We start from the raw sequence: 131742 nt of genomic DNA on the forward strand, positions 1-131742 counted from the left end.
ATGTTGTATGTATATATCCGTCGTGCATCTTATCTTTCCATTCCAACAATAATTTACAGAAAAATATGGCATATTTTAGAGATGGTTTGAATTGCGATTAATTGTGATTAATTACGATTAATTAATTTTTAAGCTGTAATTAACTCAATTAAAAATTATAATCGTTTGACAGCCCTAATATATATATATATATATATATATATATATATATATATATATATATATATACATACATACAGTATTGGCCAAAAGTTTGGCGATACCTCAAACTTTGAAGAATGTAGAATATAAAACCTGTTTTCAGTTATTTCACTTTTTTTGCCATTCCACATGTCCGTTCATCGGCGGAGTTTGACTTTTGGGGCAGGGGGGGCACAACATGTTGATGACCCCGAAACGCAGTGTCAGCAATAAGATTAACTTACAATAATATTTATAATAATAAGTTGAAAATTAGCATTTTTTTGTTTCCCATCATTCTTGAGGGGAATTGTAAATCATGCTGCTTAGGCAATACTTTTCACCAAGATCGTCATGCACTGAATATCATACGCCCGCCGGCGTCGTGCCAATGTAGTTACCCCAGTCAAAAATTGTATCCTCTGGGCGGAGCCGTATGGAGGTAGATTTGTGTCTTTAATATTCCGTCAAAAAAAGTTGCTTCAATAAAAAAAAGCTGCTTTAATCAAAATATATATTTTCAACCAAAAAAATGCGCGCCAATATAAAAAAAATGTGTTTGAATGCAAAAATAAATTTGAAGCTCAAAAAAATGCATGTGAAAGCTATTTTTCTTTGATTGTTCTTTTTCTTTTTTTTTTTATTGAAGTTTTTTTTTTTTTTTTTTTTTAAAAGCAACTTTTTTGATTGGAGTAATGTTGATTTGTGTACGGGCCACATTTTGGCTAGGACATTTTTATCTTTATCATTCAATCATGAAATATGTTGCTTCAAAAAATATGTATTTTCAAAAAGAAAAATCACTTCAATCAAAAAAAAAAAAAAAGAAAAATTTCAATCATAGAAAAAGTTTTTTGAATGCGAAAAAATATTTGAGGTTGAAAAATTTGCATTTGAACACTTAATTTTTCATCGAAAAAGTTTTTGATTGAAGCAATCCTTTTTGTGTTTGGGCCATATTATGGGTAGGACATTTGTGTTTAAATCATTCAATCCCAAAAAAAGTTGCTTCAATCCCAAAAAATATTTTCAATCAAAGAAAAAAATCATTTTTTATTTTTATTTTTATTTTTTTGTGGTAAAATTATATGCAAGGCAAATGACCGTCTAAAGTGCTTGAAAAATAATTTTGACCCATGGTAAAAATATATTTTTATGTTCATTTCATTCATCATTGTTGTAGTTTTATTGCTTTCCACCCTTATATATATAGGAAAGTCAATTACATGCAATGACACTTTTTGGCCAACGGGGGGGCCTGCCCCCCCCCGCCCCCCTTTAAAATCGGCTTATGTGTTCGTTCATAGTTTTGATGTATTCAGAGAGGATTTACAATAGTGATGAAAATATATAAAACGCAAAAATGATGAGGTGTGTCCAAACTTTTGACTTTTGTTTTAGAGTCATCAACATGCTTTGCCCCCAGTCCCACAAAAGTAAAACTCCGCCTAAGGTTACAAACACTAACAATAATATGTGCATAAAGGCTGGTTGCAAATTGTAGAAATGCTGGCTGTCTTGTTACCTGTAGGCTTTGTTTCGAGTTTTGTCGCGTTGTGCTGTAATTCCAAGTGATTCCTTGTTGAATTGGATGTAGACTTTTTAGCGGCCGACAGTCTTTTTCAGCCAGCACAACGCACGGAGATATTTTTGTCATCTTTACTGGGCAGAAATGTGAAGTAATGGCTGTATTTCCAGTGAGCAAAGGCAGCCATTTGCGGTATATATCCTGCCTTTCACTTTAAGCCAGGGGTCCCCAACCTATTCCACAAAGGCCCACTGTGGGTGCAGGATTTCATTCCAACCAAACAAGATGACAACACTTTTTCCCCAATCTGGTGTTTTACAAGTGCAATCAGTTGATTGCAGTCAGGTGTGGCTTGTTTTAGCAGAAGCCTCATTGGTTCAACTGTCTCTGCTGGATCGGCTGGAACAAAAACCAGGACCCACAGTGGGCCTTGAGGACTGGGTTGGAGACCCCTGCTGTAAGCATTCTGACGAGTCAGCGACTCAGCGAGGCTATGTTGTTGACGCCGTGGCAGACAGCGCAGAAACAGCATGGTAATACATGACCCGTTTTTTTTCCCTGATAAGAAAACTTGAGATGTGATGTCACTCCCAGACTCAAGAGCAATATTTTCTATTCAAATGCTCTTCGTACATGACTACAGTATTCTTTATTCTACATACATTATGAGGCAAACACAAAATGGTAACGCACAGGCACTAAGGAAACTAACTTTAATCGGATTACTGGCTTGGAAAAAGGAATGCATTAGATTGCTCGTTACTGAAAGAAAGTAATCAGATTACAGTACCATGTTTCACCCTCAAAATCCCCCGGAAATCCGGCTTTGGCCATTCACAGCTGTGTCTTGACACTCGGTGTTACATGCTACACGGAGTTTTTGGATCGAAACAAGGTAAAGTAAGTATACAGTATATTGTGGTGACCCTTTGTTTGGCACAATTCACCCACCGTACTTGTGTGTCCATTTGGCCATGCGCGTTACCGGCTACGTCAGTCACGTGACACAGACACTTAAGTACGGTGGGTGAATTGTGCCAAACAAAGGGTCACCACACAGGTCCCCCCCCGCCGAAGGAGGATAAGTTTAGCGGTTTGAAATGCTGAGAGTCTTAGCTGTTAGCTCGTGCTACTGTGTCCAGCTGGTAGCTCTGCTACACTCCGTGAACGCTCGTTAACTCTCTGAAAACGCGCGCGGCTCTTAAAGCTGTAATGTGAAGTAATTTCATAACATGCCAAATAGGGTCACAATTAAAGTAATTAAACATTGTCCAACAAATAAAGCATGAAAAAATAATTTATATGTTGTATATTTGACAAAATAATCGCGTTTCCGAAGTTCGAGCCTGAAAGGGGACGAACCCGGAAGTGATACGTCACACTGAGAACTGCGATGGGAACGCTGCATACGGCCGCCCTACAAAGCCCTCCAAACAATGCTTCAAACAGCGATATTAGTGATAGATCAAGTGCAAGTGATGAGACCCAAGTTTTTGAAGAGTTGGAGGAAGAGGAGTTGGAATTTTATGTTGGATCGTACATGTATTATAGGGTGACCATATTTTGATTTCTAAAAAAGAGGACACTCAGCCCAGCCTCAGCCCGGCCTCAAGATACTTGAATTTTACTCGAAGTTCACTCAAAGATGCCTATATCACTTTAATATATTTAAAGTGTGCCCCCTCACTCTGGATGGAAAAATGAAGTTTGAAAAAAATAAAAAATAATCACTTAAAAAAAATAATTAAAAAAATTATATATATATATAATGCAGACCCATAGAAATGTAGTCCAGTCAATACACATACACACAGTAGGCTGTGTGCCAACTAAACATTTTTATAAATTACTATCACGACAATTGTCCTTGACAAATTGTTATTCCCATTCAATTGATGTTCTCATTCAATGTTCTAGATTGCACACAAACAAAAACCGAAATAAACTGACAAACTATTCAATCAGCATGTTTCCAAACGTAGCAGTTCAAAACTACGTTTCCCATAATGCCTAGCACGGTTTAGCTTACTGATAGCTAGCTGAGGCAAAAATCAAACTTTGCTATAAAAGTTTACAATTATCGGCAGCGCGCTGATGCGACAGCAAACGGGATTTTACAGTCAAAGCTCCGACAGAAGTCAACAGTTGCCATTATTATTATTTATCATTAAAAAAAAAAAAAAAAAACTTCAGGCATTGTGGCCAAATCGTCAACCCAGTAGATGGCGGTAATGCCTCATGATGGGGGTAAACTGCCAACAAAAACAAGAAGAACTACTCCCTCCATTCTCGTAGGAGCCATGTCAACTGCTGCCACCCAGCGGTCGGAGGGATTCTCTTCAAATTGGTCCCGTGAAAAATCATAAAAAACAGACATTTTTATGAATTTATAAAACCCGCCCGGACCACGAGGACACTACATGAAAGTAGGACTTGTCCGGGCAAAAGAGGACGTTTGGTCACCCTAATGTATTAGCCAGACGCTAATCAGGATGCAAACAATGTGCCCAGACTACCTGACATCAAATGGAGACAAGACCCATCGAGATTACAAGATTGGTAAGATATAGACTGTTATTATTTTCATGATTTGAAGATGCAGGCATTTGCACATAATTTTATGTTTTTGTCTATCTGATGACATTGTTTAAAAAAATAATAATCAGACTGCATGTTCATTTTGGCAGATCTCATGCAGCACTCATGCATATAAAATAATAATATAAAAACGTTGGGGGGGGGGGGTGAGTCGTTGATGGCTTTCTCCACTTTATTGTGGCAACAATAAGAAAACAAAATAATAGCGGACTGCCGCCACATTCGACCGCGAAGTTTTGCTTCTCGCTCATCTCCGCCTCGCCTCGTACTACCAGCTGCTACTACTTCCAGTCCCAGCGTCTCTTAAACGGATCATGCATAGTGTCTTGTTATGAGCGTTTTGTTGACAAAGGTATCGAACACACGACGTGCGTACAACTTTGTTTCTTTATTAACACATGGAGCTAACAGTAGCTGGGGCTTTCGGCAGTAAGTGGCGTCTAATGGCGTGAGGAAATGTGGTTTTTTCACACAAGCGAACGGATTACAAAGCACCACTTCAGTGTTGTCCCGAGACTACATTTCCCATGATTCACTGCGTGACTTGAGCTGCTCTCTGATTCACTGCGAGATTGACTCAATGCCAACACGCTCGCTGTCACCTGTCAGCGGCTCTCGCGAAACATAAACTAGAAGCTCTGGGAGGTCGCATTTCACAGCATTCTGCCGCGGTCCTCCTCGCCAGTTTTTTGCTCGCCATTCACGCTCGTTTGCATTTGATCGCTAGTCTGATACACTCCCGCTTTTTCGGTGAGGTCTTTTGTGTTTATTCGTTATTGGATCGTTTTTGTTCACCACTGTGAATAAGAGCACTGAAGCAATAGGTGTAAGTCGCCATTTCTGTTCAACCCGTTTTCTCCTGTTTTGTTTAGCGTAAGAAGCTAGGTTAGTGGCAGTCTTTTCTTTGTTCTTTTTCATGATCAGGGTTTAGTTAGCGGGTGGGGTTCAAGTGTAGATTCCTTTTGTTTGTTGTTTTGGCCTGGGCTTACCCTGAAGCCGCGCTTCATCCACATTTTGTACATATTCATTGCGAGTTTGATTGTTGTGTAAATAACTTTGTGCCACTTGTGAAATTGTGTGGCTCGTTTTATGTTACGCCCTTCGCGAGCCGTCCTTGGGACGTAACACTAGCGAACACAACAACAACTATGCCACGACTATTGCCACGAGTTGGCTTTCGGCTAACGTCGCTAGCTTCTACTGTACATTCCACAACAGTTGGCAGCTCTGCTTTGACAAAGTCATCAGTCATCTATCCAAAAATCACACTTACTTTTTGGCAAATCCTTGATCATAAGCAGACCGGTTAAGGAAGCAGGCATCTTCAAAGTGTTTGCAGCAGAGAAGACTACTCGATGATGGCGTGAAATTCATTCGCTTCGTGCGAATGAAAGATGTCCATTTACGTGCCCTGCTATCCTTTGGCCACTCATCCAACTTTTTGTTTGAGTGAGAACAAAACATCGCCACACACCGTCGTGGCATCTTACCGAGAAGCAATGCAACAAACAATACTGTTCTATGGCGGACTTCCCTCGCACTTCCCGGTGTGACGTAATTTCCGAAGATTTCCGAAGATTGCCGAAGAAAAGCATTTTCGTTGTCAAGGGCGTTGCTATGGGTTAAACAAAGAATCTGGAAGGGTTGTGTTAAAAAAAAAAAAAAGAAGAAAATATGCTTATAATTGTTCAGCCATTGATATTATTCAAAAACATGGTTGGCCAACCTTAGTTCACATTTCCCCTTTAAGTGTCTGTGTCACGTGACTGACGTAACCGGTAACGCGCACGGCCAAATGGACACACAAGTACGGTGGGTGAATTGTGCCAAACAAAGGGTCATCACAATATATATTTTTTTAAAAAGCCCTCCTGTTCAAATATTTTCCCCAGAAAATTTAGATTTTAAGCTTTCCAATGACGTATCACACATGCATGTAGGACAATTTTGAAATTTGCCCAAATTGGGGGTCTCAGAGCGGAACTTCAAGTCACCTGAGTGTTGTCCGCCATACATATTACATGTGTATGGCTCAGTCTTGAAATTGTTTATGGCCAGTAAACTCTAGCTTCATCAGAAGAAGAGGGCTGAATAGACTGTTGCAATTCTGCTTTTATTTACAGTATTTATATTGTTGTTGTTGTTGTTGTTTTTTTTTTTTTTACTTGTATGTAAAATAGCTTTTAGGGAATTATTATTTTAATTGCTGCAGTTTCATTATGGTACAATTGAATATAATGGATTTCAGAAAAAGAAATAATTCAATGCCATTATGTGTGAGTGCATGAACATTTTTTGTTAATTTAGCTATTGTTGCGGGGGGGGGGGGGGGTTGATGTGGGTGTTTTTTTTTTTTTGGGGGGGGGGGGGGGGGGGGGGGGTCAGGCACGGCTCTGTTCAAACATGCCAATGATAGAACATGGTCTTACTACCACACACGCACTCGTCTTCCAGAGTAAAAATGACTAAAAAGCAATAGATCTGCGACGTCATCCACACATTCGCGTCCACAAGTGTAGCTCATTAAACCTTTTCTCTGTCATTAAACCAACCTAAAGAGCACGTGGACTCTTAACGACAAACGAATGAATGGATGATGTTGTCGCGCACATCGAACGTCTTTTGGGTGTCACCAAGGCGATTTAGGTGAGTATTAGGGCACCCTTTGTAACACGTCTGTCACTTCTTTCGGCCTGTACACTGTTAAACATATTTTAATAAGCGTAAGGTACGTAGTTTCTTTCTTTCATTTTTTTTTGTGCACCGTGATTTTGTTCTAACTACTCTGTTAGTTCTCAAAACCTTGTGTTCGACACATAAATCACCGAAAGACGAAGCAACTAGAGGTTGGATGATCGGATAATTTTGTAAGTATGACTAACGACCTTAGACGTATTCTACACAACAAATGTTGTTCAGAAGCGGAACTGAATTTAAAAAGTTTTCTGGAATGCCACAGAAGACTACCAGTCGTTTCCTTGTCTAGGGGGGCATTGCGCAAATCCAAAATAAGGGATTAAGTCTGTAAATACAGATCATTACGGATAGTTTAAAACTATTATTTAGTTATTAGTCGCACAAAAACAATTCATGCTCCAGAGCAGGTATAAAGTGAAACGAAACACCTTGATCAGGTGTGCCCTTATGGAAAGAGACTTGTTTAATAAAGTGTATTGGCACATTTTATTCTTTCCAACATGTAAACGTAGACATCAACGTGAATAATTGTCAATATTTCCTGGAAGTAGGGAAAATAAATTGGTTTGATGCAGGGGCATCACTAGACCTAATACAATACTGGGGCACAGAACGAACGGGCAGCACTTTAAACAATGTACAATCAAACCAAAATACACGTATCTGTAAAGAAGTGACTTCTTTTAGTTTTTCAGTCATCAATATTCAAAATTAAAATTTGAATTTCCCTTGTTGATGGTTAATTCACCTCTGCTCAACTTCCATCTCATCTTCGCCTCTTCCTGCACTCTCCTATCACTGCAAATGCAAATGCAATTATTTAGTGTTTCTCAACTGATAGATTGTGACCTAAAAGCGGGGAATGCAATTAATCAGTGTTTCTCAACGACGTGAGGGTCGCCATGGAGCCAGAATATTTATTTATTAATTAATTTATTTATTTTTATTTTTGGGGGGGGTTGTCAAAGCTCCTGAAACTACTGAAATGCAAAGAAAACTGTTTTGGCACAGTTATCTCTATAACACATACAAAAACAAATTTTCATTCGTATTTTTTTCCAATGAGTTGCAAAATAAAAGTGAACAAAAACAGCAATAGCCCCAACCTCCATCTCCTAATTTTTATTTTCCCTCATTTCCTCACATACTAAATGCCAAATCTCAATTTTAACTACTTAAGAACATAGGATGCAAATTATAATTGAAGTTAATGTAATCATTTACTTATTTTTTTAATAAGATATAAGTAACATACATTGAAAAAAATGTCCAAATGACTTGTATTGTGCAGCGTGAAATGGAATATATTTTGAAGATCGCACAAACATTGACTTTTTTTTTTAATCATAAGGAAATGAATAAATAGCCGAACATAAATGAACAAATATTAGTCCTAAGTGCACATTGACAGCTAAGATGTTGTGAACCTCCCCATAAGAGCAAATAAAACTAAATATGATAAATAAGCCTCCTCAACTCTTTTCTTGCTCAAAAAAGGGCAATGTAACATAAAATGGATCAAATCTAAATGTTACATTGCCCTTTTTTGTCACATCAATTCAACAACCTTTTTTTTTTGGTTTTTTTTTTTTGCTGTCCGTGAAATATAATAAATATTGGTGGAAACGGATTACGCTACACAAGCACTTTATTATGCTTGTTGTTAACACTTGTGTATGCAAATCTGATGTTGGTAGATTGTTTTCTTGTTGGAGATGAAATGCATGTGTGGCAGCTTAGCATTTTTTTTAAATTTTTTTTTTACATAGCGTTTTGACAGTTGCCATCATATTTTCGGAATCAAAGCACCGTGCGCCGCAACCACGTTCTGGCCCTGAATCTTATACCGGGACTGCGTTTCTGACCGTTCTGGCTCACTTTCACCCATGCCTAAAAATGGTTTATGTTGCCTAGGTATGTTATCTAGCTTACCTCTCTCATTCCTCCTTGCTGATTTATCCTTGCTGCGAGCAAATAACTTTCTAATATCCATTTGCAAAATGAATGCTGTTTAAGTCAAATAGGGAAAAAAAATCTTTTTACAGATTAGAGGGACTGCAGTAACAAATAAAATGCTTGTAAAACAGCTGAAAATAAAGATAAGCACACATACAAAATTGTTACAGGTTATAGCTAAAGATGGGCAGTTAATTCACACAGATTGATTATATTCATTTTGGTCTATTAAACAAATAGCAATAAATAGCATTATTATTGATATCGTTCAAATACCACATATGTTAACACAATATTAGACAAAGCTCAACACAGATGTAAAAGCGAACAACAAGGATGGGCAGTTTATCTCGCACTAACCTGTAAAGCAGGTTGGAAGATGTAATTTGCACCATCAACTGTATGATTGCCGCGCGCACCGTAATATTGATGGTGCATTCACGTGTTGTTGGAGTTATCGAAAAAATGATTCTTTATTACATGGTGTCGTTGGAGCATTAAAATGAACTACTCTTCTTTGAGGCAACTATGTTTTATCCCACGTTATGATTTTAGAACACATCAGAACGATTTTCCACTAACTCAGATCTCCCGATACACATGAACGGCATATCTTCCGAAGGTGCTTCGCAAAGTGTCAACTCGGTAGGCATTGTCAAAGTTACATAGATAAATTACCATATTAAAAAGCCATGTGCAGATTGTGTATATGGAGTGATTTGAGTACTATGACCATATTAAATAGGCACATTCTGTGGATTATGCTATAAAGACTTAAAACTCCAAAGTACTTTTTTTTTCCTTTTTTACCAGCAAAGGTGGGTAGAGTAGCCAAAGATTTTACTCACGTAAGAGTAACGTTACCTCAAAATAATATTACTGAAGTAAAAGTCAAAGTAGTCGTCCAAAAAATGTACTCAATTACATTTTTAAAAATACTTGGTGAATAGAATACTTAAGTTATGAGTAACTTTGTTAGTCACTGCTTACATTTTTTTTTTTTACCAATGGTATTTTTTCTCAGCACAAAGTTATCGATATGAACTGTTGTTATAATGATACTGTACAATAACCTATTAAATAACCACATTCAGCCAAAGGAAAAAATAAAAATAAAAAATAAAATAATTGAATTCCGGCGAGAGAAAAAAAAAAGGACAGAAATAAAGGAGTATTTGTAAAGCAGTAAGTGCCCTCTAGTGGAGAAACTAGTTCCTAGTTTCAATAGTTGATAGTTCTTTCATAGTTCCTTTTATGAAATTAAAAGGAACATATCTCCAGTTTTCCGTGGTCAATCTGTAGCTTTCATTTTTTATTGTGCTTTAAAGACTGAATGAACAGGCTGGCGTGTTCATAGAACAGCAAGCTTGCGTCTGATTGGTGTAATGGAGTCATGTGAATATTGTTGCAATGTCTCATTAGTGAAATTGTTAGAGCTACTCTTGACATCACTGGCAAAAAAAATCTAATATGTACCATAAAGAGGAAAATGTAACAACTCTTGTGCACACCAAAGTAGCGAAGTAAGATTAGCCTTTTTTTTTTCACAAATCAACTCAAATAAAAGTAAAAAGTATGGCTTAGTAAAACTACTCTTAGAAGTAAAATTTTCTCCCAAAATTACCAAGGTAAATGTTATGGAGTACATGTAACGTATTGCTACCCACCACTGTTTACCGGTGAAAATTAAACTTGGGCACTGCAGCTCAATACTGGGGCACGTGCCCAAGTGAAATATGTCTGGCGACGCCCATTATTCATTGTCTAAGAAATTCATGATTTGCATACTTAATTACTCAGTGCTACCTTCTTTCACGTCAATTTGCACTAGCCACTCATCTTCTGACAAAGATCAACCAATCAATCTCACAGTACTGTCACACTCGCATTTAACAAACAAATCACATAAAATGTTAATATTTAAGCAAGAAAAGTGGACCGTTTATTTAAACTGCGTTCCAAATGTTTAAAAAGTTATATAATAAAGGTGACATATTACTTAAATGGTTGCGAGACAATACAGATATTTAAAAGAAATCCTAATTGAGGACCGGGGTCCTCAGTTAGTGGACCGCAATCCACGAACGGACCACGGCACACCTCTTAGCGGACCCAGAGCAAATGGCACTTAATAAAAACTTTTTAAAAACATATATTATTTGTATGAATCACCGATCTATCACTATGTGCTACTATTCCATCGCTATATTCTGTTTCATTTTTAGTCAAATATGTTCCATGTTCCCACTTCTGTTGTTATCTCTATGAGAATGATGCACTGATTGGCTGAGAGAGCCTGCATGGATGCGCTGATTGGCTGAGAGAGCATACATGGATGCGCTGATTGGCTGAGAGAGCGTGCATGGATGCGCTGATTGGCTGAGAGAGCGTGCATGGATGCGCTGATTGGCTGAGAGAGCCTGCATGCTACTAGCTAGAGTGAACAGACCACAGCAGTGTGAAACACGAGTTGCACCCAGCACTTTATTCGGTTTGTTTACATGAATCTACATGAAACAAAATGTGATGGTCAAAGTTGACCAAGAGAAAAAAATGGACAACAAAAATTGCCGTTTCAATGAGGAAAGGACTGACAAATATGCATCCATTTTACCAACTGCATGTACCAAACCTATGTGCTTAAACTGCTTAAAGAAAATTGCGCTGTTAAAAGTGAAAGCCGAAAGGCAAAGCTCTTGATTTACCAGTCGATCTACGTTCCTACTGTTGGGTCTAATCTTACTACTGTACTAAGAAAATAATAAAAGACCTGAGGGAGGACGGAGAGAGGATCAGAACGGAGACAGGGATAAGGTTTTACTCTGTCAGGAGAAAAAGGTTGATGGGAGCTCGTGGCTCCCAGCAAGCTTCTCTGACTTTCATCCTGAGGAGTGCAGCTTTTATTGAGGGCTTGTTGATGAGTAAAGTACAGTTACAACACTTGTTGTCCAACGTGGCAGGTTCGGTCGGGCAAATTCCTTATTCTAGTCAGTGATTGAACAGTCACACTTCCCGATTAAAACTTCCTGATTGAATTACCTGAGCAGGCAAGATAACATTGTTTTAAACACACATTTGTACTCATAGTACTGTAGCTTGGTGGAAAGGTACTGAGACGTTGTGTGATGAATCAATATATGTGTGTGCTTCTATCAATCAGCAGAATGTGAACAATGACCTGTAAGCACATGACGATGGCTAAAACTGTATTCTTCATAATAGCTTGGGAGTGCGCGTATAATAGCTGTGGAAGAGCAAACTGGCATAATACTGTATATTTGGCACCCAAAAACAAGCTTATCTTACATTTCCCCCCTGTTGTGGGTTTAAAACAAAGTGCTTCAATTGGCACTTGGCGTTAACATCTAACCATTACTTTTCTCAAGACGGGTTTGCAGTAACAATTGTCAACAGTACACCACAACATTGGAGTTGAGAAACCAGATAAGGGCGAAAACCTGCTAGGCCAAAATTCCCCTATTCCCTCCCCCCTTCGGGGGGACGAGAGCCTCATTGCCTGGCATCTCTGGAAAAAATACGGACAACATACACTTTAATATGGTAGATAAATGCGACAGTTAAATGTTTGTAAATTCAGGAACTCTTTTGACATATGTAGAGTGCCAAGGTGTCTTCGATGAGTGCACGGTAGATCTGCTTTAGACAAGAGTGTCCTCGTTGTCACTGTCCGTGTCAGACTCATCCTTGACCACTGTGGGTGTGGTGATGAGAACCTTGTTGGGGCCTTCCCAACGTGGGCTGGACCAATTCTTTTGATTTTTATGAAGACTTGGTCCCCTGGAGAGACAGGCTTGGCTCTGGTCTTTCACAGGAGCGGACAGACTGCCAGCAGAGCGGAAAACCCTTCCGCCGGCGGAAAACACTTCCACCGCTCTTGATGACTTTAGGTGAGGTCGGGACATTAGGAATCAGGGCCTGGTGGACTGGCGTCGCTAGGTCCTTCTGGCAACCGGAAAACTTGCACTGGGATTGATGAATTCTTCCAGCGCATCCGTAGACTTTCACTGCAGTCGGGCTGACGCCAACCATCTCTTTAAGGACCGTCCCAGCGTTCACTGTCCAACCTGGCACACTGCAACACTTTCAGGAACACCAAGTCTCCGACCCGCACCTTGAGAGTCTGTGGATCGGAACATTCTGGCAGATCATTGTTGTCTCGAACTTGTCTTAGATCAAACTGTTTCTTTATGTGAGCTGGAATGCTGCCAGAACCTTTAACAGGTCCTGGAGTTAAATCTGGAAGTCTAAAAGGTGGCAAAGTCTTTCCTTGTGCATCAGTCTGTTACTAATTTGTCCTTTTGTCTTTTCCAATAGTCCGGCAGACTGGGGTCTGTACATGCAATAACTGCTTTTTCGTCCTCAAATGCGTTACGAAAAATCTTAACTAATCTAGAAAATATATCTATTATCACCAGGCAATATCTTTTCCCCAATACTCTATTTAACTCAATGTAATCCATGTGCAATGTATGAAATAGTTCAGATGGTTCTGGGAACCTCCCTCTTATTCATCTCTCTTAACCTTGTTTATGCAAAGTAAACACTGGTTGAAAAAAATTTTTTGTTTTCCAAGCATGAATTGAAGACATTTTTTCAAGCATGAATTGAAGACATTGGGCCACAATTGTCATAGTGTCTATTAACCAATTATTAACCAACTCAATCCTCCCCCCTGTAGACACTTGACAATCATGTGGCTCAATTCAGCTGCCCATATGATCAATAATTTAGGTAGAAACCTTTCATCGCCCATTTTTGTTTTTCTGTTTGCGATGCTATGTTTTTATAGCCTTTAAGTTTTTTATCTATTAGTTGTTGCGGTTCAGTTTCAGCCAATAGGTGTATTTTAGCTTTATTGCGTTGAATTACAACCGCTATCTTGGCTGCTTCATCTGCTAGCCTGTTCTGGATTGACACGTTATCAAGGCCATCAATTTGGCTTCACATTTACAAATGACTAACGCATTCGGTAGTTTGATTACATCCAGTAATTGTTTTAACTTGTGTTACCGTTACTATTATCGTATCAAAAACAGTTTACGTTCCGCAATCAACCCAAAGTTACAGAGTTACAATTCTCCCAGTATAATAATTTCCACTTGGCAAATGCCAATATTTGCTTATGATCAATTTTTTGTCAGCTCCCATTTTAATCAGTAAATTGAGTTTTGCAGTGGCCTTAATGTTCCACTCAAGATTACAAAAATGGAATGAATTTGTCTTTGTTTTGGAATTTCTTTAGAGCTGACAAAAATGTCTTTTCACCTTTGGGTCACTGTTGAAGATTCATCAACACGTGATCCAAAAATTACGATTCCATGACGCAATTATAATCTATTCAATTAATTGTTTTTAGTCAAATACAGTATCTCAATAGGCCTAGGGTATATTTTGGGTAAATTTTGTAATCAATTTAAATTTCTATTTCAAATTTGAATTTTCCATATCACAGTGTGTTGTCCACATAAGTCAAAATCAGACTTTTTTACCCAGGCAAAGTTTTTCATTTGAATGGGAGGGTATTGTGGGACAGATATACTCTTTTAAGCAATCTTTTTTATTCCACTATGACTTCTCGTCTATTCTTTAACACCTAAGTAAACACTACCTCTTATAGCATTCAATTCAATTTTTAATTCCAATCATTTTCAACTGACATCCATATAATTTATAATGGAGGATAATTCAGCAGTCTAGAGGAGAACAAAGAATGTTTTTTCGTGCACTTAAAAAACATCCACCTGTATCTCACCCCAGGTTGGTAGAATTATCTGCTTGACGTGTGAATTTTAGAATGTTTTTTAATCCCAACTTTTGATTTGTTATCATTATTTATACACTCCCTGTAACAACTTTTTTCCCTAGTTTAAACTATTTCTGCCATTCTTAAAAAGCGGCAAGTTTAGAATTGCTCTAACGTCTGCTAAAACTTTTTTCATCAGCTATTAATATTTATTCATTTTGTGACATATACCAAACCGCTGCTCCTTCCTCAACAGGAGTTTGCTAATCAACATTTGGACCTATCTTTATCTATAAGACTTGCATTGATATCTATTATCATTCCCAAGAATTAATGGGAAGTCTTTTTGACAGTTCTTACTGTATTTTGCCATGTACTTCAAAATCTAATTTAGTCGATCTATTTCAAATTACTCTACTTACTTGGAGTAAATATTATTATTTGTTCCTATTAGCTCGATACATCTAAAAGTTGGTCATTTCTCACCTGAATTCAGAAGAATTTACTTTCAAATAATATTTTGAACAATATCTATTCTTGAATGAAGAACATTTCTAACAATCTTAATTTTCTTTTTATCAAACATACTAGCTCTTTGCTTTGTTCTTTTCCCATTTTTACTTTTGGTTTTTATCAGTTTTCAAACGCAACGCTTTTACGTTTTATTTACGTCGCCTATTTAATCCCCTAGTTGTTTTGTGTTCAGTTTTGGTCGCCTGTATTTTATTGCCGTGCACGGACTTTTCACTTTTGCTTTTTATCACGCTATTATGTTTGCTTTACCTTGTCTCTGACTCCGGGTTCGGACGTTTTTATAACTTTTTATGGCTCGGTGCTTCGGCCCGCTTTCCGCAATATTTTGTCTTTACTTCGCAAAATATCGCCTGTGTGTTAGTCCTCAGTCCTTCGAGGATTACTGTTTACGTAACGTTTTTAGACCCTTTAAACGCACGCAATTCGTCACACAATAGTTCAGTACTTCGAACTAGGATGGTTTAAATTTCAACGGTTTACTTAACGGATGTTCCGTACTTCGAACTATTATGAGTCAGTACTTCGACTTCACAATTCAATCCGCCCCGTATTTAAACCCGAAAGCGTCAACAACTTAATTAAACTTTATCCTACCTCACTCCGTCCTGCCCTGGTTCGTCTGGGACCTGTCACCGGCAATCCGGGTCGTCGCAGGAACAAAGGCGCAGCCGTCCGTTCATGAGAAAAAGGTCGTAAATATCCCGGCGGCGTCCGTTGGCCCCGCGGCGGTCCGGATGAACGCGGATTTTTAGATCCCGGGTTTCGGCACCAAGAAATGTTGGGTCTAATCTTACTACTGTACTAAGAAAATAATAAAAGACCTGAGGGAGGACGGAGAGAGGATCAGAACGGAGACAGGGATAAGGTTTTACTCTGTCAGGAGAAAAAGGTTGATGGGAGCTCGTGGCTCCCAGCAAGCTTCTCTGACTTTCATCCTGAGGAGTGCAGCTTTTATTGAGGGCTTGTTGATGAGTAAAGTACAGTTACAACACTTGTTGTCCAACGTGGCAGGTTCGGTCGGGCAAATTCCTTATTCTAGTCAGTGATTGAACAGTCACACTTCCCGATTAAAACTTCCTGATTGAATTACCTGAGCAGGCAAGATAACATTGTTTTAAACACACATTTGTACTCATAGTACTGTAGCTTGGTGGAAAGGTACTGAGACGTTGTGTGATGAATCAATATATGTGTGTGCTTCTATCAATCAGCAGAATGTGAACAATGACCTGTAAGCACATGACGATGGCTAAAACTGTATTCTTCATAATAGCTTGGGAGTGCGCGTATAATAGCTGTGGAAGAGCAAACTGGCATAATACTGTATATTTGGCACCCAAAAACAAGCTTATCTTACATTTCCTCACCTATGGTCACGAGCTTTGGGTCGTGACCGAAAGAACAAGATCCCGGATACAAGCGGCCGAAATGAGTTTCCTCCGCAGGGTGTCCGGGCTCTCCCTTAGAGATAGGGTGAGAAGCTCGGTCATCCGGGAGGGACTCGGCGTCGAGCCGCTACTCCTCCGCGTAGAGAGGAGCCAGCTGAGGTGGCTCGGGCATCTGGTTCGGATGCCTCCCGGACGCCTCCCTGGAGAGGTGTTCCGGGCATGTCCCACCGGCGGGAGGCCCCGGGGACGACCCAGGACACGCTGGAGAGACTATGTCTCTCGGCTGGCCTGGGAACGCCTTGGGATCCCGCCGGAGGAGCTGGTTGAAGTGGCTGGGGAGAGGGAAGTCTTGGCTTCCCTGTTAAAGCTGCTGCCCCCGCGACCCGACCCCGGAACAAGCGGAAGATAATGGATGGATGGATGGAAAAGTGAAAGTGTGAAACACAATTATGTTAAAGGGCACAGCTTTTTTGATGAGAAGTTTCCTCCTGAATCAGAATTGAGAAGGCAATAAATTAACAGGTTGAAGCAGTCATATCAAGAGTCAAGCAAGGTTATTGTTAAATCAATGACACAACAACAAATTGCAACGGAGTGCTCACTGATTGTCATGTGCATGACTGAAGTGATGGCAGTAATGTTCGAAGGAAAAGAGAAGGAGGAAATGACAACCAAATTTAAACAAATCTCACTCCGAGATTCATCAACCACAAGATGCACTGAAGTACTGGCTGATGATGTGAGAAAACAGCTTTGTGACCCCCAAATGCCATTTCTCTCACTAGGCAGTGTTTTACAGTTAAAGTTAGTGTCCATAATTATTTTGTTTGCACCTTAATGACAGAGCTTGTCATTTATGTTCTGTACATGGGAACATGTGCTGTACTACTTGCACGTTTTCTTTTTTGTCCAGTAGTGTTTTACAGTTACAAAATATACTGTCATTAGTTATTGTTTGCCCCTTAATGACAGATCTTGTCAATTATTTAGTGTACATGTGTAAACATTGTACTTGCATGTTTTTTTTGTATTTTTATTTTGAGTCAAGAGAATGTTTTGTCAATTTATTTTTATTTAAACAGAATGTGCATTGTATATTTGTTTGGTCAAAAGAAAACCACCTTTACATCCGACCTGCCCTGTACTTGACCAACATTCATAAATGTTGTATGAAAAAAAACAAACAATTTTGGACCTTCAAGATTTGTATTTGAGGACCCCTGCTATAGGATGATGAAAAGAGGAAAAAGGGGGGAAATATTGGCACATGACCATGAGGCTAAGACTGAAGGGTTACACATTATTTTAAACTTCACTTTTTAACTTCAACAATCTTTCTATTCATTTAACTCTTTCAGTGCCGTTGACAATGATAGAAGTCTAGTCATGTGGCTCTTTCCTTCCTTCCTTCTGCGAATTGAGTAGTTTGTCACTAGCAGAACATAAGTTCACTCGATGCCACCCTCCCAGGTAAGTACCGCTGTCTATGGCAGCCCATGAGCTAACAAAGATTGCATGCAAAGTTGCTGTCAGAGGTTTTACCAAGCACATCCGCGCGTCCTCCTCCTTACTCCTTCCCCTCTTTTCTGCCGGGATATCCTCCTTAGGCTCTGGGGCGGGTCGTTGGTCTTGTGCTGGTGATGTATTTCTTCTTCTTGTTTGTTCTTCTGTCTCTCCTTTTCCATTTCCCTTGCTGTCCCACCATAACCCCTTCCTGCTGGCTGCTCTCTCCTAATAAATGAAACACATGAATAATCATCACAATGGGAGTATCTCATACTCCTGTCTGATATATTAAAACTGATCAGACCAATAGGACACTCAGATTCCCAGTCTCTGTCAAGCAGCTGAACAGAATAGGTTAAAAAAAATTGTCAATGAATTTTTAGTTTGAACAAGGCTTTAAACAAGTTTATCTTGATGGTGAAATCTAACATTTTAACATTTTGCTCATTGTAAATTTTGGTACAACCATTAGCAATTTCCAGTATGCCAATATTCCAGAAACAAATTTCAAGTGTATCTCTCTGAGACTTGCAAGACTGAGGCGTAATGTGCTTTGGGGTCATGATGGGAGTTCAGAATAGGTTTTAGTTTTAGTCATGACACACTCCCATCATAGGTTTTGGTTTTAGTCATGTCACGCTCTCATCTTGCAAGCTGCAATAAGACCATACTCTCTAATTTTGCCACGCCGGAGATTGTCTGTGGAGCTAAAGCGAACTTTGTTTTTATAGTGCTTTCAGAACTGAAGGAGCTGTAACGAAGTGCTGTTGACGAACATCAACAATACAATCAAAATACACCATCGCCCGCTTCACATCAGGAAAAGCAGAAGAGTTTGCTGGGAAAAAAAGGCTCTTTCCATTCAACAATAGATGATGCGTACTCGCATAGAGCCTGCTGCTTACGGACAGCGCATACCCAATGTAGAGTGTGCAGACCACTACCCGGCCACACGTTATTACAAAAAGGTAAGTGTACAAGTGCTAGGCAACAAACATCTAAACAAAATAACCATTTTTTTGGTTGTCATTTTCAAATCCTGTCCTGCAAGTTAAACCACACCATCATCAGTGTTGTTCAAATTACTTTTGAATAGTAAAGCGTTATAGTTCTTTGAAAAAGTAACTCATTACTAGTTATTCAATTATGAAAGTAACCACTTTTAGTTAACTTACTTAAATATAAAACTATTTAAAAATGGTCACTCACTCCACTCTGTCATGCGCACTTGCCCTCTGCAGCAATGGCATGCGTAGTGTTCATTCAACCCGTTTTGTGTGTACATAAGCTGTGTTTGTGTGTGCACAGCCCAACAAGTAGGTCCCCAACTCTGTCAGACTCTGATTGGCTAACCCTGACATCTATTGTACAATTACTGTTTAAAAAAAAAAAATAATAATAATGAAGAGAATATCTACTTGCCTTGAGGTTGTTGTTTTTAAGTGTAAAAATATTAATTAAGAGCCTCCAAAAAGTATTTGGACAATTTTATGTCAAGAATGTCTCAATGATTGCCTGGTACACCAGACTCACTGCTGTTCCAGCAATTGAGTCTGGCCACCATTCAGCGGATACAATTTCCAGGGCGGAGCAAGCCACAGCAAACAGACAGCGGAGTGGACCAATCAGCGACGGGCAGACGTGACGTTAGTAAAACGACGAGGGCAGGACGAGGGACTTGCGCGCGAAAGGAAACATACGAGGAGAGCGGAGTTTATTCAACATGGCTAGCGCGAGACAGACTGTTGTCAATGACTCGTGTCGATGTGTTTTTGGTAATTTAAAACTGATTCTACCTTGGATTGGAACATATTCTCGGCTCTGCTGTTCACCATCTGTGTGTTGTGGAGACGACTTCCGACGCGCAAGAGTGACGTTGCTCGTTAAGAACACGTCACGCAAATAAACGAATCTGATTTGTCGATTGATTTTGTACCTGCTCGAGAGGCCGTTAATGGGCTGGTTCCCAGACCTTTCTCTCAGTGTTTGAAAAATACAGGGAGAACAGTCTGGCAGTGCCAGGCAATCTCAATGATACACGGCTGTAATTTAAAAAAAAATTAAAAAAATTGATAGTCAATTGTCAATCATAGCAGCCTTTAGTCTGACTTCCATTTGACAGTAATACATTTGAGAGGATCTTAATGGTGAGACTTGGAGAGCTAAGTATTGTTTGGCCTGTAGCTTGTGTAAAAGGTTAATTTGGAATGTTTTTTTTTCTTACATTCCAACACCTTTCTTCTGTCATCTACAAATAAAATGAATACAGTAGGGGATCTCAATTCAGCCGTCATTACACTTTTTAGCAGGGCTTGGAGCAGAGAGGGCCTAATTAAAAAATCTCAAGCTATTGGGCTGGCGGCTGAGCTCAAAAGGACCAGCAGGGTGATAAATACAACAGAATCAATATGATTTAGAGTAGGTTTTAGCTGTGGATCTAAATTTCCTCAGAGGGGAAAAAATAGTATGCAAACCTTCACATCAACAATATATAGTGTGCCAATTCTAGTATATTTCACTTTTCCCTTCAAGAAATTTATTCTTTCCCCATAGTTTTATTAAAGCTGCTTCGCACCATAACTGCATTTTAAATTTTTCTTAAATACTCACTGTAAAGTGTGTGTCTATATTAGTTTTCTATTTCATTTTACATGAAACATACATGAACATAAAAAAAACCCTTTTAGTCAGGCACTTTTACACTAGTGCATTTCAACTCCTCAGCCAAACTTAGTATGAAGAGTGCAACATGCAGGCAGCAGTCTCCCCAACAGTTTGTATACCAGTGGCGAAGTCTGCAAGGGAAACTCAACTTCCCCTAAAGCAGGGGTGAGCAAACTGATCCTCGAGGGTCTTTGTTCCAACTGATTCAGGACAGACAGTTTAACCAATTAGTTTTCAGCGTAAACAAGCACCTGACTGCAGTCAACTGATTGCACTTGTAAGAAACCAGATCAGTCAAAGGCTGTCCTAATAATGGGTTTGATCATAAACTCGCACCTACTGCAGTTTTTTGTGGAATAGTTTGCCCAGCCCTGCCCCAAAGTGTCAAATAAGTGATCAAATGTATACTGTTGTATGTAGTGATGGGTTCAGTGAGACTAACGCACTGGCGCGTGCGCCGAGCTCATGGAGCAACCCCTGCGTCCGTGCGCGTATCGCTACAAGAAAATCATGTGACTGATGCATGAACTCATTGAACTGTGTCGACACAGTCATGACGCGGCAAACTGGTTCAAAAGGAAGCGCGTCTGTCAACGCGATGGAGCTGCTGAAACAATCCAAATCTTACGGTTACTTCCTCATTGTCTGTGGAAATGGACGTAACACAGGGAAAACGCACTTGTCATCTTCCATTCAAAATACAATTAATTTTAAGGTAACTCTTAGTTTATTCGTGTGACGGGTACATCCGGGTCCGTCGTTTGCCGTGCATGGAAATATCCCTTTCGATGCCTTCACGAGTACTCGTTGGCATTAAACCTGCTGGCTTAGTGGTCACAGCACTCGCCATTCGTCCGCGATGCGTCATACGCGCGGGTATGAGTCCTTGTCTGAACGCGGTGAACTGATCGCTTCGCATGGCGCGGCTCCAAAAATATTGATCATATTTTTTGCAGGTGAAATGTCGCCTTTGTACTTTCAACCTGTCATATACAAACAGTAGCCACCTCCTCAATGCTGAAGCATTATTGGGCCAAGCATGAGAATGAAGTTTCTGATAATCCCATGGTAAACACCCGTATAAAGCCATTCCTTTCCCACAGTAGCTTTTTGGTAATTTATTAGAAATCGGTAATTAAGATATAATTTATTTTTTGTCCACTTTTTTTTTTCTGATCTGCTACGGTAGCACTTAGATGACGAAGTGGGGAGTCAAGGAGGCAATGCAACTGTAGATGAACTTGCAAAAGTGCAACGATGCATGGCTGAGCTGAAATGGCACGCAATGCAGATTTTCTTCAATACTGGAGGAGCCAATGGACATCTTATCCAAAACTCTTTCAACTGGCTAAGAAATTCTTGTGCATGCTGGCATCGTTGGTTCCATGCGAGTGTGTGTTTTCCAATGCAGGTGAAAGTGCTTGTTTCAACTAAATTTTAAACATTAGAAAACAGTTTTTGAATAAAATTTTATCAGAACAAAAAGTCCACCAGCATCCTCATTCACCCATTCATTATTACTTACATTTTTCACATTATAATATATGTTCACATAATTTAAAGGTATGGAATAATGCAATATAAATGCAAAGACTTAAATAATTTGATTTTACATGCTATGTCATCAATTCAGTGTCAGTCTGTCAAGTAAATTGCCTGTAGGGATTTTTTATATCCAGCAGGTGTCAGTATTCAATGACACAGTATCCACACTGTGTCAACACGCTTCATGAGGTCTCACGGACCCATCACTAGTTGTATGTACATGACGTTGACTAAATATGCGCTACTACTCGCGCAACATTTGTTCAGCATTAGCTTCTTGTCACTGGTTACGATTCGACTTGCTTTCAATCGCACAGCTTCACAGTCCTTTAAACAGTAAGGACTGCGCTGAGTCTGCTAAAGTGAGAATACATTGTTCCACTACAGCGAAACGAGACGAGTCATTGGCTAAATGTTGGGTTAATCCTGTCCATGAGATGTTCAGCATCTCTGGCGGTCTACGAGCAGTGGGTGGGGCTCAATTGGCCTGGATTATGCATTTATGCATGATGATTGGATGATCTGTCTGAAGCTGAATCCTTTTTTGATTGACAGCGACATGATCGAAGCCTCGATATTGTGGTGGAAACGTCCATTGTAGCATTTTTCAACTTTTATTCTGCTGTTCTGAATTGGAGACTTTCCTAATGTTCCTAGCAGCACTTTATTAAAAATGACTAGTTAAAAATCACGCTTCTATTTTTCTTTAGCTGCTTGCTTTTGGAGACTCGACTTCTATTGCTCTACCAGGCATGAAAATCTTTCACCTTTCGGCGAAATTCGCCGTGTTGAAGTCAAAAAGGGTGACTGACGTGAATTGTATAGATCTGAGGAGAACATTTTTAAGAGCGGGTGGGGGGGGGGGGGGGTAGTCGGGTGTAGGCATGTGCCGGTTAACGGTGTCACGGTTTACCATGGTATGAAAACGTCTGTCACACCATAGTACGGGATTCGCTATTATTTTTCATGTGTCAAAAATGCAGCCAGAAGTGGGTTGGCACAGCAGAGCTTACCCTTTCCCGTTTGTTGCTTGTGCGTCAGTGACGCTATTCCAGCGAACCCAAAAACAAACAATCAAAACACAAGGCGCACTTTTCTTCAATTTATTGAGCTCTCGAATCGTAGTAACTGAGATACACAAAATGAATACATTTAAAACATCCTCCTCATCATCATCTTCCGCTTGCTCCGGAGTTGGGTCGTGGGGGCAGCAGCTTTAACAGGGAAGCCCAGACTTCCCTCTCCCCAGGCACTTCAACCAGCTCCTCCTCTCCCCAGGCACTTCAACCAGCTCCTCCGGCGGGATCCCAAGGCGTTCCCAGGCCAGCCGAGAGACAGTCTCTCCAGCGTGTCCTGGGTCGTCCTCGGGGCCTCCCGCCGGTGGGACATGCCCAGAACACCTCCCCCGGGGAGGCATCCGAACCAGATGCCCGAGCAGCCTCAGCTGGCTCCTCTCAACGCGGAGGAGTAGCGACTCAACGCCGAGCAGTGTTGTTAATAACGGCATTACAATATAACGGCATTACTAACGGTGTTATTTTTTTTAGTAGTGGGTAATCTAATTAATTACTTTTCTCATCTTGGCAACGCCGTTACCGTTACTGAGGACGGAAAGGCATGCGTTACTATGCGTTACTATATTGGTCGAAAAGTCTGAGGGAGACGGACTCACCGAGACGACAGAGCAGAGCAGGAGTAGGGAGGAGGCAAGAAAGTTGTGACGCCGAGCAAACGCGATGCTAGGTAGCTCCAATAATACATGTTGTAGCCGATAGCTTACAAACTACGCCCGCATGTTATGGTAGATATGGTAGACATGGTAGATATCACATGTACTGTACATGGATATATCTAGATGCAAAATGACAGACATGGCACTAAATGAGTTAGTAGACAGCCGCCATCTTAAAGCAGTAGACTTTTTAGGACGGCTCTGTTGTAGAGAACCTTCCTAGCGAACCTAAGTAACTTTTTATCTAAAATACTTCTAAATCGGCAAAATCTTGACCTGAATCTATCTTTAAATGATGAAACAGTTTTAAAACTTTCATATGTCGAAAGTAAAAGAGAAGGGAACTAATGCAATAATTGGAGCAATTTTAACAACTTTTAACAGTTGATTCAGGGTAAAGGGTAAATTAGGGTAAAGAATTGGGCTCGGGCCAATTGTACCAAAAACCTTCACAAAAAACTTCACATAGTGTGGCCAATGTTTTTTTTTTTTTTTTTGAGGAAAAAAAAAAAAGTAATTATCACCAATTACTTTGCCAAGTAACTAATTACTCTTACATTCCGGTAATTGAGTTACTAACGCAATTACTTTTTGGGAGAAGTAATTTGTAACTATAATTAATTACTTTTTTTCAGTAAGATTAACAACACTGACGCCGAGTCCCTCCCGGATGACCGAGCTTCTCACCCTATCTCTAAGGGAGAGCCCGGACACCCTACGGAGGAAACTCATCTCGGCCGCTTGTATCCGGGATCTTGTTCTTTCGGTCACGACCCATAGCTCGTGACCATAGGTGAGGGTAGGAACGTAGATCGACTGGTAAATCAAGAGCTTTGCCTTTCGGCTCAGCTCTTCTTCACCACTACGGAGCGGTGCAGCATCCGCATTACTGTAGACGCTGCACCGATCCGCCTGTCGATCTCTTGGTCCCTCCTGCCCTCACTCATAAACATGATCCCAACAAGACATTTAAAACGTTGTACAATAGTATTTTTCCATGTGTGAGTAGCTTCAACAGATTAGCACCATGAAAAAGTTCGCCAAAAACAAAACACACATTTTCCTTTCAAATTCAATATACAAACTAACTAAAAACTTACAAAGACGAATGATAGCCTAGGCTTAGCTGGGAGAGCCACTTCGTTGAGGTTATAATCACAGTCATTGAGTGAGAAACAAGTTTGAAGTGGAAAAAAAGGATAGTGTCAAAGATTGCTAATTGCGACAGATGATCTTGCCCTAAGCACAAATTCACGTTCGCTAGACAAAGAGAGGTCTCACTCTCAATATTTTTTAGATGAATGCATTTGCCAGCATATTGAATTTGGTGAGTTAAGGTTTCAATCCTTTTTATATTTTGCGATATAACAACGTTACTGCCATTCGTTGCAGCTTAAGTCGAACACTGCCAGAGCTAGCCAAATCGCCGGTGAAAAAATAGCTCCCATTAAGTACGGTAATATAAAAGAAGAAATGCAAGCTTCTTTCTAATACCACTGTAATTTGTATTTCAGGGACGTGTAGCGCCTTTTTTTCAGTGCGACATTCGTGTACAGTGTTGAACACCGAACTCGTTTAGCTTCAAAATAAACTTTGTTTCGAAATAAAACATTGCCAGCACAAGGTCTATACGTGTCTGTGGTGCGTCCTGCAGATTACTGAAACAGTCTTGGTCGACAGAGTTAAATCTTTTGTTGGGTTGTTCAGTGTACCGGTGTTCGGCAATTCCTTGCTACGCAGCGAAACGTCTACTACACTATGCTCAGCGCGCTTGCAGAAACATTTGCACGCATGCGCGCATCGGTTAAAAGGGGCGCGTACGCACTACTTTTGATTTATTTGACTTTTTTATTACCTTTTCATTCCCTCAAAAATACTGTTTGCATGTATTACCCTCTCATACTCTTAACCATTGTGTTTTTTTGTGGGAGCGTTAAAGCAATTGACCACATTAGTCACGTATCCTATTTAAACCCTCTTTATTTGATATAACTACACTTGAGTCTTTTCTGAAGGCATTTTTGAGGACGTTCTGCCTGTATGCATCTAAACAAGACACGTTTAGAGTGTACGGTAGTGCTTTGGGTGTCAAATTCGCCTCATATAGATGTTTTGCCGATTTAGGACATTTTGTCAGAACGCTGGAACATATGTCCTCCACACCCTTCTCACCATTTTAACCCATGACCCATTTTCATGCCGGTCTACACACTGTTCTGTACCTACCGAGCAGCGTGTGCCTCTGAGCCCCTCCAATGTCACAAAGCAATCACATGCAGACACATTTTGAGCCTCCCCTCATCAAAAGACCAGCATCCGCCACTGTTGGAAAGCTGTGCTTCATGCAGCAGTGTCCAACAATATGTGCGCATAAGCATCTACCATACTACCAAGGGCGTGCAGAATTTCTAGCGAATAGTAGCTGACTGTACATGTCTGTGACGGCGCGACTGTCAGCTGCGCATGCACGCACGCACACACGCAGGCACACAATAGGCAGCAGCTGCGCTCGCATCAAAGTGAATGGGCACACCAGGAGACGAGATACCTTGGATACCGTTTGGGAGGAGGAGAGGTACGCCCTCAAGTGGATAAAGTGGAAGCTATCCAAAAGTATCCTCGACCTCAAACCAAAAAGGAAGATCGATCTTTCCTTGGATTTGTTGGTTGGTACCGAAGATTCATCCCACAGTTTTCGACAATTGCAGCTCCTCTTACAGCACTGACGTGCAAGGACCAGAAGAACCCAGTTGCCTGGTCAGAGGACTATGAAACTGCATTTAACATTCTGAGGAATTGCCTCTGTGCTTTACCAGTTCTCAAGAGCCCTGACTTTGCCAAGTTTTTGGCACAAGTGGACGCATCAGCTGTCGGACTGGGAGCATTTTTGGCTCAAGGAGACCCTGGGGAGGAACACCCCATCCTTTATCTGAGTCGCAAACTCCAGCCATGTGAGACCAGGTACTCAACAGTGCAGAAAGAGGGCTTGGCCATCAAATGGGCCTTGGAGAGCTTGCGCTACTATCTTCTTGGACGGAGTTTGATTTGGAAATGGACCACAGGGCCCTCACCTGGATTAACAGCATGAAAGACAACAATAGCCGCCTGACCCGGTGGTATCTCTCGCTGCAGCCCTACAAGTTATCCATCCGACATTGATCTGGCAAGTGAAACGTTGTAGCAGACTACTTCTCCAGATTGCCGCACATCGCCAATCTCCGGGAGGAGGGGGATGATGTAATGACGCGACTCCATCACTGACAGCGTGCGCATGCACGCACGCACACACGCAGGCACACAATAGGCAGCAGGCACCTGCGCTCGCGCAAATGTCACACGTTTTTTCTTTTTACTCACGCCGTTGTTTGGACAATCGGGACACTTTTCTCTTCCTAGTATTCACTCACAACGGCGTACCGCCAGCAACACGTCACTTCGGCTCATTAATATTCATGAAATTAGCTACCGTTGCTAAGTAGGGACAATAGGAAATGAATGGAAATCGTGTCCGAAAGAGATGTTTACAGAGCCAAACCTACCAATTCCCTCCGAAAATGATGTGCCAGGTGCCACATTGACTGGCAAAGATGTGGAAGAACATAAAAATGTTCAGTTACAGAGATGGCTTGAGTGTCGAAGGCTGAAAAAGACGAAAAAAAAAACGAGCCCACCTAAGCATAGCCTTAGCTTTTTTATCGACGCGACTGACAATGACATTCTCCTGTTTAAACAAGCTATCCTTTACCATCAGCCCTGTCTTTCTTATATATCCTCTGGTTGTCCTACGTCTCTGACCGTTCTTGGGGGTAATTTAGTTAGCTTTGTGTAGCGATCGCAAATGCTACTCGGTGACAGCCAACGAACACTTTTAATTTTTTCATTGATAACAAATCTTAATTCTATCATTTATTGACACTTCCCCCTTACTAAATTTGTGTTATATATATACGGTTACAGTGGCAGTCAGATACCATTGTAATTTTCAGGTCATTCATTGTCAGACAGAAGCAGTACGGGACAACTTTACGCTAAAAAAATAAGTTAAAAATATAAAAATGGCTTACCTCTTTGTCCTCTGAAAGACCATGCCAACCCAACAAAATGTTTACTGCATATGAAATGTGAATGGTTCACCGAGCTGGTGTTAAAGTCCGCGCAAGTTGATTCGGTCTTCACATTTTTTCCTCCCGAGTTTTGGTTTCCGGAAACGTATGAAGAAAACATCCTTCATGTGTTGTAATGTCTAGAGTCGTTTCAACAAGTTCCAAAAATGTAATGCGTGATCGGCATGTTCGTTTTTGAAAGATTACCGGCGAAAAGTAGCACAAATTACATTGTTTCTATGCAGGGCGGATCTATAATGTCCCACTTCGGCTTTACTTCCGCTTTACGATGCGACGTCACGGTCTAAAAATAGCATGCGTGCAATACGCCATTGGTAGCGCGACCGGGGGTGCACACTCGTCACAATGGAAGTAGAGGCGGAAGAATTTTTTATTTATTTATTTTTTTAACCTGTCCTGTTAAGCTGTTTGACACAGAGAATGGAAGTCTAAGTGCCCAGATAGTCTGAACAGTTTTAAAGTTTCACATTGAGAGTCTGACATACTCCCATTGTGATCATTCAAAATACCTTTTTATTATGACAAAGCAGCGAACAGGAAGGGATTATGGGGGACAGAAGAAAAGAAATACAAGAGAAGAAATAAAAGAAACACATACACAAACAAAAACAAGAAATTCATTGAACAACTAGACTAGTTACTAATATGCTGGTGCTATCGTCAGCGAGATGTATTTCCGGTTTACACCATGTGGGGGCCTATTGGCCAGTGAAAGAGGGGGATGGGGGTGGGGGTGTCTATAAGCCTATAAGCCAAGTGATTGAAAGGGGTAGAGTGTAGACAAATCAGTTCTGTGATCTAGAACCCAGTAATCGTGTGAATCTCTTATGAGTGTAAGCCCGTTGGCGACCAACCCTACGCCGCCGCATCGCCAATCCCGGCACCGGGACCCCCAACTCGAGCATGCCCTACCACATCCAGCAGCACGCAAGCCCCACCGGGCGCGCGACAGCCACGCAGACGGGCGGAGAAGCCGCGCGGGCGCCAACCCAGGGCCACGGCCCCCACCCAGCCAGCCCCGGGCGGTGGGGTGGGGGGCCAAGCGCGGCCCATCCCTCCTCCCGCAGCCCAGCAAAGGAGCCGTCGTTCCACCCCCCCCCCCCCCCCCCCCCCGGGACCCAGGGTGGTCCCCCGTAGGCGGAAGAATTCTCAACGCCTCTTGAGCACGCTCCCATTTGCATGCAACTGTTAGTGCATCTTCTAAAGTTGCTGCGCCATGTTCAGGACATTTTGATTGTAGAATGGGGTCCAATCCAGCAGCAAATCTCCTGAAGCGCTCCATAGCAATGGCTGGCTCGCCATAATTTGGAAAAGCTTCCAGCACTAACCTTGTAATTTCAGCAGCATAAACTTCCAATGGTTCTTTAGGCAGGCGCTGTCTTGCATTAACAAAAGTTTGAAAATGGAGCAAAAATTGCTTCCTGCCCAAAACATCATTTGGCTTAGTCCTGTTTCACAGCTAGTGACAGAGACAGCCAGTATGCTAATGCATCTCCACTAAGGCGAGTGGGAAGTATTGTAGCTATATCTAGCTTTTGTCCATCTGCACAGGTATTAACTGCTAGCTCCAATCTGGTTTTCCATAAAGAAAAACTTTCCTTGTCTTTTCCGTCGCCGTGGAAACATGGCGGCAATTTCACACGATAATGAAGAACAGTCTTTGAAGTATCCTGCGGAGCTGCTCACGCCAAAACTGCATCGCCTACCGCAAAAACGCCGTTGTCCCCAACGCCGTCATCTGGCTGCGGTTGTTGCATCGACATGGCAAAAATACTGACCAGCTGAAACAAGCGGGTGGAAACTCAGGGCACGCACAAAACGTCCGGACAAGTTGGCCACCACCTAAACTAGCTGACTGCCTCGGCCACTTTAGCAGAAACGAAGACGAGCGAGTAAAACACCGCTGCCACCAGTCTGTAACCCTTACTTTCCGTGCCTGTGGAGCTGTGGGTGGATCGGGTTACAGTTTAATTGTTGTGGTGCATTTACTCAGTCTTCTCTACTAAAATAATGACCGACATGGCAGGACAATCTTAACTCTGCGTCTTTATTCTCGCAGCGCGGGGCCAGGAACTCTCGTGTCCCACTTAAACACGTCCTCTAACAACACAACCTAGGAGGAACAAATATTCAAATGGGAACCAAAATTATACAACATAAAATATTAAATATAAATGAAAACATTGTCATATTCGAAAATATAAATGCATAACAAAATATATAATATCTTATATATATATAAAATAAATTGAAATGAGCCAAAACACCAATAAAAATAATAATAGTATGCAAATCCTGCTTACACTAGGATTAAGCCAGCAAGAAAGAGGACTTTCTCTCTGTGGGAAAAATAAAATAAAATAAAACAATGAAAACCCCTACTCTGTCGCTACATCAATGTCCAAATTGCACAAGCATCATCAGTAACCTTTTTCATGTTACACGAACATGTTTACTGTTCTCCCTGATTACGTGTAACGGGTTCACGCAAGCCCGTTGTGTCGAAACCTCCCTTTCCTCATGTGGGTGCGCTGGCAGGCAAAGTGGGTAGCCCGGGCTTCTTGGCTTGGTGGTCAGAGTATCTGCCTACCGTGCTGGACGCGTCGTGCGAGTGAGTTAGAGTTCTGTCCTGGGTACGGATTGCGTCGCGCGACACGGATCCATGCTACACCGGCGACATACTCACATGTCAATATCAGAAAGAAATAACATTGCACAACCTACCACATTATGATAATGCCATTCATGAAATTATTTTCACACATACACATACTACATGAAAAATATATACATATAGGTTTTACTTCATGAGTGACATATGAGACTGACTGTATGTGGCAACTCCTTTTACTGGACCCAAAAGTTAAAACATTTATATGTATAATTTGTTGTACTTTGATTTTTGGGGAGCTGCTTGGCACTGCTGACCTACAAGAGACATCATATCATATATTTTATATGACTGTTTTTGTTTCATATGTATAGGTCACTCAGGTTATGAGTTTGATCCCATTGCTGAGCTGAAGATGCATGCCAAATGAAGATGCATGCCAAATTTAACTTCTGTGACTGGAAAACAATGAAAAGAAAGTTGAAGAAAAAATATAAACATTATACTTATGTGATAATCTATGTACATCGAGGCTTTGGTCAGACAAAAATTAACGAATCCCTTATGTGGTTGGGAGACAAATGATTGTGATAATACAGTTAGCCAGTAGGTGGTTCCGTGGACACATGAAGCTCTAAGAAATGAACCCTTTCTCGAACCAATTGGCTCAAGTGGTGCAATGCCTCATGAGGCTTCATCTCACCATCACTAGCTCTACACATTGTTAAATAAATCCATTCCACATACAATCAAACGATCCATTCATGATTAGTTATCACTTACCGGCAAGGATGAAGTCAGGAGAGCCAAACAGTCGTGACGGTTTTGGGACCCTTAAATGGGAAAAGTTCCCGCGTAATTAGGGAGCAGGTGCGCTTGAGGGGAGGAGCTAATAATATACAAAGAGGCATGTCTGCAGGTAGAAGAGAGGGTGAGGTGGGTTTGTCAATGCCAGAGCAGAAAGGTAGTTTTGTCCGAGCGTAATGCCACTTTTGCTTCTTTTGTTTATATGTTTGGATGTTGCTGTGGAAATCCATTCATATTTTTTGTAAGTAGTATTTTCTTCCTTTTTTTGTTATTTTGACTTTTTGCTGTAAATACTTAAATATTTTTTCTTTTTGTACATATTCCACTGGTGCATTTTGGTTTTGCTGGGGTTGAACCTATTAAAAACTCACAACATCTATATCCTCCTGACTACGCCATCAGTTTTTTTTTTAGTGGCTGGAAGAACCCCGCGACAACGTCTAGTAACGGAAACTCCTACCAGAGGGGTTGATGCTTGCCGCTAGCCAGTTGTTTTTCCCGCTCTCGAGAGCTACTTCTCAGAGTGTCAGGTTTAACAAGGCTTCCTGAACTTGGTAGATGAGTTATGTGAACATCTGAACAAATTGTCGTCCATTTTACATGTTGTTACAAGCGATAGTAACGTAAGTAAGTCTGTTTGAGCACAGAAAAGCTGGAGCTCCTATAGGGTCAGACACCCTGACGATGTAGCTTTATTTTAATACACTTGAAGGCTCATTACATATCCTTTACATCCTTTTTTATTGATCCTTGTTAAACACTTTTTGGGTAAATCTATTTATGAAATCTTGAATTCCACAGTCACTTTAACATGCATGTTTGTTTCACAGGCAAAGATACGAACACAAACCACGGGTGACTGTCTATCATGCATCAAGTACACCATGTTAGTCTTGAACACCTTCTTTGTTGTAAGTATTCCTCTTTTCCTCTCCCTACGAGTTGATGTTAGTCTGATTAACGCATTGGAAAATACAGGTGTATTATGAAAAACATTAGAGGGCCAGTAGCGTCCAGATGGTCGGTTCATCTTACACTCACTTAGTGGTACTTCTACTTACGAAGGTCTCTGCACGAAATTTTTGGGTTATGAGACTACTTCCAGAACCATTTAATGTCGTAAGTAGAGGTACCACTGTATATGTATTTTTTTCACTCAAGAGAATTAAACTAATTGATTTTCAGTAATACAAATTCAATTTGGAGTATTCTGTAAATAACACTATGCCCCTGTAGTGTCCCTTCCAACACAGTTAAATCGACAATGCCTTTTTGTGTGACATCACTGACAATATTGGAACTGCTACACTACAAATATTGGAAAATGTGCCATAGGGTTTTTGAGTGCCTTATGTCAGTCAGCCAATCATAGCCCATTACACACTCACATCAACACAGACACAGCACCACCTCAGAATAATGTTTAATCAACGGCTAGCAACCTGTCAAACAAGAACTACAAGTTTCTGTCATCACAGCAAGCCTCTTGTCTATACAGTTTTTAACTAAGCTGGCATTCGTATTGAAAATTTAACGCTTAAAAACAATGCGTGGGATAAAATTCCGACTTCTGTGGAAAAAAGCAGACACTGATTTTCATCCAAATGATAATGAATCCAGTTTGCATTTGAAGAAAATTGGATTTTTTTCACAGTATCTAATGGAAACATAATTGAATTTGACTTACCGTGAATATTAGCGAGAATCTTGGGGCACCTCATGACTCGATTGCGATTACGATTCAGAGGCAACGATTCGATTATACATCGCTTATTGTTGCACAACCCTCTTTCAATCTTTTTTTAGCTGCTTTTAATGTTTCGCACATTATTTACAAAAATAGTACAAAAATCCTCTCTGGCTTAAATAAACTGCTGTTTCAGTATCAAGTTAACAGTTCAACACAGTTAAATAAAATACTCAAGTCATCATTCTGTATCAACAGAATAAATTGTAGCATTTTGCAGAAATACATTATTTTTATTCAACCAAAAAGTGTACACACGTATAAATAAAAGACGGTGTGTACTACTACTCCAACACAAATGGCTCAAAAAAGTGCTTTTCTGCTTTTTAGGTTTGTGTAAAAGTTAACATGTAAACATTAAGGTACAAATATTTCTTGCATCCAAACCTTAACAATATGCAGGACAGGTCAAGTGTGTTAAGCTACTGAGAAAATTCTCGGTTTGTATAGGAACTGGAGTTGTTCGACGTGCTCAGATAAACGTGATCTGCTGTGCGTAGCATGTTAGATGGCTAAAGTTACCCAGCGACAACCATATTAGTCGCATTGTCTGTAACAACAACAACAAAAATATATTTTTATTTATTTATTTTTTGTGCGATGTTTCATTTATTTACAGCACTGGAATTGAATTGCTGAGCGGCTCAGCCATATTAGCAACTGTGTGGTTTTCATGCATTGCACGTAACGGAGAGTCTGTCTACATTTGACAGCGATGGCATAATTTCTACTTTTGTCTGCTGTTAGAGAGCCGGTGTGCCGTGTCAAGAGAAATAGCGTAGGGATGGGATGACGTACCAAAAAAAATTTGGTATGTGGGCTTCATTCAAACTGAATTTGAAACGAAATGAAGAATAACGAGCAAGGAAACTGTATGTCATTATTTCAAGTCAGCATACACATTCTCATACGATTAACAAAGTTTTTATTTAACAGAAATATTGGCAAACTTCATATTCAGAGTTTATTTGTCATTGTCGAGATAACAATGACATTCAGATTGTAGTTTCAACAACACTACGTAGTCAGTACCCATTAAAAGTGCTTGGTTCAGAGCAGGATAAAGGTAAAGTGTCCCCAGTGCCCCCCACAACCCCCACCATAAATAAATAATAAATATCAATAAATTTCCATAGCCATTCATGCCCCCCCCCCCCCCCCCCGCTCCCCATAGTGACAAGTGCAAAACTAATAATTATGATCATCCTCATGACCCCACAGCAACTACAGCAGTTTCAGTGTACTTGTGAGTTTAGCAGTCTTATTTCTACCTGAGGGTAGAAGGTGGAACAGGTGATAGGCAGGGTGGTATTGGTCCGGCAGGATGTTCTGCACACTGCTGAGACGGCGTGTATTGTAGATGGTGCTGATCTCTGGGAGAGAGGTCCCAGTGTCGGGATTGTCGGACTGTTGCGCCTTACCAACTACTGAGGCAATGTGATTGTTCCAGGATAGGCACCCTACAATGGTCACCCCCAGGAACTTAAAACTGCTGACCCTCTCCACCACCTGAGGGCTGTGGTGTTTTGGCTTGCATTTACAGAAGTCCACAATGATTTCATTGGTCTTTTAAATTTTTAGAACCAGGTTGTTGTTGTTCCACCATGATGCTAGATGTTGCACCTCTTTCCTGTATTCAGTCAAGTCCAAGAACAGTGGTGTCGTCCGCGAACTTGACGAGGAGGTTGGAGGGGGAGGAGGCACAGCAGTCATGGGTGAACAAAAGTGTAGAGCAGAGTGCTTAGCACACAACCCTGGAGAGCCCCAGTGCTGATGGCAAGGATGGAGGAGGTGTTATTACCCACTCTGACACTCTGTGTGCGGTTTGTGAGCAAGTCCACGATCGAGTTGCACAGGGTGGTGTTAAGTCATACACAGCCAGCCAATCTGGAAAAAAATGAGACAAATAACAGTTCTATTCATTCCGACTGACCGCCAGAGGCGGCAGTTGTGTTTTTGCGGCTACGGTTGTTCCGATCATGTTTTTTTGCTCCCGATCGTTTTAGTTTGAGTATCTGCCGATCCCGATATTTCCCGATCCGATTGCTTTTTTAATTTTTTTTGCTCCCGATTCAATTCCAATCATTCCCGATAATTTTTCACGATCATATACATTTTGGCAATGCATTAAGAAAAAAATGAATAAAACTCGGACGAATATATACATTCAACGTACAGTACATAAGTACTGTATTTGTTTATTATGACGACAATAAATCCTCAAGATGGCATTTACATTATTAACATTCTTTCTGTGAGAGGGATCCACGGATAGAAAGACTTGTAATTCTTAAAGGATAAATGTGACTTGGATATTGTGACTAAATACTGCCATCTAGTGTATTTGTTGAGCTTTCAGTAAATGATACTGTAGCCATGCCCAGATGCATGATGGGAAGGGCAACCATGACTGTGCATAGTGCTACCAATTGATATATCTTCTCTCTGCGTTGGGAAATAACATAAGGTGTTAAGAAAAAGATTATTTACTACCTTTCTTCCCCACATTGCTTCCTATGATATTTCTAATCGTAGGGAGAGGGATTGTAATGCTTTAGTCAATTAAAAAAAGGCTCCAAAGGCTGCTAAAATTCACTACTCATTTTATGCTGCCTTTTAGCTCTTTATATAGGTAAAATGGCGCCATTAGATTGAACGCGACAATGCGTGAGTGGGTCGTGCAGCGCATGCATTAATTGCATTAAATATTATAACGTGATACATCTTTTAAAAAATTAATTACCGCCGTTATCGAGATAAATTTGATAACCCTACCTTAAGCCTAAACTAAAGACTCTGGATGAGTGTAACATATTATGTCTGTAAATACAATTAGAAAACAATTTAATTGAAAAATATATATATATTAAAAAAAGGCATGTCTGATATTTTTTTGCCGATTCCGATACTTTGAAAATGACGTGATTGGGATGCCGATCGATCTGGACATCTCTACTGGCGGCCATGCGTGATGCTGCGACTGTTGGTCTGGACCACATGCCAGGTGTAGAACCTGCCATCGCGACCCTCATTGTGTCCCTGGAAGGGTCTATTTGACCCACAGTATAGTGCCCTCGGCCTTAATGCCAAGGATTCTGAGTGACAGAAAGCCCTGGCAGTCATTCGAGATTCTTGGAACCGTGTTACATATGCAACTTTTGTTTTACCTTACTCGTTTGTGTACTGTGACTCACCTCAGTTTGTAATAATTGGAAAATGAGGCAAATAAGGGAGTGTTCCTCTGCATCAGGTAGACAACCCGTGGCTCTTTGATCCATTGATGCGGCTTGTACGCAAAATTGTATTTGTTTTCCACTACTCATTTTTATCCATTTTTATTGTTCATGTTTTTACATCTGTTTAGTATTTTAAATGTCTTGAATGTTCTATACTTTAATTTTTCCTTATTCATTTTTATTGCTATTTAACTTTAAATCTGCCTAAATGTTTTTTTATGATTGTACGGTGGCCTTGAGTGCCAGAAAGGCGGCTTCAAATAAAAATGTACTATTATTATTAAAATTACAGGGTTTATGCAATTCAAGTGGATTTTGTCAAAATTCAGGCCATAAAAAGCATTAATGCCTTAAACCTTTAGTTTAATATTAATGTAAACCTGACAGTTATTTTTTTTTTTAAATTGTATTATTATTTTTTTATTAGTATTTTTACATTATTTATTAGTGTTGTCTGATATTATCAGGTAGCCGGGATGAGAAAACATTAGTGATCGGCTACCTGACAATATTGGCCGATAAATGCATTTTAAAAAGATATCAGAAAATATTGTCATCAGTTTTTCATGATCAGTTTTGGGGCAATATGCATGTTGCCCTAAAATTGAATGTAGAAGCCTTCCTTCGTTTAAGGCAGTGGTTCTTAACCTGGGTTTGATCGACCCCAGGGGTTCGGTGAGTCAGTCTAAGGGGTTCAGTGAAGGTTAAGACACGCAGGCTCTATTTTTGGACGCTGACTAAATCTAGGCAAATTGGTGTTTTAGACCAGGGGTCCCCAACCTTTTTTGGGTAAAGTTTCAATTAGCAATAATCGCGCCTCGGATAAACCTCAGCACCACGGACCGGTGTGATTTGGGTCTTTTTTTTCCCGGACTGGTGTTTTGACAAATTTTGCAACCCATCAAAAACTGCGACTATGCAGTTCTGCGCATGCGCGTATCAATAAAAAATGGCCGCGAATGCAGCGATTCCAAAGTAAACACTACAAACTTTCTTTAAAGAAAGGAATATTACGTTTGCTCGTGGATGGACATGTACAAAAGTTCTCCTCAAACATGTTAGATGCACACTGCTCTTTCACCGTTAACGCCTTCGCCAAGCATTAATTAGGAAGCCCGCTTCACGAAGATGCGATGTTGGAAATTGTAGCAAGGTTTTCAGTGTTCTCGTAGCACTGTCAGGATATTCCGGAATTACTTTAATTGTCTCAAATGTACATTTGCGATCTCTGCAAGCTGATCCTCCGGTTGCACAGACATGCTCGAATCACTCTGTTTATTGACAAACGGGTCACGAATCCACTCTTTCGCAGTTCGTGGGTCTTCAAGGTTGTAGGCTCATGTTCTGGATCGTCAGGTGCCCTTTTCGATGTAAGAAATCTCTCTAAAGACGTCTGTTTTCCAGTCATTTTCGCTCGTGGGGGAACAAATGTGCTGCGCCCGCGGCCTAGTCATACGTTATGATGGAAGACAAGCGCACATAGATATATTATATATACAAAAAAAGAGGTACTGCATGCAGTCCAACCAATGGAATTCTATGACGACATTCTAATCTATACTCTAGTATTATATCTAGAGTAGACCGGAATATTGATGTGTTAAGCAGGGGGACAGGCCAAAGTTAATTCGGCCAGAATGCGGTTGTCAATAAAAAAATATTTCTGTGCGGCCCGGTAGCAAATGCGTGACCAATGGGGACCCCTGTTTTAGACTACGTAGGTTTTGGACTGGTTAGTCGCCAATTTATTCTAATTCTTTCAACTGCTTGTCCTCTTCTATCCGATGAGAGGAGAAACTGGTTTTCTCAGTGGAAGGTTGACTCTCACTTGGTATGAGGATGTACAACAGACATATGCATTTAGTGCACTGTGTTTACATATAAAACAACAGTTGTGTCACATTTTACGCCATGAATATAGTATGTGAGGCAAGGGTGTGATAGAATGAGAATGTGGACATGAAAACAAAAATAGAAACGGTGTGGAATGAATAGTTTAATTTCATTTTCCAATGTGAAAAGCAAATTAAAAAGGCAAAATTATGTGTTGTTAATTCACACTGTTTATTGGATTTGTGAGAACACTCATGTTTATTTTATTTTTTTTATGACATAATGACTTTTTGTACACGTTTGGCAATCATTTTGTGCAGAGTTTTTAATTAAATTTGATATAATTTGAGAGGTAAACATGACAGGAACTGCACGTCCAAGGTTAAGGCAACCAAACAGGTTTAATGTTGAGCACTAGAACATACAGTGCCTTGCAAAAGTATACGGCCCCCTTGAACCTTGCAACCTTTCGCCACATTTCAGGCTTCAAACATAAAGATACAAAATTTTAATTTTTTTGTCAAGAATCAACAACAAGTGGGACACAATCGTGAAGTGGAACAAAATTTATTTGATAATTGAAACTTTTTTAACAAATAAAAAACTGAAAACTGGGGCGTGCAATATTATTCGGCCCCCTTGCGTTAATACTTTGTAGCGCCACCTTTTGCTCCAATTACAGCTGCAAGTCGCTTGGGGTATCTTTCTATCAGTTTTGCACATCGAGGGACTGACATTCTTGCCCATTCTTCCTTGCAAAACAGCTCGAGCTCAGTGAGGTTGGATGGAGAGTGTTTGTATACAGCAGTCTTCAGCAAAGATTCTCGATTGGATTCAGGTCTGGACTTTGACTTGGCCATTCTAACACCTGGATACATTTATTTTTGAACCATTCCATTGTAGATTTGGCTTTTATGTTTTGGATCATTGTCCTGTTGGAAGATAAATCTCCGTCCCAGTCTCAGGTTTGTGCAGATACCAACAGGTTTTCTTCCAGAATGTTCCTGTATTTGGCTGCATCCATCTTCCCGTCAATTTTAACCATCTTCCCTGTCCCTGCTGTAGAAAATCAGGCCCAAACCATGATGCTGCCACCACCATGTTTGACAGTGGGGATGGTGTGTTCAGGGTGATGAGCTGTGTTGCTTTTACGCCAAACATATCGTTTTGCATTGTGGCCAAAAAGTTCAATTTTGGTTTCATCTGACCAGAGCATCTTCTTCCACATGTTTGGTGTGTCTCCCAGGTGGCTTGTGGCAAACTTTAAACGCGACTTTTTATGGATATCTTTGAGAAATGGCTTTCTTCTTGCCACTCTTCCATAAAGGCCAGATTTGTGCAGTGTACGACTGATTGTTTTCCTATGGACAGACTCTCCCACCTCAGCTGTAGATCTCTGCAGTTCATCCAGAGTGATCATGGGCCTCTCGGCTGCATCTCTGATCAGTTTTCTCCTTGTTTGAGAAGAAAGTTTGGAAGGACGGCCGGGTCTTGATAGATTTGCAGTGGACTGATGTTCCTTCCATTTCAATATGATGGCTTGCACAGTGCTCCTTGAAATGTTTAAAGCTTGGGAAATCTTTTTGTATCCAAATCCGGCTTTAAACTTCTCCACAACAGTATCTCGGACCTGCCTGGTGTGTTCCTTGGTTTTCATAATGCTCTCTGCACTTTAAACAGAACCCTGAGACTATCACAGAGCAGGTGCATTTATACGGAGACTTGATTACACACAGGTGGATTCTGTTTATCATCATCGGTCATTTAGGACAACATTGGATCATTCAGAGATCCTCACTGAACTTCTGGAGTGAGTTTGCTGCACTGAAAGTAAAGGGGCCGAATAATATTGCACGCCCCACTTTTTCAGTTATTTATTTGTTAAAAAAGTTTAAATTATCCAATCAATTTTGTTCCACTTCACGATTGTGTCCCACTTGTTGTTGATTCTTGAGAAAAAATTAAAATTTTATAGCTTTATGTTTGAACACTGAAATGTGGCGAAAGGTTGCAAGGTTCAAGGGGGCCGAATACTTTTGCAAGGCACTGTATAAATGTCACACATGACGGAAATTGTTACGCATTTTCGTCTCGTCAGAGGAAAACTGGTATTTCTCTCATTGATTTAATCTCCCAAAACACGTTTTTAGCTTGTTATCGTCTCGTCATCGTCATGAAAAAATATTTTAGAACACTGCTATCAACCACTTCCGGGTTTGCGAGTGAAGCTGTGTACACTAGAACCAGTGCATGATGATCAACAATTTCATATGTCAATAGCCACGTATTTCACATGTAAAATATGAAAGTATAGTTGTACCTCTACATACGTAGTTAATTCGTTCCAGGACCTTGTTTGTAAGTCGAAATGGTCGTATGTCGAACAGGATTTTCCCATAGGAATACATTGTAATTCCATTAATTTATTCCACAGCCCAAAAACCTTCACTAAATCCTTAATAAATTCTGCTATTACTATTACAAATGGCAGTTACACATAGCAAAACAAATAAGTTATAAATACAAATCGGAATAATATAATAATAATTATGATTATAATTCCTGTAATAATGTAACGAATCGGTTTCATACGTGGCGGATGTTTTTTGCTGTACCTGAACGCACCTCGTGGCTGACGTGACAGAGAGAGAGAGAGAGAGGGAGGTGAGCTTGAGTTTACTTTCGTTTTCAATGTTTTCTTGAGAACACCGTCAACTCCGGTAGGCGTTTTGTGTTGAATAAATTGTGAAATGTATGATAAAAACATAACGAAGCTGGTGATTTCTTTGGCGATTTTACCACAATAGTAATTGTCACCTTAACTTACGTATACTGATTGGCGAGCAGTGGTCTGAGGAGGACCATGGACATGTATTGTTGAGCCAGTTCACGGATGCACATCCCCCGCTCATATTTCTCTATAATTTGCATCTTCATTTAGAAGGTAAGCGTCACCTTTTTCCTTGTTTCACCACCAGTACCAACCTTTTTGAACCCTGTGTTGATTTCTCACACAAGAAAATCCGCCGTGCGTTCTGTCATGTCGTCATATTTCAGGCGTGTCAAATTTTACGTCGGATGTCGAAATGATCGTATGTCGAGGTACCACTGTATTGGGATTCAGTGAAGAGTTACTGTTGTTTTAAAGTCATTTAAACCTTTTACAAAAATACTAAAAACTGAAATGGGCAGTTAAAAATCCACCAGTTGCCCCAACATTTGTCTTGTTTACCTAATGAGCGGCAGAGTTGTGCATCACACCAGGGCATTCCAAACTATATTTTTAAAAATTTATTCTGCAAGGAAGAAGTGAGAGTCAATGTTTGTATTGCTGAGGCCCTTTAAGGTTAATCGATATACCCAATTATTTTCTTTTGCACTCCCCACGTCAAATTGCTGTCATGTGCATTTATCCAATGTTTATGCGAGTCCATAATGCAGCAATTTCAACTGTTCCCACCTTCACCCCACATCCTTTTGTCAGATGACAGGGTGTATGTTCTTCGGTGTGTGGGCCCTGACACAGATCGCCGTTGATTCAGCCTTTGTAGCAGTGTTGCAGACGAAGCAAACGCTAGTTGAAGGATTGTACTTTGTGCTGGGAGTTGGAATTGCACTCTTCATCGTGGGCTTCGTGGGCTGCTGCGGAGCCCTCCGCGGTAATAGGTTTCTGCTCATAACTGTAAGTATATGACATGTATATAGACCTGTTGACTTTCACTCATTTCATGTTTGTTTTGAATACTTGATGCTTGCTAAATGTTACAAGCAAAACAACCTCAAATATGGGCCATCAGCTCAAGGAAATGCAATGACCAAAAACCTCATTCTGAAGGATTTTCCGATTAGCTTATTTGACTTTGGATGAAAATAACTGGGAAAAATGCTCATATTGCTACAAAATGTTTATGACCGAGATTAACCTGATCATGATCTCCATTCACTTATGCAGGGGTACCGTTTGCACCGAGGGTTGGTGGGGCGAAGTAGGACTAGAGATTCTGTCTGTAAAACTTGGTTATGCTGGATGAATTAAGTCTCAAATCGGTTGTACAAAAGCAGGTAAATTTGTTTTTGGACAAGTAACCATGGTGACTTATCTCCTGTAGCTAGCCTGCTCCAGACCAAGTTTGAACATGCTGAACTCCTTTGATGCTATTGGGTGGGGTCTGGCTTCTAATCAAAATTCCTTCAGGCTAAACACATGCATAGCGCTATACATTCTGACCAATGTAAGTACATACTCACCATCATAGTCTTTCATTCAGTTTTGTGAAGAGGGGAAACAAATGTAACAAATGCAATTTCAGAAAAAAAAACTTTAGATAACTGTATGTTCTTATCTGTATTCTTTAATCCAAAAGTAAACAGATAATTTTCCTTTGCATAGCCTATAACATAAAACGTCAATACTGTAAAGGATGGGTTTTATTTCGAATTCCTGTTTTATTTTCTTCACACATATAACCTCGTCAAATATTGTATATTGTCATTTCATTGACTGGTTGACTATTAGTTTTAACCCATTCACTACAAAAGATAATCATACGTTTTTTTGGAACACCTTTGTTGGCTACCAAAGACTTAATAAACAATGTTGTTTGATGTTAAACTGCTGATAACTAAAAAAGTAAATAATAGAAACAAATCTTTTTTATAATGAAAGATGGGAATCTAATCTTTCTTGTTGTAAATTTGTGTTTTTGCAGCCATAATGATAGAACAATATTCCACGGTGCTTGAAAGATCCGTCAAAATCATGGCAAATAGCCGGTACAGAATGGGATGTCTTGTGAAAGATGCTTAGGAGTGAATGAGTTGAAATAAATTACTAAGATGATGAAAAAATATGGGGCGGAAAACACTCGGGTGATTTGAAGTTCCGCTCTGACACCCCCAGTTTGGCCAAATTTCTAAATTGTCTTATATGCATGTGTTATATGCAACATTGGAAAGATTAAAATCTCAATTTTCTGGGGGAAGAAAAATTTTGAAAAGGAGGGTATTTAAATGTTGTTGTTTTTTTAAACCCTAAACCATGATTTTAACGAGAAATTATCGCATACTTGCAGTGGAACAAGTATTTGATACACTGCCAATGGGTTTTTTCCCATTGGCAGTGTATCAAATACTTGTTCTCCCCACTGTAATACCTTGTTTCCATACAAAATATCTGCGTAGCATGTCTCACTGAGTGTCAAGACACAGCTGTGAATGGCCAAGACTGGACCTTTTGGAGTTTTTGAGGGTGAAACGCGGTAATATAACAAGGGTCGCGGCGCAGAAATCAGAGACATCCATGAGTGGTCAAGATTTTCTTTTTCAAATATTTACCCTTTTAAACATTTTTTTCCCCCCCAAAATTTTCTTTGTTTGGATTGATTATTTAGCGACAATTAAGCGATAGTTATGAATTTGTTTAAAAGTTTAAAATATGCGAGTGAATAATTTTTTAAAGTCCTTTTTTATTTTATTTTATTTTTTAAAAACTAATTATTTGACATGAATTAATGATTCTAAAGTAAAAATGATAGACATTTTAAATAATAAATGTAATTACCTACCTTTTATGGCCGGGTTAAAATAAAAGCGGTGGCGTGGTGTCTGCAAACGGGGGTCTCCAGAGTAAAACGGACAAATTCAAAATAATTCGGGGGCCTAATGCGCGGCATATAGACCTCATTCACGTGACGTCACAACATCGCCCCCTGACTTGTGCTGCCACATTGTCCGTCAGCTGATCATGTTTACATGTTACCACTACGTACATTCCTCCTATTACTGCGTGTTTTTCTGCTTGTCTAAAGAATCACTGCCTAGTAAACGAACCCAAAAACAATTGTTGACACATTTGAAATTTACGGAGCCCCTAAGGTGACATGGAAGAAGAAAAAAAGACAGAGGAAAAGAAAAGTTGACGTTTAAAAAAAAAAAAAAACTGTGCCCCTAAAGCGACACGGAAGATTTCGTTTCTGTCAAAGCAAAAAAAACAACAAAAAAAAACACGGAAGTAAAAAAAATACAGGTCGTAGCAAAAAAGTGTTTTGAGTCAAAGCAAAAAAAAAAAAAAATTTCACATCGAGGCAATTTTTATACATCGAAAAAAGTAACGTCGAAGCTGTCCGGAGTATAGCAACTGGTTGCTAATGAAGTCAAGAAGGACTGCCAAATCACAGAACGTTTTCCGACGAAACGGCCCGGTTGAGTTTAAGACTTCCTTCAAATGTTTTCTGCTTATTTAGAAATCGTTAACATTGTTTAATCAAAATGGTGAAGCGTGTGTGTGTGGCGGTTGGTTGCAGTAACAGGGAAAATAAACGGAGAGACTTGAAGTTCCATCGTATACTGAGAGACCCAAAGAGGAGAGCGAGATGGAATGCTGCACTTAGACGACAAAACTGGGCAGCAAACGATCACCACAGACTATGTAGTCGGCATTTTACATCTGGTGAGATGCATTTAATATATATTTAGAGCGTTAGGCATTTAAGGTAATAGGATCGAACACACGACCTCACATTCAGCGGCGTATATCAATCATTTATTTTTGGACATGGCAATCCACGTACTGAGATGTTAGCGAGAATAAAAGATTTTGAATTGAACATTTCGTAGCTCACCTTCCCGACCACAAGATAGAATCCTGCCGAATTCTCGCGGACAAGGATCTGTTTTACCCAACCAGCAACGAAATATTTATAAGCCTCCAAGCTCTTAAAGTTTTTCAAACTTTCGTGAGAATAGGCTGACTTTGTATGGACAAGATAGTTGTAGATATCAGGGTAGGAGATGTCAGGCAGAGATGGCGAAGACAGCGGGTCGAAAAACATCGATTTGGGCATCAAATATGGATGTGGCGACTGGATGGACCGAAGCTTTTCCAAATAACGGCTTTTATGCAACTCATCCAATGAGTTTACAGCGTCTGAAAGCACCGGGGCTTCCTTAAATTGCAAGTGAATCCACCTTTAGAAACTACGATCATTCACAATACGGACACACAATGACAGACAATATGGTGGAACAATAGTGTGATCACGTGATTGTGTGACATTGGTGAATGGGTCTATAGTCATACTGTTCTATCAAACACAACAGTTCTTTTCGGTTAAAATACAGCAGTTTATTTTAAAGGGGTGCAAGAGCAAAAACTGCTTTTTCAGCCTTGTTTGTGTTTTTTGCCATAAATTTAATCACTTTAAAGGCACTAAAGTCCCGTTTCATGCATAAGATGGGTTAAATGGGAGTGTGTACTGGTTGAAGTGTATCTTGTAGTTTATTTGATGGCAATCGTGTTTGCAAGGTAAATAATTCGACAAACTTTTGGTTTTGAAATAGGTCATGGTGTGACTTCTTCACATATTCTTTCTCTGCACCTACTATTCTCTGGAGTGCTGAATACTGAGAGAAATCATCTGGGAATAACTATTTCCTGGCTCTAAAATGTGACGTAATAAAGTGCTTGTGACAAGATCTTAAATAGCATTATTATTGGATTTATAATCATATTTTGTGATGATGTGACTATTTACAAAAAATTTTGCAAAGCGCAGATGACGAGAAATGCGTCACTAAATTTTGCCATTTAGCTCCTCCTGTCATTATAGCACTCTGGCGCCTCCATCTTGGTGATGATGTAAGAGAATTTCGCATTGAGCCCAATGGATGAGGAGGAATTTTTCAGTGATTCTGGTTCAAGTGTGGATATTTCGAGCGATATTGTCAATCCAGAGGAAGTATGTGACTTAGAGCCATATATGTTTGAGTCGTATTTGGAGAAAAAGGAAGACTCAAGAACGAGAAAAAGGCAAACACGAGGTTGATGACTAGAGCAGACTGCAAAATGTCATCATTGTTTTTATCTGATTTTTTGTATCTAAGTATTTTTTTCCCCCGTTTGCTAAATAAATTGTATGGTCATGAAAAAAGTCTTGTGATAAATGGAAGATGAAAAATTTAAAAGGCATTTATTCAGTACGACGGGTCTAATTACTGCATACTACTCAAAATGGCCGACTTCTTACTCTCGAACTGAGGTGCATAGAGTCGCCCAAAGTTACCGATCGGCCAGCCACCCGCTGCGAGCAAGTTTCTGCTCCTCTTGCCCTGCTGGGGTCCCGGCAGGGCAAGTGTTTGTCGCCAGCGACGCAGCAGGGGGTGCCACTTTCTCGGTAGACAAACTGGCAGACGTCGAAGTGAGTGGCTGCCCGAGACCAAGCCGAGTATAGAGATCTGTAGGCGGGAACGCGAAGAGGGGTGAAAGTCTAGACATAATTGAGAACCGGAGATTAAAGCGGGGCGATCCCCGAGCCCAAGCCAAGGAGAGCGCGTGGCTGCCAGAGCATTGCCTGGAACTCCAGCATGGCCTTTGGCCCAATAACGCTAAAAAACGTTTACCTGGTACACCAGACTCGCCGCTGTTCCAGCGATAGTCAGGCAACCGTTACGTGGATCAAATTCCCAGGGCAGAGTAAGCCACAGCAAACAGACAGCGGAGTGGACCAATCAGCAATGGGTGGACGTGACGTTGGTAAAGCAACAAAAAAACTGTCGCGCGAAGAAGTAAACATACGAGGACAGCAGAGAACGGAGAAGTTTATTCAACATGGCTAGCGCAAGACAGTTGCTGGGGTTTTAGCGACTCGATGAGTTTTTGGTCATTTAAAAGTTTACCACGGATTGGAACATGTTCTTGGCTCTCCCGTTCGCCATCTGTGTTGTTGTATAGACTACTTCCGACGCGCAAGAGTGATATTGCTCGTTAAGAACACGTCACGCAAATAAACAAATCTGATTGCACTGATGATTTTGTTCTGGCTTAAGAGGCCAATGAGGACCTGGACCCTGACTGTTCTCCCGGTGTTTGGAAAATACAGGGAGAACAGTCTGGCCGTGCCAGGCAAGCCCGAACAAGGGCGCTCCCGCCTACACCGGCCGGCGACCATGGCGTGTGACAAGCCGCCGGTCGTCGGCCGAGGGAGGCGGCCACTCCCGCCTTCTCGGTGGACAGGGAGCATTGTCACCCACAAAATGCAAGTCACCTCCTTATAATGATGTGTGTCATGATCTTAATATTTGACATAATTTAAAATGTAGAATTAACTTTCTCATCCATCCAATGGTCCCTCGATTGTCAGACTTGTTTTGCCCATCCTTCGCAGTAAACAGGATCTTTAGGAAACCCCGAAAGGTTCACGCCACTCTCCCTGGTGGAGCAACAAAAGCCTGCAGCACATTGGGCGGGTGTGACGCAAAAAATACAAATTAATCAGCTGGATCCGCAGTCTTTTTGCATACAGTAGTATGGCCGTATAGTGGAGATGTCATTCAACATTCACTTTCTTCTTAACTATATATATATATATTAGGGCTGTCAAAAGATTAAAAATTGTTATCAAGTTAATCACAGTTTAAAAATTAATGAATTACGATTAATTAATTTTTAAGCTGTGATTAACTCGATAACAATTTTTAATCTTTTGACAGCCCTAATATATATATATATATATATATATATATATATATATATATATATATATATATATATATAACCCTAGACTGTAGCCGGAAGTCAATCATTTTCATGGCGCGGGATTCAAAAAGGTGGATAAATATATCGATTGCTTCCACACACATCCAATCGTACCATTTCATTTAGGAGCATAAATATGCGTGTAATATAAAATGAACATGCTTTCTGGTGCCACATGCACTTTAAGCATACAGTATAAAAATTATTATTTAAATAACAATATACATTTGCTGTGGTTTATTACATATATTTTGCCACATGACCAATTTTCTTTGTCACTTTTTTTCCCTGTGACCTCAACCCCTTAATGACTAGCCCAGTGTTTTTCAACCACCGTGCTGCGGCACACGAGTGTAACATTGCATAGTGTCTGGCATGCTGTAGAAAATAACCCACTCTCACCTAATTGTAGGATGTTTTGGAAAATTAATTGCAAAATCCATCTCTGCGCTGTCCAATGGTCAATAATCATACAAATACACTGCCATATCAGTAGATCGCTAATTTGTTTAGTGATGTGGAAGAAGTAAGAGTGGCATTGGGGCTAGCAGTAGCCGCTAGCGAGTGAAACTATACAGTGGGGCAAATAAGTATTTAGTCAACCACTAATTGTGCAAGTTCTTCCACTTGAAAATATTAGAGAGGCCTGGAATTGTCAACATGGGTAAACCTCAACCATGAGAGACATAATGTGGGGGGGAAAAAAAACAGAAAATAACATTGTTTGATTTTTCAAGAATTTATTTGCAAATCATGGTGGAAAATAAGTATTTGGTTAATACCAAAAGTTCATCTCAATACTTTGTTATGTACCCTTTGTTGGCAATAATGGAGGCCAAACGTTTTCTGTAACTCTTCACAAGCTTTTCACACACTGTTGCTGGCATTTTGGCCCATTCCTCCACGCGGATCTCCTCTAGAGCAGTGATGTTTTGGGGCTGTCGTTGGGCAACACGGACTTTGGGATATAAATAAAGACAAAACTGTGTGTTTTATCACCTAATAAGCTAGCTTTAAACTGACATTGACTGTTTCCATGCATTATTTATTAGTAGTGTTTATTTCATTATATCATGTATTTTGTTATTTGTTTTGAATTGAGTAAAGCACTTTGGTCAATATATGTTGTTGTAAAAATGTGCAAAACAACAACTAAATGACAATGAAGTAAACAACATTTTAATCAAAATGTGTATATTACAAGGGCGTAGGTTTGGTCTCGACATTGGTAGGGACAGCATAACCTGCATGAACATTTGAAAGGGTAAATGACCTATACTTAATTTCATGTGTATTAGTTCATGTGATACACCATTCCATACTAACCTTGGTATTCAAAAACTACTAAATAAACTTTTTGAAAATTTCCAGAATATATGGATTTCTTTTTACCAAATTTAAATTGCAATATTTGAACATAAACAATCACATTAACATACACAATAAATATAAATTTATTATTTCTGAACTATCCAGGAATGCAAAAAATAAAAAATAAACATTTGTCTTAAGACCACTAGGCCTGTCGCGATAACAAATTTTAGTGGGCGATAAATTATCTCAAATTATTGCCCCCCCCCCCACACACACACATACACACACAATATATATATATATATATATATATATATATATATATTTTTTTTTTTTTTTTCTGAATGTTTGTCATCATCATTGGTATTATTGACAGTTGCAAGATGTTATATGATCAACCCGAAAAGACAAGGGCTGATGAGAGAAGCATATGCTTATCAAGCCCCGTCCCCTTTTAAGCAATTTACAATAACACAGTGAGAATACAGTATAAATGGATCAAGTACACCCATTTAAACGCAATAAATGTTTACTTTTAAATTAAAAAATACCTTTTAAGAAATCACAACTAAAAACAGAACATGCCTCTTTCAAGAAAAAGACAACAATATTAATACCGCACAGAAACACATAATAAATGTCTTTTTTCAAGAAAAAAATTAAGTTGTACTTAATAACTGAAGCATTTAGGCACATAGGTATAAAGTTGCAGTAAAAGTAATTGCACTTCAACAACAACAGAGAAAACTAGACTAATTAAGTAGCAGTAACAAAAATTTGGCTCCCAAAGGTATCAAATATCATTTAACAGAGGTAAAACGGTCTCATTTCTTCAGCAATGTAGCGGACTTCACTTTCCGTGAGGGAACGCTATTTTGCGCGGTGTCGTCTGTATTTCTCACATCAAGCGAAAACCTCTAATTGTCAATTAACGTGACGAGGAGGCTCCGCTTGTTGCGATGCAGTTTTCTTACTAAGCAGTGAAAACTGGAGAGGATGATAGTGTTTCAAATGAGCATGTACTGTAGATTTATTCTGTTGGCCATCTTTGTTGAAACAACCTCCAGAAACATTTTGCGGACTGGTTCGTCCTCTTCCTCATTCCACTCGCTCATTGCTGTGCGCCGACAGTGCACTCGGCCCTGCCTCCATCCATTAAATGACGGTCACTCAAACTCAAATGTATAAAACGAACATACCCAGAAGTCAATAAAACAGAGTGGCACAAGGAAGCTGAACTTTAAACTGCGCTGTAAAGCACGTCTGCCGCAAGCGCGTGCGTCACGCGCGCGCACGCGAGGCGATAAATCGCAGCAGGGAAATGACCATCGTCATTTTTATATACCGCGCGATAAATGGAATTATTGCATATTGCGACAGGCATAAAGACCACTCAACATTTGTCGATATAAATAAATATAACCACCTTAACAAGTGAAGTGAAACCCTATACTCAAATGCACAGCAATGAGAAGTCTGTATTCAGAAGCAGCCCGAGGGTGTATTTATTCAACAAAGGCAAAACCGGTGATAAGCGGCCCTGCGACTATGCTGGAAGGCCAAATAGGTTTGGTGTTGCTGTGGAGAAAGTAGAATAAATAAGTCGCAAAGTTTATCAGTACAGAGGGCTGTATGTTACCATACGTGGTTAGGTGAAGCTCTGGCATCGAATGATGTGCAGACCGGTCTTCTATAGCGGCAGACAATCCACTGCAAAGTGGAGGCAGGTGTGGAGATTGGTGACAGGTGTGCAGGAGGATGGGAGCCGTAACACTTCTTAGTCTGGGGATAACAAAAATAAATAAAAATTGAGCCTTCCTTCAGGTAAAACCCTACTTTTGTCCACAAGCACAGCCAAAACCTACTGCCCTTAAAACATTTAAAAAGGCTGCAATACAAAATCAAGAAATTACATGTTCATTTCAAACAGATTTCGAAACCTATTTACATTAGAGCTGTCCCGACTAGTCGAGAATGTCGACGTCTTAGATGACGTAAATGCGTCAACGGGTATTGACGGGGTAAAAAAAATTTAAGTGCTCCAAAATGTTTTTTCCCTGAGTTAATAACCTTCAAAAATGTATAACTCTCGTGTGTAGAAAATAATAATATATAAACTTTTTAAAAAAACGTATTGTATTGTAACGTTGACAGAGTCAAACGCTTTGCTACAGCCCCTTTCACATACTCTTAAACACCGGGAATGTCGCGGGATTAACCCGTGTAGCAGTTGTGTGTGAAAACAATTTCCCGTGTCGACTGACACGGAGACTAAGTGGACATTTCACAGGTCGCGTCCTAGTGTTATGTCCGGGACTTACCCTGCAAGCGGTCCAGGGTCACAGCACGATGGCTGATAAAGGTAAATATCATAGCTGGCCGATCGTCACTTCCTCCCTCTTCGCAGTAAAATGCAAAGCGGTAAACAAACATCGCAATTATAAACATAGCAAGCGGGAAATAACTAAACTGAAAACATAACGAAATGAAAATGTCCAAATATTACGTTCGGGCCTTTTTAAAATAAATATATATTTATATATGAATATTCAAACAATTTTATGGATGTTAAACTAAGAAACACTTGTTATAAGTAAATAATCTGGATAAAAAAGCGAAGGTGCTACAGTGGGGAGAACAAGTATTTGATACACTGCTAGCACCTGTATATGGTCATTGCAAACAGTATAAGTCCAGAGCCAGAGTGTGCCATGTCCTCTTTTAATCTTCTTCTCTGTGTGTCCGCAAAACCGCATCTGTTTATTTATATTTAAGACTTTTCCGGCCTTATTTCATTGTGTAAATGCATTTAAAATGATCATAAATCATCAAATCATCATTTTTTTCCTACCAACTGAGAATTCGTTACAAAAGGCACAGGCTTCGTCACGAATGTGATCTCCCAAGCAGCAAGCAGTGCTGTCCAGGTCTGACTGTCGCATCCCATCCTTTTCATCCATATCCTGAGTCCTCACAAATAAAACATAACATTTCGGGGGTTGGGGGTTCGGGCTTGAGCCTACAAATAATATATAAAATGTCGTTTTTTTTCGGGCTGGAGCCAACAAATAAAAGATTTCGGGGTTTTGATCGGGCTCGGGCCTGCAAATCACGTCAATTGACCGGGCTCGGGCCAGGTCGGGCTTTAATGCCCGCGGACCGTCTCGGGTCGGATTTTTTTAGGTCCCATTTTACCCCCACTTAGTCTTGACGAGCTTAAATTGGCTGGAGTTACAATGTTGGGAACGCTATTTCCGGAACGAAACATGATTTGACCAACGTTGTGACAGCCGATGCCGACCAAAAATGACGTATATGTCCGGTTTATAATATCGCGCCAGCAGCCCTCCCCGCACAGAGAGCGCCAGTGGGCAACGCGGGACAAGTCTGTGAAAGCGTCCAGCCCGCTTCATTCTTGGTACATCTTTTCATGCGTGAAAGCAATGACCTGAGCAAATTCCGCGTCACCTTACACGGGAATTTCCCTGGATGTGTGTGTGAAAAGGGGTGTAGTGATACATTTGGTGAAGAGTCCCTAGCCATGGATTAATCATCTATAGCCATGTCATATCGTAAGTCCCACCTGTGTTTATATGGGCAATTGTCCATGCTGTGCTGAGTATATCCTAAAAAATTGTAAATTGTTGTCATAACATTTATACCAGGGGTCCCCAAACTATCCACATTTGGTCCGGCCCCCTGAACCAAATTTTTTAAATTTTTTACAATAGTGTTATTTGTTTCCTGGCTTTTTTCTGTGAAGAACCCAGAGAGGGTTATTTGGTTATTATCTATTTAATTACTAGTGTTATTATTATTATTATATTATATTTAGGGCTGTCAAAATTAACGCGTTAACGGGCGTTAATTATTTTTTTAAATTAATCACGTTAAAATATTTGACGCAATTAACGCAGATGTCCCGCTCAGACAGATTTAAATGACAGTACAGTGAAACGCTCCCTTGTTGTTATGGAGTTTTGCCGCCCTCTGCTGGCGCTTGGGTACATGACCATCTCCCATATTGCCTCAAAAAGATTACAATGAGGCCGTTTATGGACATTAAGCGTGAAGAGAATGCCACCGGCCGCTTGGGGGCAGCGCCGTTCCATACTCGTGTTATTTCTTCTCAACGTGGGAGAATTAGTAGTTGTGAGACGTCTATGCTGTATTCACAATGCAATGCAAATTGCTATTTGTGCTCCACACATATTTCGGTAAGTTTTCTTTCTTTTAGTGGCAATTATGTGTCTCTTGTTGTATTTTGGGTAAGATATGTACAGATATATGTTATACAGTAAAGGCGAGTGGACACAGGCGTTCTTTGGACCGCGCCGTTTATTGGCAACTCCTTCACAACAAACATACAGTGGGGAGAACAAGTATTTGATACACTGCCAATGGGAAAACCCATCGGCAGTGTATCAAATACTTGTTCTCCTCACTGTAAGTATCGTTTAGTGAAAGCACAACAAAAATAATATTCCTATTTCTCCCCCCAAAAAATAATGTTCACAAAAAGAGAAGCACTTCAGTCTATAGTAATGAGGCCCTATTCTGACATAGTTTAACAACAACGCAAAATGAACTGGCATTCCATATCAAAATAGCTATGTAAAATACACGTAAAACTTAGACTTTGGTCACTCTATTTTTATTATTGTTATTTTTATTCTTATTATTATATTAACTCTACTTTTGATTGAAAATTTTACAAATTTTATTCAAACGAAAACATGAAGAGGGGTTTTAATATAAAATTACTATAACTTGTAACTATAACATTTATCGTTTAAGAACTACAAGTCTTTCTATCCGTGGATCACTTAAACAGAAAGAATGTTAATGCCATTTGTGGATTCATTGTTACAATAAACAAATACAGTACTTATGTACAGTATGTTGTATGTATATATCCGTCCTGTGTCTTTCCATTCCAACAATAATTTACTGAAAAATAAGGCATATTTTAGAGATGGTTTGAATTGCGATTAATTGCGATTAATTACGATTAATTAATTTTTAAGCTGTAATTACCCTCGATTAAAAATTTTAATCGTTTGATAGCCCTAATTATATTATTATTATTTTATTTACTTTTGTTCCGTGAAGAATCCAGAAAGGATTATTTGATTGTGGCTTTCTGAAAAACAATACATTTTTACATTTAGGCACTCCTGCAATCGTCACACCTTTTTCTGTTACAAACTGACCCCGGCCCCTCATAAGAGAAGGGAAAAGTTATGTGGCTCTCACAAGAAAAAGTTTGGGGACCCTGATTTACACCATGGATATTATCTCAAATTGAGGCTTGTAAGTCCGACAGCATGGCAAGTGGGCATTTGCGTGTTGTTTTAGCAGAATTTTCTGTGTATATTCCGGGACGTCTACCCGTGTCATATGTACTTTGCGTTCCGGCACCATATGATTTACAAATTAAACACTGGCCCTAGGTCTACCTTCATTTTCCCTCTTGAACCGTGTCGCCTCTTGGGAGTCATTAAAAATTAGGCACCCATTGGGTCCCCTTTTGAATATTGGATCCATCTCGAAGAGATAAACAACAACAACGCGTTTAAATTATAAATTTGCAGACGAATAAAAAATGTTTTGTTAATGAAAACAAATAATTTTAATCATCTTAAAAAAAAAAAAAAATTCCCCGGGTGCTTTTATTTTCAAAAGCTTTGCTAATTTCTCTTTCAATAATGTTCTGATGAGAGAGAGAGGGAGAGAGAGAGAGAGAGAGAGAGAGAGAGAGAGAGAGAGAGAGAGAGAGAGAGAGAGAGAGAGAGAGAGAGAGAGAGAGAGAGAGAGAGAGAGAGAGAGAGAGAGAGAGAGAGAGAGAGAGAGAGAGAGAGAGAGAGAGAGAGAGAGAGAGAGAGAGAGAGAGAGAGAGAGAGAGAGAGAGAGAGAGAGAGAGAGAGAGAGAGAGAGGGAGAGAGCGAAGACAGTACACTTAACAAGGGTGACCAGCGGGAACATACAAAAAATAAAATTTACCACAAAATACATATGAAATTACCAAATTATCACATTAAGATTCATACAAACACCAGAATCAGAAAATGAAATAAAGGGATGAATTGCAAATATTAAATTTAGATTAAAACAACAAACTAAAGATGTGTACATTTCTAGATAATGTTGTGAAGAGAACGGGCAAATATGGTTGCCTATATAGAGGGAACTATAAGAGAAAATACGTATTAATAATTTTTCCAAAAGTCCCCACAATACACCTGGTGTAAGAATTTGCACTATTTGCTCAAACACAATTTATAAGGGTAACACCGTTTCCAACCACCAGATGTCCTCGGACTCTCACGGAGGAAGAGCGTGCGGGGTATGTCGGGGGGGGCTTCATACGCACAGATAAAAAAATAAAAAGCCCCGTCAAAAGGAGCACTTTGGGCAGGTGCTCAAGCACCATTTGCCCCCTCTGCACGTGCCTGCCAGGCAGAATAAATATCACCATTAAAGTTTTGGAAATTTTCACACAAGTTAAAGGCCTATAGTCTATTGACAACGGCAGACCCAGATGGCGTCTGCTGCAGGGGCTTGTTAGAGTCCAACACAAGACAAACGGAACCACTCAGTTGAACTGTTTTCTTTGTCACAGGCAACCACATCTCAAGGAATTTGTAAATTTTGAAGTGAACCAACGTGTAGGCACTCACACTGCAGACAAGGTATGCGATGATGTTGTTTGTAGTCAGTAGAGGTGTGCAAAATTTCCGATTCTGAGATTAGTCGCGATTCGGCCGTGGAAGATTCGAGAACGATTCACAAACATCCAAATTCCGATTATTGAAATATGCCAAGTAAAGCGGAAGTACAACACACTCAGCGCGCTGCGCGTTCTTCGGGGCACAATGAGGAAGAACGCAGCGAGAGTAGCTAAACATCATGCTTCTCATTACCCGGCCCCTCGGGTAATGCCAATGCTCAACTCACAGCTCTAGCTCAACTCATGCCACGAGATAAAAAACACACAACAACATACCTGACTGCTGCCGAAAAGCTGCTACAAAGTACGTCATCCACATGTTACGGTAGATATCATTTATATAGGACTAGATGCATTAGAGATTTGGTTGCGTTGGCAGCACATCTACAAAAAGCTAGATGCGGGCGTTAGTAAACGGCCGCCGTCTTAAAGCAATACACTTCCCTGCAAGGCTGTTGTAGCGAACCTTCCAAGCAAACCTAATTAACTTTTTATCTAAAATACTCCTAAATCGGTAAAATATTGACTTGAATCTACCTTTAAAATAGTTTTAAAATTTTCACATGTCGAAAGTAGACAAAAGGGAAATTATGGAATAACGGGAGCAATTTTAACAACTTTAACGGTTGATTCACAACATTAAATTAATTGAATGTAGTTTAAAGCTGCTGTTACAGAATGGGGACTGGAGTTTTTTATTTACTGTTATTTTTGTATATTTGTTTACTGCTATATTATGTTAACTTCATACTGAAATAGTAGTTTGGTTTAGCCTGAGAGTATTTTTGAACAATTTTGGAACTAATGTACAAAACATTTAATTAAAAAAAAAAAAAAAAAAAAAAAAGGAGGGTGGGGGTGCATCAATCGTTTTATAATCGAATCGGAGCCTCTGAATCGTAATCGAATCGTTAGGTGCCCAAAGATTCCCAGCACTAGTAGTCAGTGAGGGCAGGTCATCCAAATTGTTGCTCCATGCCTTCTTTGGCAGCAAGTATGGGTCTATGTTGTTGATTAAAGTGATTTTAGAAAAGTACAGGTTTGGGGCCTCTATTGACAGCGTTTCCCCTGTAAATCCCACCACGATTTGGGGTTTTTAATATTATCCCTGCAAAACACAATCCCACGGTGAAGTAAGTGCCAAGACTGGTTACAATCCGCGTTGAGTCTGCTGGAATGGAGTACAGTGGTATGAAAAAGTATCTGAACCTTTTGGAATTTCTCGCATTTCTGCATAAAATCACCATTAAATGTTATCTGGTCTTTGTCAAAACCACATAGATGAAAATAGTGTCTACTTTAAGTAAAACCACCTAAACATTTATTGGTGTTCATATTTTAATGAGGATAGGGCGCAAGACAGAACAAGAAAGACAGAAGGAGGAAAAATAAGTCTAAGTCTGGTGTGTGCTTAATCACTCATGAGTGGTTTAAAGCTGCCGTGCCCACTTTAAAACACACACACAAGAAATGTCTTGATGAGAAGCATTGTCTGATGCGAATCAATACTCGGTCAAAAGAGCTGTCTGAAGACCTTCGATCAGGAATTGTCGATTTGTATAAAGCTGGGAAAGGATACAAAACCATCTCTAAAAGTCTGGGTGTTCATCAGTCATCAGTCAGAGAAGTTGTCTACAAATGGAGAGAGTTTGGCACTGTTACTTCTCTCCCAAGTAGTGGCCATTCACCAAAGAGGACGCCAAGAGTTCAGTGCAGAATAGAGAGGTAAAAAAAGAACCCGAGAGTGTCTGCTAGACTTACAGGAATCACTGGCACACTCCATTATCTCTGTGCACACATCAAGTATATGTACAACTATGGTAAAGTAGTTAAATTGTTTGGGAGTAACACACTATGTCATGTGTGGAGGAAATATGGAACAACTCACCAACATCACCTCATTCCTACCGTGAAGCACGGTGGAGGGCGCATCATGATTTAAGGCAGTTTTGCTGCTTCAGGGCCTGGACAACATGCTATAATTGATGGAAGAATAAATTCAAAAGTTTATTTTGCAGGTAAACATGAGGCCTTCTGTCAGACAGTTGAAGCTTAACAGGATGGATTCTGCAACAAGACAATGATCCAGAACACAGAAGTTAATCAACTTCAGAATGGTTTCAGAAGAACAAAAGTCCAGACTTGAACCCCAATGAGATGCTATGGCATGAATGACAGCGATTAATGCCAGACATCCCAGGAATCTGACTAAACTTCAGCAGTTTTGTAGAGAAGAATGGGAGATTAGTCCTGATCGTTGTGCCAGACTGATCTGCAGCTACAGGAAGCGTCTGGTTGAAGTTATTGCTGTCAAAGAGAGGGGGGGGGGGGGTGCACAAAATATCAAATGTAGTGGTTCACTTACATTCCCCCCGTTGTCATTGTTTACAAACTATCCTCATTGAACTATGAACACCTATAAATGTTTGGGTGAGTTTTGTTAAACCAAACACTTTTTTTCATCTGTGGGATTTTGACAAAGATCAGTTCACATTTGATTTTCTAAAAGTTTCAAATACTTTTTCATACCACTTTACGTGTTCTTCTCAATATGGCCGGGTATCCAAACAATGACGTAGTACGACCCATTCCCAATTCTGCTCGTTGTCTTCAGTTGTTGAGCTTCCTTTGAAGCCATTTCCATGATGCTCGCTGAGTTCAGTTGATGAGCCTCCTTTGAAGCCATTTCCATTGCCACACTTATTTCAGAGGGTTTCTTTAATGTTGATCCACCCTCAGTGAGTAGCTTCTTTTGTGCTGCTTCACTTGATAGTCCACATACGAATTTGTCTCTTAATGTCTCTTCCAAAACCTCACCAAACTTAAATGTTCAGCAAGCTTCCGCAGCGCTGCTACAAACATACCCTTTCACACACGCCGAAACACTGGGAATATCACCGGATTTAACCGTGCAGCAGTTGTATGTGAAAAGAATTTCCCGGGTCGCGTCTTAGAATCATGTCCGTGACTTTCCCGGGATGCGGTGTGAGTGAAAGCAGGCGTTAAATTCCTGGGTCACAGCACAATGGCTGGTGACATAAATATCATGGCGGACCAATTATCACTTCCTCTATTATTATTGCGGACACAAGGTTGTACTTTGAAGCAGAAAACAATGGAGGGAAGCGTTATTAAATACATATTTGCTACTACCACCAAGATCTGCACCTGCTGCGTTTCTACCCGGGCCTGCGCCAGAAACTTCTGTGCGCACCGCGGCTGCCTTCCAACTCGGCGGGCCTGAGGAGAGGGGAGAAGGCGAGCCTCTCCCAGCCGCTGCCCCGCGAACAAAAATACATGTGATCGCTGGCTGAAAAGGGGAAATTACACAATGGGTCTGTGAGAGAGTACATCGTCCATCTTTGGAAATGTGTGATTTATTTTGTTCCTATAGTTAGGGTCCGCTACCGCGGAAACAAGGTTGTACTTCAAAGCAGAAAACGGAGGGATGCTTTCAATGGTTTATTAAATACAAAAATACACGCGATCGCTGGCTAAAAAATGGGAATTACACAATGCGTCCGTGACAATAGAAACCGAGGAAGAGAGTCAAACGTCCATCTTGGGAAATGTGTGGTTTATTTTGTTCCCGGTTTTAGGGTTATCTACTGCGGAAACAAGGTTGAACTTCAGAGCACAAAACAAAGGAGGGATGCATTCAATGGTTTATTAAATACAAAAATACATGCGATTGCTGGCTGAAAAGGGAGGGAAAACTTAATAGTTCAGTGACAGTAGGTCGACGGGGATCAATAAAATACTAACCAAAGTGGTAGGCAGAGAGCCGATAAGGCAACAAAACAAAGCCAGTAGGATTCTTCCTTCCCAAGTCAGGGGGATTCTCCCTTGTCAAGCCAGCGGGATTCTTCCTCCCACCCTCCTCTTGGATCGCCTGGGCTTAAGTACAGTCTTGATGAGCTTGAATTGGCTGCAGTTATGACATCAGGTACACAACAACTACAAAACACGATTTGACCAACATTTTGACAGCATATGACGACCAAAAATGACGGGACGAGTGTGTGAAAGTGTCCAACCCACGTCATTCTCGGGACATATCTACAGTGGGGCAAATAAGTATTCAGTCAACCACCAATTGTGCAAGTTCTCCTACTTGAAAAGATTAGAGAGGCCAGTAATTGTCAACATGGGTAAACCTCAACCATGAGACAGAATGTGGAAGAAAAAAAAAAACAGAAAATCACATTGTTTGATTTTTAAAGAATTTATTTCCAAATTAGAGTGGAAAATAAGTATTTGGACATCTACAAACAAGCAAGATTTCTGGCTGTCAAAGATGTCTAATTTCTTCTAACGAGGTCTATTGAGGTCTAAGGAGGCTCCACTCATTACCTGTATTAATGGCACCTGTTTTAACTCATTATCGGTATAAAAGACACCTGTCCTCAACCTCAGTCAGTCACACCAAACTCCACTATGGCCAAGACCAAAGAGCTGTCGAACGACACAAGAGACAAAATTGTAGACCTGCACCAGGCTGGGAAGACTGAATCTGTAATAGGTAAAACGCTTGGTGAAAAGAAATCAACTGTGGGAGCATTTATTAGAGAATGGAAGACATACAAGACCACTGATAATCTCCCTCAATCTGGGGCTCCATGCAAGATCTCACCTCGTGGCGTCAAAATAACAAGACACGGGGGGACCTAGTGAATGACCTACAGCAGTGGTGTCCAAACTATTCCACATAGGGCCGCAGTGGGTGCTGGATTTCATTCCTACAAAACAAGACATCTTTTGACCAATTTGGTGTCTCACAAGTGTAATTAGTTGATTGCAGTCTGGTGCTGCTTTTTTTAAGCACAAACTTTATTGGTTAAACTGTCTGTGCTCGATTGGTAGGAACAAAAACCAGGACCCACAGCGGCCCTTGAGGACAGGTTTGGACACCCAAGCCCTACAGAGAGCTGGGACCACAGTAACAAAGGCTACTATCAGTAACACAATGCGTCGCAAGGGACTCAAATCCTGCACTGCCAGACGTGTCCCCCTGCTGAAGCCAGTACATGTCCAGGCCCGTCTGCGGTGCGCTAGAGAGCATTTGGATGATCCAGAAGAGGACTGGAAGAATGCATTATGGTTAGATGAAACCAAAATAGAACTTTTTGGTTGAAACACAGGTTTCTCGTGTTTGGGGCAGTAAGAATACTGAATTGCATCTGAAGAACACCATACCCACTGTGAAGCATGGGGGTGGAAACATCATGCTTTGGGGCTGTTTTTCTGCAAAGGGACCAGGACGGCTGATCTGTGTAAAGGAAAGAATGAATGGGGCCATGTATCGAGAGATTTTGCGTGAAAATCTCCTTCCATCAGCAAGGGCATTGAAGATGAGACGTTGCTGGGACTTTCAGCATGACAATGATCCCAAACACACAGCCAGGCCAAAAAAAGGAGTGGCTTCGTAAGAAGCATTTCAAGGTCTTGGAGTGGCCTAGCCTTGAAAGTCTGTGTTGCCCAACGACAGCCCCAAAACATCACTGCTCTAGAGGAGATCTGCAAGGAAGAATGGGCCAAACTACCAGCAACAGTGTGTGAAAAGCTTGTGAAGAGTTACAGAAAACGTTTGGTCTCCGTTATTGCCAACAAAGGGTAAATAACAAAGTATTGCGATGAACTTTTGGTATTGACCAAATAACTTTTTTTCCACCATGATTTGCACTTTAGAAATTTAAACAATGTGATATTCAGTTTTTTATTTCTCCACATTGTGTCTCTCATGGTTGAGGTTTACCAATGTTGTTACAGGCCTCTCTAATATTTTCAAGTGGGAGAACTTGCACAATTAGTGATTGACTAAATACTTATTTGGCCCACTGTACATGCGTGGAAGCAATGACGCGAGTAATCCCGCGTCACCTTGCATGGGAAATTCCTTGGATTTGTGTATGAAAAGGGCTATAGTGACAGATTTCCCCTCTGACAGATTTCCCCTCCTCATTTCTCCTGTGATATCGGAATCTCTCTGTAATTACAAGGGTCGTGGGTGAAAAATGTGTATCAAGAGTTTCCATGATCTCCCTGTACGTTTTGCTTCCAGGTTTATCAGGTTGACGCAAGTTTCTCAGTAAATTGAAAGTCTTTGGCTCAATAACATTCAAAAACATTTGCCTGGTACACCAGACTCACCGCTGTTCCAGCTATAGAGTCTGGCGACCGTTTGGTGGATCAAATTCCCAGGGCAGAGCAAGCCACAGCAAACAGACAGCAGAGTGGACCAATCAGCGACGGTTGGACATTCTGTTGATAAAGCGACAAACTCTAGTGTGAGGGAATATACATACGAGGAGAAGGGAGGAGTTTATTCAACATGGCTAGCGCGAGACAGACTGTTGGTTTTAGTGACTTGATGTGTTTTTGGTCATTTAGAACTGAGTTGATTGCAGATTGGAACATATTCTCAACTTCCAACGCGCAAGAGTGACATTGCTCGTTAAGAACACGTCACGCAAATAAACGAATCTGATTGCACTGATAATTTGAATGTTGAATGTTAGCAAACTAATGTTTATAGTTTAGTCTACATTTCTACTACATGCTATTAAATATATGAAAATCACTTGACCCCAAACTTTTGAACGGTAGTGTATATATTTTTTTGCAAATCAGTCATTAACTTTGAGCAAGCATAAGTGTCTGTGACTGTCTTGACATTCAGTTGTTTATGTGGTCGACGACAAAGCCCTACTCATAGCTTGTATTTGGCGTATATTCCTATGCAACTCTACCTGTGTTGACCCAGTTTAGGGGCGTGGTTTTGCGATGGTTTTGTTGTGGCAATAGACCCTACCCACCGACGTGAAATCACGTGATCGCTGTATTGTTCCGCCCCATTGTCCGTCATTTTTGTGTCTGTATTATCAATGGTCTCAATTGATCGAGCAATTTAATATGCATTTCATGGAAGACCCAGTGCTTTCGGATGCCGTAAACTCACTGGATGCGTGTCATAAAAGGCGTTATGTGGAAAAGCTTCAGTTTATCCATTCACCAGATCCATATTTGATGCCTAAATCGATGTTTTTCGACCCGCTGTCTTCGCCGTCTTTGCCTGACATCTGCTAGCTACCCTGATATTTACAACTATCTTGTCCACACAAAATCAGCCTATTCTCACGAAAGTTTGGAAAAACTTTAAGAGCTTGGAGGCTTATAAATACTTCGTTGCTGGTTGGGTGAAACAGGTCCTCGTCCACGAAATTCGGCAGGAATCTATCTTGTGCTTGGAAAGGTGAGTTACGAAATTTTCAATTCAAAATCTTTTGTTCTTGCTAACATCCACTGTCAAGTCTAATGTATTTCATGTCATTTGTCAATGGAGCTAGGGCTTTTAATGTTTATATGGTTTAGCGATAGCACTCTCACTACATACATACGTGTATGTTGTCGGCGATTAGCCTAGCAATGATCTTAATTGTGGTTGTCAGCCCAAAACTCTCTAAATATATATTAAATGCATCTTACCAGATATAAAATGACTACTACATAATCTGTGGTAATCGTTTGGAGCCCAGTTTTCTCGTTGAATTGCAGCAGCCCATCTCGCTCTCCTCTCCGGGTCTCTCGGAATCCGGTAGAACTTCAAGTCTCTCCGTCTTCTCAATCTATCTTCTCTGTTATTGCAACCGACTGCCACACACGCCTTCACCATTTTGATTATTAATGTTAACGAGCAGAAAAACACGCCGTAAATAGGAGGAATGTACGTAGCCGTAACAGGTAAACACGATGTGTTGACGGACAATTGGGCAGCACCAGTCAGGAGGGCGGAGTTGTGACGTCACGTGGGTAGGGTCTATAGACCCAACTACAGACTTTGATGCAATGACAAAAAGGGGGTGACCACCTACCGTGTTCTAACTGAAATGTGGTTTTCTGCTGTTTAAATTGCAAATGAAAAGTTTGGAAGTGCTCTTGAAATTGAGCATGCATTTACATACAGCTACGCACCAAAATATGCAATGCAAAATGTGGTGTAATTTGTTGTTGACAATTATTGTTAAATTCAATAACTTTGTATCTTCAATTGAAACTTATTAGAAACAGACGATATCCACAGGTTTGATTGTTCACTGTATGTGTGCTGTTTTCGCCTTTGAGATTTGCATATCTGACCCGAAGTTATTTGGTCAGAAGGGGAATTTATTGCTAAAATTGATTCAAAATTTTCAACCAGTCTTGACATGCTGTGTTCTTTTCTTTTCTTGCAGTTCTGCACATTTATTGTTTTGATCCTAATAACTGAGATGGCTGGTATTGGTCTTGTCCTTGTGGATCGCGGTGAGGTAAACTCCAGTATCTGCTGATGTTTTCACAGGAAAATAATGATACATTATGTCTCTGTTTAATTGTTTCTGTTTTCTGTATGTTTTAGTTTGACCAAAAAACCATGAAAGCTACTATGATAAAAAATTTTCAAAAAGACGGAACGGATGATGCGGCTTCAGTTAAAACTTACTTAAAAGCGTGGAAGGCTGTGATGAGGCATGTAAGTCCATCGTTGTATACAATGTAATGGTCAAGTTCACATTAATCCATTGACATTGACAGCAATAGACATTCAATCCAGTTTAACTGGGATAGCTGGCATTGAATAATGCTTTAATGCAATTGATGGTTGATTTCTGTGTGGTAAAGTAAAACGGTTAATTTTTGAAGCAACACATGTTTGTCTATCACTGTCCATGACATCCATTTGGGAAACACAACGCCTAGTATGAATAAATTTTTCATGTGGAAGACTTGCTCAAAATGGAAAAAATGTTTAAAGACTAAAAATGACACCAGCCATTTTGTGACCTCTGTTATACCAGGCGCATATATACACTGACACTCTGACAAGGGTGCATTTTTTTTTTTTTTTTTAATCTTCACATAAGTATGCAAATCTGGAATTTCTTAGACCTCTGCTGACGGAAGAATCGATAGTTACACCCAAACAGGAGCACAGTGAGCAAAGAATGATTTTTTTTTTTTTGTTACACTACTTGTGAAATCTTTCTCTTCTCAATCCAGAAAATGAATGAGCTTTTCTTTGCTCCTTTATCGGTATTTGTGGCACTGCCTTTTCCTGTCTTTTAGTGGTTTTTCAAGAGAAATAGTGTGTGGGGGGGTGTACACCAGGGGTGAAAGTGGGCCAGAACGGTCAGGAATGCAATAAGATTCAGGGCCAGAACGCTGTTCCGGTAAAAGATTCAGGGCCAGAATGCTGTTCCAGTACACAGTGCTTTGATTCCGAAAATATGACAGCAACTTTCAAAACTCTATGTAAAAAAAGAAAAAAAAAAAAAAATGCTAAGCTGCCACACATGCATTTCAGCTCCAAGAAGAAAACAATCTACCAACATCAGATTTACATACACAAGTGTTAACAACAAGCATAATAAAGTGCTTGTGTAGCGCCTCTGCTGTTAGGCAGAGGGTGATGTGGGCTACTGGACTAGTTCTAGGTTCGGGGAGTGGTAAGTAAAAAAAGAAGGAACCAGAGACAGATACTACTTGAAACAAAGCCGGCAATTTACTAAACAAATTAACAAGACAATGGACAAACTACAATTAACAAAAAAGTAATGTACATCAATTTACAAGGTGTACCTGTGCAAAATACCTTTTGTTATGAATCGCCTTAATTTTATATTAAAGGTTATAATAAAAGGTAGGTGCAATCAGTTGTTTTGTTTCTTTTTTTTTTTAATCCTAATTTTGTTGTCTTCTGACAGGTCAGGTTTTCTAATTATAGTGATTATTCTGTTTTGTTTAGTTTTAAAGCAAAATCACAAAATTCAAATAATTTTCGAAGGCACTTAGGAAATTCAAAATTCTTAAAACAAAGCTCAACATTCAAAATCAAAAATAGAACAATTTAGCTGTCCGTTAACTGTCCTCCAAAGATCCAATGGGTTTGTGGTGTATAGGAAACACACCATTCAGTTCAATCCATCCAAAAGGAAAAAAAAAAAATCCAACTCCTACTGCAACCTTGGTTGTGACGGTAACTCGTTGTTCAGAAGGGGAAATCCAGCTCTTGGGTTAGCTCGCCACTCGGCTCTTACCGAGAATCCTGTTGTCCTTGACGTCGTCGTCGCTCTTCAATCGGGTGGTCTGAGTTTCGGAAGAAACTCAGCGGCTTTTCCCAAGGGGGAAAAAAACCTGGCCAAAACGCATCTGGTTAAAGTTTTGAACCTTCCAAAGGGTCACACCACTCTTGTAGTGAGGCTCATCAGGATCGGCGTTTTGGAAGAGAAAATGGTTTAATTCGTCTCTCTATTAGCGGTAGCTTGTAGCCAACTGCTACGCTTCCCATCGTTCTCTTGTCTGAAACGCGTGGGTAGGGGAGGGGCTCTCTCACTTTGAAAAAACTTCATTAGTGAAAGCAAAAATTCGTAACTTATTCAATATTTATAAATGTTAATTATTTAGAAAATTACCATTTTCAATCACTCTTAATATGCAAATGACTCACTTGTTTGGTGGTTTATTTATTACTTATTTTCTCAATTTTTAATGTAATTTAATGTAATTATTTTAACTGGGGTTACACTTGTGTAGTGTAATCCAATTCCACCGATATTTATTATTGATTTTATTCCACGGACGGCATGGAGGTTTCCCCAGCTGCTGCAGTTATCTGAGTCTGACGATGATGAGTCACATCAATGTACGAATGCACGCAGAGAAGCAAAACGCCTGGACTCATTTATCCGTTTAATTGGCTGACATCCTGACATGTGATCAGCAGAGACGGTTACCTCTGATTGTTTCAAATGTGCATGTTTTCTGGAACAGCAAAAAAAAAAAAAAATGTTGAATAGTAGAAAATGGTTGAATGGATCAAATCTTTAAGAGCAACGCAAGAGTTGAGGAGACTTATTTATCATATTTAGTTTTATTATATATATATATATATATATATATATACAGTGCCTTGCAAAAGTATTCGGCCCCCTTGAACCTTGCAACCTTTCGCCACATTTCAGGCTTCAAACATAAAGATATAAAATTTTAATTTTTTGTCGAGAATCAACAAGTGGGACACAATCGTGAAGTGGAACAAAATGTATTGGATAATTTAAACTTTAAAAAGTGGGGCGTGCAATATTATTCGGCCCCCTTGCGTTAATACTTTGTAGCGCCACCTTTTGCTCCAATTACAGCTGCAAGTCGCTTGGGGTATGTTTCTATCAGTTTTGCACATTGAGAGACTGACATTCTTGCCCATTCTTCCTTGCAAAACAGCTCGAGCTCAGTGAGGTTGGATGGAGAGTGTTTGTGAACAGCAGTCTTCAGCTCTTTCCACAGATTCTCGATTGGATTCAGGTCTGGACTTTGACTTGGCCATTCTAACACCTGGATACGTTTATTTTTGAACCATTCCATTGTAGATTTGGCTTTATGTTTTGGATCATTGTCCTGTTGGAAGATAAATCTCCGTCCCAGTCTCAGGTCTTGTGCAGATACCAACAGGTTTTCTTCCAGAATGTTCCTGTATTTGGCTGCATCCATCTTCCCGTCAATTTTAACCATCTTCCCTGTCCCTGCTGTAGAAAAGCAGGCCCAAACCATGATGCTGCCACCACCATGTTTGACAGTGGGGATGGTGTGTTCAGGGTGATGAGCTGTGTTGCTTTTACGCCAAACATATCGTTTTGCATTGTGGCCAAAAAGTTCAATTTTGGTTTCATCTGACCAGAGCACCTTCTTCCACATGTTTGGTGTGTCTCCCAGGTGGCTTGTGGCAAACTTTAAACGAGACATTTTATGGATATCTTTGAGAAATGGCTTTCTTCTTGCCACTCTTCCATAAAGGCCAGATTTGTGCAGTGTACGACTAATTGTTGTCCTATGGACAGACTCTCCCACCTCAGCTGTAGATCTCTGCAGTTCATCCAGAGTGATCCTGGGCCTCTTGGCTGCATCTCTGATCAGTTTTCTCCTTGTTTGAGAAGAAAGTTTGGAAGGACGGCCGGGTCTTGGTAGATTTGCAATGGTCTGATGCTCCTTCCATTTCAATATGATGGCTTGCACAGTGCTCCTTGAGATGTTTAAAGCTTGGGAAATCTTTTTGTATCCAAATCCGGCTTTAAACTTCTCCACAACAGTATCTCGGACCTGCCTGGTGTGTTCCTTGGTTTTCATAATGCTCTCTGCACTTTAAACAGAACCCTGAGACTATCAGAGCAGGTGCATTTATACGGAGACTTGATTACACACAGGTGGATTCTATTTATCATCATCGGTCATTTAGGACAACATTTGCTGCACTGTAAGTAAAGGGGCCGAATAATATTGCACGCCCCACTTTTCAGTTTTTTATTTGTTAAAAGTTTAAATTATCCAATCAATGTTGTTCCACTTCACGATTGTGTCCCACTTGTTGTTGATTCTTGACAAAAAAATTAAATTTCATATCTTTATGTTTGAAGCCTGAAATGTGGTGAAAGGTCGCAAGATTCAAGGGGGCCGAATACTTTTGCAAGGCACTGTATATGAGCCTACGATCAGAATGACTAAGTTGGCTATAAATACATAATGAGCATTCATTATTAAATGTTTATTTTCCTTGTGGTGCATTCTATGGAGGTGACGCACGACTTAACTACTTGTTGTCCAATACTGCCTTGTTTAACGTCATTACAATATTAATGAATTAAAGAAATACAATAAAGAAATCTAAATTTTGATGTCATTTGTATTTTGGAGATTCGAAAACAACAAAAAATAGAATGCGCATAAGGTGCCCCTTATCTGGGCAACAAACACTGTGCAACAAAACGCAGAATGCATTTGTATATACGTAATCGGAGTTCACGTACCTGCATAAAAGTGAGTGTTAATATAGATCACATCACACGACTCATCACAAAGTATGCTGCCGCTGAATTAATGTCCTTGATTTGCTAATTGATGAAGTAGCCTGCCATTTTTATGGCCCTTTCCTTCACTCGCTTAGTGCGAGATGCAGGTATTTGATTTTCTGCATTCCCTGTGTAATTTTTGAAGTCTGCAAATGGCTCTTCTGATGGAGGAAGTCGGTGTGATGTCACGATGACGTCACCTCGCTTAGCAACGTGTCGCCATTTTGCGAAGGGGGCACCATTGACAAATGTCTGAAATTCATATATTTCAGGTGTGTTTTGCGTCTTTTTTCATAAAAACTTAAACATGGCTTACTATTATCACAAGTCACTGCTGACAGACGCGAGGAGGCGATGCAATTTAAAATTATTGTGTATTGGCTTGCAAATCTCTGCATACAAAGTCGCAGCTGATAGCTGAATGAACAATCCAAAGGAATGGCCTGCAATCCAAAGGAATGGCCTGCAGTGGAGTAATTACATGGAATATGTACTGTGTGGAATTAAGAAAACTGGCACTATATACGGAGTGATTATTTCTGCCGAAACCGGTAATTCGCCTCCAAGTGTTATTTAGCCGTGAACACGTCACGGCAAAATAACCAATTCCACCAGGCCAATAATATACTGATTGTTTAATCCAGTAATAAAATGTCTGCTGCAAGCGTAATTGTGCTTGGATTTAGGTTGCCACAGGCGAGAACAGTCCACGGAACCGTCTTTTACTGTTCCTCAGCCATTTCTTTCTCCTTTTCTTCTCACGAAGAATGAAGAACTTCAAATGTGGCACAAACTCTTCCTTGTGTGACAACCCGCAACACAGCAACATTTAGTCATTCTGACGGAAAAAAGACCACAAATAAGACGAAAGTTCAACGCGTTTGTATTACCATGCACCACAGAGCAACTGCTTGTGTTTTTTGCCCCGTTTTCAATATGGCGACGCTTTGTTGTGGCTGGTGACATCATTAATGCCCGGATGTCCGACTTCTATATGTTGATGAATGACTCCCCATCTGTGAACAGTTTTCTACGCTTTATTTATCCCGGGTTGCAACAAAACATGAATCAGTAGTGGGGTTTGGAGATGCAATCCACTTTTTAAATCTATTTTTGCACTACTATATGCAATCGCACTTACTGGGTACTCGGCTGCAAATGTCTTTTGTGATTTGACAACTTCTCGCTGGAGAGCAAACATTCAGAAATCCTTCTGCATTGGCAATGAATGCAATTGATTCAGCCAAAGAAAGTTTGAATCATCCATTGTCCTCAGTTTTTTTTTTCTTTTCCTCTTTGGAATCCGTGTCCCATCATATAGACGCCGGTGTTGTTCTTTTTACAACAGCCGCCCTGCTGATAGAAATGTGCGTCGTAGGCTGTGATGCAAATCTTCGCTGAAAGGAATGTTGAAATGGGTAAAATGATGAGTGGTCAGATGACTTTTGTAAACGCTGCCTTTATTTTGGCTTAACAAGACTCGGGCACAATACAGCACGTGCGGTGATGCGAGCTCCAACAACGGCCTCATAGTGCTGCCGTGTATCTGCCGAGCTGCCATAAAGCGACTGTCGTGAGTGCCGCAAATGTAAAAAGTGTTACACAAAATTTATTTTACACATTTTTACAGCATTGGAAAATAAGATTGCTTGTGTAATGTTTGTCCTCCTACAGAAACAATGTTCAAACAAATATATTTCCTTACCCCATCATTTTTCCATTTTCAAACATTTTTGAAACGCTAAAGAACCGCATGCGGCTCTCAAAACACAGGTTGCTGTACCCCGGTTTAACGGGAAGAAAAATGGACTGGCACATTTAGCAAGTGAAAAGGGGTAAATGTAAGTGTGAAGTAACCCTACTCAGGTAAACTGTTAGTAAAAAGCATTGCTTTGTAAAACTACTCTTAGAAGTAAATTTTCTCAAAATGTTACTCAAGTAAATAACAGAAAATGTAACGCATTACTGCCCACGTCTGATAATAAAAATAGTTCACTAAATAATGTAGAGTCGATTCTATCGTTAAAACATATGGGAAGAATATTTATATCTGAAAAACAACTCCTATAACAAAAATGCATGAAAGGATACTACAGTGATCCCTCGCTACTTCACGGCTCAAACTTCGTGCCCTCAGTCTATCGCGTTTTTTTTTTTTATATTAAAAAAAAAAAATACGGATGAGCTGTCCCACGCCGACCATGTAGTCAGTCTCATTATCGCTCCTTCCCTCTCTCTCTCTCTTCCTGCCCATTGTTTCCCCAGGCAAGCAGTGCACGTGCACTGGAGTTGCTTATTAAACTTTAACTCAGTCACACGCTTCTGAAGCGCCGCACACGTCAATTGTTGTTTAACTTGTCAAACAGTTATTTTGGCAACTCATTGTGTGTATGTGAGAGGTTTTGGTACGAGACTCTGTGCGCATTGGGGGAGCGAGAGGGTTGGGTCGGTGGCGGGAATAAATGTGTGTATGACGACGTTCGAGGCAGCCGGATGTGTTGCGATCGTGGCAATAAACGCCACCAAATGTAAAAGTTGATTTTAAAGCAAAGCATTTTGTGACTATTGTTGTTTAAAAATAATTCGGAGGGACCGTAACATTTTTTAACTTATCATGATTATTGCATTTGAAGTGCTTAAAAATCATTATTACAATACAGTGTAAACAGTGGGGCAGATAAGTATTTAGTCAACCACTAATTGTACAAGTTCTCCCACTTGAAAATACCAGAGAGGCCTGTAATTGTCAACATGGATAAACCTCAACCATGAGAGACAGAATGTGGAAAAAAAAAACTGAAAATCACATTGTTTGAATTTTAAAGAATTTATTTGCAAATCATGGTGGAAAATAAATATTTGGTCAATACCAAAAGTTTATCTCAATACTTTGTAATGTACTCTTTGTTGGCAATAACGGAGGCCAAACGTTTTCTGTAACTCTTTATAAGCTTTTCACACACTGTTGCTGGTATATTGGCCCATTCCTCCATGCAGATCTCCTCTAGAGCAGTGATGTTTTGGGGCTGTCGTTGGGCAACACGGACTATCAACGCGCTCCACAGATTTTCTATGGGGTTGAGATCTGGAGACTGGCTAGGCCACTCCTAGACCTTGAAATGCTTCTTACTTGCTGATGGAAGATGATTTTCACTCAATCTCTCGATACATGGCCCCATTCATTCTTTCCCTTACACAGATCAGTCGTCCTGGTCCTTTTCCTGAAAAACAGCCCCAAAGCATGATGTTTCCACCCCCATGCTTCACAGTGGGTATGGTGCATTTCAGTATTCTTTTTCCTCCGAACACGAGAACCTGTGTTTCTACCAAAAAGTTCTATTTTGGTTTCATCCGACCATAACACATTCTCCCAGTCCTCTTCTGGATCATCCAAATACGCTCTAGCGAACCGCAGACGGGCCTGGATGTGTACTTTCTTCAGCAGGGGGACACGTCTGGCAGTGCAGGATTTGAGTCCCTGGTGGTGCATTGTGTTACTGATAGTAGCCTTTGTTACTGTGGCCCCAGCTCTCTGTAGGTCATTCACTAGGTCCCGCCTGTTTGGTTCATTTTGACGCCATGGGGTGAGGAGGGAAAGTCCGTGTTGCCCAACGACAGCCCCAAAACATCACTGCTCTAGAGGAGATCTTCATGGAGGAAAAAGCCAAAATACTAGCAGCAGTGTGTGAAAAGCTTATGAAGAGTTACAGAAAACGTTTGGCCTCCGTTATTGCCAACAAAGAGTACATTACAAAGTATTGAGATGAATTTTTGGTATTGACCAAATACTTATTTTCCACCATGATTTGCAAATTAAATGCTTTAAAAATCAAACAATGTGATTTTCAGGTTGTTGTTTTTTTCCACATTTTGTCCCTCATGATTGAGGTTTACCCATTTTGACAATTACAGGCCTAATATTTTCAAGTGGGAGAACTTGCACAATTAGTGGTTGACTAAATACTTATTTGCCCCGTTAAAATTTTTCAGACGTATGGGATACTTAGATTTCCATTCTCTGTGTTAAGTAGCTAAACGGGAGAGGCTAAAAAAAAAAAAAAGTGCACTCATAATTTAATGCAAAAAGGTTGCTTGAAAGTTTTTGAGACAATTTGAGCATCCCGAGAAGTTGGTAGTAATATGTCCCTACCTTCCCAATATAAACCTACGCCCTTGGATCAAATCCATCTAAGAACAGAAGAAGTGGAAATGGTACAATTGTGTACATTTCATCGTAATCCACTCAGCCGTTTGAGAGCCCATCGCAAACGAACACCCCCCCCCCACACACACACACGCAGATTTCTAAGTATCCATTTATATATCTGAAACCATCCTGCAGAATGTTTTGCATTTTAAAGTGCATGTAACATGACAAAAAAATCTGAAATGGCATTGTTATTTGGAATTAAAATCATTTTGAGACGATTGCACCATATACAACAATTTAAATCTGCCGTATAGCGCCTGTCATTATTGCGCTCCGGCGCCTCCATCTTGATGACATAAGAGAATGAGTGATTTCAGCGGATTAAGCATTGAGCCAAATGGAGGAGGAAGCGATTTTCTGAAATTCTGGTTTAAGTCTGGATTTTTCGAACGATATTGTCGATCTAGAGGAAGTATGTGAAATGCAGCCATATACTGTATATATGAGTCGTATTTGGATGAAGAGGAAGATTCAGGAGAAAAAGGCGACAGAGGCAATGAATAGGAGGCTGATGACTAGACCAGACTGCAAAATGTCATCAATGTTTTTGTTTCTCCTACAATACTTTGACTGGATGTAAGTATTTTTTTCCCTGATTGCTAAGTAAATAATAATGAAAAATAACAGTGTTGTGCCAAATGGAATATGAAATATTAAAAATGCCATTATTCCGTACGACAGAGCTCAATTACTGCATAAAGGTCAAAATAAACCTCCTGAACGGTATTTTATGCCACCGGAGTTAGTCCGGCTCTTGTCATTTCTCTGCGGGGTCTCGGAGACTGAGGAAGTAGCGTAAACAAAAGAAGAGGGTCCGAGCTAGGTTACATGCTAACTCGAATCAAGCCAAGTGATTCCTTGCTTTTCGAACATGAAAAATCACACAAAAGTACCACGACTAAAGTCAGACACGGCGAGAGGTGGTCAGAGGTGCCGAGTTTTTGGCTCGTCGTTGCACCTGCTGCAGCCCCGGCAGGCAGCCGGGCGCCCGCTGACATTGCCCTCGGTCTGGTGAGACATGACTGCTCGTCGCCGTGGGCGCAACCAGGGAATGAAAGCCGAAAATTTTAGGTGGCGCATTCTAGGTCGACAAACCGGACAATATCGAAGCGCATGTCTTCCTGGGCCCAAGCCGAGTAGAGCGCTCTCTAGGCGGGCACTCGAAGAGGGCTTAGGTGGGTGGAAGTCTCAACACAAGAACCGGAAACGAGAGTGGGGGGCTCTCCGGGCAAGGGCGATCCCACCTTAATCGTTCGGCGACCATAGTGAGCAACAAGCCGCCGGTCACCCAAGGGAGGCAGCCACTCCCGCCTTCTCGGACGACAGGGAGCATTGTCACCCATAAAATGCAAGCCACCTCCTTAATAAAATGTGTGCCATGATCCTAGTTTTTGACATAATACAGTATAAATCATGTCACTTATTCACTTCCTTGTGTATCCAATGGTTCCTCGATTGTCGGAGTTGTGTTGCCCATTCTTCGCGGTGAACAGGATCTTTTGGAAAACCAAAAATGCTCACACCACTCTCCCTGGTATAGCAACAAAAGCCTGCGTCACTTGAAAAATAAATTAGGAATCTGCAGTCCTGCATACAATAGTAGGGCTGTATGGTGGAGATGATGTTATATATTGACGTCACATTCGCCTTCCTCCTCAAAGCCAAAAGTCACTCATTTTTACGGTGCGGGATTTAGAAAGTGCTTCCACACACATCCAAGCAGTCCATTTTATTCAGGAGCATAAAATAAACATGCTTTCGTGTGTCACATGCACTTTAAGTTAAAAAATGTTTGTGTTGTCATTGTGTTGTTTTTTTTCTCAGTACAAATGCTGTGGCATAGGTACTGCTTTTACGAAAAAAGAGGCAGCAGCAGCAGCAAGTGCATCAGAAAGTCGAGCATCAGCAACAGAACCTGCATCAATACCCGCTCCAAAGTGCTGTCGAATTGAGGATGAACAAATGTGCCAAACTGAGTTCAAAGAACATCCTGGGGTACTTTCTGTTTGTCAATCTGAACTACCTGTTGGTGTGATGATGTGACAGGCAGCTGATTAGTGCTGATTCCTCATTGCCTGGTCGGTTATTTTCCCTGATGCAATAAATTCAACATTGCAAATTATGATGGCAAATGAAATGAATGGTAGTTTTAGGCCTTTTAGTTTTTGACAAGAATCCAAATGAGTGTCAAGGGAGAAACAATTTATAATTGAAAGCCTTGGAAAGAGTCCAAACCAAACTAACAACCTAATCGTTATCACTTTTCTAGGGGGAAAATAATCTGTTAACAAAACTAATTACAGTGGTACCTCGACATACGATCGCTTCGACACACGATCTTTTCAACATCCGACGTAAAATTTGATTCGCTATTCGTTTCTACATCCGAAGACATGCTCGAAATACGCCAGTTTATGACAGCGCCGCAGTTTGTTTTCAAGCAAAACGTATGCAAGGCGGATTTCCTGAAAAAAATCAACATGGGTTCCAAGAATAAGTGCAGGTTGTGAAAAAAAGGGAAAAGCTGAAGCTAACATTGAAATGAAGATGGAAATGATAGAAAAACATAAGCGGTGTCTGCGGGTCGTCGGCTTTAAAAATTTATTTCAGAACTTGTGCAACACAAAACATACCTATTGTCCTCCACAGCTGACACAAAGTAAAAAGTCCTCACTCTGTCACGTCAGCCACACGATGCGTTCAGATACACTACGCAAAACAAATCTGCCACATTAGAACCTGATTTGTTACATTATTAAGTATTTTAATTATTATTAGAATTATTATATTGTTGTTTTTTAATTCATAATTTATTTGTTTTGCTCTGTGTAATTGCTATTTGCAATTAAGAGTATGACAATATCGCGATATGGCGATATATCGCGATATTTTGCAACCGGATCAGTTATGGATATGCTCCCGCCAAGTATCGATACTGTTATTTTACATAATGGTCATACAATGGAGTCTGGATGCTGTAACCTGCTCAATGTTTGTTGAGCAATTCCTTGGTGATCCACTAGTGGCGCTCAAGAGTGGCGCAAGTCGAGAGAGGAAGCTGTGGGATGAAAAAAATAAAAAAGCTTCGAGAGAACGGTGGACGAAAAAGTGAGAAAAATATTTCTACAAATCACATGTATGGACACACTTGAGATTTTACACTAACAAGAAAGGAAGGTGAACAAGGGCTTTGCTGTGCAAGAATTGTCTTACAAAACTAAGGTTCACTGGAAAAACCATAATTATTCCCAGCCAATAGCAGCTGGTGACAAAGTGGAAGCCGGATTTCTTCACTGCTTCGCTTTCATCACTGAGGTAAAAAAGTTTTGCAATATAATGGATTTTTTTTAAATTTACATTTGGTGTTGTATGATATAAAATAACCCAGTACCCTAAATTGGATGAAAATGAATATCAACCAAGCCTATATGATATTACTGATTTATTGGATATTATTTGAGACCCACTTTCCATTATAAAAATGGTTTGAATAGCATTCAAGATGTATAAGGTGATGTGCATGTTAATTGATGTAGCCTACATTTTAAAAATGAGTATTTATTGCATCTTTAATTTCTATACATTCAATATTTTTTAATTCACCCATATTTAGTAGCTGATATTTTTTTGTTTTATCTTGTTTTTAAGGTGAGGAAGAATGAATCTACAATGCTGAAGCGGGTGGTGAAAGTGCTCAAATCAATGCTTATGGCAACAAAGGCCATATGTGAAGAAAAGAGACCCACCAATTCTATCATTGCCCTACTACAAGCTCAACTGCTGAAAAAAATTGAGATTGAAACTTTAAAAGAAATTAAGGGTGAGATATCAAGAGACATCACTGGTTTGTTCCCTCTATATGTGCAGGTACAAAATTTGCAGTAGATTTATATTTTACAGCAATGTTGCATAGAAAAGGTGTACCTTTTTAATAAATGACTTACAGTATATTTTTTTCTATTTTGAAATTTGAAATTTTCCATTTCAACAGTTGTACCGTAGAATATTAGGTATCAATTTTCTGACGAATATATCAATAATCGCTGTATCGTCTTATGGGAAAATCCTGCTCGACATACGACTATTTCGACTGACAAACAAGGTCCTGCACTTCGTATCTAGAGGTACCACTGTTTCACCTTTATTGTGATGAAATGCAAAAGGCATGTAGTTCAACCAAAAGCAACCTCAGAAGTAGCCCTTCATATTAAAAAATGGATTAAAAACATGTCTGTATATATGTAACAGTATATCCATTTCTATATTGTGATATATATTTTAAATATATTTTATTGCAATAAACGTAATACTAGAGATGACCTTATACAGATTTTTTTTTTTAACCTTCGATCCGATTGTTTTTCAAGATGTTTTGCTCATCCAATACAGTGATCCCTCGCTACTTCGCGCTTCAAACTTCGCACCCTCAATCCATTGCGGAGTTTTTTTCAATTAAAAAAAAAAAAAAAAAATGCAGTATTTAATAGAGCTCTCCCGATCCGATCATGTAGTCTCCTCTCTCTTGCTCCTGACGCTTTTCTTGGAAAGTTAACAATGATTGACAATTAAGGTTTGATCTTGCCAGAGACGCCGCATGCGTCAACATCATTTAACTTGTTAAACATTTGCTGTGGCAACTCATTCTTTGTAAGTGAGCATCTTGAGTGGATTTGAAGCATTTAATACAGATGAGCATTTTTCTACTTTTTTCTTTTTTTTTTTTTTTAATGGTTTGGGTTTGTTTTTCTTTAAAAAAAAAAAAAAAAAACTGACGGTACCATGTTTAAAACTTAATTATTAACATAATTATTATGTACATTTTTTTAAATTATTCTCTTTCCAATGAAAAATCTGAATAAATACATTGAACACACACACACAAAAATTGAGGGGGCACTACTATGTGGTTTTTTCAATTATCGCGGTGGATTCTGGTCTCTCTTAACCGCGAAAAATTAGGGATCAGTGTACTTGTATTTTCAAACTCAAAAACGAAAAAAAAAAAAAAATAAAGAAACCAGTAAATGACGAATTGTTTTTCATTAAAGTGAGCCCTGCAGGTACTGGCTCGAGAATTACTAGAAAAGAGTTTCAAATTGCACTTCATATTTAATTTTAGCTTTACTCTCCTCAAAATCTTTTCAATAACTTTCACTTCAAAGTTTGCATCCAAAAAGTTGTCTTAATGCTCACTTTTGTATGTAGATGCATCAATAGCATTGAGTTTCAGCAGATTTCACATCAGAGGATACCCTGGTGGCAGGGTGCATTTATTTAATCAAAGGATTTAAGAAAGTGTAAAACTCCTCATGGACCATTTCATCAGATTATTTCTGATATTTGTCAATATTTCATGCATAAGTCTGTCCTGAAGCTTTTTCTTATTAATATTATTTTAATTGCAATCGCTTTAATAAGTAAAATCATTCTAGTCTCCAAACGACAGGATTTGAAATTACACATGGTGTGATGACACACTATTTTATGTAAGCCCTGATCTCTGCAATCAATATTATTACACACCTGCTAATATCGGGAATGCTGAGCACTGAGAAAAGCTGTCTGGAGTGCCACTTCCCTGGTCTAAACTGTGCCATATTAGGTATACTGTCTGTAAAGCATCATTTACATGAATGTATGCGCAAGCTTGTTACCATCCACTCCACTGACTGCAAATTTAAGATTCACTATGTAGCATTGATGGCCAAAAATGGTACTGCAGCTACATCAAATTATTGACTAGCACAAAATGCCCTCCTACGGTGGCCGAGAGGTGTCTGATGAAATGCAAAGTCCAAACACATTGCAAATGAGCACAAACCCCAATTGCAAACGCTTTGCAAAAGAAAAAAGCGCGAATGCAAACTGCCACAACACGTTCCCCAGTTCCTAAAGCGCGACTGCAAATTTGCAAAAGCACGAACCCCAATTGCCACAGCACGACAGCAAATGGCTCGCAGCACGAATGCAAACTGCCACAACACAATCCCCAATTCCTAAACTGAGATTGCGAATTGGCAAAAGCACAAACCCCAATTGCCACAACATGACAGCAAATGGCTCGCAGCACGAATGCAAACTGCCACAACATGATCCCCAATTCCTAAAGCACATTTGCAAATTGCCAATTGCCACAACACGACAGCAAATGGCTCGCAGCACAAATGCGAACTATCATAACACAATCCCCAATTCCTAAAGCGCGATTGCAAATTCGCAAAAGCACGAACCGCAATTGCCCCAACACGACGGCAAATGGCTTGCAGCAGGAATGCAAAAGGCTCGCAAGACGAATGCAAAGACAGCACAACACAACTAGCACAACAGCGAAAACCTGCAGCACGACGGGAAGCCGATGACCCAGAAGTAAAAAAAAAAAATTTTTTTAAATTGAGAAATTAATTTCGAGCGGTGATGTCACTCGCAGCACAACAGCAAAATATTGCTATATGTGCTTTGTGACCATCTCTACGGGACTCCGTGAAGTTGCCCCCCCCCCCCCATCAGACACAAATTTATATAAAAATGAATCTTTTGTGCTGGTTTGTGCTGCAATGGTTTTGTAGATACAGTATTATGCTTTTATTGAGATATTAATTTCAAGTGGTGACGTCACTCGTAGCTTTTCCTTAACTTAGCTCCCGCGGCTAATGGAACGTACCAACTCTCTCATTAACAGAGGGGTGCCCATACAGCTAGCACGAACATAGCACAAACGAATGGCACCACTTCGGAAGTAAATGAAGGGCTTAGAGGGACGTCATCACTCGAAATTAATATCTCAAGCCCCCCAATTTACAGCAAATGTACCCGAATTTGTTTGAAGTACAGTGCTCTTAATTTGCAACTCATTGTTCATCGTGTAACCGTGAGTTAGTCTCTGTGTCCCAGGGTATGCTGGTCTCAAAATAAAGCAACAATTAAACGTCCATGGCCGTCACAGCATGAAATAACTTTATCTGTCATTGACCTCAGGGTTTGAGTTGATCGAGTCAAGCTATTGCTCCTTCCTTCAAAACATGGCAGCGATTGTTGAGTGAGCTCTCTCGGATTTAAAGGGCAGCTGAAGTGCTTTTCGGATTTTGGTGTAATTTTACAACTTTAAACTTTGGACAAGTTCTCCAAAACAATAATATCATTATTTCTGCGTAATTGCAAGGATAATTTGCGTTTTTTGTTGTTGTTTTTTTTTTTAAAGTTTTTTTGCACTCCGTTAATGGTCCCTTCCCAAACCCGGAAGTGTGACGTAAATTCCCCGACGCAACAGAAGACTATCCACAGCGAGCATAGCAGCAACAACGATATCAGTGATATTTCCACCAAAGGTAACCGTTCAGGATTGCTCTTTCGTGACGCTATCAATGGCAAAGGCTTCCAGGAAAGATGATCGTCAGATGACGACGATTTACTTGACACAGCAGACATTGTCATAACACCAATTGACAGCTCGACACTTCACGAATGCGAGAGTGGTAAGCCTATGTCCAGCATCGTGATTTTCCTATTAGAAAAAAATGCGATTACGATGGTTGTAAATATTTTCCATGCTCTCCACATTGCTGAAACTGGATATTAGATGATAGGACAGCTCCAACCCATCTAAATATGGTAAAGCAAGCCCAAATGTGGCTAAATAAATGATTTATGGGATTGATTTTATTTTTCAAAATAAATGACAAAACAATTTTATTTTCCAGGTGTAGCTGTAAACTTTCAAGTAATTACCCTTCCATGAGAACGCCTGTGTCGTCAGGAGAACGCAGACGTGTGAGCCAAACTTGAGGAGACTGAAGCACTGACAAGTTTTAGGAAAAAGTTGGCAAAGTCGAGGTGGACCAAAGTGCGACCAGGAAACGGAAGTGGAGTGAAGGGGTTTTATTGAACAATGGCTATGGCTGTGGATGTGGCTCAGGCAGTGGCTGTGGCTGCGAGGGCTTGAAGGGGGGGTGTCCACGGGTGTTTGGCAGAATCATCTGGCACCTGCTTACTGCCCAGGCCGCTCCTTAAAAGCAGTGGTTTTTTTTTTTTTTTTTTTAGAAGCAGTGTTGATTGTGATGAGCTGCAGTTGCACTCCCAGGTCTGCCAAGGTTGAACTCATGCCAAATAAAACAGGAAGTGTAACAACAATAAAAGCCAGTAGAGGGGAGTGTGGGCTAGGACCACCACAGTACCCCCCCCCCCCCCCAACGGATGCCACCTGGCGGCCTGCCTGGCTTCCCTGGGTTAGCAGCATAGAAGTCCCGCAAGAGTGACGGTTCCAAAACAAGGCTACGGCATGACCACTCTTCAGGGCCATACCCCACCCAGTCCACCAGAAACTGGAACCCACGGCCGCAAGGCCGGACATCAAGAAGCTTGGAGACCGCAAATGCGGGGTGGCCATCAATGAGAAGGTGCTGGGGAGGTGCAACGGCAGGAGGAGAAGGGAAACGTGAAAGGGTGGACATTCATGGATGCTGGGAGGTCCAACCGAACGGCATATGGGTTGATGATCTTTGGTATTTTGTAAGGGACCGCGAAGCGGTGGGCAAGTTGGCGTGACTTTACCTGCAGTGGGAGGTCCCGGGCGGACAACCAGACCTCCTGTCCCACCCTGTATTCTGGGGCTGGTGAACGATGGAGATCGGCCAGTCTCTTGTTTTTCTCGGCGGTGCGAACGAGGGCAGCCCTTACAGTCTTCCAGATTTCCCTAATCCTGCTGACATGGTCCTTCACAGCAGGAACGGCTATTTCCTTTTCCTGCTCTGGGAACAACCGAGGCTCAAAGCCATTACAAGCCATGAAAGGGGACATACCAGTTGCCGAGCAGATGAGCGAATTATGGGCATACTCAATCCATGGAAGGGGTCGGCTTTTTCCGTATGGCCGTTGACCACGGTCTGAAAGGATGTCTAAAGGGAGGCCATGAAGCCTGAAAACATGCTTGACCAAGAGATTGGCGGTTTCAAGAGCAGAGGGTAGTTTGGGAAGGGGAACATGGTGAACAGACTTGGAAAAACGATTGATAATGGTAAGGATAACTGTGTTACCTTCAGAGGGAGGCAGACCGGTTACAAAATCAAGTGCGATGTGGGACCACGGTCGACTGGGAACAGGGAGAGGGCATAAAAGACCAGCAGGTGGCTGATGGGAGGCCTTCCCTCAAGCAAAGACCGTGCAGGCATTGACAAAGTTACGGGCATTTTTGGCCATACCAGGCCACCCGAACGATTGTCGGAGGAAACAGAGTGTTCTATGGACCCCAAGGTGGCAGGTTAGCTTGGACGAATGGCTCCATTCCAGGACTTGAGACCGCACACCAGATGGGTCATATAGGCGGTTTGGGGGACCGTTTCCTGGATGCTGATCAGCCTTCTGAGCTTCCCTGACCAGTGATGTGATCTCCCATCTAGCTGCACCGACCATGCAGGCTGAAGGAAGAATGGGCCCAGGGTCTTCTGTGTCCAGATGGGGAGAATGTATCCATGATAGTGCATCAGGTTTGCCATTCTGTGAACCAGGGCGGTATGATAGTGTAAAATCGAACCGGGAAAGGAACAGTGACTAGCGGGCTTGTCGGGGGTTAAGACCCTGTGCGGATTGGATGTAGGAGAGGTTCTTGTGATCCGTCCTGATTAAGAATGGGATTTTAGCGTCTTCCAGCCAGTGACGTCATTCCTGCAGGGCCAAACCAACCGCCAGCATTTCGTGGTTGCCCACATAATAATTTCTCTCGGCAGGGCTCAACCAAAAAAAAGCACATGGATGCAATTTCTGGGTAGTCGGGTCCCGCTGGGACAAAATAGCCCCTACTCCAGTGTCTGATGCATCCACTTCCACCACAAACTGGCGTGAGGTGTCAGGGTGTTTGAGGATAGGGGCAGAGGTGAAGAGGGACTTCAAACGGGAAAAACCCTTACCGGCGGCTTCAGACCAGGCAAAGGGGATTTTTGTGGAAGTAAGTTGGGTCAGAGGGAGTGCCACCTTGCTGTAGTCCCTAATGAAGCGACGATAGAAATTGGCAAAGCCCAAGAATCTCTGTAGTTCTTTGCGGGTACTGGGAGTAGGCCAGTCAACGACTGCCTTTATCTTTATCGGGTCTGGTTTGAGTTGGCCCTGGGCGATGATGTAGCCCAAAAAGCTCACGGACAACACATGGAACTCGCACTTTACAGGTTAACAAAAATCCGCTACTCCAAAAGTTGCTGTATGACCATCCTGACGTGATGGCGATGCTCCTCTAGGGAATAAACACAAAACGATTCAGAACGTCCCTGAAGGTCGTTCATGAGTCTTTGAAAGACAGCGGGGGCATTTGTTAGACCAAAGGGCATTACTAGGTATTGAAAATGACCAAGTGGAGTGTTGAACGCAGTCTTCCACTCGTCCCCCTCACGGATTCGGACGAGGTGATATGCAGTTTGGAGCTCCAGCTTGGTGAACGACCTGGCGTGACTGAAGGGCTCAAAAGAAGGGTCACTTAGAGGCAAAGGGTACTTGTCCTTTATTGTTATCTGATTTAGCCGGCGGTAATCAATACAAGGCCGGAGCCCGCCATCCTTCTTGCCCACGAAGAAGAAGCCTTCGCCGACAGGGGAGGAGGAAGGACGAATGATACCAGAGGCCAAGGAGTCTGTGATATAGTCTCCCAGAATCATCTGGCACCTGCTTACTGCCCAGGCCGCTCCTTAAAAGCAGTGTTGATTGTGATGAGATGCAGGTGCACTCCCAGGTCTGCCAAGGTTGAACTCATGCCAAATAAAACAGGAAGTGTAACATCAATAAAAGCCAGTAGAGGGGAGTGTGGGCTAGTACCACCCTCGACAGGGGCATTTATTAAATTAAAAAAACAAACCATAAATTGTAAACAACATTGACATATTTTTTTGACTGTTTAATGTATTCTATTGGTATATAATATATCGTAATTACATTACATTCTGAAACAATATTCAATCGGCCAGAATAATAACAGATTTATGTTGAATCAACATCATCTTTCACTGTCAGATTGTGACACAACATAGAAAGCTAAGCTATACCAAGCAATGACGCACATCAAAGAACATACAGGGTGACCCCAAAAAAAGATTAAACTGCCATAATACAACTTAAATGCCATGTTTATTCAGCTTAGAATTAGAATTGAATCACAAATTATACATTATTGTAAAGAACATGTACAGTACACTCTATTTTTCAATGTGTCCTCCCTTAAAGTGCATGTGACACGAAAAAGCATGTTTATTTCATAATACACGCAGTATTTTATGCCCTTGAATGATATGGACCACTTGGATGTGTGTGGAAGCGATCGCTATATTTATTTAGTTTTTTGAATCCCGCGCCATGAAAATGAGTGACTTCCGGGTTCGGTCTTGCATTGAGGAGGAGGGCGCTGTGACGTGTACGGTAGAAGATGTCCTCTTCACTATACAGTGTACTGTTGTGTATGAGGACGAAGGATTCAGCTGATTTTGCGGATTAATACGTTTATTTTTCGCATCACGCCAGCCAAACGGCTGCAGAAAAATCATTCTGTATGAGGGAGACGCGTATGCACCTTTATGGAGTTTCGAAATGTTCCCATTCACCGTGGATATTTACTGTGGGACCATTGGACTTACGAGGAAGTGAGTAAACATCTTGTTTTGTATTATGTCAAATACGAATACAGCGATTACAAAGTAAACACTACAAACTTCCTTTAAATAATGGACTACTTACGTTTGATCATTGATAGGCATGTAAAAAGCTCTCCTCATGCTCATTAGCAGAACGTTAGCTGCACAACAACTCCAGCCACCCTCCTCCGGGGAACGAACTGTAAATTGCTCTCCGCCGGGCGGTTTGCCGATCCGTGAAGACAATCAACAACCGGGTCGCCATGTCAAATGAATCCAGGCTAGTTATGTGTGATTTTCCGCTTCGAAGACTTTGAAACATCACTCGGTTCGGGTTAGCATGTCGGCTAGCTGTCACGCCTTCTGGTTTGTTTACATTCTCCGAAGCCGGGGAAGGGAAATGACATATGTCCGATTTAGGTGTCATAAAATATCGTCTGGGAGGTGCGACAGTAAAGGTGAAGTCGACAGTTTTGACCATTATGGAGTAATTTTGCCATGTCGTCCTGAATAAATGCATTTTTATTATTTCATATTCCATTCAGCACAAGACTGTTATTTGTCATGACCATGCCCTTTATTTAGCAATTGGGGAAAATAATTGGATAAAAAGAATATCCTGTAAAAATATTGAAGTAAAGAGACAGAATCAATGACATATTGCCGCTCTCTTCGTCGCGTTTTCTTCGTTGTGAATAGTTCCCCCTCGACGGGCTGACTGGTCCTTCTCAAGCCATTTATATAGCTATTGGGGAAAAATACTTAATTAATAAGAAAATCCTGTAAAAATATTGGAGTAGAGAGACTGAAACAATGACATTTTGCGGCTCTCTTCGTCGCGTTTTCCTCGTTCTGAATAATTCCCCCTCAATGGGCTGAATAGTAAAACCGATGAGCCGAGTCTACCGCTGACGTCATCCACTTCTTGGGGACGCTAAAGCCCTATAATGGTAGGCGTGGCTAACCGGCAGATTAAAAGACTAATTTCTCGTCATCTGCGTTTTGCTAAATTGTTGTATATAGTCGAATCGTCTCATCTAATTCACATAATAATGCCATTGACTTTTTTTCTCGTGTCGTATGCTCTTTAAGTGTCACAACACCCTCCAGGCGCCTGCGGAACGCTTGACAGGTCTTTATGTAGGATGCTGTCATCTTTTCCCAAGATCTAACAATGGACCTCTCCAAGGCTGCCACAGAAAGGGTGTGGCTTCTTACAGGCACTGTCCTCCACAGTTGCCCATATGCTATAATCCAGGGGATTGAGATCTGGACTCTGGGGTGGCCACATATCACCTTATCAATCAACTTTTTGGTCCGCACAGATCGGCAAGTCCAGACCCAGGTTTTCGTGAGGCTGTTCCAGTATCTTTCAGCTTCTTTTTAATTTTGTAGAATGCACATCTCGATATTCCCAGATTTGCTGCAATCTCAGTAGGTGTCAGACCGGCACGCTGCAATTCAGGTACAGCTAAAGTTTTCTTCATTTTCAGCAGAAGCACAGGAATTGTAGAGACGAGATTACCAGCTGCATTGAGTGACCTTAATGAATCACTTAAGCATGACAACCTATTTAGATATATTTCAATGGCTTTTAAACAAGCAGTCAACTGAGTAACTTTTTTTTGGGTCACCCTGTACATTTAGTAAGCAGCACAAAGTTAGCAATGGACTAGCGCAATATTGAAAAATGATCATGGCAAAAGACTGAGAAGCAGTTTAGAGTGGAAAAATGTATTTACTCTTTTCTGTAGCACCAATTGTCTTCTCTAAACAAAGCAATAAATCATAATTATTAAAATATGAAGGTAACTAGATTTTTCTTTCAAAAATGTGTACTTTATATATGACTAATTTATGATTTAATTTAATCAAAATTTGATTGGCGCTTATTTTTTATGTTTGGCATCCTCAAAAAAAATCACAGTAGCATGAAAGTATAGGATGAATCCAAATTTTAATTTAATAATTTTTAATAATAATTTCTTGGTGATCAAATAATAATAATGCCGCAGTCAAAGCGGCATCTATTTGACGCTATTGTTCCCTCTTCAAATAGGCAGACCTTGATGTTGATGCTGTAATACAATAGTCATTGTTTTATTGAGATGTTCTGTTTATCAACAGAACATCAAATTTTAGAATTTGAAAAGCCAGTAAGGGTCTACTTATGTCTCTGTAAAACCAAGGTTGCATTGTTGCAGGTTTTCAAAGCTGTCGTAGCTGAAATGATGAAAACTGTATGCATGCTCACAAAAACGGGCCAAATATTTGCAGGGAAGTTTTTTTGGGCCTAGAGTCTAGAGTGTTCCTGAGAGCAATTCATCGCTACACATCGAGATGGCATGACCAATCTCGCGAGTAAAACCCAGAAATTTTTTGCCCGTGTTTAGAGTGCTGGCGAGGCCCTCTGTAAGTTACGTCATTAGGTAGCGGTCGGCAGGAAAAACTACATGATCAAATTTTTTTTTTTTTTGGAGTTTTTGAGATAGCGAATGATGCATTTAATACAATTCAACCGAGTAAAACACTCAAGAACGAAATCCAAAAAGCTGTTCAGCTGCCCTTTAATGACGGTCATGAAAGGCTGATAAATGCTTCTGCGTTTCGGTGACGGCGGACCAATGCCGTTAACACAGACCTGATTTACGACCCTACGGCGTAGTCTGAGGTGCACCCTTACTGCGTTTGATGTAATTGTTGGAGGACTGTGATTGGTCCGCTCAGATTGTTGTTTCCGGTTCAGCACAACAACACCGCCGTTTTCAAACATTCGCAAATTTCTTCTGTCGTCTACGCTTCAACGTTTGTATTAACAACATTTGTTGTTCAATATTGATTAGCTGCAGCTGCAAATACACACGTTCCATCTCCGTTGCTATCAATGACCGGAGGAAAACTGTAGGAATTTGACAAGTCCCACAAAACCGTACAAAGACACTCCGCCGTCAACAGAAAACAGCAGAACACATTGACGCAGGAAATTCTGACCCTGAGCCTGTGGCTTACAAAACATGGCGATTTATTACCGTGGTCAGGCCTGCCTCCACAAGGAAAAGCGAAGTGGCTTCAGGGTGGAAGTCCCTTTATTAGACGGGGAGCTATCCAAGAATGGGTACTGGAACTATTTAATATGTGATTTGGGGGGAAAAAATGAATTCAATATCCAAGGATCGATCTACATCTGAGGCATACAAGACTACCCCAAGACTCGCACTAAAGTACTTTCATGAAATTCTGATGTGTGATTTCATTTTAAAAAAAAAAATTCATGCCGGTTAATGTTCATGTCAGTGCAGGGCCGGCCCAGGCCATTTGTAAAAATGAATTAAAATTGTAACTTTATGTGCGTCTTTCATGATTCTTGATCTCATAACTAATTAAATGACATTGTCATTATCTTAAATTGTACTTTTGGGGAAATCATCATTTTGTGAAGAGGACAGCACTCCACCTCCAATTCCAAGATACCTCTCAATAGCTCCTTTGAATCATCCAAAGTACAAAATAAAAGTAAAAAATTGAACAAAATTCAGCCGAGGAAAATATTTGTCAACAAAAACGTGCACTGTGGGGAGTGCGTAACTAATTAAGTAGATTCACCATAGGCTGATACATGGCATACTACTTGATAATAATGTCCGATATAAATGAAATGACTATGGCTACGTCTACACTAGGAAAGATAATTTTCTCCAGGGTATTTGCTAGAGCTGGGAATCTTTGGGCACCTAACGATTCGATTACGATTACGATTCAGAGGCTCCGATTCGATTATAAAACGATTATTGATGCACCCCACTCCTTTTTTTTTTATTTTTATTTTTTTATTTGTTTTGTACATTAGTTCCAAAATTGTTCAAAAATCCTCTCAGGCTAAACCAAACTACTATTTCAGCATCAAGTTAACATATAGCAGTAAACAAATATACAAAAATAACAGTAAATTAAAAACTCCAGTCCCCATTCTATTAAACTACTTTCAATTAATTTAATGTTGTGAATCAACCGTTAAAGTTGTTAAAATTGCTCCTGTTATTCCATAATTTCTCTTTTGTCTACTTTCAACATGTAAAAGTTTTAAAACTATTTTAAAGATAGATTCAAGTCAATATTTTACCGATTTAGGAGTATTTTAGATAAAAAGTTAATTAGGTTTGCTTGGAAGGTTCGCAACAACAGCTTTGCAGGGAAGTGTACTGCTTTAAGATGGCGGCCGTTACTAACGCCCGCATCTAGGTTTTTGTAGATGTGCTGGTAACGATACCGAAGCTATTATGCATCTAGTCCTATATAAATGATATCTACCGTAACATAATGTGGCTTGTAGCAGCTTTTCGGTAGCAGTCAAGTATGTTTTTTTTTTTTTTTTTAATCTCGTGGCATGAGTTGAGCTAGAGCCGTGAGTTGAGCATTGGCGTTACCCGAGGGGCCGGGTAATGAGAAGCATGATGTTTAGCTACTCTCGCTCCGTCCCTAATTGCGTACCGAAGACCGCGCGGCGCGCTGAGTGTGTCGTACTTCTGCTTTACTTGGCATATTTCAATAATCGGAATTTGGATGTTAGTGAATCGTTCTCGAATCTTCGACGGCCGAATCGCGAATAATCTAAGAATCGGAAATTTTGCACACCTCTAGTATTTGCCGACTATTTTTATACCTGTCCACACTTCGTTTAAGGTGCGTTTAAGGGCCCCGCTTCTGCGAGGTACGCCTGCATTTGCGCAAACATGCGTAAAAAGGAGAAGCCTCGTGTTTTGTTATCGCCCGCGCGGTTTATCTCTGAAACGGAAACTCCTTCCTAGCCCACGGAAAATTTCGAAACTGCTACTACTTCTAGACTGTCATTATTTTGTGATTACTGTTTTTTTCATGATCGCAATTAAACGTATCACACAGGAGCGAGAGTGGAAGGGAGAGCACGCTCTGCATTAGGTGCAGGCGCCGTTTTGTGATTGAAATAAATCTTTATAAAACAACGGAAGCCTGACATCATTACTTGGGATGTTACAATCGATGCTCAGTTGCAGTCTCAGCACTTGGAAAATCTCAAATAGAAGCATATGGTGTGGCGAGTATATTTCCTGGAAGCGGCAACCTTGACTGGACTGTTTGTGCATTAAAGTGGCGATCCTAGAAGTACGTTATGACAGGCAGAAATCTCTGGGGAAAAAAACTGATTGCGCGCCTCTTTGACTGGGGGTACCACACAGGTCACTTTTCGGTGTTTAATTTTCCTCTACGCATTTTTATATACAGTACTCATGTATGGTCGGCATTGAGTTGGGTGGGGCCAGCCCCGCAGCTGGCTGATCGGAGACGAGCTCTGTAAAAAACGCTCATCTCCATGTCATCCGCGATGCGAGGACCCCAAATGGGCACTGAATTGAAGCATATTATTGAGACGTAGTTTGAATGTTCAAGAAAAATGTGTGGAAAAGAAAAGAGCAGGAATGCCACATTGTGATCGTCCGCCTTCGTTGTTTACGATGCTGTCATCCTGCACTAAAAACAGCAAAGGCATGACGTCCCTTGCTGAGTATCCGAATGTTGTACGGTGACCAGTGTTGTTAATAACGGCGTTATATTCTAACGCCGTTACTTTTTTCAGAAGTGAGTAATCTAATTATTTACTTTTCTCATCTTGGCAACGCCGTTACCGATACTGAGGCGGGAAAGGCGTGCGTTACTAAGTTGGTTGAATAAAAAAAAGTCTGAGAGAGACACTCACGGAGACGAGAGAGCAGAGCAGGAGTGGGGAAGACGCCGTTACAAACGCAATGCTAGGTGGCTCCAATAAAGCCGATAGCCTACAAACTACACCCACATGATACGGTAGATATCACATATTATAGAACTAGATGCAAATGACAGAAACGGCTGCATTGGCAACATGTTTTAAGGTCTACGTGCGTTAGTAAACAGCCGCCATCTTAAAGCAGTAGACCTCTCAGGAAGGCTCTGTTGTAGAGAACCTTTCTAGCGAACCTAAGTAACTTTTTCATCTAAAATGCTCCTAAATCGGCAAAATCTCAACTTAAATCTATCTTTAAATGATGAAACGGTTTTAAAACTTGTTAAAAATAGACAGAAGGAAACTCATGCAATAACGGGAGCAATTTTAACAACTTTAACGGTTGATTCACAACATTAAATGACTTCCACACGTAGCAAAGGTTACTATCTAGTTATCGCAATACCCCTGTGTCTAAGTGGAGGGCAAAGAATTGGGCTAGGGCCAGTTGTCCCAAAAACCCTTTAAACTTCACATTGTGTGACCTGTTTTTTTTAATTTTTTTGTGACCTGTTTTTTTTTTTTTTTTTTTTTTTTTTTGAGAAAAAAAACATGAAAATGATCACTAGTTACTTTTTCTTACATTCAGGTAACTGAGTTACTAACGCAATTACTTTTTGGGAGAAGTAATTTGTAACTGTAATTATTTACTTTTTTAAAGTAAGATTATCAACACTGACGGTGACAGCAGTCCATATTAGGCGGCACGTAACATTACGCGCCTACATTAGCCGTCTAACAACTAATCTGGATAATAGGCATACTAGTGTAACAGACATGTGGTATAGTACAAGTAATTACACGTTTAAGGCCATTATCCTTCCCAGTGTAGACGTAGCCTATATCTACGCGCTCCAGTCCAAATGCATATTATGCCAATATTTCAATTAGCGGAAGCCGTACATTGCCGACAGGTGACAACTTGCTCGGCTTTACTTGATTCGCTCCCGGCCTTCGCCCTGCGGGTAATGGCAATTACTAGTACGACATATTGACAAGCTCAGCTGACAACAACGTTCAAGTCGGAGTGTCTTGCACAACAACAACATCATCAACATGCTCTATTACCTTGATACTGTTGTTTCTTTTCTGATTGTCTTCTTCTTTCATTTCTCTGCTTTGGATAAATTCTCTTCAACATATTCGTGCATCTATTTTTCAAGCAAGTTTGAACACCAATCATCGCAAAGCAGGTTCAGCGTCACTCCCCAGGTTGCCAGATTGTAATGACAAGAAAATGAATGTTTGCATAGATAAACGGCAATGCGCGCCACATTATTCACGATACTCTATTAACAACGTAAAGAATGAGGTTGCCAGATTGGGGGCCCCCTAGTGGTGGCCTCAAGTAGCTGCATAGTCTGCGTATAGGCTGGGCCGGCCTTGTGTCAGTGGACCCATTCTTGGATAGATCCCTGTTTCTTTCTTTCTTTTTTTTTTTTAAATAAAATTCAAAAAATAAATAAAAATTGAAACAAATATTGAAGTAAATAAATAAATACGAAATAAATACGAAGAAGCATTATAATCACACGTTTAATAATTGTACTTTTTTTTTTTTTTTTTTTTACTTCTGGTCCTCTATATGATACAAGGTCCACGTTTATGTCAACATGACCGTAGTGAGAGCGGTCTACTGTACTTTTCTCAAATGTATAAGCACACTGGCAAAAATATCTAGTTTGGTAATGCATTGACAGCATCCACGATTTAATTGCTCCATCCATTTTAATGTAATTACTGATTAAATATATACACACACAAAGCCTTATCTTTGCCCTGGTCAGTGGATCCACATGCTAAGTAACATAGCACCGGCAGAACACTGGTCAATGGATCCACATGCTAAATAAGATCGGCCTAAAAAAGCCAGCCCTACCCGGTCTGCTGGAATTAAAGGCCAACCCGGCCCGAGCCCGATCAATTGATTTGATTTGCAGGCCCGAGCCAGAACCCCCCCCCAGAAATTTTAGGTTTTATTTTTGGGCCCGAGCCCGAAAAAAAAAAAAAAAATTTTAGGATTTATCCGTGAGGACTCAGGAAAAGGAGGAAAGGGAGGAGATGCAATGCGTCAGTTAGACCTGGACAAGATGCATATTAAAAAAACATTTATATCTTTTATATTTGTTTCTCTGTTCTATCAGGTGGATAGTTCATGCTTCTTTTCTTTGACAAATTGTTGGAGCCCATTTGACAATTATTTTAATTTCTTCGAGTGGCAGAAAAAAAAACTTACGCAATGCATCTATTGAAATTTTATGGCCAATTCATGAGTAATTGATCTTACATTGTGCACCTTTTTAAGAGTTTAAATCTAAATATTGAATAAATATGATCCACACAGCTACATATTAACGAGAATCAAGATTTTGCAGAAATGAGATTGGGCACTTTCAATACAAACTGTTGTGAAAAGGTTATGAAAAATGTAAAAAAAAAAAAATATATATATATATTTTAGTTCCTATTTTTCGTCAAATGTGATTATTTTGAATTCTTTGCATTTCAAATATTGTGGCCATTTTGAAAATTTCAAAAGACAGGAGATTAATATCTCATTTTTCAATATTTCAAAGTGTTCTAGTCCAGCGGAGTGGCTCACACAAAGTGGAAAATATTAAAAAAAATAAAAATAAATCCAACTAAACATAAGTTGGAAAACGACACAGTTCTTAAAAATGCAAACGTGTTTTACTTTATAACTTTCATTTTGTTTTATTGGTTACTTTTTCTCCCCTCAATTTTATTGTATATTACTCTTCTGCCTTTTATTAGGTACTATATTTTGCTTTGTTGTAAAGCTCTTTGAGGACCTCGGATGTTTGTAAAAGACTATATAAATGAATCTGAAGACAACTGGACTATGTATAGGCAGTGAGTCCAACGTTTGGAGAATGACTGACTATGGCTTGTTTGTCCTTTCCTGTTTGTCCCTTGCTCACAGGATTGCTATAGGAAGATCAAGGACACTTATGATAATGTGCTTTATGGAGGGATAGGGTTTCTTCTCGTCGTAGTGATTTGTGAGGTATGAAGATGTTTTGTATCCGTGTATTATTCGTTCATTCCAATTGTTTTAGATTCCAAAATCGGAAAACAGATAATAACTTAATTTCATTTCTCGTTTTCAAATCCAAAATTAGACACCTTATTTCATTTTCTCGTTTTAGCATCCAAAAACGGATAACTACATTTTTTGCTTTCAAAGAAAATGATCAGTATCATTCATATGTTTCATCCATATGTTTTAGAATTCAAAATGTTTTCAGCTGTCGTTTTTAAATCAAAAATCGGAAAGCAAGCGAAAACGGGCTCTTTTTCGCTGTTTTGAAATGAAAAATAGAATATAAGGAAATAGAATTATCGTTGTTTTTTTTGTTCTATTTGTTTTTGGTTTGTATGGTTTTGAATGTGTTGTGATCAGGGTTGAAAGTGGCTAGAATTTCTTGCCGGAACTCCTCGACGTGAAGTTCGCCACAGAGCCAGAAATTGTATATTTATTTTTTTTTCCCTTTCATTTTTTTGGGGGGGAGGAGGGGTAAAACAAAGAAACAAAGAAAACTGTTTAAGCACAGTTATTTCTATAACAAATACAAAAACTGATTTTCATTCAAAATTGTATTTTTTTCAATGATTTGCAAAATAAAAGTTTACAAAAGCAGAAATAACCCCAACCTCCATCTCCTAATTTTTATTTTCACTCATTTCCTCACATACTAAATGCCAAATCTCAATTTTAACTACTTAAGAACATAGGATGTATATCAAAATTGAAGTAATGTAAAGTGATATAAACATTTATTTATTTATTTATTTATTTTAATAATAGATATAAGTAACATACATTCAGAAAAATAAGTACAAATGACCTATATCATGCAGAGTGAAATGGAATATATTTTGAAGACCACGCAAACATTGACTTTTTTATATCGTAAGGAACTCCCCATCAGAGCAAATAAAACTATTATTGCTGTCAAAAATAGCGCGTTATTAACGCGTTAACGAAAATCAATTTTAACTGCGTCATTTTTTCCCCCGCATCAATTCAACCTTTATTTATTTTTTGCTGTTCCAGAAAACATGCACATTTGAACCAATCAGTGCTAACTATCTTTGCTGATCACATGTCAGGATGTCAGCCAATTAAACGGATAAATGAGTCCAGGCATTTTGCTTTCCTGCGTTCATTCGCACATTGAAGTGACTCATCATCGTCAGACTCCGATAACTGCAGCAGCTGGGGAAACCTCCATGCCGTTGGTGGAATAAAATAATAAATATTGGTGGAAACAGATTATGCTACACAAGCACTTTATTTCGCTTGTTGTTAACACTTGTGTATGTAAATCTGATGTTGGTAGATTGTTTTCTTCTTCGAGATGAAATGCATGTGTGGCATCTTAGCGGTGTTTTTTTTTTTACATGGCATTATGACAGTTGTTGTCATATTTTCGGAATCAAAGCACCATGTACCGGAACAGCATTCCGGCTCTGAATGTTATACCGGAACTGCGTTCTTGCCCTGAATATTATACCGGAACTGCCTTTCTGACCGTTCTGCCCCACTTTCACCCTTGGTTGTGACCCGACTTTTTTTTCTTCTCAGGAAGGTCAGTCAGTCTCTACGGGTGAGTTAACATTTTTGTCAAGGATGGTGGATGTGTATGTTCTTTTTAAAGAGAGGAAAACGCTATTTTAAAACAGCGAACTCGTATGAATGTATCAACAACTTCCAGCTCACAACACATCGAAAACGTCAACAGATATGGAATGAACAAATAATACTGACATTTTTTATTTGGAAATGAGAAATGAAATAAGCCGTTATGCGTTTTCAGATTTTGGATTCCAAAACTAGAAATGAAATAAGTTGTTGTCAGTTTTCCGATTTTGGATTCTAAAACAGATATGGAATGAACAAATGATACACAGATAGTTTTGGTTGTCTTTTATCTGTTGATATTTTTCCCAGAAGGGTTAAAAAAATGGTCAAATATAAACCCTATCAGAGCTTTCTGTGTGGAAAGCTTGCCATCTGGCGGTGACTGGTACAGATTTGATTATGCTCAATTGTAGATATTTACTTAATATTTCATTGTGCAGTGGTACCTCTTCATACGTTACATAGGTTATGTGTGGCTACATTAGTGAATTCGTTCCAGGACCTCGTTTGCAAGTCAAAATGGTCGCATGTCGAGGATAGGATTCCCATAGGAATACATAATTCCATTAATTCAACAGCCCCAAAACCTACACTAAATAAATAACTATTACAAATAGCAATTACACATAGCAAAACAAATAAATTGTGAACAAAAATGAATGATAATATAATAATAGCCATGATAATAATAAGACCTGTAATAATGTAACATTGTTTTATCCAGGTGTACCCGAATGCACCGCGTGCCCGACGTGACAGAGTGAGAGAGAACCTTTTACTTTCACATTTTATGTTCTGATGCCGCGAATAGTAGGCCTGTTGTGTTGCACTAGTTCTGAAAAAACTATTAAAAATCTGATGACGCTGGCGATTTTAGGGCAAAGTTACAATCATAATAAACTTAAAAAGACTGGCGAGAGACTTCTGGTGGCGCCATGTTCGAGTAGCATGCAGAAACGTGTGCTCTGCTGATTTATAAACCTACCGATCGGCAAATGAAAAATACTCAGCTTTAAATATGCCCAACAACACCATCAAGAGTGACGCTAACGACAGACTCTCCAGATTCCAATTTCGAAGTAAGGACGGAGAGGAAAAAATGCCGGAGAAAATGGATGCTAACAAGCCTGCTAGGTCTGTGGAAGCTAACGCAAGCCAGCATATTGCATCTGCGGCTAAAAGCACGGATGAAATGTTGCAAAAAAAAAAACTTTCCAGACAGGGATGGATGCGGCGTCGGAACTGCGGGAACTGAGGATTCAAATTCGTGTGGACGAGTGGGATAAAGTGGAGAGAGCTGGCAATACACTGCTGGGAGAGACGTAACACCAAAAGAGGTGGCCGTGGAGCAAACACGTTCACTGAAGAGGACTGCAGGTTCTTTTTCCCCTGACATGTTTCTTCTCTTGAAATAACTGGGCGCACATAAGAAGTAAGGTTGTATTTTCTTTTTGGGATTGTTGTTTACATAGTGAAGCTCAGTTGGCTATAGGTTGCTTATATTAGATATATTTAGATAATGTCGTTTGCATGTTTTAATGGTGTTGTTCAATTACATATGGTTGAAATCTCTAATACTTTAAGATACAAACTATTTTGAAACTATTTTTGAAACTATTTCTTGTTACAGCTGCTTTGTTTAGCCACACGGGAACTGGTTATCTTGGGAAGGAAGCCAGTTGAGGACTTGGAAGCCAATATCGCCGTTTTCGTTGTTTTATTTTGTTATTTTTTTAAATTATCAGTTTTTTACGTTCTGTGCATTATGACAGTAAGCACTAAGAATATTGCAGCATGGAGGGTTTGAACATAGTCATAATATAAAGGGCATTGCAATGTTCAATTGCGATGCTACAAGAAACGCACTTAACATTTGAAATTAAAAAGGGAGTGGGTGGAACAAGTATATAGTGCATTGCATGAAGGACTACTTATCTTCTTGAAGACACACCCAGAACATGCTGTATCTATGTGAATAATGAGTAACATCCAAATGTATCTGCTTTTCACTCACCAGGTCTAATTTGTTTGGCCCGATGTATGTATGCATTCTGTATAATACTGATGACATTGTCACGGACAGTTTTGTGTTCATGTGTTCCAATGTTTTTTTTTTTTTTGTTAAATAAAGACCGTCAAGATTGTAGACATTCTACGGCCGAAATGTCGGGCCAGTTCACAGACACGCACAACGCACTCATATTTTTCTATCATTTTCATCTTCATTTCAATGGTAAGCCCCCCCCCCCCCCCTTTTTTTTTTTTCCTATTTTCAACACCTGCACTAACATTCTTAGAACCCTGTTGATTTCTCTCACAAGAAAATCCACAGTGCAAACTCCGGTGCGGTCATAAATCGTCGTATTCCTAGCTTATCGTCGGACGTAGAAACACATGGCCAATCAAATTTTACGTCGGATGTTAAAAAGATAGTGTGTCGATGCGATCGTATGTTGAGGTACCACTATATTTGTAAAGTATGAAATGTTCCACTTTTCCATGTCAAAATGCATCTGTTCTTTTCAGGTTGTTGTCGTTGCCATTGGTATATGCCTCTTCAGGGGACTCCAACATGTATAGTCAGGATTTTTTTCCCCATGTCCTCCAGTGTATGTAACCTGGTGAAGTAAAAAAAAAAAAAAGTTCTCCATTGCATTTCAAGTATATTCACATTATTAATAATTGTAATACATTATTACTTCAACAAATTGTACTATGTGATATGAAAATAAATTATCCTGTCATTCTTACATATTTTGACACTTTAATTTCTAAAAAGAAAAAAAAAAATTACAAATATTTTTGCTTATTTTTTAAATATATGCTAAAAGTGTTATTGTAACAATCTGAGAGGATACTTTAAAAGTGCACATTTGAATATTAACATTGTAATTTTAAGTGTTATGGGGGGGCCGCTATGGACATAATTCAGGATTACCTTTCACACACTAAACGTTCGCACGCATCCCACTTAAACGTTCTCACACATACAACACACATTTTGTGCTTACACATACATGTCAAACGTTTGCACGCATGGGGCGGGGGTATATGCAACACTTTTTATTTTATATTTTTATGATTTCAAAACACAATTACCGTAATTTTCGCAATATAACCAAATTTAACACGAAATAGGCATTTGTTCATTGGTAAGGCGCTTGAAAGCTTGAAAAAAATAATGCGAAAGTGCAACTCCTTGGCTTTCAGAAACACACACACACAAAAAAAATGATCAAACTTCTTCAAGGTTCAGTGATGAGTCAAGAATCTGCATTGAACAAGGTGATGATGCTGGAACATTTGTTTGGTGCAGTTCCAGTGAGATTTACAAAGATTACTGCCCGAAGAAAACATCTGTTGGAGCAGGGTTTTTTTATGTTGAGTGACATAATGTGGCAGCGCCGCCAATATGGGCGAAATGAAATCACCACTATGCGTGTATAAATCAATGACTTACTCAGCACAGGTGTGGAATGCTGGCGGATATAGTTTTCAACCGCAATTGCAAAGACCGCACGCACGCACCGCAAACGCACGTGTATGTTATAGGTGACCACAGAGTTGTTTTGTTTGAAAGTTAGAAGATTTTGCGTTTTGTTATTTGACCTTACAACATGACTTTGGACTGAATGACCACGATTAGCTTGACCATACTCATTGACAATTTGACACCTTGGATTACCATCGGACACATCGTTTTGTCTGATCCTGCCGGCTGACATCGACACATGGTGAATGCACGTTGAAAAATTCCTAAACCAGCGTATAATTGAAACTTGTCAGAACAGCATTAAAATTCCCTCAGTCATTGATGAGATGGGGCTGCATGTCAGGCAAACGCGCTGGGGAGATGGCTGTGGTTAAATCTTCAAAAATGTGCACAAAGTTTACATTGAAATTTTAGACAGCTTTCTTATCCCTTCAATTGAAAATATGTTTGGGCATAATGAAATCATTTTCTAAGATGGCAATGCATCATGCCACAGAGCTAAAACTATGAAAGCATTCCTTGGAGAAAGACTTATCCAGTCAATGCCATGGCCTGCAAATAGCCCAGATCTCAACCCTATTGAAAACGTGTGGTGGAAAATGAAAAAAAATGTGTCCACTGTAAGGCTTCGACCTGCAAAGATGGTCTGGCAACTGCAATCAAAGAGAGTTGGCACCAAATTGATGAAGAATACAAGTCTATGCCTCAGAGACTGGAAGCTGTCATAAAAGCCAGAGGTGGTGCAATGAAATACTAGAGATGTGTTTTGATTGTTATTTCTTTGTTTGTTTCTCATGATTCCATATACTGTATTTTTCCTCAGAATTATTGGTCAATACAAGTCATCTCCACGACCTTTGAAAATAAAAGCAGGCACATTATGTTTATGGGAAAACAAGTGATTATACTAGGTAAAGATGCACCGATACTAGTATCGGCAGGGGGCGCCGATCCAGCCCGAAATGGTGGTATCGGCGAGTACCAACAAAGACGGCGCCGATACCATTTACCGGTCCATTATTATAACATTTGACCGCAGCCTTTTTTTCCTCCTGGCGCTCACTACACTCCGTCTCTGTGTTGTGTGATGACACGTGAACACCAAGCAGCTATCGCTATTGGCCTGCTCCAGACCAATGACAGCGGGCCAATAGCCACTCCTGACCAATGACTAGGCCGCTTTTTCATATGGATGAAAAACAAACCAGAAGAAATGGCGGCAGGCGGGAAGTATTTCAAAATAGAAATCCCGTCGATTAAAATCAATGGCTGCATGCAAGATTTGCGGCCTGAAAATCGGCCAATTTCAATACCTCGAACCTGATAAAACATTTGAAGACGAAATGTGAACGAACACGAGTTTGAGTCTGCAAGAGCAGGACTGCTATCCAGAGGAAGGGCGCTGGATCGGAGCAACAATCTCTGGTCAGTTCACTACGTCTACTTTACTTTTACTGAAAGAAATGCCGCAGTAATTTGGGAACTGTTTCCAAAGTAGGGTTGCCACCTTTCAGAAATAGAAATGAGGGACTCCCCCCTCCCGAAATAAAGGAGGCTAATAGAGAGACGGGATGCTGTGGTCAATTATTATTTCTTATAATTGCTGGCGTCCGCAAATGCGGAAACAAAGTTGGAACTTGAAGCAGACAACAAGCGGGGGATACGTACAAGGATTTAATGATTGCAAACAAAAAAATAACACGCGATCGCGAGATAGAAGTAATAACAAAAGGACCCCGTGACAGCAGGTCGACGGAGCTCAATACTACAAACTCCAAGGTTGAGTAAGACGATAGCGAGCCAAAAAGCCAAAATAAAAAAACTCACATACCTGCACATGGTAGAGGTTACAAACGAGAGAAGCACGCTAACAAAAAAAAAAAAAAAACAATGCAGGGGCTTAACAAGCAAATGTAGCGAGACTCTAGTGCGAGATGTCAAATGGCGATCAGCAAGGCAAATGTCTTTGAGACCACCCGTGCTTAAATGCTGCGCTGATGAGCCTGCATTGGATTCAGGTGCGACGTCAGGAATGCCCCCACGACCAGCCCAGCAACAAAACACAGTCTAACCAGCAGCAGAATGTGACAATAATTTCATGAAAGTTGCACTGTTTGGCCTTTGAGAGGTTTAAAATTCAGTTCATTCAGAGTTTATTATTATGAATTTATTTTTACTTTCTTACTGTTGGGCTAGCATTATACATGTTATATTAATTTCACAAATGTAGCAATATTTTGGCCTTTGAGAGCCAAAGGTTTATTCAACTATTGTCTACTAGGGTTTAGTAGACTATTCACTTTATACTAGTCTTTTTCCTATTTTGCAAAGGTAAGCAACAGCCTGACAAAGCCTTGATAGGATGATTTCACATCCAATTAAGAAGCTCTTTGGAAATTTTTTTAAAAATTATATATGTATAAACGGGGTGGTATCGGTATGGTATCGGTATCTGCCGATACTGCACAGCCAGGTATCGGTATCGGGGCCAAAAAACACTACTAATAAGAATATTGCCAAGCTTGTGTGATATAAATAAATATGGCCCGAAGCAATCAACTCCTGTTGACTAGTAGGGTGGAGAGAGAAGTCTTAGACATTGGGGAGGCAAGTCTGCCATCTGGGGAACCTTTGGTTGTGCTTGCCACCACGGACAGGACGGACAATTGAGTTGATGGTGTCGGATGGTTTGTCGTCCACGTAAAATCCTTTAGTGACATACTTGGGCTTCTATGGCCAGTGTTCTACATTCTGCGTTAGGAATTGAGGTTCTTGCTTCCATTGAACAGACTGTTGACTCCATCAATGTTTTTCCCCGAGTTATGGGGCTGGATTATCAGATGGATTATTCAGACTGTCCACATACCGCCAAGCCTGCCGATCTGTTATCCCCTCTATCTCCGAGACGCGAGGTCCAACAAACACTTTAAATCTGCAAGAGTCTGATTGTAGCCATTCAAGCACGGTGGTTGAATCAGACCAAAAGATGGTTTGCTGGTTAGGGTGCGTCATTATGGTATCCAGGAGTTTAGCTAGTTGAGCTCCGGCTAAGGCAGCGCATAGTTCGAGACGAGAAATTGACTGTTGTCTTCTAGTGTCTAAAGAGAGACCCAGAAAAGGCCACAATCAACGCTGCTGAAATTCGCAAGCTTACTGAAGCTGGAAACGTGAAAATACTTCAACCAGAAGAAGTACAAAGGTCAGCAGAAACGTATCTCCCACATCACCCTGTCTGCCACAACAATAAGCCACGGTTGGTCTTTAATAATGATGGGCGCATCGATACCAAAATTCGATCCAGCGCGGTTTTAGGTATCGATCCCCAAGCAAAAGCATCGATATTTGGAATGCATATATTATATTTTCTTTGTCTATTTTTTGGGTATATTTTTGTGCACACTTTTTGTACTACTTTTCCCTTTCGCGTTCTGCATGCACATAAGCAGTGCACCGGCGTCTGCTCCCGCCCCCATTTACGTCCCTATCCTGTGTCGATCAACATGCTTTTCCTCCGTCCCTCACACGAGGCACCAACACAGTCACAACAAATAAACATTTGGAAGCTGGTACTGCCAGCCTGGTAGCATGGCTGCGGCATCGACGACGGATAGTAAAAGAAGTCTGGTTTGGACATATTTCATTTTAATACATAGCAGCAACAACACAGTTTGTGCCTAATACCACAAACCTCACGAAACACTAAAGAAAGGTGCATCCCGAAGCACACGACGGAATGAATGAAAAACTTGCCACTCAAGCCGAGGAGAACACGAGCAAAGACAAGACCACGACGCCGAAGCAAAAGCAAAGTACTTAAGATGTTGCGTTTGCGAAAGACAGGACTTACCCAGGTAATGGAGGTGCTAATAGATAATCAGAGACGATATAAGCATTAGTGGCTGATGTGAAATATGAAACGATAAATATGCCGTTTTTGTCATCTTGCATAAAAATAACTTTGCAGCACAATTGAATATGCTTTGTAATGGAAAGTTAACTACATCTTATTTGTGAAAAGCAAAGTTCATACCGCATTATATAAAAAAGGTAAAATGACCATAGTGACATATTTAACTGTGAAGTATTACTGTAAACTAAATGTGAGTCTCCATTTTATTAATTTTTGATGCCATGAGGACAAATCAGCCTACATCACCGTCCATAGGATAGTCAAATGAACTACGAACAAGCAAGTTGGGTATAAAAAAATATATACAAATTATTACTTAACATTTTAAAATTTCTATATTGTTTTATGTTACAAACAATTAAATGCTTGATTTCTAATGTTTTGTTGCTATTTACTTTTTTTTTTTTTTAAAGGTCTGTTTCAATTATTTCAAAATTGCGTTTGTAAAATAAAATTCAAATGATCTACCATTAGAGGGCGGTAACATGCTGCTATTAATTTTTTCTTTAATTAGATCAAAAATATTTAATTTAGGTAGATTAAAATTTGATCAAATACAACATGTAGCAGGAAAATAGTTTGTGCATATGAATATAAGGGTCATGGTTAGAGTGAGACTGACTAATAAGATTTTGTTGTTGATGGATTGATTTGTGAGTTTGTAGGGACACTACTTTGCTCATTATTAAAAGCAGCAGTTATATATATATATATATGTATATGGGCTGTCAAACTGATCACGTTAACGGGTGGTAATTTTTTAAATTAATCACGTTAAAATATTTGACGCAATTAACGCACATGCCCCACTCAGACAGATTTAAATGACAGTACAGTGAAATGCCCACATGTTAATTGTGTTTTATGGAGTTTTGCCGCCCTCTGCTGGCGCTTGGGTACGACTGATTTTATAGACTTCAGCACCCATGAGCATCGTGTAACTAATTATTGACATCAACAATGGCGGGCTACTAGTTTATTTTTGTATTGAAATTTTTACAAATTTTATTAAAAAGGGGGGTTTAAAATTTCTATAACTTGTACTAACATTTATCTTTTAAGAACTACAAGTCTTTTTATCCATGGATCGCTTTAACAGAATGTTAATAATGTTAATGCCATCTTGTTGATTTATTGTTATCATAAACAAATACAGTCCTTATGTACCGTATGTTGAATGTATATATCCATCTTGTGTCTTATCTTTCCATTCCAACAATAATTTACAGAAAAATATGGCATATTTTATAGATGGTTTGAATTGTGATTAATTGCGATTAATTATGATTAATTAATTTTTAAGCTGTAATTAACTCGATTAAAAATTTACTCGTTTGACAGCCTAAATCTAAATATATGAACTTCCGGTATCGATATAGGATCGGGTCACGATATTTGGCCTTGGTATTACTTGGTATCGGATCAAATCCAAAATCACTGGCATCACCCAACTGCTCCTTTCGTCATCAAGGGTTGTCTATGAATGACCAGCTCCTTCCTGGACCAACATTGGGTCCATCCCTGGTAGGCGTCCTGATTCGGTTTAGACAACTCCAAGTTGCAATGATTGGAGACATCCGTGCCATGTTTCATCAAGTCAGACTGCTGCCTGAGGACACACCACTCTTGAGGTTCATCTTGCGAGATATGGACTGTGAAAATCCACCAGATGTCTACGAATGGCAAGTATTGCATTTTGGCACGACAAGTAGTCCTTGCTGTGCTATCTTCGCACTTCAACAGCATGCCCGTAATTATGAAGAAAGTCATCCAGAAATACTCTGCTCAGTGCAGAGTTTTTATGTCGACAATTGTCTTGAGAGCTTTCCAACCATTGCTGCAGCCAAGCTGAGGGTGGACCAATTACGAACTCTACTAGCCGATGAAGGTTTCCGACAGCAGGTGAGTAATGAACAAGCAGTACTACCTCACCTTCCACCTGAAGCAAGATCTTCATCTACCCAACGACAGCCCCAAAACATCACTGCTCTAGAGGAGATCTGCATGGAGGAATGGGCCAAAATACCAAGCTGTGAAAAGCTTGTGAAGAGTTGCAGTAAACGTTTGGCTTCCATTATTGCCAACAAAGGGTACATTATAAAGTATTGAGATTAACTTTTGATATTGACCAAATACTTTTTTTCCACCATGATTTGCAAATAATTTCTTTAAAAATAAAACAATGTGATTTTCTGTTTTTTCTTTTTCCACATTCTGTCTCTCATGGTTGAGGTTTACCCATGTTGACAATTACAGGCCTCTCTAATATTTTCAAAAGGGAGAACATGCATAATAAATACTTATTTGCCCCACTGTACTTGGCAAAGTAACTGGTGTTACTTTTCATGTTTTTTTTCCATTAAAAAAAAAAGTCATTTAATGTTGTGAATCAACCGTTAAAGTTGTTAAAATTGCTTCCGTTTTTGCATTAGTTCCCTTCTGTCTACTTTCGACATGTGAAAGTTTTAGGTAACACTTTATAATAACTATCTGTTTTACTAGTTAATAGATCATTAGTAAACTGTTGATAAATGATTTATTGCTGATTTGTGAAGTATTTGTTAACAGTTTGTTAAGCATTTACAAGGAATATGCAATTGCTATTTTCTGTGATTTTAAAAAGGCATTTGATACAATCAATCACCAAATTCTAATTCATAAACTGGAAAAATATGGAATCCGCGGGCTTGCAGGGGATTGGTTAAAAAGTTATCTAAGCGAAAGGGTGCAATACTGTATATCAAAATGGGACAGTATACATCAAAACAACTTGGTATTGCTTGTGGTGTTCCTCAGGGGTCAGTGTTGGGGCCAAAACTGTTTAATCTATACATAAATGATATTTTTGATGCATCTCAATCTCTAAAATTCATTCTTTTTGCAGATGACACCAATGTATAGTAATAATAATTATAATGAGTTGATAAAGGTCGTGAACAAGGAGCTAATTGCAATTAAAAAAATGGATGGATATAAATAAATTGTCGTTAAATTTGAGTAAAACCAAAGCTATGACGTTTAGTAGCGTTAAAACTAATTCTGATTTGCACATAATTATTGATGGTATCCAAATTGAAAAACGTAGATGTGAATACATTTTTAGGTGTCAAAATTGACAGTAAACTGACATGGAAACCCCACATCAGACATATAAAGACAAAAATTTCCAAGAGTCTCTCAATTATAAATAAAGCGAAACTATTTCTTGACGAGAATGCACTCCGCACTTTATACTGCTCTTTGGTTCTTCCATACTTCTCATATTGTGTTGAAGTTTGGGGAAACACCTATCAAAGCACGATAAATCCTTTAGTCACCTTACAGAAACGGGCTGTGCGAATCATCCATAAATTTCTGGAGCACACACATAAATTGTTTATTTACTCAAAGCTGCTAAAATTTAACGATCTTGTAAAGTATAATAGCGCAATAATCCTCTATAAAGCATTCAATAAATTATTACCAACAAAATTGCAAAACTTTTTTACAATGAAAGAGAGAACTCATAACTTGAGAGGATATGGAGACTTCAAAAAACCAAAAATTCGAACAACTCGTAAAAGTTTTTGTGTGTCTGTGTGTGGAGTGAATCTTTGGAATAATCTGGGAATGCAACACAAGCAATGCCAAACTATCTACAGATTTAAACGGTTATACAAATTTATGGTCTGGTCACAGTATAATGATTTAAGGTCTTAATTACATCAATAAGTTGTCTTGGTATGAGTGCTGGTTGTTCTTACCATTGCTGGTATATTGCCCGTTACCATTGTTGGTAAAGTTATTGTTGCCATTTATAATTTGTTTGTCCTGTGTGTGTGGCCTTTACCATAGTTGGTATGGTTTTACTTTCCTTACCATGTTGGTATGAAATTGTTTTTGGGTTTGGGTGTTACCTGTGGTAACTTCATGTCAAGGGACAACATTTGTTACAAAAATGAAATTGTACATAACTGTTTGAACTGAATTTTGGTTGCCTACATTTTTGGAAGGAAGTAGCAAGATTTTTTTTTGTTCCTAATTAAATGAGAATAGGGGTGGGATTAAATCAGTTTTCTTCTTCCCACTCCTTTTCAGGCATTTAGTTGATGTTGCTATGTTAGTTTTGCTGCTCTTTTTGTTATATGTTTATATGAGCTGTATATACTTGCTGTCTTGACTAGGAAAATCATGGCCTGAAATAAACAAATGAATGAATGAATGAATGAATGAATGAATGAAGGTGTTCTTAACCTGAAACACAGTTTGTGTAGAAAAGTTTCAAATTTTTGTGTGTAACGTTTGGCATTTCTATCTTTTCAGGTTAAGAAATGCCGTTCACTTCAAAAGAAAAGGCATTTTGATAAGGCATTTTGCAGGCAGCGCTCATGTTGCACATTTATGAAAATCTGCCATAGAACCAACAGATATTTGTACTTTTCTTTGTATATTTAACCAGCAAAACTTATAACCTTCAAAAGTATATAGTTTTATTAAGATCCATCAACTAGCATGGGCATTTAGATTGGGGTCAACCATATTGGAACACCCTGTTAATGCTTAACAAATTGTGAAGAAATATTTCACAAATCAACAATAAATCATTCATCAACAGTTTACTAATGATCTATTAACTAGTAAAATAGATAGTTATTATAAAGTGTTACCAATTTTTAAAACTGTTTCGTCATTTAAAGATGGATTCAAGTCAAGATTTTGCCGATTTAGAGGTATTTTAGATTAAAAGTTACTTAGGTTAGTTGGCAAGGTTCACTTAAACAGAGCTTTTCAGAAAAGTCTACTGCTTTGAAATGGCGGCTGTTGTCATTTCGCATGTAGTTCTATATGCATGTGATATCTAGACATAAATTGTAGTATGTCGTCAACAGTCAGGAAATATTGGAGCCGCCTAGCCCAGCATCGTGTTTGCTACAGTGTCACAACAAACTCTTCTCTTACCGTGTCTCGGACTTTTCTCGCGTAATTCAACCAATGTAACGCATAGTAACGCACATAGTCTCGAACGGTGACAAAATCCGAACGGATAAAAAAAAAAAAACTAATGCACGAAAAATGTAGAAATTTTGAACGTATGGCGTACACATTTTAAAAATCAGTGCTCACTTGTACAAATTACACCAAAACCGTACAACTTGACAGGTTTGAATATCTGAGATTTTTTAAGTCTTTCGTGTCTGTACGGATGTTTTCACATGCATTTATACAAATGTTTGAACAAGGAATGTGAGGTATTTTTCAGTCGTATGTGTATATTCACTTGTATGTATAACAGGATCTCAGTAATGAGGGTGCACAAAATCTCACTTGTGTGTATAAGAGCATCTCACTAATAAGTGTACACAGAATCTCACGTGTGTATAAGAGGATCTCAGTAATAAGTGTGCATAGAATCTCACTATACAGCGTGAAAGGTCTATATATATTAGGAAACAGTACTGAAAATAAATGTATTTGCGGCGGAAGGGATATATTTTTACTTGTATGAAGGATCATTCAAGCTTGGCAATATTCTTAATAGAATAAATACACATATATGATCTAAATATGTCGTGGACCTTTTTATTTTGTGTATAATCAAGTTTTTTTTTTTATTTAACGTAATGTGCATGCTTTTATTTTGCATGATCAAGGAGGAGATGACGTTAGTTTGACCAATAAGCTACATGTTTGCTCCTGACGCAATAGACCCTACTCACCTACGTCACAAAATGACGTGTCGCTGTATTCGGCCGCCATATTGTACCCATTTTTTTAGACCTATTCTCATTGTTTTCAATTAGTCGTGCAAGTTATAGAGCAATTCATGGAAGCCCCGGTGTTATCTGACGCTGTAAACTCATTGGATGCGTTGCATTAAAGGCGTCACGTGGAAAAACTTCAGTTTATCCATTCGCCAGATCCGTATTTGATGCCTAAATCGATGTTTTTCGACCCGTTGTCTTCGCCATCTTTGCCTGACCCTGATATTTACAACTATCTTGTCCACACAAAATCAGCCTATTCTCACGAAAGTTTGAAAAATAAGAGCTTGGAGGCTTATAAATGCTACGTTGCTGGTTGGTTGAAACAGGTCCTCGTACACGAAAATTCGGCAGGAATCTTGTGCTCGGAAGGTGAGTTACGAAATTTTCAATTCAAAATCTTTTGTTCTTGCTAACATCCACTGTCAAGTCTAATGTATTTCATGTCATTTGTCAATGGGGCTAGGGCTTTTAATGTTTATATGGTTTAGTGATAGCGCTCTCACTACATACATATATAATATGTAATAAATATGAAGTGCGATAGCACTACTCCAGATTGTCCCTAGTTGAATTTATTTTTTGGCTTTTGACCTCAATAGTGAAATTGTAAATTAATTGTATGACAACTGTCTGATTATCCCCTTATAATTATATATTTTCAGGTAGTTCATTCACAATGTCTTAGTGTATGTTGTCGGCGATTAGCCTAGCAATTATCTTAATTGTGGTTGTCAGCCCAAAACCCTCTAAATATATATTAAATGCATCTTACCAGATATAAAATGACTACTACATAATCTGTGGTAGTCGTTTGGAGCCCAGTTTTCTCGTCGAATTACAGCAGTCAATCTCGGTCTCCTCTCCGGGTCTCTCGGAATACGGTAAAACTTCAAGTCTCTCCGTCTATATTCTCTGTTTTTGCAACCGACCGCCACACACGACTTCACCATTTTGATTATTAATGTTAACGAGCAGAAAAACACGCCATAATAGGAGGAATTTACGAAGCGCTAATGCATTAACATGACGAGTATACGGACAACATGGCGCGGGAGCGTGGCTGTGACGTGACGTGAGTAGGGTCTATAGACGTGGGTGTCGACTGTTCCGCCGGTATTTGGCCCATTGAAATGAAGGCCTCAGGCCGGTATGTGAACAAGTCCAAGTTTCCTGCTGATTTCGATGAAGGAAGCGCGGGATGAATTGTCTCTCAGTGACTGTATGAATGTTCGTGCCAATGGTTGTCTCTCTCTTTGTGTTCCCTGTGATTAATCATTTCAGCGTGCCGCCCGTCTTCCATTGCAAGTATTGGTGGCTCAGTGGTAGAGTTCTCGCACGCCGCTCAGGAACCCCGAGACCAATGCCTGGGCACGCCGATGCATCTTAGGGTAGCCTTTGCAGCTAGCCTAGCATCGGAGCACCAGTTTCTCGACAACGCAAGCAGACCAGGATATACGTGTTGAACAAATCATTATTTTATCCACAATTGGTGGAGCGCAATATTCTTTTGATTGGTTAGTTGTTTAAAATGTGTAAAAGAAATGTTCGTTTTGCTTCTGGGATGAGAATTAAGAAAACTGCATGTGTGCAACTACCTTGTCCCCCCCCCCCCCCCAAAAGTAGTTAAGTTACTGAATATGATAACTTTAGCTACTGCACCGAGTGTGGTTTGATGGTGAATATCAGTTTGCATGTGTTTGATGAAAAGGGTCAAATTTCAAATTTTGAGAAGTCTGTTGGAACTGTGTTTTGAAATAATAAAAAAATAAAATGACAGTGTTGACCCACCCCCGGCTCCCCTTTGTTTCCAATTGTCAAATAAATATGCCTTGGAGGCTGAACTGCATATTGTGTGTTTATTTACAGATACAAGACAGTGTTTTGGTATATGAATAAAATGTCACTGTTTATTGACTGTATGTTTGTATTTGAGACTTCCGGTGGAGAGGAGAACGGAGTAGGATGTATGACCTGACATTTCAATAACTTTTTGCTACCCGGAGTAACTAGTAGTTTTCATTTTTTGGATTTACCTGATGGCATCTGGAACCAGACAAGCGAGGGAAAAAGATGCAAGAAAGGAGGATCCTTGCAGGTAAACTTCTTGCTCACCAAGCTAGATCCACTGCCCTTTCAAGACTGATACCGAGAGTAAAATGAATCTTGGGGACAGTAGTATCAGATAGGTTCTCATCATTTAACCGCTGGTTGTCTAGATGGTGCCCAGAAAACGACATAGTGTTTATTCATAATTGGCGTGCGTTCTGGGGGAAGCCCGGGCTCATTCGCAGAGACTTTATTCATCCGACTTGGGACGGTGCTGCTCTCTTAACACGAAACATGGCCGCCGTCTCCCAAAGTGACACTTCAGAGTTGGGGGGGGGAGCGCCGTGTTGTAGTGTAAAACACAACTCTGTCAATATTGATCACTCGCCTCTTTCCGAGCGGTCACAAATCCAACATTCAGGACAGAAGATAGAGACTGTGTCCGTGCTTCGTATAATGAACAGTAGAAAACATAGGACTATAGGAATGAGACCAAAGAATTTAATACATATAGCCCCCGATAGCAGTGAAAATAAAATAACTCCTAATAAACATATAAAATGCGGATTATTAAACATCAGGTCAATCTCGCCCAAATCTCTGTTAGTTAATGACCTAATTGGGGATTATAATATTCATATTTTGGCCCTGACTGAAACTTGGCTTTAGAAGGATGACTTTGTCAGGCTTAATGAATCCACACCCGCAAGTCACTTGAATTTTCACACAGCTAGAAGCACGGGCCGCGGAGGAGGGTTAACAGTAATATCACACTCTTGTTTAGGTATGAGCCCAAAAAGTAAAGCTAATTACATTTATAACTCCTTTGAAAGTCTAGTACTATCAAATGTTGATGCTAACTGGAAGAACCAAAAACCAGTTCTTTTCATAGTGGTTTACCGTCCCCCTGGTCCCTACAGTTTTTGTTAGATTTCTCTGACTTTTTATCCAGTATTTTGCTAAGCTGGGATAGAATTATAATTGTAGGGGATTTTAATATACATGTTGATAAAGTCTGTGACTCTCTTGGTAAGGCTTTTAATGACCTACCAGATGGGACTGGCTTCATTCAAAATGTAAATAAACCAACTCATAGTCACAAGCACACCCTGGACCTGATTTTAACCTACGGTACGGAGATTAGTAATCTTAGTGTCCATCCACACATCCCCGTACTGTCTGATCATTTTCTAATTACCTTTCAGTTTTTACTTCAAGATAATCCTTCACTAGTGACTAAAACTCAGATGAAAAAGACATTATGTGATCGCTCTGTTTCAGAGTATAAACAGATAATTTAGCCAAAATTTGCCTCCATGCCGTCTGATTGTAAAGGAAAAATGTCTGGCCTTGCTGTTAATGACAAGTTTGTTGATAGTGTCATGTTTACACTACGAACGGCTCTCGATGCAGTCGCTACCCCCAAATTAACGTTTGTCAAGCCGAGACGAGCTTCTCCCTGGTATAATGCTGAAACACCTTCTCTTAAACAATCGGCACGTAAATTAGAAAGACTTTGGCGCCGTTCCAACACAGTGCACACGCTCTCTGCCTGGAAAAACAGTTTAGCGACCTATAAACAGGCCTTGCGTACGACTAAAACCAGATATTACTCATCCTTAATAGATGAAAACAAGAATAATCCTAGGTTTCTGTTCAGCACTGTAGCAAGGTTGACAAACAGTCACAGCTCAGTAGAACCTTCTATCCCAACCATCCTCAGCTCTGATGACTTCCTAAAAAATATTAACAATAAAATCTCAACTATTAGAAATAAAATAAATGAATTACTTCCAACTATTAGGTCTGATAAAGTGCAGACTTAAAATTCAGAATCTCCTATAAACCCCTCTATAATATTAAACAACTTCACCACTGTAGACCAAATCGATGTATCTTCAATCATTACGTCCTCCAAATTATCAACGTGCCTCCTAGACCCGATCCCAACCAAACTTTTTAAAGACACCCTGCTTCTAACTATTGATATTATCCTAAATATAATAAACACCACATTAGTTATGTTAGGTTTTGTGTTGGTTTCTCCTAGTGTGACTTGTCCCTGTGATTACCCATTGCTCTCACCTGTGTGTGTTTTCCCAGTGTATCCTGCAATCTGCATCCACCTGTGTTACCCAGCTGCTCCTCGTCTCGTTACCCCTTGTCTGTGTATATAATGACCCAGTTTCTTGTCACTCCTTGTTGCGTCATTGTCTATGTCAATGTCTATGTCTACGTCTGCCAAAGTCAAGACCTGTCCAAGCCCTCGTGTACCAGTCCCTCCGTTTAAGTAAGTTTTTGTTTGAACATTGCCTTTTTGATCCCCAGTCCTTTTGGTTGTACTTTGTGCTTTTGGTCAGTTGTTATTAAAACGTGTTTTGAGTTCTCCTCCACCTGCCTTGCTGCTTTTTGTTTCCCTGCAATTGGGTCCACACCACCTGCCTTCCCGCGGTTCCCTGACAAGTTACTGGCCACGTGCCTCAGTCCTTTAAATATGCAGTTGTTAAACCGCTCTTGAAAAAACCTACTCTTGATCCTGACATCTTGGCAAATTATAGACCTATCTCTAATCTACCGTTTTTCACCAAGGTCCTTGAAAGAGTGGTAGTTAAACAACTCTGTCAGCACCTACAGGACAATAGTTAATTTGAACATTTCCAGTCTGGCTTTCGAGCTCATCATAGCACCGAAACTGCATTAGTCAAAGTAACTAACGACTTGGATTAGTCTCAATTCTAGTTCTGTTGGACCTGAGTGCAGCCTTTGACACAATCGACCATAATATCTTATTGCATAGACTAGTATGTGACATAGGCGTTAGAGGAGCAGCCCTCTGCTGGTTTAAATCATATTTATCTAGTAGGTACCAGTTTGTTAATGTAAACCAGCAATCATCACCGTACTCTAGAGTTAGTTATGGTGTGCCGCCAGGGTCGGTCCTCGGGCCCATCTTGTTTACGCTGTATATGCTTCCTCTAGGTAATATTAGAAAACATAGCATTAACTTTCATTGTTACGCTGACGACACACAACTGTATTTATCAATTAAACCTGAGCAGATCAGGTAAGTGGATAAACTAAGCACCTGCGTCCGACATATAAATACCTGGATGACTACTAACTATCTTCTACTTAACCCTGAAAAGACACAAGTCCTTATAATAGACCCAAAAAGTGTGAGAGACTCTTTAACTGCCCAGATAGTCACTCTGGTCAATGTAAGTGTAGCCTCCAGCACCACAGTTGAAAACCTAGGAGTTCTATTCGACCCAGACTTATCATTTAAAGCTCATATTAAACAAACCTGCAGAACAGCCTTTTTTCACCTACGCAACATAGCCAAAATTAGAAATATTTATCTAAAAACGATGCAGAAAAATTAATTCACGCGTTTGTTACATCTAGATTTGATTACTGTAACTCCCTACTTGCAGCTTGTCCTAAAAGTTCTCTAAAAGGTCTTCAGTTAGTCCAAAACGCAGCAGCAAGAACTTTAACAGGAACCAATAGAAGAGAGCACATCACCCCTGTGCTCCAGGCCCTTCACTGGCTTCCAGTCGAGTTTAGAATTAAATTTTAAATCCTCCTTCTTACATTTAAGACCATTAATGGGTTGGGGCCATCTTATCTCACCAATGCTCTGGTTCCATACCGCCCCAACAGAACACTCCGCTTTCAGAATGCAGGTCTACTGGTAGTTCCCAGGGTTTCTAAAAGTACAGTCGGAGCTAGAGCCTTTAGCCACCAAGCTCCTGTTTTATGGAATCAGCTTTCAGCTAGTATTAAAGAAGCCGGGACAATCTGCACATTTAAAATTAGACTAAAAACGTTCCTATTCGACAAAGCTTATGGTCAGGCTAGTTGAAGTCGGACTAGACTTACAGTTCAGTCTAAGCTGGACTAGAAGCTATAATTCTGGGGGAAGTACAGCCACTGAGTGCTATCTCCTTTTTCTCTCTCTACCTACCAGGGAGGGGCTTTTTTTCAGCTGCAGCCTCCTGACTATCCGGACCCCCTGGATGGATGGACGTCCTCGTTGCCACCCCCATCTCATCTTGCTAGATGGAACCTCCTCTTGTTCCTTTAGTCTATTGCATCTTTACAAACTGTAACTCCGTCTGCTAATTCCCATTAGCAGTCGTGGTGCTTCCTGTCTATCCATCCTGGGACTGGATCTCTCCTCACTGTGGTATTCCCCAAGGTTTCTCATTTTCTCTCTAAGAGCTTTTGGAGTTTTTCCTTGCCGACATGGAGGGTCCAAGGATGGGGGATGCTCAGGACTTAAACTTTATTTTATTTGCTTCATTTGTTGTTTCTGACTGTGTATCATATTGCCTCTGCAAAGCCCTTTGAAACTGGCTTGTTGTGATATAGAGCTATACAAATAATTGAATCCCAACCTGGTGAACAGAACTTTTTTAGAATTTTACTCCGATTTGTACACGTCTGATTCCTCGCCAGCGATTTGGGATGGGGACAACCCGCTGGAGAGGCCTACTTTCCCAAGAGTTAATGCTGAGTTGGTTTGCGGAATGGGTGGCCCGGTTTGGTTACCAGGAGACACACTTAGTGAGACACACTCAGATTCAATCTGTCCACAACTGGTCAAGGTCGACAAGGATGCCTTTTCTATTGGTAGACTACCCCCAACTTTTTATGAGGCCAACATTTCTCTTTAATTAAAGAAGGAAAATGACCCACTTGAATGTGGTAGTTGTAGGCCCAAAGCCTTTTAAACGTTGATCAGAAGATCCTTGCTAATTTGGATTCAGTTTCGTAAAAACTATGGTCTGGTGGGTCCTTCAACTTTTGCACCAATATAAAAAAAAAACATTTATTTTCTCCATCCAACCTTGACCCCACCTTTATGACTTGGCACAACGCAGGCCTGGTACGTACTCAAGATCTGTATGAGGATGGCTGCCTCATGAACTTCGAGGAGCTAGTGAAACAATTCAGCCTTCTTTAATCTCACTTTTACCGTTTTTTACAATTTAGGCACTTTGTTCAAGCTACATATCCAGATTTTCCCAATCTGCCACCAACCACCTTGATCGAGTCAGTGCTTAACATAGACCCTGCCCGCAGGTGTACTATTTCATTTATTTGTAAGTCATTAGATTGTCAGAGTCCTCTACATATTCGTTCTTTAAAGAATATGTGGGAGGATGAGACTGGGACACTACATCAGACAATCGGTGGAAGCAGATTTGCAAACTGGTCCATTCTTCGTCATTTTGTGCCAGACATGGTCTATTGCAGTGCAAGGTAGTTTTCAGAGTACATTAAACCAACACTCGTCTTGAAAAAATTTACCCCACTACTATTGACAAATGTAATAGATGCAAACGGTCACCTGCTAACCATACACATATGTTCTGGACATGTCCTAATCTCGCTGGTTTTTGGCGCCAGATTTTTGATTCTCTGGGAAACGTGTCTGGCACAAATCTGGCGAATGATCCATGCATAGCACTTTTTGTTTGCCCTCCCCTATGACCTGCTCCATCCGCGCCAACACGCCATTTAATCGCTTTCACGACCCTATTAGCGAGACGTCTTATTTTGCTCAAGTGGAAACATGCACTTCCTCCATCATAAAATAGTTTGCTCAAAGAGGTTCTTACTCACTTAAAGTCAGAAAAGATAGATTCTCACTTTCTGGTAGGGAAAATATCTTTCACAAAACCTGGCAGCCCTTCAGAGACCACCTGGATGGATTAATATTCTCCACAGAATAGCAACTGGATGCCCTGCCCCACCACCTCCCCTTTGAATTTCATTTTGAGTTTTGTTTATCGTAGCATTCATGCCTATCGTGTTACAGTATGCTTGAATTATGCTTTTTGTTTTCTTTGAATTTTATTTACTTATTTAGTTTTAAACTTTCATTTATATTATTATTATCTTGTTTTTGTTTGTGTGGGTGTGTGTGCGTGTGTGAGGTTTGTGTAAAATAGATGAGGACTTGCTCATAATACAGACAAACATAACTACGTTCTTCCCTTGTAATTATGGAAAAACTGTGTTGTTATCAACCTATCCTTTTTATTTATTTTTTAATCTTTTTTTTTTTTTTTTTAATTTTCCCCATTTATACCAAATGTGCCATGAAAAAGACTAATCGATTTGTTATTTTTGATATGGCTGCGACTTATTAAATCATGTCCTTGTATTTGAAAACTCAAATAAAAAGATGTATAGAAAAAAAAAAATCACGCATTTATTTCAAACTCTGTGGAATAGACTGGATTATTAATTAAATCAATAATTTAATAAGAATTTAGATAAGGATTAAAGTCTTTTTAACAAGTAACAAATTAAAAGTCAAATCGGTGATGTTGTCCGTGCTGCTGGTGGTGGTCACATTGAGCACTTGTAAAGCCTGAAATAAAAACTTCCAAATTATATACAATACTTGTATCCAGCTAGTTATGTTTTTTTTGTTGTTGTTGTTTGTTTGTTTTTTAATATACCGCAATGGTTTTGGCACATTCTTTTTGAATCACCCTGTATAATGTATGTGTGTATATATGTATGTGTATATACATACATCATTTCTATATAATTATGCAATATGTTGCGGTACATCTTGCTGATTGTGTTGACGTTCGCTAGAAGTGGTGACGCCTTGACAACGCCAGCCTTGACAACGACACACCGAATCTCATTGATGCACCCTGAGCCATCCAGGTTCATTTTTGCAACGTGTTGACAGTTGAACCTGTTTCTGAATGAGAGACATTTAGGAACCTAAAAATAATACCAGCTTTAAATCCATGATTGGTAATGACAGCGTTAGACGTCCAATCGTACGTTGCCAGCCTCTCCCAGTCAAAACGGATTGGACATCTAGCACAGTCTCTGGCACCCAAAATATAGTGTTACAGATAACTTCACATGTGCGTGCACAAAAAATGTTTCACATGTATGTGTGCGAGCGTCTCACATGTATACGTGCAAGGATTTCACACGTATGTGTGCGAGCGTCTCACGTGTGTGTGAGAATTTCACATGTATGTGTAAGAATTTCACATGTATGCGTGCGCAAAATATGTTTCACATGTATGCGTGCGAGCATGTCACATGTATACGTGCGAGGATTTCACCTGCATGCGTGTGAGCATCTCACATGGATACGTGCAAGAATTTCACATGTATGCGTGCGCAAAATATGTTTCAAATGTATGCGTGCTAGCATCTCACATGTATACGTGCGAGGATTCAACATGTATGCGTGCGAGCGTCTCATGTATACGTGCAAGGATTTCACATGTATGCATGCAAGTGTCACACATATATGCGTGCGAGAATTTCACATGTATGCGTGGGCAAAAAATATTTCATATGTATGCATGCAAGCGTCTCACACGTATACGTGTGACGATTTCACATGTATGTGTGCGAGTGTCTCACATGTATACGTGCGAGAATTTCACATGTATGCATGCGCAAAAAATATTTCACATGTATGCGTGCGAGCGTCTCACATGTACACGTGTGAGGATTTCACATTTATGCGTGCGCAGAAAACGTTTCAGTAGTGTGTGTGAGACTGTTTCTGTAAGCAGGTGGGCCCTATCGAAAACAAAGCACTTCGGACCAGTGATTGGCACCCGAAGAGTGAAGGCAGCAAAGAACAACATGCCATCTGGAGATGGCCCTCCTCGGCGAGTTCGAAGGGAGCAAAGGACACATTTTCAAGGATCAGAGGACACGTAGGGGCACCTATTCTGTCGAAGCCAACAGCTGACATCTAGAATAACCATCTCCCCATTTGGCATAAAGGGACAGGAATTCCATGGACATTCAACCAATCACATGAGCTCACATCCTCAGTTCCTCATCCTCATCTATAAAATACCGGGCAAGCCAGAAAGACTTGGTCAGTCTGCTCCGATCTTTTTGGACGAGGTCCAGGAGTAGTTCACTGACCCCGCATGCTGCTTAGACTCCTCTGTCAAAAACTTATGGCAATAAATTGTTGACCTTGAAAATGTCGTCGTTATTGGAGTCTTTCCATGGGCTCACCATCTGCTAGAGGGGACAAAGGGGTTGGGTGCGTAGGGAGTTGGGCGTCAGCCAAAGGCAGGGGCCTTGGCGGTCCGACCCCCAGCTTCTGCAGCTGGGGGTCGGACCGCCAAGGTGACATTCCATGTCCCATGGACATGGGACATGGAATGTCACCTCTCTGGCACGGAAGGAGCCCGAGCTGGTGTGTGAGACAGAGAAGTTCGGACTAGATATAGTCAGACTCTCCTCCTCACACACCTTGGGTTCTGGTACCAATCCTCTCGAGAGGGGTTGGACTCTCTTCTACTCTGGAGTTGCCCACAATGAGAGGCGCCGAGCAGGTGTGGGCATACTTATTGCCCCCTGGCTTGGCGCCTGTACTAACCCCTCCGCCTTCGGGTGGGGGGGAAGGGTTCTGACTGTTGTTTGCGCTTATGCACCGAACAGCAGCTCAAGAGTACCCACCCTTTTTGGAGTCCTTGGAGGGTGTGCTGGAGAGCACCCCCTCTGGGACTCCCTCGTTCTCCTGGGGGACTTCAACGCTCATGGGTGCAATGACAGTGAGACCTGGAGGGGTGTGATTGGGAGGAACGGCCCCCCCGATCAGAACCTTAGTGGTGTTCTGTTATTGGACTTCTGTGCTAGTCACGGTTTGTCCATAACAGACACCATGTTCAAACAAAGGCGTGTCCATATGTGCACTTGGCACCAGGACACCCTAGGCCGCCGTTCAATGATTGACTTTGGACACTCGGGTGAAGAGATGGGCGGAGCTGTCAACTGATCAACACCTGGTGGTGTGTTGGCTCCGATGACGGGGGAAGATGCTGGCCAGACCTGGCAGGCCCAAACGTATTGTGAGGTTCAAAAAAGAGTTGTAACACCCACCTCCGACAGAACTTCTCCCTTGTCCCGGGGGAGGTGGGGGACATTGAGTCCTAGTGGACCATGTTCCGCACCTCCATTGTTGAGGCAGCCGATCGGAGCTGTGGCCGTAAGGTAGTTGGTGCCTGCCGTGGCAAAAATCCCTGAACCTGCTGGTGGACACCAGCAGTAAGGGATGCCGTCAAGCTGAAGAAGGAGGCCTATTGGGCCTTTTTGGCCTGTGGGACTCCGGAGGCAGTTGACAGGTACCGGCTGGCCAAGCGGACTGCAGCTACGGCAGTCGCCGAGGCAAAAACTCGGACATGGGAGGAGTTCAGCGAGGCCATGAAAAACGACTTCCGGACGGCTTCGAGGAAATTCTGGTCCACCATCCGGCGTCTGAGGACAGGAAAACAGTGCACCATTAACACTGTGTGTAGTGAAGATGGGGTACTGCTCCTCGACTCAGGATGTTGTGAGTCGGTGGGGAGAATACTCGAGGCCCTCCTCAATTCAACCGACACGCCTTCCTTTGAGGGAGCAGAGTCGGGGACTCCGCGGTGGGCTTTCCGATCTCTGGGGTTGAAGTCACTGAGGTAGTTGGATAGCTCCTCGCGTGGACATCGGGGACAGTGCCTCTGAAGGGGGACCACCACCGGAGGGTGTGTTCCAATTATAGAGGGATCACACTCCTCAGCCTTCCCGGTAAAGTCTATTCAGAGGTGCTGGAGAGGAGGGTCCGTTGGGAAGTTGAATCTCGGATTCAGGAGGAGTAATGTGGTTTTCGTCCCGGCCGTGGAGCAGTGGACCAGCGCTACACCCTCGGCAGGGTCCTCGAGGGTGCATGGGAGTTCGCCCAACCAGTCGACATGTGCTTTGTGCATCTGGAGAAGGTGTTCGATCGTGTGCTTCGGGGAGTCCTGTGGGGGGTGCTCCGGGAGTACGGGCTGTTGGTCCCTGTATGACCGATGTCAGAGTTTGGTCCACATTGCCGGCAGTAAGTCGAATCCGTTCCCAGTGAGCGTTGGACTCCGCCAAGGATGCCTTTTGTCATCGATTCTGTTCATAACTTTTATGGATAGAATTTCTAGGCGCAGCCGAAGCGTTGAGGGGGTCAGATTTGGTGGCCTCAGCATTGAATCTCTGCTTTTTACAGATGATGTGGTGCTGTTTCCTTCATCAAGCCGTGACCTCCAACTCTCACTGGAGCGGTTCGCAGCCGAGTGTGAAGCGGTTGGGATGAAGATCAGCCCGGAAAAGCATTGGAAAAGGGTGGAGTGCCCTCTCCGGGTCAGGGATGAGATCCTGCCCCAAGTGGAGGTGTTCAAGTATCTTGGGGTCTTGTTCAAGAGTGAGGGTAGGAGGGAGCGTGAGATCGACAGGCGGATCGGTGCAGCGTCTGCAGTAATGCGGACGCTGCACCGGTCTGTAGTGGTGAAGAAAGAGCTGAGCCGAAAGGCAAAGCTCTCGATTTACCAGCTGATCTACGTTCCTACCCTCATCTATGATCACGAGCTGTGGGTCGTGACCGAAAGAACAAGATCCCGGATACAAGCGGCCGAAATGAGTTTCCTACGCAGGGTGTCCGGGCTCTCCTTTAGAGATAGGGTGAGAAGCTCGGTCATCCGGGAGGGACTCGGCATCGAGCCGCTACTCCTCCGCGTTGAGAGGAGCCAGCTGAGGTGGCTCAGGCATCTTGTTCGGATACCTCCCTGGAGAGGTGTTCCGGGCATGTCCGACCGGCGGGAAGCCCCGGGTTAGGGTTAGGACATGTCCAGGACTCCCTTGAGAGACTATGTCTCTCGGCTGGCCTGGGAACACCTTGGGATACCACCGGAGGAGCTGGTTGAAGTGACTGGGGAGAGGGAAGTCTGGGCTTCCCTGTTAAAGCTGCTACCCCCGCGACCCGACCCCTGAGCAAGCGGAAGATGATGGATGGATGGACGGACGGACGGACGGACGGACGGACGGACGGACGGACGGATATTGGAGTCCTTTTACCAACACGAATGGAACCTTGAGGATTGATCAGTTAACAGGTAATTTAAAATACAGGTTCTTTTATACTGTACACTTATTCAGCATGTTGTTCTCTATTGCATAAGTAAATTTCCCCCAAAATGTGATTTATACTCCAGCTTATACTCCGGTGCGACTTATGTTTTTTTTTTCCTCTTCACTGGACATTTTTTGGGCTGGTACGACTTATACTCAGGCAGGGCCGGCCCAGCCTATACGCAGACTATGCAGCTGCTTAGGGCCCCTGACCACTAGGGGGCCACCAATCTGGCAATTGTTTAATTTATATTAGCGTTTCAACGATTAATCGATTAACTCGAGTATTCGATTAGAAAAAAATATTTGAATTAAATTTTGTTGCTTCGAGTATTTGTGTAATTAAAGTGGCGTTGTATTGGTTTATTTTGAAAGTGTTTGCATTTAGTTTCATTGATTAGGGTTGATACACTGCCATCTGGTCAAATTAATTTATACCGTTTGTTTAATTTATACCGTTTGAGGCTCAGCTCAGGTATTTTAATTTTTCATGTTCCTTATCCGATTACTCGATTATTCGAACTAACTAGTCCATCGATTAATCGAATACTAAAATATTCGATAGCTGCAGCCCTAATTTATATTCTATTTTGTTCACTACAGTTTGCTTAATTCGACTTTTTGAGTTTTGATACTTGATTACAAGCTTAAAAAAATAAAAGTTCTTCCTTAACTTCTTTCTTTCCTCTTTTACACAAAGGTTTGGCGCTATCTATTGTAAGTACTGGCAATCATTTGGGGTGAGAAGTTTGAAGTATGCAGTGCAACAAAATCTGATTAATATAGAAAATATGGACGTATGGGTTGGATTGCATGTATGGGTTTCACAGTACACTGTGACGAAATGGTGGGCCCAAAATATGGGCCCCTTTGCATTATTTTGCTTAGGGCCTGGGCCGGCCCTGTACTCAGGTACGACTTATAGTCCGAAAAATACTGTAATCATTTTGTCACCCTCAAACATACCAAATCATTTATTCACGTCCACATTCACCAATGAGAACATGTCTTCATTTGGTTAATTGGATGCTACACTGTATCAGCCTTTTCTGCACTGCTGAATTATTACATGTATGACATCCATATCAAAAAGTTGTACCAAATTACACTTGAGAAATGTTAGCATTAGCTAATACTGAACAAGTTCCATGTCTGTTTGACAACACCAGTTGTAATTTTAAACAACATGTAATTTTATTTACATATATACCTGGTAAGGGCCTAGATGCAGTGTTGGTGACTGTTTTAAATAGTTTTTAAGGCAAGACTATGTACATAGCAGTATATTAAAAAAAATGTGCCACCACCTTCACGAGGAACCACTGCTGTTTTTTGGACTTAAGTGCTGCCAGCTCAACACTAAAGGCCAACTGTTCCATGTTTATCCTGCCTTGCATGTTGACAACAATCATTACTGTTGTAAATACATTGTGTAGCCCCTATCTATACCCTTGTTTGTACAACGATAGGAGCTGCAATCTAGGTTCAGCTTAATTGATTTAGATACGATGACCACATCAAACATCAGGTTTAGGCAATTGGAATCCTTTTGTATATATTTTAATGAACAATACAATAAAATTATTTTAACATTTACCAACAACAAACTATTAATAACACACTATAAAATTAACAGTAAAAAAAAAAATAATAATAGTCGTGTTGGGTCTCAGTCAATCGCTCGTCAAAGTCAAAATTTGTCCAATATTAGTTGCAATGGCAACTAATTCAATGTCTCAGTCTTTTTATTGCAATAGATTTCTTTTCCAATGTTCGTAGGAGTGCACTCTTTTGAAGAAAAGAAAAATGTATGTATCAGTCCGATGACTGATTCGATCCTTACAGACAGACAGTCCATCTGTTATTCCAGAATTATCGATGTTCTTGGTTCTTCAATGACTCTGGTTTAGCTCGCCATCGTTGAATCCGATCTGATGATCTTTCTTTTTTTTTCCAATCAGAAAAAAACTTGACCGAATAGTCTTAACTGACGACGCCTGTTCCTCTTCCTCTCACACAAAGCTTTTGGCCGAGTGGTCTCCGTTCAATATTTTCACCACGCGACCGTCTGAATTCGCTTTAAGCAACAGACGCCACACAGCAGTGGTTGATGCATTTGTCAATTTGCTTTTCTTTATCTTTCTTTATTTCTTTCTGGCAGACCTGTGCCGCCCATAAGGCGATCTAGGCAACCGCCTCAGGGCGCACCAGCAACCCAAAAGGTGTCAAGAAAAAATATTAAAATAATATTTGATGATTGCAGTATTCAAAAAACTATACAAAACAATAAAACAAAAGAACAAAAAAAAAACGTTCATAATAAGTCTTTAAATAATAATTAAATCATTTTTCTAGTGTGCCTTCTGCCCGTTTCACTTTTTCCTGTGATGCGAAAATTTCACCACAGACCCTAGTCTCACTCACCATCCAGCAGAACAGCGAGCTACCTGAAGGTGCTATTTTTAGCCTCTGCAATTGAGCGACGTTACGGTGACAAGTCAACTTCATGAAAAGACAAAAGCCCTCCGGGTCAGAAGAAAAAGAAAGAAGAGAGCAAAGATGTGAAGAAAAACAGGTTTGTTGTGATAATTTTTTTCAACAGCATAAGCGCAGACATAGCGCAACTGCAAGCTAGCGGTTATTTACATAGAGCTTATATGACTTAGTGCTAAAGCAAAATTATACTGTATCATTAGCCAGGCTGTTGTTTTAGAAATATTTTCAGTATTCAGCCAGCTGTGGATTAGTTTCAGTTAAATTTACTCCCCCTCCAATTTTAGAGAAATTTGGACAAAGTGTATGGGAGACTATAATTGTCTTGCTGAATTTCATTTGATGTGAACCACTTTTACCTTATGTTAAATTGTGATTTTCAAATAAATTTGCCTTGCATAAAAGTGCCAAGGTTAATAAAGAAATACACCATTAAATATGGAATTAATAATTTCAAAGTTCTGTGGTATGGGGGACTAAAAGTGCCACGGATTTAAATGCAAACATTTGTTATTAAATGTGTCATTAATTCATTAAAATGGCGATCATGTTAATGTAAAAACATTCATTTCAATTTATTATTATTTTTTGCTATCATATATTATTTAATTCATTATTATTGAATTGTTCTGTGTAGTTGCCATGCTTAAAGAATTTATTTTCTTATAACTACGACCATCAAAGGTAGTGGCCAGATCCAATAGACAGGTACAGTAGGCCGCAAGAATTTAGGCGCTATTATGTTTATGTCATGCTGGTTTCATAATCAACAGCTATTTGACTAATATAATGTAACATTCCCCTTTCTTCTCGTTGTAGATGCTGTTCTGAAATATTTTCCTTCTACCTCTTAACATCCTGGGCCATCTTTTACAGCGAACTTATCCACATCAGCACCAAGTCCAAGCCCACCAAGTCCAGGAAAGAAGTGCACCTTCCAAAACAACTGTCATATGAAAGTGCAATAGATGCTTTTGCATAAGGGAAGGCAAGGTGAGTAAGGTTATAGGTCAAGGTGGGAAAAAAAAGTTTCATTTTAAAGTGTTCTGTGTGTCTTTATATAGGTTTGTGTGGGTGGGTGTTAATCATATTGTAATAACAGTTGTAATTTATTTAATGCATTTGTTTTTGAAGTATTTTTTTTATTGGTGCTTTTGAATACCGTATTTTTCGGACTATAAGTCGCACCTTTTTTTTTTAAGTTTGGCTGGGGGTGCGACTTATACTTAGGAGTGACTTATGTGTGAAATTATTAACACATTATGATATCATTTCACATTTTATTTTGGTGTTTTGGAGTGACACTGATGGTTTGGTAAACTTGTTAGTATGTTCTTTATGCTGTAGTTATCTACATAACTCTTGATAACTATGTTCACATTCTGCCTTTGGCAATGTGTGTTCAATTGTATTATTGACCTTTTCATATTGAAATGCATGCTTTTAGTCTGTGGCGCTTTCACACCCACGTGGGGGCGCACTCGCACTTGTTTACGTGAAGAAGAGCGCTCACACGCCAGAAGATGGACAGCTACACAGCTCTGAGTGAGTGGGCAAGTTAGCGAGCGAGAAACACGGCTGCGAACCTACGTTCATTGTTTATGCTTGTAAAATATCTCTCCAGAGGCAACGTCTGTGTGTATCTTCTTTTCTGTTGTTGTTCTGTGTTTTCCGCCCGCGATCGGACACTTAGAGCCAGTTGTGTGGTTGTTTGAATGATGTGCTAATGCTAGCGAATGCATGCTAACCGTTTGTGTCATTGCTGTAATAGCACCTAATTAGCTTTTATTTACGGTGATGCGAACCTGTTTGGTATCGAGGACGAAATTGATTCAGCAAATTATACAGACGTCCAGCATCGTCATTTTGATGTTTAGCTCGCTGTATAGCCAGCACCAAGCAGTCACGTCCTGGTGAGGACAGTATATTCGCATTTCGTTGTGCATGCACTGTACACTGTACACTTATTCAGCATGGTGTTCTCCATTGTGTTTTTATATTAAATTACCTTTCGAGATGACATATCTGTTCTATGTGTTGGATTTTATCAAGTAAATTTCCCCCCCAAAATGCGACTTGTACTCCGGTGCAGTTTATATGTTTTTTTTCTCTTCGTTGGGCATTTTAAGGCTGGTGCGACTTATACTCAGGTGTAACTTGTAGTCCAAAAAATATGGTAGTTAATACAGCATTTTTCTTTTAATTTATGCACTTGTTCGTTGTCTTTTTTTTTATATAATAAATTACAAAGCGATAATGTGCTTTTTCAGTGTGAGTTTTTAAATATATGTGGTGAAAATGGGGGCGGGGGGCAAATTGGTCAGGAACGGCCCTGCTTTCTGGGGCAAACAAAAACTTTCCCCCTCAGTTAGAAAGGCCAACGTTCCAAAAGGAAGTGCGCTTGCGCTGACGTCACAGTTGTGAGTCTCTGACTTCATTCAAATGTCGCTCATGCCCTGTAGTGTTATTATTGGGTATAACGCTTCAATATTTTTCTCATGGTTACATCTTCATACATTTTACTCTTTACTTTGACAGCATTACGTTAATAATAAACACACATCCTTGTTTTGCACTCAATTACAATGCAGTTCATCACTGTGCTAATTTCCACTGAGCACTGTTGACCAGGGGTGAAACTGGGCCAGAACGGTCAGGAACCGGGTTTCGGTATAAGATCCAGGGCCAGAACCCAGTTCAGGTATAAGATTCAGGGCCGGAATGCTGTTCCAGCATAAGATTCAGGGCCGGAATGCTGTTCCGCTACACGGAACTTTGATTCCGAAAATATGATGGCAACTGTCGAAACGCTATGTATATATTAAAAAAAAAAAAAAAAAAAAAAAAAATGCTAAGCTGCCACACATGCATTTCATCTTCAAGAAAAAAACAATATACCAACATCCGATTTACATACACAAGTGTTAACAACAAGCATAATAAAGTGCTTGTGTAGCGTAACACGTTTCCACCAATATTTATTTTTTATTTTATTCCACGAATGGCATGGAGGTTTCCCCAGCTGCTGCAGTTATGAGTCTGACGATGATGAGTCACGTCAATGTGCGAATGCACGCAGCAAAGCAAAACGTCTGGACTTATTTATCCGTTCAATTGGCTGTCATACTCACATGTGATCAGCAGAGATAGTTAGCTCTGATTGGTTCAAATGTGCATGTTTTCTGGAGCAGCAAAAAAAAGGTTGAATTGATGCGACAAAAAAGGGCAATGCAACATAAAATGGATCAAATCTTTAAGGGCAACGGAAGACACGAGGAGGCTTACTTACCATATTTAGTTTTATTTGCTCTGATGGGGAGGTTCAGAACATCTGAGCTGTCAATGTGCACTTTGGACTTAAATTTGTTCATTTATGTTAGGCTATTTATTCATTTCCTTATTATTTAAAAAAGTCAATGTTTGCGCGATCTTCAAAATGTATTCCATTTCACTCTGCATAATGTCATTTGTACTTACTTCTCTGAATGTATGTTGCTCATATCTTTGTTATTAAAAAAAACAACCAAAAAGTAAATGTTTACATCAGCTTCAACTTAAATATACATCCTATGTTCTTAAGTAGTTAAAATTGAGATTTGGCATTTATTATGTGAGGAAATGAGGGAAAATAAAAAATTAGGAGCTGGAGGTTGGGGTTATTGCTGTTTTTGTTGAAAAAAAAAAATGCAATTTTGAATGAAAATCAGTTTTTGTATGTGTTATAGAAATAACTGTGCTAAAACAGTTTCCTTAGCATTTCAGTAGTGTAAGAGGTTTGACCCCCGCAAAAAAGACAGAAAAAATATAAATAAATAAAATTTCTGGCTCCGTGGCCACCTTTGCGTCGGGGACTTCCGGGAAGAAATTCTAGCCACTTTCACCCCTGTTTATGGTCAGTCAACTCCAGCTTCATCAGAAGAAGAGGGGTGGATAGACTTTTGCAACTCGCTTTTCAGCCATTCCCAGACCAAAGGTAAGTGAATCAGGGGAATCTAGACACTCTCTGGAAATACAATAACCAAGTTGTAAATAAAAGAACATTGTAGCGGTTGAAATGTAGAGAGTCTTGTTAGCTCGTGTTTATGTGTCCAGCCGCTCGTAACACTGCTGTTCTCTGTGAACTCTTGTGAACTCTGCACTCAGCCGGGACTCGCACGGCACATGACTGTGACGTTGCCGGTAACGCGCTCGGCCAAACGTACACACAACTTCCGTGGGTGAATTATGTCAAACAATAAAGGGTCACCACACAGGTCCCCCCAGAATTCACCCACACAGGACGCCAGACGCAACCCGAATTACAGAACAGAACGGTTGAGTTGTGCGGCCGGGGTGTCTGTGGAAGGCGATCGAACGGACGATCAGGCGGCCGTCCAGGATGCCAGATGCGGGACGACCGAGCAGAACGGTCTGGAGGACGCCCAGGATGCCAGGCGGCGGGCGGCCGAAAGCAACGTTCAGGAGGACATCCAGGAAGCTAGGTGGCGGACGACCGAAAGCGACAATCAGGAGGACGTCCAGGACGTCAGGCGGTCAACGACCGAGCAGGACGATCAGGTGGCCGTCCGGGACGAGGAGCGTGTCGTGCAGCACCGCCCAGGCGAGGCCAGAGAAGCGGACTCCGAGAGAGGCGGCACGCGTTGCTCAGCTGCGGTTGAGCACGATGTCGAGACGTGCGATGAGCAGGACCACCCAGTCGAGGCTTCAGACGAGGGCGAGGGGCACGGCGGTCAGAGCCGACCAGTCGAGGCCGGGGGAGAGGGCAACTGGCGAAACGCACCAAGCCGACCGGTCGTAGCAGGAGCGAAGGAAACGTCGAAACCGGACGTCATCGTTGTCCAAAAGTGGTGGACCAGGAGAGACGTCGGGGCGACGCTCGCAGGCGCTGGCCGAGGTGCAACCTCGGAGACTTCCGGAGTCGCCGGCACAGCAGCGAGGTTTGCGGCGGAGGCCAGCGGCGCTGGCAGAGGACTGACCTCGGAGACACCCGGAGGCACAGGAGCAAGGTCAGTGGCGGCGGCGTCCAGCGGCGCCGGAAATGTGGTGACCTCGGAGACTTCCAGAGGCGCATGTGCTGGAGCGACATCAGCAGCGGCCAGGGACGCAGGCACAGGATTGACACCGTTAGGAAGGCCAAACGAGAAAACCAAGGCTGGACGAGACGCCGTCGAGAAGACGAGGGCCAGACTGGACGCCGTCAAGAAAACCAGGGTCGGACGGGACGCCATCGAGAAAACCAGGGTCGGACGGGACGCCGTTGAGAAAACCAGGGCCGGACGGGGCGCCGTCGAGTAGGCCCGAGGCAGACGGGGCGTCGTCCAGTAGGCCCGAGGCGAATGGTGTGTCGTCGAACAGGCCGCAGGCCGGCGCACCGTCGTCAAGTAGGCCGCAGGCCGGCGTCGACGGAGAGCAGCACCGGAGTTGAGGCGAGCGAGAGCGGGGCCGGAGACGAGACAGCAACGTCAGAGCGGAAGCGGGCTGTGGTGGCGCCGGCACCAGGACAGGAGTACAACTGCGAGGAACCAGGGCGGAAGCGCCGCCATCGAAGGCGGGAACCTCAGGGCAGCAGGGCACTCGAGGCGGGCACCTTGGGCGTCACTGAAGTCAATTTGTACGACGGTTCAAAAAGTCTGAGGAGGAGCGCCTTGAGCCCCGTATACTTGTCCACCTTCGGCAGATAAACCACGAAGCGCTGTGGTTTGACCGCCGTTGACTACTCGAACGCGGCCACCACGTAGTAGAAGCGCATGGTATCGTTGGAAATACCCCGGAGGACTAACTGCTCCTCCGCGAATGCAAACCTCGCGGCCGCAGAAGACTCGTTGAACATAGCTAGCTCGAGAAAGCTAGAGTCCGCCATAGCTTAAAGTGTTCAAAAATGCCTCTGAGACTTCAACGAGGCAAGTCGGGGTCACCAATGTACAGTGTTGGGCACGTTACTTTAAAAAAGTAATTAGTTACTCACTACTTCTTCCAAAAAGTAACTGAGTTAGTACCTGAATTACTCTATAGGAAAAGTAACTAGTTACCAGGGAAAGTAACTATTTCCGTTACTTTAAAAAGAACTTGTTGTATGTCAAAGAATTTGAAATTTTCTGAGCAGTATTCGAGTCAGTGGACTAGAGAAGAACAGACAGATCGTTAACTTGTTAGGTGCTTCAGCAGATTTTAATTGCTTACCACAGATGTCGACAAAAGCTTTGCCCCGGGACATAAATTACACATTACATGCAGGTTCTTTCCTTTAATTTCGACAAACTTGAAATAGTGGCTATATTTCCACCTCTTAAAGGACAATTTTTCTTCTGAATGCTCTGCCATCTCAACACTGTGCACCTGTTTTGCGTGTGTGTGTTTGCCGCACGCGCTGTTCTGGTTTGCTTGTGAAATCACCGGCTCTGACTGGCTTACCACGACATATGACCAGTGTTGTTAATTTTACTTTAAAAAAGTAATTAATTACAGTTACAAATTACTTCTCCCAAAAAGTAATTGCGTTAGTAACTCAGTTACCTGAATGTAAGAGTAATTAGTTACTTGGCAAAGTAACTAGTGATATTTTTTTTTTTTTCTCAAAAAAAAAAAAAAAAAAAAAAAACAGGTCACACAATGTGAAGCTTAAAGGGTTTGGGGGACAATTGGCCCTAGCCCAATTCTTTACCCTCAACTTAACTAGACAAAAGGGTATTGCGATAACTAGCTAGTAACCTTTGCTATGTGTGGAAGTCATTTAAAGTTGTGAATCAATCGTTAAAGTTGTTAAAATTTCTCCCGTTATTGCATTAGTTCCCTTCTGTCTACTTTAAACATGTGTAAGTTTTAAAATTGTTTCATCATTTAAAGATAGATTTAAGTTAAGATTTTGCCGATTTAGGAGCATTTTAGATTTTAAAAAAATTACTTAGGTTCGCTAGGAAGGATCTCTACATCAGGGCCTTCCTGAGAGGTCTACTGCTTTAAGATGGCGGCTGTTTACAAACGCATGTAGTCCTTTAAAACATGTTGGCAATGCAGCAGTGTCTGTCATTTGCATCTAGTTCTATAATATTATATCTACCTTGTCATGTGGGTGTAGTTTGTCGGCTATGGCTGCAGTCAGGTATTATTGGAGCCACCTAGCATCGCGGTTGCAACGGCGTCTTCCCCACTCCTGCTCTGCTCTCGTCCCCGTGAGTCCGTTTCTCTCAGACTTTTTTTTATTCAACCAACTTAGTAACGCATAGTAACGCACGCCTTTCCCGCCTCAGTAACGGTAACGGCGTTGCCAAGATGAGAAAAGTAATTAATTAGATTACTCATTACTGAAAAAAATAACGCCGTTAGTAACGCCGTTATATTGTAACGCCGTTATTAACAACACTGCATATGACTAACCCTCAGCCAGTCACAATCACTTCCATCGCATCTCTCGAGGGGCTGCATTCAGGTAGGCTTGTTTCCCGGCAATTCACATCACCTTCAAAGCATCTGCCGTCCTCAAGATGGAAGCAGAATTATTGCTGGCTGACAGTGGGAGATGGGAACGAGGCTAGCATCAGGTGTAGCAAACACAGAAACGTGACCAAACTTTGGAAAGCATTGTCTAATTGAATGAGCAGGGACAAACAGCTTGGAGTCAGAAGTACGTGCGCTATTCTCGAACCTGAACGCACCCCAAGTCTTGGATGACAAATCAACAGAGCAGAGAGTCGACTCGACACGGCTAGTAGTTTCTTCAATTTATTCAGAGTAAGTAACGCACCGCTTTTGACCGTCAGTAATGGTAACGGCGTTGTAACGGGGGAAAAAGTAATTAGTTAGACTACCCCGTTACTTAAAAAAATAACGCCGTTACGTAACGTTATTTATAACAGCGTTACTCCCAACACTGCCAATGTAGCGGTTGAAATGTTGAGAGTCTTGTTCGTTCGCGTTGCTGTGTCCAGCCGCTCGTAACACTGCTGCTCTCTT

General features: G+C 40.6%; 1 protein-coding gene across 3 annotated transcripts; it reads left to right on the forward strand.

Moving 5' to 3' along the window:
• The first annotated feature begins 6727 nt into the window (after window positions 1–6727).
• Window positions 6728–97842, forward strand: LOC130916373 (tetraspanin-18-like). 3 transcript variants are annotated; one of them, XM_057837056.1, is made up of 9 exons: window positions 6728–6952; window positions 18883–19119; window positions 32465–32545; window positions 41935–42132; window positions 64258–64332; window positions 64422–64535; window positions 74936–75106; window positions 93453–93536; window positions 97701–97842. In XM_057837056.1, exons 2-9 carry the CDS (start codon window positions 19024–19026, stop codon window positions 97752–97754), a joined length of 873 nt encoding a protein of 290 aa, XP_057693039.1. In that variant the 5' UTR covers window positions 6728–6952; window positions 18883–19023; the 3' UTR covers window positions 97755–97842. The 3 variants fall into 3 exon arrangements, with proteins under 3 accessions (XP_057693039.1, XP_057693040.1, XP_057693041.1); XM_057837057.1 differs by lacking the exon at window positions 74936–75106; XM_057837058.1 differs by lacking the exon at window positions 41935–42132.
• The last annotated feature ends 33900 nt before the right edge of the window (window positions 97843–131742 follow it).

This window comes from Corythoichthys intestinalis, chromosome 5, assembly GCF_030265065.1.
Source record: "Corythoichthys intestinalis isolate RoL2023-P3 chromosome 5, ASM3026506v1, whole genome shotgun sequence".
Classification (NCBI taxonomy): domain Eukaryota; kingdom Metazoa; phylum Chordata; class Actinopteri; order Syngnathiformes; family Syngnathidae; genus Corythoichthys; species Corythoichthys intestinalis.

Coding starts and splice junctions, on each gene's coding strand:
- LOC130916373 (XM_057837056.1), top strand. CDS start 19,024: ATGATGCGTACTCGCATAGAGCCTGCTGCTTACGGACAGCGCATACCC. Junction 64,333..64,421: donor TCCTTGTGGATCGCGGTGAG/GTAAACTCCAGT, acceptor TGTATGTTTTAG/TTTGACCAAAAAACCATGAA. Junction 75,107..93,452: donor AGTTCAAAGAACATCCTGGG/GTACTTTCTGTT, acceptor CCTTGCTCACAG/GATTGCTATAGGAAGATCAA.